Consider the following 139666-nt stretch of genomic DNA (forward strand, 5'->3'; position numbering starts at 1 on the left):
GCATTCGCAGACGGGCCACAACACTACGGTGAAAAAAGGTGAAGCAACGTGGACCTCACGTGCAGTTGTTGTGGTACCTTATTTGAGAGTTTCGTGCGCGAGTGCGCCTTTCACGCCCCAGATTTTGGAGGGTGCACGAAAAAGGGGTATAGGGGGCGCGGAGCAGCCGTCGTCACTCTCGTCAGCTGCGCCTCGTCTCTGGATGTGTTCAGATATGTTCAAACGTGCGTGTCTCGTGCGTTCTCCGCGAATTTCGCGAGCGGCTGAGTTTCTTTCTCATATGGTGTGGCAGTTCTCCAATGCATCCCGGACCTTCTACTTGCAATTACAAGCAAGAGGAACGTGTAATGCTAACGCATTGTCAACGCATTAATCACCCTCAAATGTTTGACTCAAGCCTTTCTCTGAAAAAGGCAACGGCATCAGCGTGTTGCCATTGAACTGTGCTTCTATCTTTCGTAATTAAAAAGTTCATTAGTGAAATAATGAGGGCAATGCTCCAGGAGGTAGCTAGTACTGCGAGAAGATCGCCTACTTCAACTAAAAATATGTCGACAATGATTGAAAAAAAAAAAGGAAGCTCCCTATAAAAGAAAAAAAAAATCTGACTACAGTTACCACGGACGCCCTGTATCTTTCCATGGGTTCTCTTACTCAGAATAGACCTCTACCCGAGAAACGTCATCGTTGGTAAACAGACTGAAACCATGGGCGTTCTCAGGATATTTCGAAGGAGGGGCAAAGCGCTTTTAGGGGGAAGGGGGGGGGGCGAGCATGCAAACCCCCACCCCTTAGCAATTTTTTTTTCTGGAGGCGAACATTGCGCACGATGTCCAGAGGTTCCTATTATGACATCTGAGAATAATCATTACGACATATGACTATAGAGTGCACTATTTTGACAAGCGATCTTGGAGTTCAAGGGGGGGGGGGGCACGGCCCCCTTGCCCTCCTCTCGGTACGCCCATGACTGAAGCCGAAACAAATCGGAAGCGGAGCGCTGGGTTCCATGAATGGGCACTTGTTCGCTGCCTATTTATCACCAATCATTTAGTGACTCTAGCTGCTTCCTACCGCAAGAAAAGTAGGACCGAAGGTCGCGTCCCTTTCAGAGACCATCGTAATCCACTCAAGACCGTGGCTTTCGGGCGCGACATTGTTCGCCCTAGCTTCGAGTGTAGTTTCAACTCTACCAAATTGGTGGCGCTGTCGAACACTACGACGTCATTTGTTTACAAACAGGGAGATGTCTATTATAATGAATCAGCACCTTTGCAGCTACTGCAGCTGTTACCCCAAACAAGACACTTTTATTACAGCTGGCGAGAAATAGCCCTTACAAACCAAAGGTCATTTCACCACACTCATCAGACAGCACTATTTGTTTTAAGTTTTTCTAGAAATCCTTCACAAACACACACGGATGTGGAGTGCACAAACTGGTACTAATAGGAAAGACGAGGAAATAGGAAACCTAAAAAAAACAAACTTACAGTAGCGAGCGTATGCTGTGCGCGTTTCCAAAGTCTGGTTTATTTACGAGCGTTGTACAAAAATAGCACCGGATGTTACAAATATCCCCTCATTCATTCGAAAACAAGACGTCTACGTCTAAATTTCCATTAAGCACTTAGCAACATTTGCATAGGCAATAGAACAAAACAGAATTGGAAGGCAATTCTCGTTTGCTTGATCCATTGTCTGTTGCTTACTCATCAAGTGGAAGTACTGTACTGTGTAAGTAAATAGTGTTGGAGGTTTGTCTGTGCTACGTTTGTTTGAACAAATGCCTACACCGTACCGTAGAATCAGCTGTATGGGTAAGTTATTGAAAATGGGCAGTTGAACTAGATCGTAGTCATGAAATTACGTATAGCTGGCTAACAGTTCGCATGTGAAACAGAAAAAAAGTGACTCTTCTCATAATCATAAATAACTACTTTATGTTGCAGTGTCTTTAATGTTTTTTTTTTCTGATATAAATAAAGGACAAATAGCCAGTTAGTATACTGAACTAAACACAACTTGCTACATATTTTGAACATATGTTCAATACTCTCTAGGAGGCATCCCATTGAATAATTTATAACCCAAAATCAATTTATAGTTGTAATCAATGTATAGTAATGTTAATCCCGGGTTATGAAACACTGGAGGTAAAAGCTTAGTGTTCCTTGAAGTAATTTCTCAACAGTTAACATTTACTGAAAGAGTAACTTGTTAACGTTGGTTCAATTAGGATCTAGCATTCTTTCAAGTAAATGGACAGACGACAATTTACTCATCAGCTTCGGGCAAGATGAAAAACGCTTTTTGCGCAAGAAAAAACAAGTCAGCTGTTATGACGCCAAACTCGCAGGGTCAGTTTACAGAACCAGTGTTCTAGGGCACGGGTAACTCCAAAATGTGTGTTCATTTTCCCAGACTTGGCTTTCTCTCCCTCCTTTTTATGAAACTGAGAGACCATAAAAGCCTGGAAATTTATGAAGGCAGGCAATTTATGAGACAAGTTATGCACCAAAGATATCCCATTGCTGCAATGATTCATCTTTGCATTCAGGAGTACAGGCTTTTACTGTGGGTCATCCATCACTAAAGCAGAAAGTCCTGCAGGTTCCCTTTCATGCAATAGGACATTGGGAATTTATATTGCAACATAGAAATAAAGCCAAGAAGGTAAGAATACCATCTATCCCATTCCATGCTTTACCTCCAGTGACTTCTACCGTAAAACCTTGCAGAGCTAATAGCTGTTAGCTAGAGAAACTGACATGGTAATGAATGTGTTCTGCATGATAAACAGGCCTTTCGCTTCCATGGTGAATGATAGTCTGAGAGAGAGAGAGAGAGAGAAAAGCATCTCTCTGTAGCTTCTGCTACTTCTTGTTGTTAAGTGTGCATTGAATTCTTGCAGGTAAGCTTCTAAGAGTAAGCAGGAAAGCTACTGCAAATTCACCAGCGGCTGCAGCAGCAGCAGAGACCATGCCCATGGCTGTGATTGAATGAGAGTACTGCATGGGCTTGGGCCGGGCAAAGCAGCCCTTATGCGGGCCTGGGATGGCCCAGTGCATTGACAGGCCTGTGCTACACCACTGTTACTTAGCCACGATCAACTTTTGTAACTGGGTACCCTAGAAATTCCTCTGGCCCAGGCCTAAGAATGCAGCCCGTGTAGTGCTCTACTTACAATAGAACGTCACTGTTCACTGCTGTGTGCAAACTTTGTGATGTACTGGTCTGACATGATGCATTACAGAATGCAGCCACATGTAAGCTGACATGCGGTTTGTGAGCGCTCTTTATTGCACTTGCTTATTGGACAAATTAACAAAATATATTAATTTTATTCAAACCTTGCCTATCTTTTCCGAGATCTAATACAGTGTGTTCCGAATCAAGTGCCCCTGTAAACCGCACATTTTTCAGAGCTGGATACATGCGTGCAAGCTTTTATTGTCGCTTATTGGCGCACCAACCCCAATATTTTTTTAAAATGTAATCTCAAATCTTTTATCGCTTTCTGAGTCAAATTTTCATTGATGCAATTCTGCTAGCGACACCCTTAGAGCGGCCTCTCAAAACCTCTTGCTCCGAATTAACACCTCTTACAGGTGAAGCCAGCGGCTAGGAATTTCAGCATTCCAGTATAATTACTGACACAATGAGAAGGTGCTATAAGTGGACATAAGAATATGAATTACGTTATATGATTGGAACTGGTTTCCCACTTTGTAAAAGTACACCTGGCTATCATTTTGTTCCCGTTGGTTCTGTTGCTGCCTGTGTTCTACTGCATTCACAGATACGCTACTTCCGAATCTCGTGACTGACACTGGTGAAGTAGTTGCGCTCTCCCATTAACAACGTTCACTGGTAACAATTTTTCTGCTAAATAGCCTCTGAAGGTCGCGTGGGTGAAATAAGCATAAAAAGGCACTTCACTAAACAAATAACTCTCAAGTAAGAAAAGCATCCAGCTTGTAGCTGAAACAAACGGACCATGTAATTTCCTGGGGTATGTAACTTCCAGTATATTTCGATCACAAATTTTCTCCTACAGAATGAAAGAGTCATACAAGCCATAAACTTATCATTCCATCATGGCCCAATTAACTAAGTCCATGCCAAATCATAAAACCGTTGATAAACTTAGCAGGTGGTAAAAAAAAGTTTCTTTTCAGATACTGATATGATCATGGACTCTTAATGTCAACATAGTTTGCCACTTCCTGAGACAGAACTCGGAGATTCAAGATAGGCCAAAACAATTTTGCAAAAAGAAAAAATAAGTGCTATATAACACACTAAAAAACCTGTCACAAAGAATACTTTTGATACCTCCTGATGTACCAAGTGCAACTTGCAAGAACAAGCACCCTGCTTAACCCCCATCCATAGGTGCCACACTACCGGTAATGCCTTACAAAATAAAACGCATGCACTACATGTGCAAGAAAAAGTTACTTTTAAAAAGTGGTAGAAGCAGGTAGGCAACATGAACCGTGACCCATAACCATTATCAGCTACATATTAAATAAACTGTAGTGCATGTACAGACGATGCCATTTACAGAAGCGAGGCTTTTTCTTGTGTGAGATGCTTAGCCACCAGAGAATCTGCAGCTCGGAAGAAGCATTTACAAATCTGCAACGAAAGCACACAAAATTGTCTCTGTGCACTTGCCAAGCAAATGCCGGTCTCAACAAACTCTCCATTCCACAACCCAAAGTGTTCACTCCATTTGCAATAAATGCACAACACAAACACTGTACATCACCTGCATCTAGTATCCCATGTTGAAGATGTAATTACAATGTACTTGACAATAAAAAATTAAAACAGGTGGTCTGACCCCCCTCACAAAAGTGCAGTCACAGTTTCTACCTTCGAATGAGCTCTACTACAGCTCGTCTCTTAACAACGTGTATCGGTTTCTTGATGGTGCCAGCATCTTGAAGGTTGACTCGGGAGGCTGCGTGGTCTAGGGGAAGAGAAACAAGCGTTTTTAGGATATCCCTGTACAAAGACCACTCCTGTTTGTTCGCTCACCTGTGTTTCTGCATCTCCACCAGCTACACCTACTGTTGGATCAGGTCCGTAGTGGAACTCTCTGTGCAATTTTCCAGAGTACAAGTCTTCGACAAAAGCTTTTAGCTTTCCAGGAACACTGAAGAAGTAAGCCATACAATCAAAAATGACCAATCACTGATTGGTGTTGTACAGCAATGCCAGTTTCACGAGTAAATCACCAAAGCACTTTGTAATTCGAAGCATATCTACACGGGAGAAAACTCATTTGAGATGTCCTGATACTTTAAGCTTTCTGAAGTCTTTCGATCTATAAAACAATTTCAAAGTAAGCTGATAATTTAATATTACTCGCATGTAATAATCAATGCATCAAACAGTACAGCTTGTAATGTGCAGGGTACAAAAGTGGGCAAGTATTGAACTGCTCCAATTTGAAGTGGTATTTGATTAATGCACAAAACAAACAGTTACACATACACAAATCCAGTACAATTGCGAATAAGCCAGAGAAAAGGCCACTGATCCTTCTTCTGGATCCAGGACACAAAAATATTCCTCTTGACATTGTGCAACAGTTCATGATAACTAGCCTGAATAGGCATTCTTCAACTCCTGTAAGGTTGGCTTAGGACAGTCTCTGATCTAGGAGTTGATATGAAGCAATAGCTAAGGCCACTGGTTTTCTGCTGCGGCACATTCAAAATTCCGCGGCACCGACTTGTAAGTTTCGTGATTTTCCGCAGCAAGGAGTCAACGGCTGCTTCAAATGGGAATACCTTATTTTCTTACCTTACCTTACCTTATTTTCTTATACCTTATTTTCTTGGTATAATATGGGAACAAAAGATATTTTATAAACTTAGATTCAAAGCTCTGTTGTGGCTTAGTATTACATAATATCTTGTGTTCTCCTCTGGCAGCGAATGCAGTCTGTCGCCCTACAATCATTTTATACTTGCTGAAAGGTCTTTCAGCTAAACAGAGTTTATAGGAATTGACAAAGACTTGATCGCAATAGATGCTAAATTCGGAGCAAGCACCCTTATTCCGTTCCAAAACCAAATTACCATATTTACTCGCATAATATTCACACTTTTTCTCCCCTCAAAAAGTCGGAAAAGTTGGTAGACCAGAAATATCCCAGGTACGTCCCACAAAGGTCGCACACGTCGCATATGTCCGCCACGTCTATGCGACGTTACCCGTACGTCCACGATGCGACTTCGAAAAGTGTCTTACTTTCTATATCCCTGGAACATCTGGTAGATGTAAAGGAGCAAGCGCGCGTTATTTCTTGGAGACATCTAGGACACGTGACCCTTAGTGGCATGGTGTAAGCAAACGGTGAAAATTTGTGAGTTTACTACTTTATTTACCAAGTATTCACATTATAGATGGTAGCTTGAGTTAAAAACATGATATTTGCCAGGATGGAGTGTCAGGAACGTTTGCAGGGATACGCTGACGTCGTTTGCAGACTCACAAGTTAACTGCAAAAGCGTTGTCACCGTTGCAAACGTGATACGCCACGCTACACTTGATGCATGGACTCCAGCGATTTGTATTTCAGTATATGTTTGCTCTGGTATCTCTTGAAGTCCGCGTCCGCGGTGGAGGGGCCAAAAAGGGAGCCTGCGTCTCATATGGTGAAAGGCGAAAGCACATTTATTAACGCGCGCTCTGCATTGGTTTTCGATTATGGCCAAAAGGTCTCTGGGCACCCCACCCCAAGTGGGGTGTGCTGCCAAAAGTACTAGATGCCTTTTTGTTTAATTAGTGTGTGCAGCATTCATTTGCTATAGCAATCAATCACTATCAATCCCAAATTGATTCAATACAAAAATAGCATATATTTTAAAATATCCCCTGAACATCCAAATATGGATGTCGCATGGATGTACTTTCTACGTAAATGGGCTCTCTGTGAAGCTCCCATGGATATCCTAACATCGCATTTTTTATATCGCCAGGATGTACCTGGGTTGGTATATGGTTTGCTGAGAACGCGCCCTAGGGGTGCGCAATTATGCGATAGAGCAGTTGGGAGCGTGCACATGCTTTTATCTGATGCTCTTTTGTGTGAGCGTGCATTACCTCTCCTGAGATGCTGCACGGCGTCGTAGTAACCGTCCACATTGCGCCAATCGCGTCTTTCGATCCGATCGGATTTCCGCAAAATTCCGTGCAAAAAGCCGTGAAATTTCGAGCAAAATAAGGGATTCCGCGAAATTTCGTACCAAACGAAGGATTTCGCGGAATCGCGGAAAACCTCGGGTCTTAGTAATGGCTAACAGCCACAACTTCTTAAAAGCTATGGTGTGACATATATTACGTATCAGATAATATCAGATAATATCTTGGATTTGCAAATGCACATGTATTACATCCTTGTACAGTTGATTACAGTTGATAACGCGTTGATTGACTGGTGCTACCCATGACGTAACAGGACTACAACTAATTGTGTTACATGGACCATGACAGGTTTGTGGTTAGGTATAACCTAAAGTGACCAGACATCTCAATTTAGGCAGGACATGTCCTGCTCTTATGGTGGTAGTCCTGCTGTCCCACGCACATGCTTGTGGGATGGAGTTTTGTCCCATATTGGCTGCAACAAACCCAAAACGGTAGAAAGACGCAGCTAAACAGTGGAAGTGCTCTTGGCTTTCACATGGCCCTCTCTGAGCTCACGTCTTTCCTCGACCTAGCCGATAGATCTTCCTTAAGTCTTCGCTAATGAGCCATTCACATAGTCAAAAGCTTCTGAAAAGCAAAGCTCGCTTGTGCATGCATGCTTTCTCGGTTTGATGATTATTCATTGCAGTGCTGACAGCAATGATGAAACCAAGACGCAAATTCAAAGAGAGTTGTGGGGAGAGAGAGAGAGTTGTTACTTGACGCCAGCAAATATGCATGCAGGGACATTCATGGTCATGACAGTGAACAGACCCGAGTATGCACTTTGCAATAAGCAATGTGGATTTGGAAGCACTTCAAAAGAACGTACTCTACTGCCCTGTGTATGAACTCTTTGCTGGACCAAATGCCGAGATGAGACTGAACAGCAATCATCTTGATTTTAAAAAAGTGCTAGTCAGAGATGCTGCTCAATTGGTGTACCTTTTTAAGCTATAACAACGGAGGTGACTTACGTGAGCTGTTTGAAGTCCGGGAACAAATACATGTGACGGAAACTATCAATAGCAATCAAGGGAAGGTCCTTGCCAGTCTTGCCGAGATGGTGCAAAGGGTGAGAGAACTTAATGCCATCAGCAATGAGGAAGTTGAGGCTATCTAAAAAGTTATAAATGCAAAATGGAATTAGTAGGTGCAATATATTTCTCAGCAAATAGACAAGAGGTAGCATGGTTCCAGTTGTATTCAACAACAATGCAGAATATAAGGGGTACATACGTTTGTCCCCTTGCAGGCTCTCATGAACAACTTTCGTAAACTGCTCCACACCATCTTTGTCATCAGGGTGATGAAACAGGATAAGGAATGGCAGTCCTTCTTCTGTAAGTTCCTAGCATATCGAACGACCATGATTTTTAGTGCACATTTAGAGCAAAGACAGAGACAAAATATGCGTGGTGCTTTTTGAATGCAGATTTGCAAATATTTAGTCCGCTCGCTGTTTTGAGTTCCGTATAAGCTTAATTGGAAGCAACAGGATACTGTATTTACTCGCGTAAAGGACGCACATTTTTTACCCAAAGACATCGTACCATTGAGGGGGTGCGTTCAATACGTGGGGGAAAATCGAAAAAAAAAACAACAACAAAAAAAACTGCCGTTTTATTCCAAGATATCAGCGACGATCTCCCTGGCATGAAACGCCGAAATTCTCATACATCAAATCGTCTTCCGTTCCATCAAGCGTAGACGAAATACTCCACAATCTCAGTCGCACGTGTCGTTCATTACTTTGGCGCTCCTTCTCCTTGATCGTGTGATACAAGCAGCCGCGCGAGCACGATACGATCCAGCCGTGCTACTAAAGGGGTGCGTTTAATGTGCAGGGAAAAAAAAAAGTGCCAGCATTTCGGCATTAAAGTTGGGGTGCGTTCAAGACGTGAGTGCGTCACAGATTTTCCTTCCCAAGGCAATCGCTCAGAAACGACTTATTGTATTTATCCACGCGTGACAGTTTTTTTCCTCTTTTTGTTACCTGGAAAAGAACCCCCTTGAAATGATGTCGTACTGTATGTACGCTCGCATTACTCAGGGTGCCAAGCGCTCCACTGTATGACGCAGTATTATGGTGGACTTCAACACCTAAGCATCTCTTATGGTTACTTTTGTGTGTGCCAACTTCCTGCACCAACTACAGCCAACAGCCGCGACCAACCGGGACCAACTTGAGCTAGCGGAGGTCGAAGAAGGAAGACCTGCTGAGTTGGTGCTTCTGGCCAATCACTGCCAATGAAAGCACGTTGCAAGCTTTTTCTGTGCTGCAGTTCTTCCTCAGACAACAGATCAGCATTTAGCGAGCCAGCATATTGGTGGAGGCACGTTTGGGGAATATTTCATGGGACCTCGAAGGAGTACAGAGGGCCATCCACAAAATTTTCAGATTAAGGATGTCTGATGAAAGTGTGTGTGTGTCAATTTACCGGTTAGCACGAAAGGTTTTCATGTTAGCAATTTGTTTCCCAGAAAAAAAGCTCACATACACATAGCTCTGCGCGTTCACCTTTAACTCGCCACTCCAGGTGTAATGAGGAAGAGAAGCATGATGCCACGCCACCAATGACGTTACACAGTCCGCACGTTCTGGTTTGCTGGTCAATGTAGGTCAGCGCCGTGTCCCTTTGCTGACGTAAACCAGTTTTGCCAGTTCCCCCAGAGAATTGGGGATAGAAGGAGCGGTTAAATCACGACCAAGCCAGGAGCAATGCTTTTTCAGAGCCTTAAACAGCCGAGCAGCAGACGACAGCTGAGTAGCAGACGACATTTCTCTGAACCGATCAGTGAGCGTGGACTCTGTAGCACCAGTGCAAGGTCACACGTAGATCATAGGCTGGTACTGCTCTCCACCACCGTTGCACACGGTCGCTTTTTTGCGGCGTACTTTAAATTCAATTTCTGCGATAATTATGACTGTGTGGTGAATTACTTCTCATTGTGCATCTTACTGGCCTTCTTAACAGTTTTATAGAAAGCAAAGAGGGCGTTAAAAATGACTTCTGTGCTACTTTAATTCAGCGGTACGTTGATCCTGCACCATGGAGTGTCACACGTGGAGTTCACGGGAGAAGTTAACAAAAGATACAGAGCAACCCATTTCCTTTGCCTTGCTTTTAAGCATCCCAACTCAGGGGGTTGGAGTTTGGGGTCCTGACTAAGGCTGGTATTTAGGTCAATGCCGATCTGCCCCATATGCTGTCATTCCTGTGACAGTGAAGACGGTGGTAGCTGCTGTTTCTACATGCGATTTGCGGTTGTCATGCCCTTACCACGACATTTCAAGCTGACATCTTCATCCAGCAAGCACCAGAGCATGAAAACTACAAGACTAAACTTACAGTTGCATAGCCATAGGGAGCGGTTTCAGGGGATCAATCCCCGAAATCATACCTTTGATAGTGTATTTGGGAGAGGGAAAACAAAGGTGAAGCCTTCTTCCTCACGTAGCTTTGATATAGAGTCTACTGTACATAGAAGATAAACTAAATAGACAACTCTAGACAATTACAGATTGTTAAGCCCGCTGAATTTTTTGTTCAAGCTCTTAGCAAAATTTAAAAAAATAAGTTTCAAACTGCTACGGGAAGCATTTGCGTCTCAGCTCTCATGTCGCAAGTTTCTCAAGCAACTGGTTCTGCTTCTAGACTATGGTAGCAATGGTCTGGATTAACCGGTCCAGGGCTCTGGACTGGTAATCCAGAAGATGAGGGTTCGAGTCCTACAGCTGGCTAACCTTTTCAGTGACTTCCTTCTTTGATCATTAATTTCTTAGGCACTTGAGGCTTTGTATGTATTTGTCCTTTCTATGTGTTCCAGCCTCAGAACATCAATTGTCTTATGATGGCAACTCACCTCTGCATTTTCAAAAGTGATCTCCCGGACCAATGGTATGCATTTGTCAGTGGCCCAGCTCTTCAAGTCATCAAAGCTCACCACATTCCCAGTGTATGCTTCATCCTTCACTCCACACTACAACAAAATGATCAAGTTATCTATTCAGAATTCTTGTTTCCTGGGGGGGTTCCATGTCACTTATTTTCATCCTTTTACTGCAAATATGCCACAGTGCGAGCTATCGACATTCAATTTCTAGTCAATGTCTATTGTTGTGACATAACCACACCCCCAGGTGGTACTGGAAAAATGGTCATGTGATAGAATGGCACAACAAAACAAAGTCAATGGCCCATCTGTCCTAGATAAGGTGTGCGACACCCCACCAAGCCGGTAAAGAAGTGCTGGTCACCAGCTATCACGATGAAGTTCAGCTATTTAACTGAAACACGCCATTTAAAGTTATGTGGTGAGAGTACAATTGTATTTCCTGTTTACTTTGAGCCAGGTAATAGTCTCTATGAAAAACTGGGATGAAACTTCAGGAAATGTCCATCAGTGTATAAGCAGCTGTATATTTAGAATGAAAGCAAATCACCATGTATAATTAGAGTCTGAAGTTTTCGGGAAATATTTTTCTCTAAATTCGTGGTGTAAAAATCGGGTAAATGAACATGTGCTCTACATTCATACGAATTCAGCTGGAAAAACTTCCAGTGTGGTAAATTGGGGGAAAATCGGGCTCAGTTAGCCAAACTAACTGTACTGGATTGGCACAAATGGTGATGTAACTGCATTTGCTGCCAAACAAGTTAGTGTGCGTTCCTGCAGATGTCTCAGTGAGGGCAATTTGTCGGGCAACCTCCAATTCGGGGTGCAAATTCGGGGAAGAATCGGGTTAAACCCTAAAACTTCAGGCTCTATGTATAATGCATATCTATATATATATATATAATGTATGTATCTATATGTGGCATAAAGCTATAGATACGAGCACATCATCAGCATGCCGTAGATATAAAAAAAGAAAAATTTGAGACAACCTCTCCACTGGGGTCAGAGAGAAATGCCAAGAGCAGCTAACAAGAAAATCCTACTGCATCTACAAATGTTTTTTTTTCTTTGGGCCAACTGCTTTCTATAAATAAGAATACTGTACTTCACTATATCCACAGCATACCTTAGCTCTGGCAGGCTTGAATAAGATAACTTCTTTTGGTGCATCTGGAGCTGGTTCCCTAAACAAAAACAAACAATTAGTACATAACTTGCAAAAACTTGTTAATAAGAGTTATTGAATTCATAAGTGTGCTTACCTCTGGATAAAATGGAACTTGCAGTCATCTCGAAGCTCAGATGCAACACGGCGAAACACCTCGTATGCCGTTGTATCTTTTGAGGTAAAATAGCCGACAACTGCCAACTTCTTTTCTTCAATTTGATCAGCTTCGGTACCCTCCTTAAGCTCTACCACTTGATCTTTGAGCAAATCCCGTATATGAGATGTAATAGCTTCAACAGATCGTTGGCCCCGGTACTCTTTCTTTAAAACACTGCCATTGCGCACCAACTTCAATGTTGGATATTTTGTGATGCGGTACCGAGATGCAATAGATGCTGCAAAGAAAGAAGCATGAACACTTAGCGAGGTATCAAACGTGTGCCAGACACTTTCTTTATGATATACTGTTATGAAATCTGTGTGCCCTATACTCATAACCTCACTTCCATTGGTTTTCATGTAAAAAAAGTCTACTTGCAACACTACATGCAGCACGTGAAGCACACATGAAGCATATGTGTAGTAACTGAATTAAATAGCATGCCAATTTCACAACAGTAGGTATAGAGCTGCATGGCTGGATTTTCTCCAGCAACTGCAGTGCCATTCCCTTGCATAGTTCCAACTTTTCCCAAGGTTGCGTGGAGCTCTGTACAACGGAAGCACATAAAGCTAACATGCGGCTGCAAACATGCAGAAACGTACAGAAGTCACTGTATGGCACACCAGTGTATCATCAACATTGACATTTCATAAGTAGGATAACTGAATAACCTAACCGCTAAAAGAAACACAAAATACAGGATTTTACCTGGCAGGTATCAATATGAAATTTAACAAGTAGAACAATGTAAACATGTGGTGCCTATTTCTTCTCTGTAGCATAGTGTTTGGTTTTCATAGGGTATCACCCCTGGCGATGAAACTCCCCATTCATCATCAAATAAATTTGTTTGTTTGCACAGTGCACCACACAGACCAGTTTGTTCAGACATGTGCCTACCCTTTATGTCTAACCAGAAATGCCTTCTAAGATCTTTAACTCCCGCATCATCTTCATTCTTTTTTCTGTAAGTTATCATTTTACAAAATTCTTTTGAACTTTAGCTTCTGAAGTTACCAAAATAGTTATGTACCGTAATTGTCCCTTCCATAATATACGCAGATATCTCCGGACACAATGTTGCCAACAAGCTGTTTCTACTGTGGAACATGCAAAAAAGTTTGAATACCATTTATAGAGATTGATAATCCAGAGGAGTAATACTTAAAAAGTACACCGACATTGGCACTGAAAGGTTATAAAACTTACTCGAATACACCTTACTAAATTACTTACGTACCCTTTAAACAGATTGAAGATGTCTATACCTACTGCCTTTTGAGGCATCAGTCATGTACGTGCATAATATCACATTGTATGTGTTACATTATTCACTATTATCCTAACTACACTAGCACACATGATCTACATTAATTAATTTTCACACAGTTTGTTTAGGATAAAAGTTACTGTGTATAAAAACAAAGGCAGGCAAGGAAAAAAAAATATATATATATATATATATATATATCTAACATGAAACATTTGTGTCACTAAGCCACTCAACACTTGCTAAGATTGAAATTAATAAAAGCTTTAGCTATGAACAGATCGAGTAAAATCAGAAACACGTACTCTCCTGGTCACAGTCGACTTTTCCAAAAAGCACTTTACTTTTGTCCTGCAAGAGAAGACACATCTCAGAGCGACAGAATAGCTTCTGGGCAAGTTGCAGAAACATAAAGGACTCTCTAATGTAGTTGTAAAGTGACTGATTAATCATTATGAAGTAAGTTCAAGATGAAGATCTCTTCTACCCATTCTGCACGGCATGAATCAAAACACAGATAGCATGAAGGTAAAAGGTGCCTGTCTTCATGTTGTCCGTATTTTTCATTTATGCCGCACCAGTATTGGAAGCCCACTACTTGCACAGCGCAATGTATGGCAGTAAGGACAGGTCTGGCAGTGACATAATAATATTGATGAAATGCTGGATGATTGATCCTGAAACACAAAATTGGTCAAGGCATTCAACCCAATTTATCCTTGCTCCAATCCATGCTACCAATTTATGCTGCGTGACGTGAGCAGCATATCCATAGTTTGGGGGGAAGACAAGGGGACAAACAAGCAAACCTACAACACAGGACAAAACTCAAGTCTTTCGAGTCTTGTCCTGTGTTGTATGTTTGTTTGTTATCACCATGTCTTAACCCCAAACTCAGGGATATGTTGCCTACATCAAGCATAAGCCAGCTTGCTTGCATTATCCTTTTACGTTCCAACTTATCCGTCCCTGGGTTCTGGGCTGTCAAGGTATCCACCTCATCCTTTGGTCACTCCTGCCTGCCTGTGTTCCTCATTGCTTGAGCAGCCCATTCAAGAGGGAAAGAAAAGGAGCAAGACCTAGTTAACTAACAAAGATCTCCGGCCTGGCTCCCACAGACAATGGCTATTTAAGCAGCCACACCTGGCCCGCTAACAAGATCTGTTGTAAACTCTGTAAAGGACTCTGTAGACCCAAAACAATAATCCTTACTGTACGTAAGGTGCCTGAGGGCAACAGGACAGGACACCACCCGTGTACAACGCTCATACTAGCCTTCATGCAGCATGTATGTGAACAAATAGTAATAGAGTACATACAGCTGAAAATAGTGACTAATGGACGAATGTTAGACAAAAGGACAAAAGACTATACTAAAATTATGCCTCTGTAAAAAAAAACTTTTTCAAATTTCTCACAGAATAGTTTGGACTACCATCTCTCTGAGTCCTAATAAAGCAAGACTTATGTACCTTGTATGCAAAACAAAGTGCAAGGCTGCTCAAAATATCCCCAAAGTAAGTCAAAGGTAGCGTCATGCAGCCAGTATGCCACATCATCTACAGGGTGGCCCACCAACCATGATAGAAATTCATAGTAAATGACGTAGGCAACGGAGAGACATCCGGTCAAGGGATTATTTTCTGCCAGGAACATTTGCCACATATTGGTACCATTTTTATTTCATTTCAATTGATAGAAATTTAATTTCTTGAATTGAGCTCCCAAATCTCCCAAGTCAACCTAACGTTTTCTTTGCGGAGATGGGTTCCTCGTGGTCATTTTACTCAGTATAGCACCTGATAAGACACGTAACACAATGACAATTGCTGAAATAAATTTGCCGAATATCCGCGGAAATGAGTCCTTGGCTTGAGTCAGCTCTAGTTTCAGCACCAGAAATTGAGTTCCTTCCCGGTCTGTCAAAATGTCGGGTTACTCGTCTTTGATAAAATAGTAATTGATTCCCACATTCACCACATGTGTTTGTTCTGTGGGTTGGGATTATTACCCTCGCCCCCCTCGTATGACGTGTCAATGGAACCTTCTTTCGTTGCACTTTTGCGCTCAGACTAGAGTCGACAAAAGGGAGACTGAGCCAAGGACCCATTTCCATGGATTTTCGTCAAATTTATTTCAGTAACTGTCCTTGCATCACGGGTCTTATCAGGTGCTATACTGAGTAAAATGACCACGACCAACCCATTCCGCAAAGAAAACGTTAGGTTGACTTGGGACGGAGTTCAAATCAAGAAATGAAATAAAAATGGTACCAATATGTGGCAAATGTTCCTGTCAGAAAAAAAATCCCTTGACCAAGTTTCTCCATTGCCTCTGTTATTTACTATGAATTTCTAACGTGGTTGGTGGATCACCCTGTATATCTGTGCTTTACTTCAAAAATATAAACAGACCTCAAAGCTCATCACAGTACATATAAATGATGAAGGTAACATAGACCTCAGGAGAAATAGCAGAGACAGCGTGGCGCAGACTGTTCTTCTGTTTCTCCTAAGGCTCAAGAGAATGGTGGTTTCTTCAATGTAATATAGATGTTCACCAGAATTATATGAAGAGTCAATCAAATTTTTAACAGGAACACTCTGATGTTACCACTATTCATAAATGTATACCACAGTACCTTGAACTCTTCTTCAATTTTCTGCGCTGCTTCATCAAACACCGGACCAAGAATCTGACTGAACCGGCACCAGTCAGCATAAAAATTTATAAAGACTAGTTCATGTTGTGCTAAAAAAGAGATAGACAACCTCATCAATAATTTATAGGGCAAAACATCTAGCATAATTGCATAATCTGTTGTGTTATTAAAATAGAGATTAAAATGATATAACATATATACCGGGTGTTTCAGTTAAATCCCCGGGCTAAATAATTCGCGAACAGGTGCACCAGTCGACGAACTTTCTTTTTTTACAAGTGTCTGTCCGATACCACCTACAAGCTGCGCACCGTGTGAATGAGTGGGAGGCGCTCATTATTTAAATAAAAATTCAAATGAGTTTCGTAAAAAACATAACTTCTAAAGCAGGATGCTATCGGCATTAAAATGGGTACTACCCCTTTTGGGTCCTTCAGTGGACACCTTTTAGAGAAAAATCTGCCACCGAAGCGGGTCCTTTGTTGCAGTAATTAATTGGTTTCGGTTTACATATTTTTGTCGCGGCTGGTTGCAGTGAAGTGCAAAAGGACGCTCTTCCATTCCCTTATCCATCAATGAATTACGTCCTTTTGCGCTTCTCCGCGACCAGCCCCGACATAATATGTAAACTGAAACCAAGTAATTACAGCAACAAATGACCCACTTCGGTGGCAGATTTTTCTCTAATAGATGTCCACTGAAGGTCCCAAAAGGGGTAATACCCATTTTAATGTCGACAGCACCCTGCTTTAGAAGTTATGTTTTTTACGAAACTCATTCGAATTTTTATTTAAATAATGAGCGCCTGCCACTCATTCACACGGTTCGCAGCTTGTAGGTGGTATCGCACAGATACTTGTAAAAAAGAAAGTTTGTCGATTGGTGCACCCGTTCGCGAATTATTTAGCCCGGGGATTTAACTGAAACACCCGGTATAATTATTTCATAACATAATACATAATAATTTTATTGATGCAACAGCAAAACATGTTCTCAGTCCCGTTTTCTGTTCTGGTGCAGAAGGGGACTTAATCACTTGCATTAACATAATGGCATAGCTCAAGACAACTTTTTCATCTGGGAAGAGAGTGTAACAGACAGTATAACAGAGTCCCTCAACCTAAGGCTCTTCCTTTAACATTTCCTCAACACCTTGCTGGATGTTCACCTTTGAGGTAGAAGGTAGTCTTAAGCAGGAATTTCAACACAGACCCCACCATGTGCACAGCCTCGTGTTCACAAATTTCCGAGAATCAAACAGACATGTGATAACTAACCAATATGGGTATCAAAATTAGATGATGTGAGTGCTACAGCTCCACCAGCTGCAACTGGTGTCCAATGCCAAGGTAACTGAAACGGAAAGAAGTAGATGCTAAGTTATCCACATTTGGTTAGGTACTGTACAGACAAAAATCAAGCAGCATATGGACAAAAATACGAAATGTCGCAGGTACCCATACTCGTTATATATGTACAAGTAATTAAAAGATCTATTTGCGTAACCATTGAAGCAGAACCTGGGATGGGAACCATTTTTTCCATGGGCCAACAGTGAGATCTCCAAGCCAACAACAGTCTCTGTTTGTAATATCAGCGGCTGCTGTCCCTAGGCTCCTACATCATTCTACTTTCACCACATCCCTGGATTTTCCACTTTTCTAGTAATCATGTATTTTGCACACATACATAATTTTTTATGTATTTTAAAAGAATCTAATGGAAAAGTATGTGTGTGTGTATATATATATATATTTAGCTTTGAGGGCAATGTGGAGAGGCAAACCACTGAGTATGAGCACAGATGTGTACAGGCTGATTAGACGTCACGTACACCAAAGAGCTGCAAATGTTGGATTGCCACGTCAATATACAGCTGCAGCTGCGCTCATAACAGCAGAGACCACAAGTTTTCCAACAATCGCGATTTCAGAAAAAAGTTACTTTGACGTGGCCAGAATCAGCTGTTGGTTCTTTTACTGTTCGGTGATGAACACCTGTACTTTACCCACTGACATTTGCATGCTTAGGACGAATTTCGAGCTTTTAAGTAATCAAATGCGTTCTAAAGAGGTTGGCCGGCTTTGTTTACACGCTTAATGAGTGTGCATGAAGCAATATTAACATTTGCGACTTTTCTGTGTAAAGCTGGAATGATGTGAATTAACATTGTCGCAGACAAACGTAGCAAAATAAAGCTCAAAATAGGTTTCACACCGGCTGACCCTCGCTCGTTATCGCGCTACTACCATCGTACCGCAAGCAAAAAGTTTGGCTGTGAGAGACCGCGACAATGTAATCGAATGATACTTTGAATCACTTTTTCAAGCTTGTGCTTTCAACAATACACAACGAGGTTGGAACTTGACAAGCTTGAATGTGCAACTAGAACAACAATACGCATAAAGCTTTCTTCACCGAAACTATTCCCCGAAAAACGCAATGCACATGGAGAACCCGTAAGGAGCGGTACCCAGTGTGTCGAGGCACGTAAGTGGAGAGATGAACATCAAGAAACTGTTTTGCTGTGCGAAAGATCTTGTCGCACCGACGTATACAAACATGTTACACTAAGAAATATGTGTTGTAAACCACAGTCAGAGCATGCGAACATTTAGCGGGAGCACAGGGGTTGCGCGGCAGGCGAAACGTATGGCACACCAACACCACAAGGCTGAACATGCGATGTATGACAGGTAATAGAGGGCTGGTGGATCAGTTCACACAAATGAAAATGGGGAGTATTCTGCACAAACTACAACGGCCACGTTCGCCACAAAAGCCAGTGGATCGCACACGCTACACATGCTAACACCTGTTTGGCCGACGGTACTTACCAGAAACAATACAACACTTAAAGTTACGCGCAGTGTGAAGGGAAGTGTAGGAAGCATTTTTCACGACATGTACACAACGGCTAAATTAGAATAATTTACAGTTAAATTTCCTAAAGACAGATTACATTGCCAGGAAACGACGAACGTTGGTACGTGTGAACGGCAAGAATACTCTCGGACGTCATACACTCGTTACCGGAAATGATCAGACTCAAACCTGTGACTCAATTTTGCTATGCAAAAGAAAAACGAGAGTTTGTGACAGAAGTAGTGGGTTGTTTAAAGCAAAAAAATCGTTTGTTTGTGTAGTGTGTATCAAACAATTACTCAAACAATTACTTTCACATTTTAGTGGTTCTCGGTTCTCGCACATGTCACTAGAGAGCAGCATTAACGATGTGAGAGTGAGAGAGAGATGATGATGATCTTGGGTGGAACGATCCCTTTGTATCGGGCGGACTCAGCGACTCAGCAGCACGCAACTGCGAGTCCTGGTCAGGATTAATCTACCGTAGATTTTAGTGGAGGGCGCTGGGATTACTTCTTCCCCACCAATATTCCAGTCTTTTCTTTGTGATGTTCACACACTCGTCGTCGTCGCCGAAGCCCAGTGCTTCTGCCAGAGAGTCTGTTCCACTGATCGTATGAAGGCTGGATGCTGGATCGCGCATGGAAGAGGGGCTCGTGGGGGAGAGGCACGCATTTGGGCCGCCATGTTGGAGGCCCTAAAGCCTAAAGCGCTGTGTGTGCCCATAGGAAACAATGGGAGGCAACAGAGATTGTGAGTATTTATTGCGCTGTAGGCGTTGATCGTTGTTTGCCGTCACACAATTTTGTAAGGTGCCAGTATACTGATGTATCCTAACAGTGTTTAACAGGTGTCCTGCCGCTCGATTCTTAATTACGTTATGTTTTGCATTCCGAAACTAGACCGTCACTGCAGTGCAGCGCTGGGGATTGTACTACAGCACGTTTCCCAGTCAATATTTAAATAAGAAACGATGTGAGATTAACAACAACGATGTAATAATCTCCCGTGCTGCGTTCTGGACAAAAATTGTTCCACAAAGAACGGTCCCAGAAAGGATATACCCGCATGGTAGAAAGAAATCGCCCCGTAGAATCACAGCCATTGTTTTAGACAGGCGTATGCGTTTAGTGTGATTTATATCAAGCAAGAAAGGGTCTTTTAGTGAACGACAGTGGTGTCTTCGACGTAATGCCTCGCAAATATGAACACACCGAAGCATCCCAAACAATTACTTCACGCAATTAGATCACGCTTAGACCAGTTAATCTAGGTATTGATGTACGTAAACTTAAGTTACTTATTAAGTGGTAACACCTCCTTGAGACACAAGACTTATCCCCTTTTCAAGTACAGCACTTCTTTTTTTTTCTTCTTCCTTCATTTGCTCTGATTATTTGCAGGTGAAATTGAATGTCCTTCTCGCGTACTCACATGCTTTTGCTGAATAGAACTGCAGCGTGAACAAAGCTGCGTAGGGACGGGGGCCTGCCATCCACTGCTGACTTTGTCATGCTTGTTATGTGGAGCACCTTGCAAAAAAATGCAGCTGCACATCTGAAACTCCAATCATTATCATCATCATCTAAAAGGGAGTGTGGTAGCACTGCCGTGAAACCAGGCACGATTTCTGAAGATCTTCTCTATGACACTTTCTGCAGTTTGCACACATTTCTTCTGCGTCAGTCTCTCTCATAGGAGTCACTTTGCATTAACAGTGACTCCCATCTTACATCTTAATGTGCGAGGGCTCACTTGCACTACGAATGTACGTGTTCCAAACTGCAACATGACGATTTGGAGGTTGAAACTGGAGCCCTGGTGTACCCTGTCTATGAAATGATACCAACTGAATCGTGTCAAATGTGATGTTTAGTGGAAGATGGCTTTCTTGGTTGTGCATTCTGCGTGACAAAGATGGAACACGATATGCTTTTGTAAAGAAGATAAGTGATGTTATGCTCTATGAATAAAGAGAATATACATTTTTCAAGTTCAACATTTATTCTTGCATATATGCATTTCAAGATACAATGTGCAGGGAGGTGGCAAAACAATACGTTTATTGTTTTGTGACCTCCCTGCAATGACAATATATATCTCAGGAATGACAATGTACAGGTACACTATGTAAATTTGTTGCACCCAATTTTCATACATGCTGAATTTTAAATTTTTGTTTTGCTGCCTATGTGTTCAGTGTATTACAAATTGCTTAATGCAAACAACACTTTGTTAAGTTCAAGAACATAGGTAGAGTAGACAAGCGAGCTGGTGTATACGATTGAACGGAAACATCTCCTTGAGTGTGAGGAGCAACGAAGGGGGGGAAACTACACAGGACGGACACGCTCCCATCTACGATATTCCTATCCTGAAGGAACCGCCACTTCGACACCATAAAATATTCAGTAGGTTTCACTCTGGCAGGCCCTGCCACTGCAAATTTCCTGAATTGAAATCCTTCAAACTGTGTCATAATCATCATCTTCATCTCAGATATCAAAATCGCAATATCTCAAATCGTCATCTTAAATACGTCAATATTTTTGCAAGTAGTTGACATGCTGGAGGACACTCCTCCTGTAGCTAAGGCAACTACAGAGAGTTCCAAGAGGCCGAAGGTAAACCTTCAGCTGCATGAATGTGATCAACAGTAGTGCATTCTCAAGAAATAATTGTCTTCTTATAGCATATATGTGCATGCCTATTAACTGAAACAATGATCACAGTTCCCCAACAAGTTTTAATTCCTAAGGGTGTATACTGTAGAGGTGGGCTAGATCTACAACAGTTAATACAAGGTATTATATACTATGAATACCTTTAAAAATCTCATGTGACACATATGCTTTTACTTTTTGGAGGTGCTGCGGTGATCGAAGTTTGTGAGCACTGCTCAGGTTTTGCACCCATTTCTTGAGTATGTCGAGGCAGCTGTGAAGGAGAGGACGTTGGTTAGGATGCAACTAGTTAAAAATAATTATGTTGTTTAGTAAAAGCATTGCATACATGTTTAAAACATCAGTTTAAAACAGGGTTTACAATCCCGATATCTTTTAAAAATTGCAAAAATTAAAAAGAATTATAGCTTCATCACCAAGACACAATGCTGGGTGAAGGGGCCTAAGGTGTATATAAAACTCTCTGAAGTGATGTGTTCCATTGTGAACATGTAAAGAGAATGTGCAAAGTTGAGAGAGGCTCACCACAGTGCGTGCACTGAGGTGGTTCCTCCCCGTAAAGTAGGAACTCGGGGATGAGGAACATATGATACTTATCTGCAAGCTCGATCGCATCACACTGCACAGACGATCCTCTGAGTAGCCCCCGTGAGGAAACCTGTATTGAGAGACCACTTTTACCTTAAACACTGCTACAAATAACATGAGAAGCTACAAATTATTATTATCGCAACAAGCTGACAACATAGCTCAGACACAAAGGCGGTATCCATAAGTCACACCACACCACCGTTACGCAGGATTCTTTGTCACAAATCAAACCAAGGCACAAAACAATCCTTGCCGGTACGGTTGGTACGATCGTAATTGCAAGAAGTTGCGCAGTACCCCCGCCCGTGCCTCGAAAAGCAACGTGCTTCCAATCCAGTTGTCATAAAATTTTTCTTGTCCTATAACGTTCTTCGCGGCTCAGCGACGGCTTAGACTGCAACTCCTTTAGCCATCTGTCGGTCTCCCATGCTGTGACTTTGTCTCGAATTTCTTGCCTTTCGTAAAGGGATTCATCCTGCAGTGTCTTCTCAGTTATTCCGATTTCTCTTTTCTAGTACGTCGTCTCCATTTTGTGTGAATGTCTTTAAAGATCATCCTCTTGTATACATCTTCTTCACCACCCAGGATTCTGGTAACGTCCGAATTCTGTCCTCGTACGATTTTCGATATCGCCTCTCTTGCCGGGAAACCGGACCACCCCACATCTCCTTGCACTGCGGTTTTGGGGACCGTCCGGTGGGCATTCAACGCTGCTATTCCTGCCTCTTTCTGTTTCCTGTCGAGGAATGTTGTTGTGGGGGACGACAAACACAGCACCGCATTGTCATACGTGAGGGCCGGAACCGCCAATGTCTTCCACAGCTCACGTAGGACTTTAAATCGGCTGAAGGGCCATATTGTTCGAGCTCGAAGGATACCCATATACTTGGTGGCTTTTCTTCGCAAGGTCTTTCCGTGTTCATTCATGTATTCTTTCCCGAGCTAATAACCATTCCCAAGTATTTAGTTTCGTTGGCATATCTCATTGGTTTCTCCACTATCAGCATGTTCGTATTTGTATCTTCTGGCAGGTTACTATTCTTCCATTTCATTGCAACACTTTTTCGGCACTGAAGCTGAGTCCGATGGCTTTTCTGTATGCTGCGCTGAGATCCAGTAGTTCTTGGAGTTCATCCTTATTATTAGCTAGCAAGAGAATGTCGTCTGCATAGATTGTAGCTGAGATGCACTGCTTAACCTGCCGACCCATGTCCAGATATGATATGTCAAAACCTGCTTCAGAGTGTTCCAATTCTGCTTCCAGTCGGCGTATGTACGAGGGTGGTTCCTTAAGTTTCCGGCCCGACCAACTTTTAATAGTCATAGAGACGAAACAAGTGTATCACTTTTCGATATAGTCACCCTTAACTTCGATGCACTTTTGACACCTTTCAACCAGTATTCTTATACCCTTGAAAAAACAGTCCGAAGTTTTGTCCGCAAAATGCTCGAAAACTGCCTCTTGCCCCTCACTATCGTTCTGAAATCTCCGTCCTGTGAGATCCCTCTTCAAGTTTGAGAACAGAAAGTAGTCACTCGGTGCCAAGTCTGGACTGTAGGGGAGGGGGGGGGGGGGGGATTTCTTCTCGGCCGCACTCCTTCAGTGCAGCCTCGGCAACAGAAGCCGTGTGGACAGGGGCATTGTCCTGGAGCAACCGGACACCTCAACTCAACCTGCCGCGCCTCTTTTCCTTGATGGCGTCTGGCAGTCGGTGCAGGAGTGAAGTATAATAAGTCGCATTCACTGTGGTGTTCCTCTCTTTGAAGTCGATGAGGAGGATTCCGTGACAATCCCAAAATATTGTTGTCATGATCATCTTTGTGAATTGTGTGACCTTGGCTTTTCTTGGGGGTGCTTCTCCTGGTTTGCGCCAGTCCATCGACTCCTTTTTCGAAAGGGGATCATAGTACAGTATCATAGTCTCATCCCGTGTGACAATCAATTGACTTCAATATTTCTTCATCGTTCTCTTGACAGAGCTCCAAAAACTCTTTGGCACAGACGACGCGCTGTTGCTTTTGAACTGAGAGAGAAGTCGTGGCACCCATCTCGCACTGACCTTTTTCATGTGAAGGCCCTCGCCGATGATGCGAAAAACGGTTGTTTTGGAAAGCCCCAGCCTTTCTGAGATTTCCTTCACCTTCAGATGCCTGTCGCTCAGCACTTCCTCCTCGACAAGAGACAAATTTTCTTGTGTCACCTCTTCCACTGGACGACCATCGCGTGGATCTTCAATGGACTCTCGCCCCAGTCGAAACTGCTTAGCCCAGCCTTTTACCGTTGTGTACGACGGAGAGGCTTCCCTGTACACGTTGTCCAGTCGTGCTGTAATTTCTTTAGGCGAAAGTCCCTCTTTTGTCAAGAATTTTATTACAGCGCGGTACTCGATTTTTTTCCATTTTAACTGAATAGTGCACCCTGGCTGTTTGAAATGCCGCTCTCCAACGGACAAAAGCATGGAGACGGTTGAGGGTGGTGCTCCGGCCCTCCAACAGATGGCGCCACGCGTCCTCAATCGCCTTTTCAAATTCGCGCGCATTTTCTACCTCGGGCCGGAAACTTACGGAACCACCCTCGTATAACATAAATCATGTCGTGACATAAATAGTAGGGGTGAGAGTGGGTATCCTTGTCGCAATCCTTTGTCGGTAGAAATTTCGTGGGTCCTTACTCCATTCCAGCTTCCTATTATTGTATTAGCAGTATATAACTCATTCAGTAGTTCCAATAGATACGCATCCATCTTCAGTTCGTCCAGTTGCTTCCAGAGTGTAGAATGTATCACGTTGTCATATGCTTTTGTAATGTCTAAAAAACACGCCCAGAGGTCTCGCTGTTCCTTTTCTGCAATTTCTATACACTGAGTGATAACAAAGAGGTTATCCTCAATCCTGCGTCCTCGTCGGAATCCGAATTGTAGATCACCTAGCCAGCCTCTCTCGTCCACCATAGTTTCCAGTCTTGATTTGAGTATCCGCATGATGATCCTGTAAGTCACAGGAGTTACTGAAATAGGGCGGTAAGCTGCCAGGTCTTTCCTGTCCCCTTTTCCTTTATACACCAGGGAAACCAAGCTGACATTCCAGGCATTTAGGAACCATTTTTGTACTGAGGATCTGGTTAAAAAAGGTTCTTAGTTCTTCCAGCCCCTTCCCTTTCAGGCTCTTCACAGCACTTGCGGGAACACCATCCAGTCGCTGTATTTGATGGCGTGTCTTTTATTGCTTTCCGTAGTTCATCCAACGTTATTGGCTCCCATTCCTGAGCAGTTGTCTGGATTTCGTTGCAAGTTCTAGTGTCATTTGCTTCTGTCCTGTTCGCTTCTCGTGCTCATCTGTGTACATTGTTGTGAGATGCTTTGTAACCATGTCCCGCATTTCATCTAGATTCATTGGCCTGTCTTTGACTGGGTGAGGGATTGGTTGTTTTAACTTCACTTGTTTGGCACTATCCCTGATGTATTTCCAGAATTTTCTTGGACCATCTCTCCCACTGGAATGTATTGTCTTGAGAAATCTATCGTTCATAGCCTTCTGCTTCTGTTGAATGATTTCACTTGCACTGTGTTTCAAGGACCTCTATTGGTTCCAAGCGTGTCGTATCGTTTCTACAGGTTCTTTGTGCACCAAGCAATGTCGATGGGTTCGGCTTGCATCTTCCCGCAATCTAATAGCTTCCTTTACTTCTTCATCCCACCATGATCTGTAGTAAGCTTTGGGGGGTTCCTTTGAGTTCCTCTTTAGTTCTATGGTGTTGGTTATGGAGTTATGGTCCTCCGCCCATTGTGTGTAGGACTGCATCTTAAGTGTTCTTCATTCCATGTTTGTATTAATGCTGTTATTTCTGTCTCTGAAAGTTGGGGTCTCCGAGCTGGGTTTTCCTTTGTAGATGTCCTGTCCTCTTTCCCTGCACTGTTACCAAGGTCCGGTGATCACTGCCGAGGCTGATGATACCATCCAATTGGGTCCATGTGTAGGGATTTGTGTCTGGGTTCACCAAATTAGCAATTGTGAAGTTGTGGCGATCTACAATTTCCAGTAACCTTCTTCCATTGTCGTCTGTTGTCTGTCATTGTTGTCTGTTGTCTTTCATTGTTGTTGCGTCCATCGAGTTCTCTTATATGTGCACTGAAATCACCAAAGACCATGATATCGTGTGTTTCTCTTAAGTCTATGATATCATTGTTCAGACATTGGGCCATTATCACGTTTTGTTCCTCCTGGCTACCGGTCCACCAGTATACTGCAGCAATAGCAATCTTTCGTTTGTTTATGGTTGCTTCCACCCACATGTGCTCCTTGCACTCATGTCTAATTCTCTGCCATGTTACTTTTGTTGTTCCTAGGAATCCAATGCCACCTCCTCGTCGTTCCCCCTCTTGTCGATTTAGGCCATCCCATGCATACCCCTCAGTAGCTGGAGGGGTTTCTGCTCCCTTTGGGTGAGTTTCTGCCAATATGAAAGCCGTCATGTTTTCCTCTTGGATCACTTCACTTAGTTCTATCCATTTTCTTTCGAGTCGTCCGCCTTGCATGTTTAAGAATGCAATTTTCAGTCTCACATTTTTCTTTCTTCCCCCTATCTTGTCTTCGTCGTCTCCGTTGTCTGCGCCGTCTTCTGCAGAATCCCATCTGCTTCTGCACTGACGACTCTGTGCTCCGTTCGCCTACCACCCTCTCAGTCTCCACGAGCCGCTCGTTCTTTGAGCTCCTCTCAGAGCCTGCTTGAGGATGAAGCAGATATCCACTTGGCTCTGGAAGTGTTTCCTCCTCCACTGAGTTGATCTGCTGTGTGGTGTGATCAGACGTTGTCTTCCTAAAAAAATGCCTGCCTTACGAGCCATCCAGTTCCCCAGTCTGTGGGCCCCTTCAGGGGTGACGTGGATGCCATGAAATCCTCCCCCAGTACATCCCTTCATGTGCCATCCTGGATCCACATAGCTTACCCTATAGCATGGGTCAGCACACATTTTCCCAATGTCCTTATTCAGTTGACATATGATGGGGACGGTCTCTGGAGAGAGCACTGATCTCGATTGTAAAAGGCTGGATCACGGATAGGGAGCGCGAGCGTGTGACAACCGGCCGCCATCTTACTGTACCCAAAACAGTCGCCGCAGCCATCGTGGCAACTTCTTGCAATTACGGTCGTACCAACCGTACCGGCAAGGAGTCATTCTTTATCAAGAAATAAACAGGCGTCCATTCTGTACATTTATTTGACAATTGTGAAGTTTTTTTTTGCCCCAAACCAGTACTGGTTGCAAGTTGTTTGATCGCTCTTCCGAGGTTCAGTGGAACACACTTGCATTTTACCCTGCGGAAAATACAGCTTGAGTGCATAATATGCTGGAGAGAACATGTTACACTACATTGATAGTGGTGTCATCAATATGTGCGAGCACTCGAGCGCTTTTCTGCACACATTGCTAGCACGGTACACGGTGTTCTCTACGGAAGCAAGTGCATCGTCATTTCTTTGAATCACTTTCGCGCACAAGTTCAGTATTACGACGTAATGAGACCAAGAGAGTCAATCTTTTTCATGTATTGGTATTGTTTTGTGCCTTGGTTTGATATGTGACAAAGAATCCTACGTAACTGGTGTGGTGTGGCTTGGATACTGCCTTTGTGTCTGAGCTATGTTGTCAGCTTGTTGGATAATAATAATTTGTAGCTTGTCGTGTTATTTGTAGCAGTGTTTAAGGCCAAAGTGGTCTCTCAATAGAGGTTTCCTCACGGGGCTACCCAGAGGATCGTCTGTGCAGTGTGATGCGATCGAGCTTACCAGTGATGGGCAAAGTACCTCAAAATTATACTTCAAGTAAAGTACCAAGTACCTGGTGTCATTAGTACTTCAAGTACAGTACAAAGTACCTAATTCCAAATGTACTTCAAGTAAAGTGCAAAGTACTTCAAGTACTGATCAAGTACATCGCCAATTTAATTTGTATCACTTTGCATTTCACTGTTTAGTATCTGTCTTGCTATTTTGGAAAAACTTTAGCGAGCGATTCTTGACAAATGCTCTGAAACCATAAAGTCCTAGGGTAAGTGCCAACCCGTGTATATGAACTTAATCAGATGTTCTAATTTGCAGTTACATGTGGAGAGGTAATCAGTCAGCTGTGCTGTGATTATGCAAAATAGTACGTATTATACCCTGACTGATCCAAGATCACCCGCCTAGTGTGGTGTTCCGGTACTAATCTTCGGGTATAAGAGGCTAGATAATTTCAGGGGAAAAAAGTTCAAGCCAACAGAGGTTATACATTTCTGGGCATTCCTTGCTGCTTTTTGAAATACAACATGTTAAAAAAAATAACATAAAGAAAATTAAAAAGGACGAAACCGCAGGAATGGAGGGGGATTCTGCCTCATTCAGTAATTGGTCACGTGGCACGTTATCGCAAGAGAAGCTGTAGTTGAGACCCACAGACCCACTCAACGGATCCGCCACACAGAAAGCGGAATGCGTGTCGTGTGATAGCAGCTTGTATTGCCGCTGGCGGTGATGAAACAGCCGGTAAAAACCGCAAGCGACTGTAATACCGTGCTGCTAACAGCCGTGTCCGAAAAGTGATCGGCAGGTCACAAGATTTCGCTTGACCCGTCGCGCGCCAAGAGAAAACAAAAATAACACAAAAAGAAGACGTTACATCAGCGATACCGCATTTCCAAGCAAGCGCCAAAATGTTGTGAAGCGGTGACTGCGCGAACCATTCCGCTCGCGGCGCCACCCCTCGATTGTAGACGACGAAGTGCAGGCTCTGATGCGCCGCCTTAAGATCTCGCAGCACAGCACTACAGCGGCTGAATACTCGAGGCCAGTTGACAGCTGAGACCCCTGCACTATCAAAAGCAACTCCTAATTTTAACAAGACATGTGTATTGTCATCACGCAGGAGAGCTACCTATATGGAGGTAGGCTTCTTTTAACAATATATTGCACGACCTGTCTAAATACAAGTGATTACTGATGCTCCGCCCATGCCCTCGGCGGAGCTGAACTTGGTTGAGGACTGGATGGACGAAAATGCTGGTGTCTTTGCCGGAGCCTTATTCGTGCCAGACGGCGCCGCCAGTCATTTCAAGAACCGGTATCGGCGGTATGAATTCCAGAAGAGATCGCACATGACGGAATGGATATTTTCCGACACGGGTCACGGCAAGAGCTCGGCTGACGGAATTGGTGGATTGATAAAGCACATGGACTCCCTGTACAACTTGCGGGCCCAGGCGCCATTACTTATAAGTTCTGCTGCGGCGACGGTAGCCATCTTAAGCCAAAACAAAATCGAGAGAGCCTCGCTTTTGTTATTAGAAGCAAGTTCCCTGGAAACGTTCCGGGTCTCAAAGAAGGAAGAATGGAAAGCAGAGCGAGCGCCCGTCGGAATCTATAGTATTGCCACATGTGCACTCTAAGAAAAAAAAGCTTACACGCATGGACCTCATACAACTCGATGGCGTGTATAGGAGGAGTACACTACAAAGACAAATATATGAGCAAAATCTGAAATTTTTGCAACTTTGGCGATTTTTAATTGAGGATCAAAACATAATTGACCCGTGCTGTTTAGGCACGCTGAAAGCCATTGCATCTGACATATTGCACGCAAAAAAATCTATAGTTTGGGGACTGTTCGCTGGCGAGATATATGTACAACAAATATTTTTTCGAAGGAAATCGGTAATTGTCGCCGGACCTCCCTGCCTGAGCTTTTTGAAATACAACATGTTTAAAAAAAGAACATAAAGAAAATTAAAAAGGACGAAACACGATGTAAGCCTTCATTTTTATACGACTGTGATATGCAACAATGTAATCCATGTGGCCAATTACAAAAACGTAAAATGTAAAAATGAAAGCATGTCTGTCTTTCAGAGTGTTCATCGTGTAATGCAATCACACATTGTGATATAAATTGATTATTAATTGCCAATGAAGGAAACAATACAAAAAAAAGCATAGAACCTTGCATTGGGAGAACTGAAATGACAATTGACCAAGTCATTGTGCTGCCGGTTGCAGTGTCATAATGTGTGCGTGTCTTTGCATTCCATTCGTGTTACATAATCATAGAAGCGTTGATACTTTTTCAACATTTCAAGCCTCTCAACAATAGATTTGCTTCAACAAATATGCTCTTTAAAAGCCCAAAAATCCCTTTTGGTAAAATGTCATACTGGGAATCTTGGTACTGCATCCCACTAGAAGCGCTAAAATGACGGCAAGAAGACGAAACCTCAGAGATAGCCCTATTTTCGTCTTCTTGTTGTCATTTTAGCGCTTTTAGTGGGGTGTATTTTTGGTACTCTTTTGTGATTTTTTGTCTGGAGTCCAAGTTTGGGTACTTGAGTACTTGATGGAAAAGTACTCGGAAAAAAGTACTTTAAGTACAGTACAAAGTACACAATTTAAAATGTACTTAAAGTAAAGTACACGTACACAGAAATGTACTTAAAGTACTACTTGAATACTTGGTACTTCAAGTACTGTCCATCACTGGAGCTTACAGATAAGTATCATGTTCCTCATCCACGGGTTCCTACTTTACCGGGAGGAACCACCTCAGTGCATGCACTGTGGTGAGCCTCTCTCAATTTTGCACATTCTCTTTACATGTTCACATCATGGAACACATCACTTCAAAGAGTTTTGTATACACCTTAGGCCCCTTCACCCAGCATTGTGTCTTTGTATTGAAGCTATAATTCTTTTTAGAACAGCGTTTAAACGTTGAAATTTTTAAAATATATCTGGATTGTAAACCCTGTTTTAAAGTGATGTTTTAAACATTTATGCAATGCTTTTACTAAACAACATATTTATTTTTAACTAGTTGCGTCCTAACCAATGTTCTCTCCTTCACAGCTGCCTCCGACACACTCAAGAAATTGCAAAACCTGAGCAGTGCCCACAAACTTCGATCACCGCAGCACCTCCAAAAAGTAAAAGCTTATGTGTCACATGAAAATGGCAGAGTGGGCCTGTTGGTACATGAATCCCCCTTTCCCCTCGGCAACTCCTATGTAAGGATTGCTGCCACTAAAAAATCTGTTGATAGTGGAGCAAGTGTCGTCTAATGTGTCCGTGTTATGTGTCCGTCTTGTCCGTGTTTCGTGCTCCGGTTTTAATTCGTGTCACATGAGATTTTTAAAGGTATTCATAGTATATAATACCTTGTATTAACTGTTGTAGATCTAACCTACTTCTACAGTATACATTGGGCCCTCAGTTTTCGGGTTTTATTTTTTGTGAAAATCTGGGGGTAAATATCGGGTTGAAAATCAGGACCTGCCAAACAGGGTAAAATCGGGTGATATACTAAGAAGTGATGTATTTTCGGGTGAAAAAAAAAACTTTTATGTGTTGAAATTAATTAATTAGTAATTGGGGTTTACGTCGCGAGACAACTGAGATCATGAGCGACACCACAGCGGTCGGTCTGTGGAGTGTGGAAATTAAGTGAAAGAATATTTATTAAGAGACTGGTTGATAATTAACTGTATAACCACTAAGGCTTGTACTGGCCCCTGTTTATAAAAACAATAAGTTGCATGTTCAGTAAAGCATCATCCAGCGATGAGCGTTGAGAGCATGCTCGCGTTCGCGTTGGTATGCCTCGTATATCGTTGGCTGTTGCTGCATCCTCTTTACTACTCCGCGTACTTTGCTGATACAAGATACTCCCTACAAGATTTGAAAGTTGGCTTCACCTAACACTTCCGTGTATTGCGCGCAAACCCACTTCAAGGAACGCCGAGCGTTGCTGAACTCTGTTTCTTCGCTGTTTAGCGTGATTTTTCCGGGACACGGACCTTTCGGTACAGGAGCTTTCGGTACACGGACCTCTCGGTACACGGACCTCTCGGTGCACGAACCTCTCGGTGCACGAACCTCTCGGTGCACGAACCTCTCGGTGCACGAACCTCTCGGTGCACGAACCTCTCGGTGCACGAACCTCTCGGTGCACGAACCTCTCGGTGCACGGACCTTTCGGTACACGGACCTTTCGGTACAAGGACATTTCGGTACACGGCCATACCGCTGGAATATGGTCTTCGGCTTATTGGTTATAACAACGTGTTTTGTTCTCAATACAGATTTTTTATTAAAAATGTATGAGCTACAGACGTCCTGTTTTCACTTCTAACATCTCTGGGACGGCAGATATTCTTTGCCGGCTATTGTCACCCAAACGGATATCTGGGACTCTTATAGATTTTTAATAAAAAATCTGTATAAAAAAAGACACCCTGTATAAGGAAGGGCATTACAAGGTTTTGCACGTACGGAAACATCAGTTCGTTGTTCCTTTGCGTTGTTCACTGTAAATTAAAATTACCATGACCTTTCTTTCTTTCTTTTTCTTTTTTTAACGGCTTTCAACGAAAATACGTTTGCTGAAAAGTCCGGCAACCTCTTCATTTCCTTTTTTACGAACATAACATTTTTGACGACCTACATTAACAACGGGCATCTGGGATGTCTTCTGTGAAAGAGAGTAGGACAAAATAAGCCAGATAAAAATGCCCACCTGCTATACCGGGGGCACTTTTTTCCGGGAACGTTTTCTCCGGGGTCATTCTTTCCTACGCCCTTCTGGTTGCCACCCGTAAGGCACTGCAGAAAGGCTACTTTGCGATCATTGCAGCATGCCGATACAGGCAATTTTAGGGGAACATCTACACTCCCGTCACCACATTTACTACCATTCTTGAGCCCTTATGTGTCCTGCAGAGGGAAACCCATCAAAAGGTCAAAACACGAAAGGCCAAAAGATTAAAATGGCCAACAGACGAAGGGCCGAAAAATCAAAACACCGACCTATCTGAAGGCCGAAGAGACATTGTTCAATTTTTTCAACGCCTGCAGCGCAATAAATACTCACAATCTCTGTTACCTCCCATTGTTTTCTATGGGCGCGCACACAGCGCTTTAGGGCCTCCCAACATGGCGGCCCGAATGCGTGCCTCTCCCCCACGAGCTCCTCTCCCATGGCTGTGGGTGCTCTGGGCGCGAGGCGGCAGCAAGGCGCAATGCAAGGGCGGCAGCGGCAGCAAATGTGATGTCATGTCATGTTGTCATCAGTTGTCATGTTGTGGCGCCGTGGACGAACTATAACCACTACAGCCTCATAGATCGTGTTACGCGTGTGCAGTTTATCCAGCACAACAGCTATGTATGGTCTCATGAATGCGAAATACAACAAGAATGATGCAAAGAAGTAAGCCAAGGCAGACATGCGTTTTTAAAGACATGGCCATAGCGCGTGAGTGATGACAGTAATGTGCAATATTTAAACCAGAACCCCCTCCCTAGATCCACGTCTATGCCACCTGTGCGTCCGGTGAGGGTTTAGACGAGTGGACGAACAACCAGTAGAGTATACATACACTAGTATGTGCAGGGCATCCTACAGTGTTTTTTCCTTTTTATGCCATAATGAAATAAGGGGCGGATCCAGACCCTCACCTTGGGGTGGACTTGTGGTTGACTGTCGCTTCTGAAATTGATAAACATGGAAGTAATTCAACTTTCAGTATGTGAAGCACAAGAAAAAACTATTTCTTTGCAGTAAGGGTTGCAAAGCAAAGCCTGCGCAAACAGCGGAAGATCTGTCATCTGTGAGATAAAATGCAAGTTCTGCTGCAATTATTCGCTTTATATGTTACTATTACCAAAGACACACGAGGACATAAACTCAAATCTTGCTAGACACACGAAATCCCTCGGCTGGTTTTGGCCACATATTAGCTGGAACCTTCAGGGATTGTCCCGACATCGCCAGAGAAGTGATCTCCATCTCATACTCCGAGTGAGGGCAAAATGGTAAATGCATATACATTGCAAAAGTTCAACCTAAACTATGTATCTATTGTGCACCTGTTTATACACCAGGTACAGTACTCGTTGAGAGAGAGCTCGGAGGAACCTTCCCAAGGCTGACGAAACCAACAAAACGGAAACATATGTTTTGACCTCTTTGTGTCTTCTATCTGGACTGAACAATTCATGGAACAATTAATGGCCTAAAGACTAATTTTTAGTGGTGATGAAAATGTTGAGCCACTTGTGGCTTTCTGCGCTTCATGTTATCCACGATGATTGGCTGAAAGACTTCGTTTTACCGCACGTGTCGTATTGACATTCTTTCAGGCATTGTCGTTATGTAGGAATGAAACTGAAAAGCACTGCGAGTCACACCTCATCCATTTGTTCAGCATGTGTGAACCGTGGTTGTCTGTTTCTTCTTGACCATGTTTGTATAAAGACCCCTAGGTGGCGCAACATTGTAATTTGAATGTAGATTAGCTTCGGTTTCATCGTGATTTGCATCATGTGAAAGAAAAGTGGGTGATGGCATTGCCGGGCTCGAATATGAAAGAAATGCATGCTGGTCTGACTTGCACTGTTTTTCAGTTTTATTTCTGCATCACGACAACATCTCAAAAAGAAGCAAATTCAATACTTTTGCGATACAATCAGGAGGCTTGGTTAGAACTGCGGGCAACTAGTGCCCTTCCTAGCAAACCAAGAAAATGTGCTGCCAAAGAGATATTTGCTGAGTGCTTAGCAGTTGTGATGTCTACTTGTCTTCCATGCTCGTCCTTTGGCGACTTATTTTCTATTTTTGTGAAACTATGTACCAACTACCCTGCACCTCCACCCTTGCAATATTTGCTGCTTACATAAATAACCTGAGCTGGCATTCTATCTTTTCTTTTCTTCCTCATTGAAAGACAGGTATTGCACCTGGACAGCCAGAAGGTGAAGGAAACTTTGAGGGGCTTTTTGCCAGAAAATTGGTACAAGTGTAACCAAACATACTGGGGCCTGTAAACGTGGGGATCTTGGAACTCGTTGATAAGGCTGCTCAACATGCATTACTGCATGCATTTATGCATTAGTGTTCGAACATATTTGAAACACATGCTGGACACCCAGTGATCTTAGATCATTTTAGCCTATTGGTTGTGGTTTTCGTTAGGTTTTTATGAGGTCGACCAATTGTGTCTTTTAGGAATCAACTTTATTTGTGCACTTTTGAGCGACCTCTTCCTCGGGTTCCTCCCTCCGCCCGTCTGGCAACATTGCTCCTCAGAGGTCGATTTTTGTGTCCTCTCCACAACTGCTGGTAGTCTTCCAACTTGGAGGGGACAGTGGAGACTGTAAAGGGCGCACCTGCTGTTTTTGGGAGGCACCTGCTCTTGGACAATGCGAAACTATTAGGCATTGTGGGTCATTCTAGAGTACTATATACAAAAATACCGGATCGTAGCCAAATCATTTTGAAACTATTTTATTATCCACTGGTCCCTTTTTAGGTATCCAGTGGATAGGTGGAAAGTTTTCAGTCTGCTGGGCATGGAGGAGGGACAATGCCCCCGTGCGCCAACGTCAACCCTTGTTGTCCCTTTCTGGCGACGCAACAGTGAAGTTCTCCAGCGGCATTTCTGTTGCTTTCTGCAACTCTTTTGTTTTGTTAAGTGCATTTCTTCACCGAGAGTTGACTGTAGCGGCACACTAGTTTAATAATTGATAATCCGTGGCCTTACGTCACGAGACAACTATGATCGTTACGCTACAGTGGTCGGCCACTGTGGATTAATTTTGCCCACCTGAGGGTTCATTAACGTGAGCCAAAATCTTGGCACACGGCTCACCGTATTTAACGCCCCTTGCGGAAGACAGCGTGTCTAAGCAACTTGTACCTTACCACCAAGTTGCTGGCGTCCTCAGCCGGAACAGAACCCGCAACCCCATACGCTTCATTTTGCACAGCGTTTCAGTGCATGATGTAACATCACTAACGTGGAAGAAAATGTCGCAAGAGATCAAGAAAGGACTAAAAGTACAGTGTGCTGCACGTGATTCGGCAACATGTTTAACAAGATGTAGTTTTTTTTTTCCATTTCATGTGGTGTATTTATCAAAGCCCAAAGTGGTGCCCGTAGTGAAATGTGAAAAAACAACGGCTTTCAAGTTTTTCTGGTTCGATTGTTAAAAACATGCAGGGGTGCTAGACCACCGATGAAAGATGAAAGTCACTGAAAAGGTTAGCCAGCTGTAGGAGTCGAACCCACATTTTCTGGATTGCCGGTCCAGGGTTCTACCAATTGAGCTAAGCTAACACGCCTTCTCACCGACTTCCAGGGTGCGTCCATCTGAGGGGACAAACCAGCCACTCTCTCTCACTCATCCTCTTTTCACTCTTACAGTTTTGCTCACTCACACACACATTCATACGACGGGATCGACGCAGGCGGCAACAGTTGAACCTGAGAGAACTGATGTTCTGAGGCTGGAACAACATAGAAGGGACAAATACATACAAAGCCTCAATTTGCCTAAGAAATTAACGATGAAAGATGAAAGTCACTGAAAAGGTTAGCCAGCTGTAGGAGTCGAACCCACATCTTCTGGATTGCCGGTCTAGGGTTCTACCAATTGAGCTAAGCTAACACGCCTTCTCACCGACTTCCAGGGTGCGTCATCTGAGGGGACAAACCAGCCACTCTCTCTCACTCATCCTCTTTTCACTCTTACAGTTTTGCTCACTCACACACACATTCATACGACGGGATCGACGCAGGCGGCAACAGTTGAACATGAGAGAACTGATGTTCTGAGGCTGGAACAACATAGAAGGGACAAATACATACAAAGCCTCAATTTGCCTAAGAAATTAACGATGAAAGATGAAAGTCACTGAAAAGGTTAGCCAGCTGTAGGAGTCGAACCCACATCTTCTGGATTGCCGGTCTAGGGTTCTACCAATTGAGCTAAGCTAACACGCCTTCTCACCGACTTCCAGGGTGCGTCCATCTGAGGGGACAAACCAGCCACTCTCTCTCACTCATCCTCCTTTCACTCTTACAGTTTTGCTCACTCACACACACATTCATACGACGGGATCGACGCAGGCGGCAACAGTTGAACATGAGAGAACTGATGTTCTGAGGCTGGAACAACATAGAAGGGACAAATACATACAAAGCCTCAATTTGCCTAAGAAATTAACGATGAAACATGAAAGTCACTGAAAAGGTTAGCCAGCTGTATGAGTCGAACCCACATCTTCTGGATTGCCGGTCCAGGGCTCTACCAATTGAGCTAAGCTAACACGCCTTCTCAGCGACTTCCAGGGTGCGTCCATCTGAAGGGACAAACCAGCCACTCTCTCTCACTCATCCTCCTTTCACTCTTACAGTTTTGCTCACTCACACACACATTCATACGACGGGATCGACGCAGGCGGCAACAGTTGAACATGAGAGAACTGATGTTCTGAGGCTGGAACAACATAGAAGGGACAAATACATACAAAGCCTCAATTTGCCTAAGGAATTAACGATGAAACATGAAAGTCACTGAAAAGGTTAGCCAGCTGTATGAGTCGAACCCACATCTTCTGGATTGCCGGTCCAGGGCTCTACCAATTGAGCTAAGCTAACACGCCTTCTCAGCGACTTCCAGGGTGCGTCCATCTGAAGGGACAAACCAGCCACTCTCTCTCACTCATCCTCCTTTCACTCTTACAGTTTTGCTCACTCACACACACATTCATACGACGGGATCGACGCAGGCGGCAACAGTTGAACATGAGAGAACTGATGTACTGAGGCTGGAACAACATAGAAGGGACAAATACATACAAAGCCTCAATTTGCCTAAGAAATTAACGATGAAAGATGAAAGTCACTGAAAAGGTTAGCCAGCTCTATGAGTCGAACCCACATCTTCTGGATTGCCGGTCCAGGGCTCTACCAATTGAGCTAAGCTAACACGCCTTCTCAGCGACTTCCAGGGTGCGTCCCCCATCTGAAGGGACAAACCAGCCACTCTCTCTCACTCATCCTCCTTTCACTCTTACAGTTTTGCTCACTCACACACACATTCATACGACGGGATCAACGCAGGCGTCTTAGCTTAGCTCAATTGGTAGAGCCCTGGACCGGCAATCCAGAAGATGTGGGTTCGACTCCTACAGCTGGCTAACCTTTTCAGTGACTTTCATCTTTCATCGTTAATTTCTTAGGCAAATTGAGGCTTTGTATGTATTTGTCCCTTCTATGTTGTTCCAGCCTCAGAACATCAGTTCTCTCATGTTCAACTGTTGCCGCCTGCGTCGATCCCGTCCTATGAATGTGTGTGTGAGTGAGCAAAAATGTAAGAGTGAAAGGAGGATGAGTGAGAGAGAGTGGCTTGTTTGTCCCTTCAGATGGACGCACCCTGGAAGTCGGTGAGAAGGCGTGTTAGCTTAGCTCAATTTGTAGAACCCTGGACCGGCAATCCAGAAGATGTGGGTTCGACTCATACAGCTGGCTAACCTTTTCAGTGACTTTCATGTTTCATCGTTAATTTCTTAGGCAAATTGAGGCTTTGTATGTATTTGTCCCTTCTATGTTGTTCCAGCCTCAGAACATCAGTTCTCTCATGTTCAACTGTTGCCGCCTGCGTCGATCCCGTCGTATGAATGTGTGTGTGAGTGAGCAAAACTGTAAGAGTGAAAGGAGGATGAGTGAGAGAGAGTGGCTGGTTTGTCCCTTCAGATGGACGCACCCTGGAAGTCGCTGAGAAGGCGTGTTAGCTTAGCTCAATTGGTAGAGCCTTGGACCGGCAATCCAGAAGATGTGGGTTCGACTCATACAGCTGGCTAACCTTTTCAGTGACTTTCATCTTTCATCGTTAATTTCTTAGGCAAATTGAGCCTTTGTATGTATTTGTCCCTTCTATGTTGTTCCAGCCTCAGAACATCAGTTCTCTCATGTTCAACAGTTGCCGCCTGCGTCGATCCCGTCGTATGAATGTGTGTGTGAGTGAGCAAAACTGTAAGAGTGAAAGGAGGATGAGTGAGAGAGAGTGGCTGGTTTGTCCCTTCAGATGGACGCACCCTGGAAGTCGCTGAGAAGGCGTGTTAGCTTAGCTCAATTGGTAGAGCCCTGGACCGGCAATCCAGAAGATGTGGGTTCGACTCATACAGCTGGCTAACCTTTTCAGTGACTTTCATGTTTCATCGTTAATTTCTTAGGCAAATTGAGGCTTTGTATGTATTTGTCCCTTCTATGTTGTTCCAGCCTCAGAACATCAGTTCTCTCATGTTCAACTGTTGCCGCCTGCGTCGATCCCGTCGTATGAATGTGTGTGTGAGTGAGCAAAACTGTAAGAGTGAAAGGAGGATGAGTGAGAGAGAGTGGCTGGTTTGTCCCTTCAGATGGGGGACGCACCCTGGAAGTCGCTGAGAAGGCGTGTTAGCTTAGCTCAATTGGTAGAGCCCTGGACCGGCAATCCAGAAGATGTGGGTTCGACTCATACAGCTGGCTAACCTTTTCAGTGACTTTCATCTTTCATCGTTAATTTCTTAGGCAAATTGAGGCTTTGTATGTATTTGTCCCTTCTATGTTGTTCCAGCCTCAGTACATCAGTCCTCTCATGTTCAACTGTTGCCGCCTGCGTCGATCCCGTCGTATGAATGTGTGTGTGAGTGAGCAAAACTGTAAGAGTGAAAGGAGGATGAGTGAGAGAGAGTGGCTGGTTTGTCCCTTCAGATGGACGCACCCTGGAAGTCGCTGAGAAGGCGTGTTAGCTTAGCTCAATTGGTAGAGCCCTGGACCGGCAATCCAGAAGATGTGGGTTCGACTCATACAGCTGGCTAACCTTTTCAGTGACTTTCATGTTTCATCGTTAATTCCTTAGGCAAATTGAGGCTTTGTATGTATTTGTCCCTTCTATGTTGTTCCAGCCTCAGAACATCAGTTCTCTCATGTTCAACTGTTGCCGCCTGCGTCGATCCCGTCGTATGAATGTGTGTGTGAGTGAGCAAAACTGTAAGAGTGAAAGGAGGATGAGTGAGAGAGAGTGGCTGGTTTGTCCCTTCAGATGGACGCACCCTGGAAGTCGCTGAGAAGGCCTGTTAGCTTAGCTCAATTGGTAGAGCCCTGGACCGGCAATCCAGAAGATGTGGGTTCGACTCATACAGCTGGCTAACCTTTTCAGTGACTTTCATGTTTCATCGTTAATTTCTTAGGCAAATTGAGGCTTTGTATGTATTTGTCCCTTCTATGTTGTTCCAGCCTCAGAACATCAGTCCTCTCATGTGCTAGACTCGTCGTATTTTGAAACACGAAGAAAGTTCAAGAGATGGGAGGGAGGGCAACCATTGGATGCTTTCCGTGACCCACGTGAGCGCTCCTGACTGTCAATCAAACCTCAGGTCAAGGTTACCGAGACGCGCGCACTTTGAAATATTTTCATGACGTCAAAATGACGTTTTCGGTGCCCGAAGGGTGGTGTCTTTGCAGATTTCGACGACGTAAACAATTCGGGAGATATGAGGAAAGACAGCCGTTGGACTGTTTCCCGGCCCACGTGACAGCCCCTGTTGTCAATCAAACCAAAGTTCAAGAAAAGAGAAAATGCAGCTTTTGGCAGAAGTTCCGTGACGTCAAAATGACGTTGCGCAACTTTTTTTCCACCGAAAAAAGTTCAACGAAAGATAGTGGCGAACTTTGACGTTTGTGAGAAAGATTGCGGCCGCTTTTATTGCCATGCCTTTACTACTGCACCTCTGACTCCCCATTTAACATGAAGATACGTTTGAAATGCCAAACGAGGATTTTTGCCTGTGTTACCGACTGTCGAAGAACGCTGTTCGTTCGCTGTGTGACCATCTGCGCAGAGCCTACACTCTCAGAACAGAACTTCACCGCATATCATGCTGTGTGCCAACTACAGCCACGAGTGATATGCTTATCGCTTCCGATTTGAAGAGAGAGGGGGACATAGGCATTTTTATAGCAATTATCATATACCCAAATTGCTATACGCCCCCGTCGCTCTTTGAATCAGAAGCGGTAATCCTATCATTCGTGTCAATGGTTTGCGGATAACGTGCTATGCGGTGAAGTTCTGTTCTGAGGGTGTAGGGTTCACGCAAGATGCGTTTCTCGTCACGGATAATGATATCATTGCGCACAAGATTGTTGTGTTCTACACGTATGACACTGTACCTCCCATGGCTGCAGGTTCCGTGATGCCCTCTTGTTTTCACGTGGTCTCCTTGCTGTACAAAAATGAGATTTTTCATTGAGACGAGGAGGAGGACAACAGCTTTCCTTCTGATAGAGAGAATCATCCTAAATATAAAATGCACACAACAGAGACATGAACACCGCATCTGCAGGGCGTTGCAGAGCGTCGGCGCTCTTCTATGCAGCGGCGCAGCACCTCGAAATCAGCGCTTGCAAGTGCACGGACCCAAGGTTTTTCGGACGTGCGACTTTTCCGTCCCTCTTACCGTGGTTGTGTCGTCGCAGTGCGGGCACTAGTCTGTTTACATTTGCTCAAATTTACACGCGGTCATTTTGAAAAAGAAACGAGTAGATACATAGAAAAAGGAAATACGATAAGCAAATAGTTTCTTCACCGAAGCGTTGTTGTTTTCACTGATCCCGAATACACGTATAGCACACATGCCGATACAGCGGGTGTGTCATGTAATGTGACACAAAACAGAGGTTTAAAATTCTACTTCGTGGTGTCACTGGCGCTTGTCATCGACAAACGTTTGACTTGCGCGCACTTGATCGATTTTCAGTCGCGAGAAATATTCTGAATAGAACTTTGAAATGTGTCAAGTCAGCGTAACTTTTTTTATTTCGTTAGTTTGTTGTTGGCTTTTGTTTTTTCTTGTCCGAAACGGAAAGGGCTTTTCGATTTCTCAACCAATTTGAACACAAAACACATTACCCCACTACAATAAAACTTGCCGGGGTAAATTTTCTTTGCGCAAAATCTCGACCACGTTAATTACTCCGTCACGTAATGTAGCATACTGTGGAAAGAAACGACGAGTCTCGCCTTCAGTTCCTTCTTCCATGCTTCCGCTGATAGCGGCAGCAAGGTTGAGGAGGTTACCAGAAAAGCCGTGTCACAGGGTGCTTCGTCTTTTCGACATTTTTCTTTCTTTTTTTTTTTCTTTTTGCGTTTGCATAACTTGACGGAGGACTGCCCGGCCCGCAATTTCCGTGAATCGTACAACAGTTTTCCGTTTCCTTTTTACCATACCCAGTAGCGCGGGTGTTTTGTGATGCCATGGGATCAGGCCTCGAGTCATGCTGTTTCTGTATGTACTTAGTTTGGAAGAAATACTGATTCGATTCAAAATTGAACATATAATTCCGTATTCGATTCGGAACACAGTTAGGCGCCTCGAGATCCGAAATATTCTAATATTCGCGCAGCCCAAATATATTTGACAATGTATGATTTGACCTTAAGTCCTTCAAGGATGTATTGCTCTGCATTTCACTTTTCACCGGACCGGACGGAAGCGGTGCGCTTTCTCGTTCTTCATTCTATCACGCTCATGCCGGGGGAGTGTCGTTGGGAGGAACCCGAGAGGTCTGCCTGCCTGATTAGGCGGCATGTTTCTCGGGGAGGGAAAGGTGGTGGAGAGGAGGAGAGGAAAGGGTGAAGTGGAAGACCGAGCGGAATCCGCTCGGGGGGAGGATAGCTGCGTCCATGGGCCGACTTCATACGCCTATTACACATCTGAGGGAAACCCAGGAAAAACCCCAGACGGCACAGCCGGCCCGCGGATTCGAACCGCGGACCTCCCAGTCTCCAAGCGCACGCGTTACCGCTGCGCCACCGGAGCTGGTCACGCTCGTGCCAGTGGGCGGGTCGCGCACACACTGATTTTGATCGGCACTGACGTAGACCCAATTTCAGTTGCCGGGAAAGGGAAACGTTTTTCTTGAACTTCGGAAGTTCAAAACTCCTCCCTGCGCGACGTCATCTTTTGAACTTAGTTCTGCTTTGACGAGTCTACACTCTTAAAAAATGAACTTCACCACATAGCACTCTCCTAGCCAACCATCATCCCGAATGACAACGTTCTCGCCCCTGATTTGTTGAAAACGGGAGGAGGAGCCTATTTTGTGCCGTGCATACCATTATGCACGGCACAAAATAGGCTCCTCCTCCCGTTTTCAACAAATCAGGGGAGAGAACGTTGTCATTCGGGATGATGGTTGGCTAGGAGCGTGCTATGTGGTGAAGTTCATTTCTAAGAGTGTAGCACCCCAGGTCGACAGAGTGTACTCCGAGGTGTGGCTATTAAATAACGAGACTGGAGGGGAAAAGTGTATTTATTACAAGAATATTCAAACATGACGAATGCCAATGATTGCACAGAATGATACCGTTATCACTCCTGATGTGTGGAAAGCGCGGTGCGTACGCCTTTTTGTGGCAGTTAACGTACTTGGCGCAAGTGTTGCAAAAAGGCGTACGTCTCACGTTTTCAGCAAGTTAGCGGAGAGAACAGTGTCATTCACACTCTAAAAAGAGAACGCATAGCACGCTCTGCGCCAACCATTGCCATGAATGATAGGGTTGTCGCTTTTGATTCGAGGACAGAGGTGGGGGGGGGGGGGGGCGCACGCGCGCATTTTTGTGTCAATTTGGATATGATAATTGACACAAAAAGCAATGGGCAGATTTTCATCCACTTTCACACACCACAATCATTCGCGTTCCTTTGAAGTATCATTTATGTTCGATTTTCCACAGTTCCGCCAAACAAGAATATTCGTCTTCAAAACATTGGGAAACAGTACACAAAATTTCTAATTTATGAAGATGACAACGAGCTACACCGACATACCAGTATTGTTTAGGGTACCATTACATATTTGTACACTCGATCGCCAAAGGTTGACTTCCAGCTCAGAAGTTAACCGTACGACAGACAAGTACTTCGTAGGAGGGGTAAGAATGCTCGCCTCCACCGTATGGGATATAAAGACAGCCATGCGAACAGTGGATCTTCCCAATGGTGAGGGCGCCTTCGTGGAAAGTCCGACCGATGTAGAGCGGCTCGCCTGACTCCGTCACGCCGCCTTGTACAGCGCCTGGAGGCAATCGACCACCAGACTCCGGTCTCCAGTCGAACTGGCTTTCGTCTAAAGATACCAGTACCTACAAGAACATGGTGAAACGACAGATTATAATTAGGGTTCCGGGTGTTCGGAGTTTATTCCTGGCCGTTACCGGAGGATGTTTTTCGGATTTTATTGTTTTTCCAAAAAACGGAGTTTTTCGGAGTGTATGATTTACAGCTCAGTTAATATGCGAAATTCTGAAAAATACTCGACGACGCTCGCACGGTTGTGCAGCAAAAAATGCAGTTCTCACATTTATAGCTTCAACACTAAAGAGACACAAGCTTAACAATACATTTCGTGCGACGCACACTGGAGGTGTTCCGTAATTCCAAATGCACCATTTCCGTGCGCAGTGCTCACTGTTATGCGGCAGTACTTACATACGACAACCTCTTTATTGTGATCGCGGGTCGATGTGAACTCCTCGAAATCAGGGTACTGCTTGACGTAGTCGCAGGGCAGCTTTCGCTTGCGTCCCATATCTTGTCGTCAGCACTGCAACTAGTTGCCCTTTCAAAAAGACCTCGGTTCGATGCTTATTTTAGTGCTTAGTTCACGTGTACGACAAGGACATCGAGAAACAGACGGGGGGAACACCCGGGCGGTGAACCCTCAAGTGGTCGAGATGACCGCCGAAGAAAACGCTAGGTCACGGAAACCATTATTATGTTGCTGTGGGGCCGGTATCCGAGGTCAGAAGTAACCCAGGACACAAAAGGAGGTCAAGAACAATAACCCGGTTATCAGGGGCAACATCTGCCAAGCGGAGTTTTTCGGATTAATCCGAATTGCTTAAAATTTTACCGCAGTACGTTTTTCGGATTTTTTTTTATGAATCCAATATTATTGTCATAATGTGACAACATTGTCATAATATGAAATTATGAACAGCATAAGTGTCAGAAAAAAAAGGCGTACCCTCCCGTTTTCAACAAATCAGGGCAGATAACGATATCATTCGAGATGATGGTTGGCTAGGGGCGTGCTATGCGGTGAAGTTCATTTTTAAGAGTGTGGTTTGCGTGTCATGTGGTCAAGTTAGGTTTTAAAAGTGTACACTGTTAAAACAGAACTTCACCACATAGCACGCTCCTAGCCAACCATCATTCCGAATAATATCATTCTGTGTCCTGATTTGTTCAAAACAGGGGGGAGGCGCCTATATGGGACAAGATAATCTGTCCCAGATAGGCGCCTCCCCCCATTTTCAACAAATCAATACACAGAATGATATCATTCCGAATGATGGTTGGCTATGAGCGTGCTATGTGGTGAAGTTCTGTTTTAACAGTGTAGGAAGACGTATTGCTGCGGCAAACGTCATCTGTACAACAGGAACATTTGGAGCACCTAAATGCCGAGGAATCGATGAAATCCAATTACCGTTCGAGGCCGTGGATCGAAGCTAGCGTGTGCGTAAGCTGTCTTCGGCGAAGCCTTTCGACCGAGAACATAATTTACGGGACACCTCCCAAGTTAGTATTGCCGTTCAGCATGCACATACATCTTTACTGGAATACTTCTTTACATACTTCTTTACCGGACGTAATAGATGTCGCATATGTTATGCCTAAAAGATTGCAAAGTTCTACCTGCTATTTACGAATGATGGGGGGTACCGCTTCTGATTCGGTGAGCGAGGTGGCGTAGGCCTTTTTGTAGCAATTTGGATATATGATAATTGCTTTTACCGCCCTTTTACACCCTATATCAGACGCTACATTGACCTAGGTGGCAACTATAGAAGTTACCACCTGAGCTCCCTTCACTTTCAAGGTGTTCTTCGTTGCAGGTACATTTCTATTATGCAATTCTCTCGCACAGCTTCTCGAAGTTCCTCGTCAGTTATCAATGTTGCCGAAGGATTCAGTGGAAAAAGAAATCCGAGGCACAGGCCCAGTCAGGAAAGAAATGGCAGTGTTAGCGTAAATTACTGAAGCGTCTCAAGCATTCATCTATAGTCAGGTGTGCGGCATTGTACGAACATGGAACGGTCTCGCCTGTGACGTGACGGAAATACCTAAATGGCCATAATGACTATGGAAGAATTAAAGACTAGTAATGGTTTACCTGATATGAACGATGGGCATGTTCGCGTCCAGCGTGCGGTACGTAGCAGACACCGTGTGAGGGTACAATCTTGCCTGGAACAACGTCGCCGCTGTGGTCAGCCCTACCAATGAAGATGGCTTCACCGGAGTCCTCTCCTCCCGCTACCGCATTGTAGGGCACATTGTCACCGCTGGTGTTCACCCACTGGCACAGGTTTCGGTAGCCGGTCCCTGTGAGTCACGAGATGTATTACCCACACTTGAAAAACGGAGCTTCACCGCGTAGCACGCTGTGCGCCAACGAATGATGGGCTTATCGCTTCTGATCCGAAGAGACAAGGTGGCGTACACTCTTAAAAATGAACTTCTCCGCATAGCACGCTCCTAGCCAACCATCGTCTCGAATGATATCGCTATCTGCCCTGATTTGTTGAAAACGGGAGGCGTACGCCTTTTTGTGACACTTATGCTGTTCATAATTGTCACAAAAAAGGCGTACGCCTCCCGTTTTCAATAAATCAGGGGAAAGAACCATTTCATTCGAGATTGTGGTTGGCTAGGTGCGTGCTATGTGGTGAAGTTCATTTCTAAGAGTGTACGCCTTATTGTGGTAATTACCCTATACCCAAATTGCCACAAAAAGGCATACGACCCCCCCCCTCTCTCTCTCTCTCTCTCTTCGAATCAGGATCTATAACCCCATTATTCGTGGCAACGGTTGACGTACAGCATGCTATGCGGTGAAGTTCAGTTTTTAGAGTGAACAGAACTTCTCCGCAAAAGGCACGCTGAATCCCAATCATTGCACAGAATGATGGCGTTATTGCGGAAAGTGGTTGGCATGCGCCTTTTTGTGACCTTATGCGGTTTTTAATTGTCGCAAAAAGGCGTACGCCCCACGCTTTCCACAAATCAGAAGTGATTACGGGATCATTCTTCATCCTCCATCCGTCTTTCTTTCTTTCTTTTTGCTATAGACGTGACGACGCCCATTTCTGTGTGGCCAACAACGGCGAGCCGATCCTGCTTAACCCCCCCCCCCCCCCCCACACACACAAGCACTCTTTTTTGAAAGCGTCTTGTTAGCGTGTTGGCCATGTCACGTCGAGACTGGGAGGTACCTGGGTTCGAAACCCGGTGCCGGCTGTGCTTCACCGCATAGCACGCTGAAGGTCAATCATTGCACAGGATCATACCTTTAACGCCCTTGATTTGTCAAAGCGCTGGGGGTACGCCTTTTTGTGACAGTTAACATAACTGCATACACTCTAAAAACTGAACTTCACCGCATAGCACGCTCTGCGCCAACCATTGCCACGAACGATAGGGTTATCGCTTCTGATACGAAGAGAGAGGGAGGCGTACGCCTTTTTGTGTCAATTATCATATATCCAAATTGACACAAAAAGGCGTACGCCTCCCTCTCTCTTCGTATCAGAAGCGATAACCCTATCATTCGTGGCAATGCTTGGCGCAGAGCGTGCTATGCGGTGAAGTTCAGTTTTTAGAGTGGAAGTGTCAGAAAAGGGCGTACGCCTTCTGTTTTCAGCAAATCAGGGGAGAGAACCAGGGGTGGTTGGCTAGAAATGCGCTGTGCGGTGAAGCTCCGTTTTAAGGGCGTGGCGTTTTTCTAGGGTTTCCTCAGACGCTATCAGACATACACTCTTAAAAATGAACTTCACCGCAAAGCACGCTCCAACCAACCATCAACTTGAATGATGTCGCTATGTGCCCTGATTTGTTGAAAACGGTAGGCGTACGCCTTTTTTGTGACATTTATGCTGTTCATAATTGTCACAAAAATGGCGTGCGCCTCCCGTTTTCAGCAAATCAGGGCAGATAACGATATCATTCGAGATAATGGTTGGCTATTGAGCGTGCTATGTGGTGAAGTTCATTTCTAAGAGCGTACACTGTTAAAACAGAACTTCACCACATAGCACGCTCCTGGCCAACCATCCCAAGCAAGCAATGGCCGATGGCCGACGGTTGGCAAAAAGTTGGATGACAGCTGGCCAACGACTCCTTTGGCCAGCCAACGTTGGCGTAATGTTGCATACTGGTAGGCAGACTGCATACTTGGCAAGCCGTCGGCCAAGGAACAGATCCGTACCAAGAAACGAGCTCGTTGGCCAAGCACTTTCCAAGCACGGCTAGGTTGGCAGGCCAAGCTCTTGCTAACCTTGGTCCAATCTCGGTATGTCGCCTCGTGGAAAGGGTAACGCAGAATCGTGTAGCAGTGCATAAGCTCGACTTTCGATGGACCAAGTGAATATCTCAAATCAAAAGCAGTAAGAAACAGAGGCGTCATCTTCATGGGGTCCTAATACGACAAGCAGCTCATCATTCCAGCGTTCTTTGAGAATGCATTTAATTAAACTTGGACACCTCACCCTTTATTTTGACTATCAGGTGAACAGGGCTCTCGAATTTGTGAAAGTTCGCGAGGCAACCCCATATACAGTATCAGTTCTTCCTCAGGAAAGAAATGCAATTGCTTTTCTTTGCGAGCTCTTTTGGTCCTAGTGATCAAGGCATTTTGCTCTTTTTTTTACTTTGAAAAGCAGCGCACATTGTCCATTGTGGGCAATTTATGCGCTTTAAAATGCCGTGCTCACTGTCCGTGGTGGGAAATACAAGCAACAAACAAAGAATGGTAAGTCGTTGCCTTACGTCGCGAGACAATTGAGTATGTAAATGAGCAACGTCGAAGGAATGTTTTGGTCTCTATCTTGGCACAATGTAGGCTAACCAGTGCTTGGCAAGTCATTGGCCAAGGAACAGATTCGTATCAAGTAACAAGCTTGTTGGCCGATGCTGTACCAACCAAGGCCAGGTATGCCAGCCTGACCACTGCCAAGCTTGGCCCAACCTTTGTTTGTTACTTGCGTAGTTGGTTGAAGATTGGGAACACACTGGCTTGCCAAATGTTGGCAAATTGTTGGCCAAGGAACAGATCCGTACCAAGAAACGACGGCGTTGGCCAACCACAAGCCAAGCGTGGCCAGGTTGGCTGGCCAAGCCAGTGCCAAGGTTGGCCCAAGGTTTTCCTGTTGCTTGGGATATCATTCTGTGCATTGATTTGGTGAAAATGGGAGGAGGCACCTATCTGGGACAGATTACGTATCTTGTCCCAGATAGGCGCCTCCTCCCTGTTTTGAAGAAATCATGACACAGAATGATATCATTCGGTATGATGGTTGGCTAGGAGCGTGCTATGTGGTGAAGTTCTGTTTTAACAATGTATGTCTCCACAGTTCCCCTAGAAGTCGGCCATGGACGCACATTCCCCACCTCTGTGCGGTCGACAACGGCGAGCTGTTTCAGCAGTACCACCACCACTACCATCTCTTTCAAGAGTGCACCCTGACAACTCCATAATGTGTGCGCTTCAAACCATGTCGAATTAACGTTTCTGTCGCAAAAACTGCCGCACGCTCTAAAAACAACTGCACCTTATAACACGGTCTGCGCCAACCATTGCCACAACTGATAAAGCTGTCTCTTCTGACTCGAAAAGCCTTTTTGTGACAATTATCCAAATCGACACAAAGACCTGCTTCACCGAATCAGTCTTATCCAGAAGCGATAACCCTATCATTGGTAGCAACTGTTGGCGCAAAGCATGCCATCATACTCGTAAATACAAAAAAAAAAAAAAAATTGACTACATTGTATGGCAATAAAATTTATGAAGCAGTTTGCTAGGTAGTTTGCCGGGACATTTCGGTACAGGACATTTCGGTACACGGACCTTTCGGTACACGGACCTTTCGGTACACGGACATTTCGATACACGGCCACACCGCTGGAAGGTGGTCTTCGGCTTCTTAGTCATGAAACGGTGACTGTTTCTTTTCTTTTTCGAGTACCTAAAATTGCGAGTACCTAGACTGTGCATTAATCATGCAATGCGTTGTTTCAGTATGTCATCCAAGGGAAATACTCGAAGCATCCCATGCACGATACATGTATTTATACACTCTTAAACCCGTACCTTTTATTGTAACTTTTAGAAACATGTAACTTCTATATAGACGTAGATTTCGAGATTTCTTATAGGTTACACCACTGTAACGTATATTTAGAGGTTAAAAGCGACCAAGGTCATGTCTTTACAACACGAGTAGAAGTTACATCTCGGAAAAAACAAAAACAGCTTGTTGTAACTTATAAATGTACCCTCTACTCCGACACTGTAACTTCTAAGCGAAATCGCCAACGATAATTTCTTTGTTAGTTTCTTATCGTTTGTTTTCCTTCTGTTTTTCAGCATAATACCGCGTTTCAGCCTCCCATTCGAGACGACAGTTGCGAATCTACGCTGTTATTTTTTATCTGTTTCAGCGTCATCTATACGTCGACTACATGTTATCAATGCTGTATGAACACAGATTATAAGTTCGCAGTCTGGAATACTGATAGTATGTTTCTTTCTAAAGGGTGGAAAACCATTGTCAATGCCGCAACCACCAAGATTTCCGATTTCGCTGCGTAGCCGAGCCTGGTCTAGGTCTATCCACACTGAGAGCGGTTTCCTTGAAACGCTTAACGCTCGTCGTCCGTCCGTTAACAAGTGTAATCTGTTTTAATCAGTGGTTTTCCTCGCGTTTATCATAGTATCGTCAGGAACAACGGAAAAGCTAGATGTCGCTAGCAAACAAGGATATTTTCGGTGTTCTCAGGGGAAAGTGTAGTGAGTGCGAAGATTGCAAAGAATAAATAACCGAAAACGAACGTCACCACCGCAGCCCTAATTCACACACTTCATACACTGGGTAAGTGTACATTTTGTGCTAGGTACGTGCGTTATTTTGATAGCAGGAGCTCTTAGCGCATGTTTGTTGTGATTATGGCAAGCGTTTTGCGGTCCTGCATATGAACGCCACTTACGCTTGCTACTTTTCTGCTCTTAATTGGTCGCCAAGTCAATTGCGGCGTGCATTTTGCGAGCTGCGGATATATGCATCGAGATATATAATTCGCAGCTTCCTACTTGTTGTATTCTTACGATATTCTAAGACTCAATCACGGAGTGAACGCCTTCCCGCATTTATGCTGCTTTGTACCTTGTGCTTTGTACGGATTTGAATGGTTCCGTAAATGTTACTCTCATTGCCCAAACTTTTGTTCCCAGGATCCCACATGCAGGTTCACATACCGTCACCAGCGCAATGCAGTACCTCACAAACTCGTCCCAGAGCGCCTCCGTCGCTGATAACGCAGTAATGTAGTGTCTCCTGCGTTACTGTACACTCATATTCCTCAAGGTTGTGTGCGTTTTATGTAATACTGTATTGCCATTTGCGCTCGCCTCTGCAACACGAATGTGGAATAAATTTTTTTCTTCTGCAATTCTCCATTTCGTTGGGTCTGTTCAGCTTAGCAAACATAGGTCAGTTGTTTTGACTCGCTGGCTTCCTCGCACTTTTATGCATTGCTTCTCACTTAGAAGATAGTTCTTTTTTCCACATACATGGTAAAGCGACCGTGGTTTCTCCTCACATCAGAATCGCACTTGTGCACAATGTGTCACCTCTCGACAGACTTCTGTTTTTGTAATATACATATGTTCAAGATCTCCTTTTCTGCTGGTTCATTTTGGTACCTTGGTGTGTTCTGTAAATGTCTGTCCATATCCCACGCACAGGGTGTTTGTTTTTATTCGCATCACACCAGCGCTCATTTGACAGGTGGGTTATGTTAATTTTCGCAAATTAACCCATCCGTAGTTACAAACATTTCCGACATTTCCTGACGCATGTGTTTGTAACTACGGATCGATTAATTAGCAAAAATTCACATAACCCACCTGCCAAATGAGCGCTACTGTGTTGCGAATAAAAATGAACATCCTGTATAAAAAGCCGCACGTTGGCGTAACCTTTACGGGCAGGTGCTGGATTGAAGGCCGTAACCTCTAATTAGTGGGTTTCCTTGTAACTTTTATAAAAGGTACTGCTCAGAGGGTACCTGGTAGCTTCTGAAATAGAGGGTAAAATATTGCGATTTTTTACCCTTTACTAAAGGGTACCGAGTTAAGAGTGTATGGTCGCCGCCAAAAATTTTAATTTCCAGGCATTGCCTCTGGAGGGCAGCCATGCATAAGGCCGAAAAATCGAATCCCCGAACAAACCGAAAGTCAAAATTCAAGGCTAAGGTTAGGTTAAATTTTCCTTATATGGTTAGTTCCAAAAGAGTGTTTACAATTTACACGCGCTTGGACGGACATTATGTTGAAATGTTATGCGAAAAAATTGAACAATGTCTTTTCGGCCTTCAGACAGGTCGGTGTTTGGATTTTCGGGCCCTTCGTCTGTTGGCCGTTTTAATTTTTTGGCCTTTTGTGTTTTGACCTTTGGATGGGTTTCCCTCTGCAGGACACAAGAATGGTAGTAAATGTGGCGATGGGAGTGTAGATGTTCTCCTAAAATTTCCTGTATCTGCATACTGCAATGATCGCAAAGTAGCCTTTCGCAGTGCCTTACGGGTGTCAACCAGAAGGGCGTAGGAAAGAATGACCCCGGATAGGATCCAGGACAATTGCTCACCGGACAATTGCTCACCGGACAGTTGCTCACCGGACAATTGCTCACCGCCTCTTTCATCGCACTTATACGTAATTTTATTTCGCGGTTTTATGTGATGTGATTTTATTTATCGTTTATCGTTTTTGGTGCTCATATACTTGACTTTTTATTTGTCAGCTGAACTTGGGTGTACCTCGAAATAAAGTGATCGAAATCCCCATTTCAAAACAAACTACTGTAAATAAATGTTATCTGGCTATACAATGCACAGTTGCGCGCGGGAAACTGCCAACAGCGAACTTAGACTAACCTGGACATAGCGGTGCAAACACTGAACTGGGACCAACCTAATAATAAACTAACCACCGTATTGTTCAGTCGTCTCCGGCCTACTAAGTCTAACGGGCGCTAAAATGTGGCTTTCGTTCGCTAAACCGACTTGGACAGATATAGAAAATTCGTTAATTTTAGTGGTTAAATAATGATGTGATTTTAAATCTTCCCCGTCTCGTGTCTTGGAAGATCCTGGTGACGCAGGCATGAGCGTACCGAGACGGGGACAAGGTCACTTTGTAAAATTGCGCACTCTTTATTCATAGGTCATGATTTTTTTCTCAGAGTCATCATAATATGAACCTGTGAACACCCGCACAGTCCGCAGCGTCCGTCTCCAGGGATGGGGGTGACGTGGTTGCACGCTTTGCCCCCCTGGAAACACTTTGCTGCCCCCCCTCCCCCTTGTGAAATACTCCTCTAGGAACGCCCCATGGACGGAGATCCTGACAAAGACGCTCCAGGTGTGCCTTCAAGTGGACGACCTCTCGCCTCACCCTCTTCACTGGTGGATTCCTAGATCTATTTGAAGCAACTTACACAGCTAAAAAAGAAGTTCAGCTGACATAAAAAAGTCAAGCGCCATAAACGCGAAATAAAATCACAATATAAGTGTAGTGAAAGAGGCGGTGAGCAATTGTCCGGCCTCAGCAGTTTTTGGTGAGCAATTGTCCGGTGAGCAACTGTCCGGTGAGCAATTGTCCGCACCCCCCCCCCCCCCGGAGAAAGCGTTCCCGGAAAAAAGTGCCCCCGGTATAGTTGGCGGGCATTTTTATTTGACTTATTTTGTCCTACTCCCTTTCACAGAAGACATCCCAGATGCCCGTTGTGAATGTAGGTCGTCAAAAATGTTATGTTCGTAAAAAAAGAAATGAAGTGGTTGCCGGACTTTTCAGCAAACGTATTTTCGTTGAAAGTCGTTAAAAAAAGAAAAAAAAAGAAAGAAAGGTCATGGTAATTTTAATTTACACTGAACAACGCAGCGGACAACGAACTGATGTTTTCGTACGTGCAAAACCTTGTAATGCTCTTCCTTACACAGGGTGTCTTTTTTTATACATATTTTTATTAGAAATATATAAGAGTCCCAGATATGCTGTTTGGGTGACAATAGCTGGCAAAGAATATCTGCCGTCCCAGAGATGTTAGAAGTGAAAACAGGACGTCTGTAGCTCATACATTTTTAATAAAAAAATCTATTGAAAACAAAACACGTTGTTATAACCAATAAGCCGAAGACCATATTCCAGCGGTATGGCCATGTACCGAAATGTCCTGTACCGAAAGGTCCGTATCCCATACGATCTATATTATTCAAGTTGTCAGCGCAAATGAAAGGAGCGAAACAATAATGCTTCTTACGTTTCCTTTACCAGAGTCATACTATACTTACTTGAGTAGTGGTGCGACATTTCAGCCCGGCAGTGCTTCTCACTTGTCATGTGACAGTGGACCGTTTATAGAGAGAGTTATATAGTAGTGCGATAACCCCTTATCAATGCAGACACGTCATATCCTATTGGTCATGTCTTTGCAAGACATGGATAACACGGTGACGTGGATAACACGGTGACGTGGACCACTCAAGGGCTGGCCAGTATTACAAATACATTGTATTATAATACCGTTACTGTAATACTTTAGAGTATTTGTATTACGTATTATAATACCCATCCGATAAGTGTATTTGTATTACGTATTATAATACAAAAAAATTCGAGTATTACTTGCATTGTATTACTGCAAAACTCGTAATACTTATCACCTGTCCTCCTTGAGTGATGGGTCTTACACGTGTATGCTTTCGGTACCATTCCAGTCCTACGAACACGACCTAGTTCTGCCAACAGAGGATCACACTTCAACGTGCAACAAAGGGACGGTTACAGGAGCTGGCTGACTCAAATTTCTGATAAACTTCTCCACTCTGGGTGAACAACCCGGAGCCCTTAGGGGGTCATATCATAGAATGGAGCCAGGGTCGTGCGTCAGAAAGTAAGGCAGAAAAAAGGGGATTATAGACACATACACACACCTGCGTCCCGCGAGAGAATGCCCTGAGAGCTGTCAGTTAGTCACTTCGCTGACCGCACCGGTGGCTTCAGAAATATGTCTGGGATTCCTTTTCTAATAACTGTCTCCCACGGCACAAAAGTATTACTAGTATTACTTGAGTAATACAGGGAAGTAATAGTATTATGTATTATAATACTTGAAAATAAAATGTATTGTGTATTAGTATTATAATACAATTTTTTAGCAAGTATTATGTATTTGTATTATAATACAAATTTTGAGTATTCCTGCCCAGGTATAGGCAGCTCCCTGCCCAGCCGGAAAATATGCGGAATGAAGTTACACTCTCAGCCAGTGATGGGCAGTACTTGAAGTACCAAGTACTCAAGTAGTACTTTAAGTACATTTCTGTGTACTTGTACTTTACTTCAAGTACATTTTAAATTGTGTACTTTGTACTGTACTTCAAGTACTTTTTTCCGAGTACTTTTCCATCAAGTACTCAAGTACCCAAACTTGGACTGCAGACAAAAAATCACAAAAAGTGTATAAAAAACGAACCCTACTAAAAGCGCTAAAATGACAGCAAGAAGACGAAAACACACAGATAGGGCTATCTCTGAGTTTTCGTCTTCTTGTCGTCATTTTAGTGCTTTTAGTGGGATGGAGTACCAAGATTCCCAGTATGAAATTTTACCAAAACTAATTTTTGTGCTTTTAAAGAGCATATTTGATGAAGCAAATCTATTGTTGCGAGGCTTGAAATGTTGAAAAAGTATCAACGCTTCTATGATTATGTAAAACGAATGGAATGCACACTGTGACCAGCAGTACGATGACTTGGTCCATTGTCATTTCAGTACTCCCAGTGGAGGGTTCTATGCTTTTTTATATTGTTTCCTTCATTAGCAATTAATTATCATTTTATATCACCTTATATGTGTGATTGCATTACATGATGAACACTCTGAAAGACACACATGCTTTCATTTTTACATTTTACGTTTTTTAATTGGACACATGCATTACATTACTGCGTATAAAAATGAAGGCTTACATTGTGCTTCATCCTTTTTTACTTTCTTCATATACTTTTTTGTTATACATGTTGTTATATACAGGGTGTCCCAGAAAACGTGTCATTGAATTATAATAAAAAAACTACGCCACCTAGAATCATGCGGTAAAGAGCATTTATTATTAGGTTTTTGCCACCTCCTAATGTGAATGGCATGTACTCCAAGTTTAATTATGTAAATATTTGCGAACTCAACTCGGAAATTTGCCAAGTAAAGGTCACTTTCTTACCCCACCAATATGAAGAGCGTGCCGAATTCACTCAAATTCATGATAATTCACAGTGATATTCACGAGCTATCCCATCGGAAAAAATAGCCGAATAGCATGCTTTTCGGAGCACCGGACCATAGCGCGCGATGACTTTTTGAGCGCAATCGCTCTTAGTGCGACGAAAGGAGGTTCCGAAGCCAGCCCACAGAGTGATAGAAGAAAAAGTAACAGTTCCTAAAATTGGGAGAGGGAAAGCATTATCCCAGCGAAAGTCCGACGTGATAAGCCGTGCCTGTTTTATCTCTTTTTGCAATGTCGGGGAGGGCTGGGTTTCGAACCTCCTTTCGTCGGACTGACAAAGATTGCGCTGAAAAATTCATCGTGCGCTATTCTGTACGACCTCCGTAGAGCATGATGTTCGGCTATTTTTTCCGATGGGATAGCTCCTGAATATCCCTGTCAATTATCATTAATTTGACTAAATTAGACACGCTCTTCACATTGGTGGGGTAAAAAAGTGACCTTTGCTAGGCAAATTTCCGACTTAAGCTCGCAAAAATTTACATAATTAAACTTACGTTACACGACATTCACATGAGGAGGTGGCAAAAACCCAGTAAGAACAAATGCCATTGACCGCATGACTCTAGGTGGTGTAGTTTTTTTATTATAATTCAATGACACGTTTTCTGGGACACCCTGCACTGTTAAAACAGAACTTCACCACATAGCACGCTCCTAGCCAACCATCATTCCGAATGATATCATTCTGTGCATCGATTTGTTGAAAATGGGAGGAGGCGCCTATCTGGGACAGATTATCTTGTCCCAGATAGGCGCCTCCCCCGTGTTTTGAACAAATCATTAGACAGAATGATATCATTCGGAATGATGGTTGGCTAGGAGCGTGCTATGTGGTGAAGTTCTGTTTTAACAGTGTGTATGTTGTATTTCAAGAAGCATCAAGGAATGCCCCGAAATATATGATCCCTGTTTGCTTGTACTTTTTCCCCTTGAAATTTCCTAGCCTGTTATAGCAGAGGATTAGTACCGAACACCACACTAGGCGGGTGATCTTGGACCAGTAAGGGCATAATACTATTTTGCATGATCACAGCACAGCTGACTGATTACCCCTCTACACGTTACTGCAAATTATGACATCTGGTGAAGTTCATATTCACTGGTTAGCGCTTAACCTAGGACTTTACGGCTTCAGAGCATTTGTCAAGAATATTCGCTAAAGTTTTGAAAAAAAAAAGGCAAGACACAGATACTAAACAGTGAAATGCAAAGTGATACAAATTAAACGTTACATCCCATTTCGCCTATTCCCATTTTGCCTAATCCGGATTATCGGATTAAAGAGGCAGGAGGGATGACTGGCTTTAGGCGAACTGGGACTGCTGCGCAATCTCATTAGGCGAAACGGGACTGTCGATAAGTGGGCGTTACTTGCATGCGCCGCCCCGATAGTGATGTCTGCAAGAAATGAATGCGCTGCCTTACATCGTCCGAAACAAGGACCCTTTACATTTGCAAACGAAGGTGTGTGCGATACCACAAATAATAAAGTGACTAGATTATTATCGAGTAAAACGTTTTCGTTGATTCATGAGTGGATGGATGGATGAATGTTTAACGTAAAAAAGAGATAAGTTTCCATACAGTCTGGACACGGAAATGGACCCGCTGCACTGTAAAAGCTGAAGTTCACCGCATAGCACACTCTGCGCAAACTATTGCCACGTATGATAGGGTTTTCGCTCCTGATTCGAAGACAGAGGGGGCGTATGCCTTTTTGTGTCAATTTGGATATATGATAATTGACACAAAAAAGCGTACGCCTCCCTCTCTCTTCGAATCAGAGGCGATAATCCTATCATTCGTCGCAACGGTTGGCGCAGGAGTGCTATGCAGTGCAGTTTTTAGAGTGTACCACTTTGCGAAATCACTGGCAGGGACACAGGGTTTTCGTGCGGCTCAGGGAATTCGACTTTGAATAAACAAAAATAAGAGGCAGATTATTGAATTTTTGCTCAATTCAAAAAAAAAAAGGGGAAAGAAAGAAAGAAAACTCCACCCGTGAATAGAGCGGAGGGAAAACGAAGGCATGCCGAAGGGTACGCCGTGACCAACCAGATGATCGTGACGTGGTCCCTGTGCACGTGACCTGTGACAGACCTGATTAGTTTCGCACCCAGATACGAAATATAACAGGTAAAGTGACTTTTGGCAGCACGCTTGAATAGAACTAGCAAAGGGATAAAGTTGTTATGTGGAGATGATAACTTTGACTTCCCGACAAAGAATAACAGATTTCTCGCATTTACTTTTCAGGAAGTACTAAAAAATGCATTTAACTCAATGCTATGCTTGAATAAAACCAACGAGGTTGTAAAGTTATATGTGAAGATGCGAAAGTGACTTTTGGCAGCACGCTAGTGGACCGCCTTCTTTTCACGTGACACGGATCAGTAGGCGAAGTGGGACTGTCTGCAGCATACATTAGGCTAAATGGGACCCCCTAAGGGATTGCTAGATAATCCGCTAAAAAGCATTAGGCGAAATGGGAATAGGCGAAATGGGAAGACACGAAATTAAATTGGCAATGCACTTGATGAGTACGTTGAAGTACTTTGCCTAGTACTTTGTGCTTTACGTGAAATACATTTGGAATTGGGTACTTTGTACTGTACCTGAAGTACTAATAATGCCAGGTACTTTGTATTTTACTTTAAATATAATTTTGAGGTACTTTGCCCATCACTGCTCTCAGCAAATGTTTCAAATGTTACGGAGCGATTTTTATTAGGTTGTTCTGCGCCCTTCCTTTTCAACACGGAAGTTGCGAGCGAGCTGGTGTAGATTACAAGTTTGCAGCGTTTCCTTGAAACAGAAAACTGAACATGAAGTAGACAAGACAGACACAATACGTAGAATCGCCGTTGACTTTACCTCACAAGTAGTATATATGCTATTTATTTTGCCCAAATTGTTCACTCCTTAATCAAATTCTAGAATGTAGGAGGAAATGTATAGTATGCACGCGCACCGCAGGAGTGCACGTTACAACCGCGTCATAAGCTTTCTTTCGGGTTCGTTCGCTTCGACTGCTGCGTCTCCGTGTGTGAGCGAATCAGGTAGGGGCATGTATTTCTACAAAAACAACATCTCTCCAAAGGAAGTTGATCCACCAAAGGTAACATATAATTACAACATCCTATCATACATTACAGCAGGGGGCCACGAAGACGTTTGTGAAAACACCTCCGTTTATTAAATTCGGCCGTCGCTTTCGAAAGTTGTCCCAGCCTTTTCGGTTATCAGTACGACCTGCAATTTGGGGTGCGACAGACAAGAGCTTCGTAGGAGGTGTAAGAATGCTCGCCTCCGCCGTATGGGATGTAAAGACGTCCGTGCGAGCACTGGATCTTGCCAATGGTGAGGGCGCCTTCGTGGAAAGTCCGACCAATGTAGAGTGGTTCGCCGTCCTCTGTCTGACCACCTTGGATAGCACCTGGCGGCAGACGTCCGTTGGAGTCAGGTACCCACCCAAACGGGCTGTCGTCCATTGTTACCAGAACCTGTTCCAATATCCCAAGCAGAGCAGAAATGAATGTTAGACAGGCCAAGTTGCACTCGAAAACAACGAAAATGACTCCACACTCTTGAGCGAGAGCTTCACCGCATAACATGCTCCTAGCCAACTTCCCGAATGGCATCGTTCTATACCTCGTTGAAAACTAGGGGCGTACGTCTTCTTGTGACACTTACGGAGTTACGTACTTCCCGCGCTTTCCACGAGTCATGTATTGGTATATCATTCCGTGCAATCATTGGCCTTGAGCGTGTCACAGTGAAATTCTGTTTTCAGAGTGCAAGCTTGGCGATGTATAAAGCGTGAACCGCATGGCCCGAAAAGCGTCCGAATTCTTTCCGAACCGAATTCGGGACCGAACTTTTTTCGGAGAACAGAATTCCGTGCCGAATTCGGCCCGATCTGGCCAGATTTCTCCTCCGAAATGGGAAGTGACGCTAACCGAAAAAGTAGAAGCATCCAATGGCTATTCAGCCGGAAGGAGAACCATAGCAACGATGACGTAGCAATAGGGTTTACTGTTGCCGTGTGTGCGACTTCTGCCCCTATGAATACAGGGATTATCTCATTGAGGGTTGAAAGGCGGTGTTCCCCAAGGCCAGAAGTCTTCGGCCGAAATTCGGGGTGCATTTCGGTAGCATGCGGTGATGCACAGAAAAAAGTTCTGTCCCGATTTTGGTTCGGCCAGTTTTCGGACAGTTTTTCGTGCCATGCGGTTCACCCTTAAGGGATACACCAATGTCATCTGTATTTTGCTTGACCTGGCACGTGTGGTAGGGATGTTCACGTCCCTCGTACGACACGTAGCAGACGTTGTGGGATGGTACGATCTTCCCAGGGAGGACGTCGCCGCCGTGCATAGCCCGGCCGATGTAGATATTTTCACCGCTGTCCACGCCGCCGATGAAAGCAGTGCAAGGAACTTCACCACCGCACCAGTCCTCCCACTCGCACAGGTAGTCGGTCTCTGTATATATTATACGACGGTTGACTATTGGGATCGGGATATTCTGCGTTAAGAGTGCGTATCATCTTTGCGATTTTCACATCGCCAGTGCGATGTTTTCAGTTCGGCAGGCATAAAACTTAGTTCTGACAATCGGCTCATTTGCGATATAATTGCCTTCTCTTGCCGGATCAGCTAACACAAAAGATAGAATATACCATCGTTGTGTGACATACCCAAAACTCGAGCAAATAACCCTCTACGAGTGCATACTGTAAATTTGAAACAGTCAGCTCCCTAATTGGAAATTGTGAAACACTTGAACCAGTGTAACAGTTGTGTCTCGATGTTGGGTTTTCCCCAAGGTTATAAGCAGCTGATAACATGAAAGGGGCCATTGAACGAAACGACAGACACCTGCAGTTCTAAAAGTTGCAAAAGTACGTTTCTTCCAAGTGCACGTCTTATACTTCAACATTCATGTATTACTTGTGGAAAACCTTCAGCTGTGGCCTCTATTGCCCAGTCTTAGGCTTACAGTCATGAACGCTCATTATAAACACACACACACACACACACACACACACACATATATATATATATATATATATATAGTACTTACCTGAGTAGCGCGCCATGGTATACCTTGTAGTCCTTGGAAGTCGTCAGCAGCAACCTAGTGGGAGCTTTACTGCTTCACTCTGGAAGTTTCGTCTGATGTGTTACAACCCCAAGAAATATGTTACTGTGTTGTCGAAGGTGTATGCGTCTATTATGTCACCCTATTTTCACAGTAGTTTAGCTTTTACTCCGATTTTTTTCTTAACTCGAGAACTTCTCTGGTCGAGAGAATTATGTATGCTTCATCGCTGAAAAGTTTACTTTGCGGAAAAAATTGGCGGCCGGGTCTCTCTGGACGCTCCGCTGTCCATGTTCACTCCCATTAACTCGCACTCTAGAAGCAACTTAAGTGGACTATATAGCTTCATGCCAGTATATATGACTCGGAAACCACCCCTGTCAATCATACACGTCCAAAGGTCGTTGTCGCGCAAACTCGGTCTGCATGAGGTCTTCATTGTTGCTATGAATGGAAACTATCTTGTTTAAGGTGATGTTTGCTTATTTCTCCAGTTCAAATATACTTTCTGTAAGCCACACAATTCTGAAGATACCATTATCAAGAAACATGAAGCGCTTAGGTGAGTTATGGTGTCCTTTTCAATAACGTGATTTTCCATTCAGTCTTACGTTGAAGTGCTGAATAAAAACTCAAGCGAAGAAGCCCTAATTCTCGGATTCAAAAGGGAATTCTTCATTTTGAAATGCATCGGATGCGGAACATACAAAGAGAAAGTACTCTGCAGTTTTGCAGTCTCGACTATGTTCCCCACACGGGAATATGCAAAACTATTGCCCACATAGAGAAAGTCTGTCCCTCTTGCAATCTCCATGAACATATGGTCTGCAGAAATATTGCATTTGGGATAGCACCATGGTATTTGCAAACTCCTGTACACTATATATTTTGAAGGGAATTTCACCAAGTGAACAAGATTAGCGCACGACTTTGCTGATATGCTCAATAAAAGGGCTTTCACGAGGCATTCGACTGGATTTCGCGCGTGAACTTATTATTTAATGTAGGTTAAATGTTAAATGATGATTCCATTCCAAGGTGGATCGAAGCTTACCTCTCAGACTATGTCGCCGCATGTACACGTGGATTCTTCCTCCTCCTCGTCCTCGAATATTATGTCAAGATATCATGCGAGAGTTCTGTAGCAGTGACTGAGGTGTCATATGTGTGTCTTAGCGGCGTTTTTCTGTTCTGTATATAGTGAAGGTAACCGCCGTATTCTTGTTCCGCACTCAGGTCTGAGGCTAAGTGCGCTTCGAAGAATCCTCTCTGTTTCTCGAAGTGCACTCTTCAATACAGCGCCTTCCCTTGCCGTTCCCTCACTCAACGACACGCTCAACCATCTGCCAGCAGCCCTTGAGTGAACTTCAAAGAGAGCGAACGACTGTGGCAATGTCGTTGTTGAGTTTGTGGGATAGATTGTTAGGTTAAGACTCTCAATGATAAAACGCGAATAAACTGGAGACAGAGAGCGAGGAACCAGACATGTCTGGTTCCTCGCTCTCTGTCCTTACTTTGTTTGCGCTTTACCGCTTCGAGTGAACCAGTACTAACTAAGCGGAGGCAGCTATTGCACACTCTAAAAACAGAACTCGACCACGACCACCGTCAGAATGATGGCATCGTTTCTCTCTCCTTGATTTGTTGAAAATTGGAAGCGTACGCCTTTTTGGGATTTGGATTTGGTCACAGAAAGCGCACGCTCCACTAGCTCTCTTCTCAAATCAAGAGTGATAAGAGGGTGGGATTCGCGGGATGCTACACAGGCTTAGAGTAAGCGGGCGTCCTGAACGCGATGAAGGAAATTATTCTGCTTCCAAACAAATAAATATCCACAGCACGGTGTAATGCACCGTTGGAATAGCCTGCGGGTCACGAACGTATCCTATTGCCGCTTGTGTGAACGAAGACACTTCTGCCATATCGCGGACTTCATGGAGCTTATTTTTAGAACAACGTATCACGAGGTGTTCAAAAGCCTTGCCGTAGCGGCGATAGTGTAACAATAGCGAGTTCTTTGATTGTGGTCGATTACTCTGCGCTGTGCAATGTTCTTCGTTTCAACGTTCTTGCCACACCACCTGGTGCAACTAGTTGCTCGGTTTTCCTGAAATGTTGCACATAATATGACGATAACATATCGTGTATCCGCTCACACTCGTGACGCTTCTCAAGCACACAATGGACTGTGGCAATGGACTATGGCACAATGGACAAACAAGGGTGTGTACGGCGGCGTAGAGCCCCACGACTTGGCTTATTGCTCACTGGCTTATTATTTGCTGGCTTATTGGCTTCAGGGCTTCTTAATTTCTATTCCATTACTGAACTGCCATGAAATTAATGAATATGCTGGTTATTATCCATTAGTTCAGTTTCTTCACGCGCTGCGTGTTCAGTTTCAACTGCTCAATGTGCGACGTATTCAAACACTGAGTGCAGTTATTCTTATACAAAACAAGAAACTAACATCGTACGATGTGTCGCAGGTCGTCAATCTTTATTGCACTTTCAAGGGGTTTTGAAAAACGACTACGGGAACATTTCAGTTTATGCAGTTAAGCTTCCTGATAATCTTGTGGGCCCTTAGTCGGCCCCGTAGTCGGCCCTTGACTTTCACGAGGGTTAGGGGGCGCCGGGGCGGAGGACCCCCCAAATGTCAAAGTTCGCGAAGCTGTGCTTTTGACCCCTTGATGTTATAAGGGCGAGCAAATGAGGAACCTGACTTCTCTCTACGCAGCGTATCTCTAATTCAACATTTTCTTGTAGGGACTTAACTGTATTTTGTGTTGTGAGAGCATTTTCAAGAGCAGTAGCAGGACCGGACACGCACCGTACCAGTACCCCGGTACTGGAAACAGCTTTGCACACGCCGCTTTGGGTGTCACTTCAACATATAATGATCACATCTATCCGAACTTTCGAAACTAAGTATGCTACATAGGCAATTGTAAAACCGAAACCGGAAAGATCGCGAACCCGCCACCAAACTCGCGAGAGCCAAGGGCCAACGTATTTGTTTGTCTACGCGTGAGCCGCAGCTCAGAAGTTGACGTTGCGGCAGACAAGTACTTGGTAGTCGCTGTATTTATGCTCGTCTCCGCCGTGTGGGATGTAGAGAGAACCGTGCGAGCATTGGATCTTGCCAATGGTGAGGGTGCCATCATGGTAAGTCCGACCAATGTAGAGCGGCTCGCCATCTGCTGTCGCACCGCCTTGAACCGCGCCTGGAGGCAATCGTCCGCCAGATTCCCGCTCCCAACCGAAATGACTTTCGTCCAGTGCTACCAGGACCTGCAAAGAATGAGTGACACAGAGTGCATTGCAGTGTGATGAACGCCGTAGATTGGGTTCTATTCTATTGCATACACCTGGACCAGTAATCAGAATCTGGGCTTGTGTCTCGCCGATGACTGACCTTCCCAACAACTGCCCTATTCCATCAGCGTAAAACGGATCGACAAAAGGGAGAGGGCGCAAACTATCTGGTGTATGGTGATTAATAGAACGAAAAAACCGAGAGATACAGGATACGTAGACAAACACGAAGAAGGACGACACGAAGAACACGAAAACGGAGCTGGAATTGTCCTCCGCTTGTTTTCGCCTTGTCTTTTTTCTCTTTTGTCGCACAGAAATTCAAATTCAGGGAACGATCTTCAGCTATTTAGCCACAGTTGCTTATGTGGTGCTAACACGGACCAAAAAAAAATCTTCAGCTATCTGAAATATTTAGGCACGCTTTTGTACTATGAAGAGACCCGAAAACCATTCCGGCTCTATTTTGCCTGCTATTTCTCCTGAATTGTGTAACACGTCTGTTTTCTTTAAAGCAGGCGCCTGTGGTATATGATGGATTTACAATGGAATGAATGTTATGCGACGTATGTACAGTGCTGGCCAAAAGTTTACGGAACACGGAAGCGCTGTCATTCTCTCCCTCAGCGACACCGGCAGCGAAACAGAAGCGGGCATGGGCACCCGTTCATAGGGGTGAACCATTTAAAGGAGCTACGAGGGCTGTTCAAGTCAAACCGGGACTTCCTGTTTCCTGAGTGTACAAATGGCTCGCGCTACTTCTTTTTCGTCATTTTCACACGCGACAGGCCTCCGCGTTCACCACATGGTGGTCCAAAGTTTGTGCAAAACAGAAGACACGTGCTGGACAAGATGACCGACAACGAGGTGAGCGTGCACATCGAAAAGCGAATTGTCGTGACGTTTCTCGTGAATGAAGGCATAAAGTCATCTGAAATTCACAGAAGACTTCAGGCTCAGTATGGCCACGATACACTTAGCCGCAGCAAAGCGTTTGAGTGGTGCAAACGGTTCCGAGACGGCCGTACATCAGTGCAGGACGATCCCGGCCGGGGCGGCTCGGAGCCCAGTGTCAGAGTTCCTGCGGGTAAGGTCATGGCCACGGTTTTCTGGGACAAGGCTGGCGTTGTTCATGTTGATTTTCTGCCCAGTGGTACCACCATCAATAGTGCATATTACTGCCAGGTTCTCAGGGATGTGCATAAGGCGCTGAAGCAAAAGCGGCCGGGTCTCATCACCAAAGGAGTCCTCCTCCTACAGGACATTGCACGCCCGCATACCGCGCATCTCACGACACGCACCTTACAGGAAGTTGGCTGGGAGTTGCTGCCACATCCCCCTTACAGTCCAGACCTCGCCCCCAGCGATTCCCGTCTCTTCGGGCCACTGAAGGCGTTCCTTTGGGGCCGCCACTTCAGCTGCGACGACGAGGTCAAGAATGCGGTCCGATCATGGCTGCTACGCGCCGGTAAGGATTTCTACGCTGCTGGCATCCAAGTCCTCGTGAAAAAAAAGTGCATTAGTGCAGCTGGAGATTACGTTGAAAAATAAAACTAATTTCTCGCCTGTAAGTTCATTTTAGTTTTGCGAAAAACGAAAAGTCCCGGTTTGACTTGAACACCCCTCGTTCATTCGTCAAGCTGTCCATCACGAACCACCATGCAAAATATTTTCGCTCTGCGGGGTATTATAACTGCACAATCGTAATTCACAAAAACACTCAGAGAAAGCAGTCGCCGGCGGCCGCCACGATCCCCTCGCGCGACGTCGGCAAGTCCCCGTGCCTTCCGTCTTGCATAATGTAAAACCCCGAGCTCGCTTGCTTCCTAGCCATTTTTTCATGTCTTCCGTCTTGGTTTCTTTTCAGCTCACGAGTCACATGATCGGCCCTGCCAGGGGGTTACGTCACGACGTACCCTCCTCCTCCCTCGTTCTCATACACGCTCTTTCCTAGAGTGGAGGATTTTCGAAATGTCACCTGTGCTCGTCGTCTTTTCGCAGGAGCTCATTTTATCCTCTTGTAGAACACGCCGTAGAAAAAAAAAGAAAAAAGAAAAAAAGCAGTACTCTAGGGGACTTTCAGAGACGCCAGGCTGTGTTCTGTAAACTTGTGTCCAGCACTGTACATTGTACGAATACCTGGTACGAGGGCTTCGCATGTTCACGTCCCCCATGTGGCACATAACAGACGTTGTGAGAGGGCACGACCTTGCCGGGAATGATGTCGCCGTCGTGCTCAGCTCGACCAATGTAGATGTCACTGCCGGAGTCGATGCCGCCGACCACAGCATGCGCGGGTACGCGTCCGTCGCTCATGCTGACCCAGTGACATAGTTTTCGGTAACTGGTCCCTATGAAAACAAGACACAATACATCTTCTCCTAGGGGCTCCCCCAACCACAAGGTAGAAATATTTCCCCGCAACCCGAACAGCTAGAACAGTTCTGAGTGAGTGAATGACACACGGACTTTTATTTCTTTCTATTCCAATCCAAGCCAACTTTTGTGGGTGAAGAGCGTACTCACTTGTATACCCCGACATTGTCGCTTTGCAAGTCTTGTCGGCAGCCAGCTAGCTACAGCATCAACCTAGTAAGATGTTGTTTAGTTGTTTCGTACGGAGAACATGTCTACAGGCTAAGAACAACCAGTAACTATACATGTACATCACTTTACACCTCAGGAACCGGTCTGAACCTGGGGTAAGCTAACCTCTGGTGGATCGCGTTGGTTGGTTAGTTGGTGGCGTGTTATTACCGAGCGATCTGCCTGCCGGCCTGGAGCCCGATCTTCAACTGGTCGTTATCCCATTCCGCGCGTTAACTGGTGGTGGTGGTGGTGGTAGCGCCGAAAGAGCTCGTCGTTGTCGGCCTCACAGAGGTGGGCAAAGTCACCACTAACGCTCTGGAAGGAATGAGTGTCCTGGGCCGACTTCTAAGGGAACTGTGCCGACATATGTCTGACAACGTCTGAGGAATACCCGGCGAAAACCCCAGACAGCACAGCCGACGCCGGGATTCGAACCCGTGTGTACCTCCCAGTCTCGACGATACATGGCCGGCATGCTAACCACGCGCGTTAACCGCATCACTTCGGCCCGTGATTCGCCGCAAGCTCTTACGCGAGTCTACGAAAGCGGCTTTGGAGCGCGCGAACTTTAAATATTATGATAACGACCGCTATGTGAAAGTTCAAGATTGGGGCCCTGGTTCGCGATGGGGCCACACCAACTCCGTCATTACTTTTCCTCGTGGACGAGTACTTCAGCAGCACCTCGCGATTACATAAACACTCGAGGTTCGATCCTTGCTATTGGTCCTCGCCTCTCCCACAGTGCCCCAGCGCACTGGAAATTGCTAACTTCAGCGGTAGAGCCGTTTATGTCGTAAGAAACGCAAAGCAATATTCGTTCAAAGACGTTGCGCTTACGATCAAGCCATACGCTATATGACTCTAACCGCAGCTCACAAGACCATCGCCCTCTCGTAGCGTGTACTTACCGTATATATCCTGCAGAGAGTTGTTGACGAAGAAAAATCTTGTCGCCCCATGTTGTCGGATACATCACGCAGCCGCTAACCGCTTAGAGCACGTGAGCTGACTTAGATCACGTACACTCAGCATAAGCACCCAGTCCTGAGCTTTGGACGTCATGTTTTCTGCAAGCTTCGTGAGTCACAGTTGGGGCGAACTCCTCGAAGCGAACCCTCGGAGCAAAGACCATGCATGTGCAATGTGTCCAGCACAAACACGCACACATTGCAATTTGTGGGCTTATGATTACGTCACCCGCTCCTCGCGTCATCTAAACTTGTGGAGGCTCAGCAGATTTTCAAAAATTGACAGCAATATGCACAGCGTTCGTAAACAGGATTGAAATTTCGCGTATAGGATCCTTGAGGCACATTCTTTTCGTGGACGAAATAAAATAAACGCTGTTTTCCGAGTCCGGAATGGCACTTTAAATTATGAGTGTCGACAACGACATAGTAGCGCAGTAATTACAAAACACTTTGCGCACTGTTTCTTGAACTTGCTCCGCCCTCCAAGTTCTCACAACAATAGGCTTGACGTCATTTTGTCGTGTCGTGCGGTCCACCACTCATGGTGCTACATGCCTGAATTGATGTTTTTTTTCTTCTTTTTTCAGTGTCATTACTCATTAGACTACACTCACGAGTAATGACCTACCACGCGTAGTATTTGTACATCATTCCCGGTTGCCTTTACTAACGGAAATGAAAGTACTTTACAACCGCGAAGCCGGAACAATACGGCAGCGAACAGGTTCGGCAGGTTGTGACTATAGAGCCACTAGTTGTGACAGGACGAGCACTACGACACTACAGCACTGCACGGGCCGCATTCTTTAGGCCCAGACATGGCTCGAGCCTGGCCTTCCTTTGATTTACCCGCGCGGGCCCAAGTTTTTTTGGCACAAACCCGGTCCGAGTCCGAGAAATTTATAGGCTACCCAGCCCGGCGCAGCGTACCAGGCTGTAAAATTTGACCGTGGCTGACTAACAGAGTGGTAATACAAGCTCGAGTCCGACCTATAGGCCCGGCAATACACGGGCCCAGGCCCATATTGGTCAAACCCGTGTCCAGCCCATGCCCGTAAAAAGGCTTTAGCCGGCAAGGCCCGGCCCACGGGCCGGGCTCGGGTTTTCGGGTAAGCCCGAGCCGTGCAGCGCTCTAAAATACATCATTGTCTTATTTACGAAATTATTTTGGCACGAGTCTTGATTGGATGGTATAGGGTTGGGTGGAAAAAGAGTAAAATGGAGATGGTGGGTAAACGAATGTTGAGCAGGTCACCGCTGGCGATTTAAAGCCGACCGCTCGGTTTCGAAGGAATGACAGGCGAGAAAGGGAAAAAATAAGTCAGGCGAGGTTGCTAAGCGAGCCCATTAAATTTTGAGATTGAGGAACGCGGAGGACGACACAGCGCGGAGGAGAACAAAGGAGACATCGCAACGTTACCACCAACTCCCTTGCGCCCTCGCTGTTCTATCTGCCGCTAAATTTCACTTTCCCGCTTGGCGTCGAAACTTGCTACTCCTCTGAATGTATTACATTAATTCACTATTTTACAACAGCGCGAAACGCCCGTTGCCTGCAGTCTTGGGAAGTAACTTAGTTATAGATAATCACTTACTGAGCACTTAACCGGGAACTCTAATCAATAATTCTTTCTCAGAGAGTAGCTTTCATGATGAATACTACTGCGACAGGCAGCGAACGAAGGTGCGACTAGTTTCTTAAACAAGAGGTAACTGTAGCTACCTGCTGTCTAGTTACTGCTACTTCAGAATTCCCTGTTTGCTTGACACTCCCGCACCTGTAGCCCTCGAACTCGCTCTCGACTTTCTGCACTCCACGTATCAGAACCATTGCCCGGTATACAGGGACGGCTCAGTCACGGCAGACAGCTAGGGCGCTGCATTTTATATCTCTGATAGTGACTTTCAGCAAGCTTTTGCCCTCTCTTACCCAGTGTCCTCTATGGAAGCAGAACTCCTCAGCATCCTGTCGGCTCTATAGCACTTGCTCGACCTGCCGGCTGCACAGTGTTTTTCGGACTGAAAGCAAGACTTCACTAGATCTGCTGCTCTCTTTTCGCCCCAGCACAATATGCACTCTCCGCCCTCACACAAATCGCGGCCACTGGCCATTCTGTGACGCTTCAGTGGATCCCGGGACACGTTAGGCCTTCTTGGTAACACCCGCGCAGACACAATGGCGAGAGTCGCAACATCAACCAGAGCTCTTCCTGCTATCCTTCTACCCCTAACGACCTCTGCCTGTTCCCTGCACATTCGCCAGTGGTGCTGTGTCCGTACCCGGCATTTCAGAATGGACTCTACCTTATATGATCATTTCTTACGTCTCATTGAGTCACCAAGGCCAGCCACCTCGAAGAGTTGCTAGTCCCTGACCGCCGGCCTCGGTGCTATATGAGTTCGATCCAGGACGAGGACGCCAGCAACTTGGGGTTACGGTACAGGTTGATTAGGCACGTCGCCCTCTCGGCGAAGGCCCTCTGGTGTGTGCACTGAGATAAGCGAAAATCACCCACAGGATTGTTCTTTTCAGCACTGGTTCCTATAGACGCAACACTATGACCGCGTAGACAATGTACATCCTATACGCTCTCCAGAGCACATATTGGAACTTAGGAAATGTATGCTGTGAGCTTCCAATAATGAACTCATACAAATTACGTGATTGAGACGTTATAGTTCAGACCAGTACGAAGAGAAGATGCATGTACCGTATACGCTACCTTTCTTACTATGTGCGGAAGGAAGGAGGAAAGCATAAGAGTGACTTAATTCGGAAGAACATTCCTCTTTATTCGACTGCGCCTCTTTAAATCGGTATTTGATCGCTTTGATGCAACTCAGAAGTTAACAGTGCGGCATACAAGTACTTCGTAAGACGGGTAAGAGTGCTCTTCTCCGCCGTATGGGATGTAAAGACATCCATGCGAACAGTGGATCTTCCCAATGGTGAGGGAGCCTTCGTGGAAAGTCCGACCGATGTAGAGCGGCTCGCCGGACTCTGTCACACCGCCTTGAACCGCACCTGGAGGCAAGCGCCCTCCAGACTGTGGTACCCAGTCGAACTGGCTTTCGTCTAAAGACACTAGGACCTGCGACAAATAGAGGGATAAAACATAGGGACAAAAACTAAACCAAGGTTTTACACTTTTTTTTTACACACAGGTTTACACAACTGAAGCCCAGGATGCGGTGCTCCTTCTTGCGTCGCAACAGAATAATTCACAGAAGTGAATCAATGTGACATGATGACATCCGACTTCCGACGTATTAGTGAGTTTGAGCATACCGTACGCTGCCGCATTGGCGAACGTCGGGGATAGCGTGGTGGTTCTGCGCAATGCGCAAAGTTATGTTTTGTCTATGTGTATGTAAATGTTTATATCTTGCGCGTGCGCAGAACCAACAACCCTATTCCTTACACTATTAAAAATGAACTTCACCGCATAGCACGTTCCTAGCCAACCATCATCACGAATGATATTATTAGCTGCCATGATTTGTTGAAAACGGGAGGCGTACGCCTTTTTTGTGACAATTAAAACAGCATAAGTGTCACAAAAAAGGCGTACGCCTCCTGTTTTCAACAAATCTGGGCAGATAACGATATCATTAGATGATGGTTGGCTAGGAGCATACTATGTGGTGAAGTTCATTTTCACCACCACCACCACCCACTTCATTTTTAAGAGCGTACGGTATATGTACTAAAACTCACTATTGTTTCTGCTATGCTATACAGGGTGTCTCAGTTAAATCCCCGGGCTAAATAATTCACGAACCGGTGCACCAATCGAAGAACTTTCTTTTTTACAAGTTTCTGTCCGATACCGCCTACAAGCTTGCCACCGTGTGAATGAGTGGGAGGCGCTCATTATTTAAATAAAAATTCAGATGAGTTTCGTGAAAAAACATAAGTTCTAAAGCAGGACGCCGTCGGCATTAAAATGGGTACATACCCTTTTGGGACCCTCAGTGCACACCTTTTAGAGAAAAATCTGCCACGAAAGCGAATCATTTGTTGCAGTAATTAATTGGTTTCGGTTTACATATTTTTGTCGCGGCTGCTCGCGACGAAGTGAAAAAGGACGTAATTAATTTGTGTAATTCATTGGTGTAAGTACGTAATTCATTGGTGGACATGGGAGTGAAAGAGCGTCCTTTTGCGCTTGTCCGCGACCGTCCGCGACAAAAATACGTAAACCGAAACCAATTAATTACTGCAACAAATGACCCGCTTCGGTGGCAGATTTTCTCTAAAAGTTGTCCACTGAAGGCCCCGAAAGGGTATGTACCCATTTTAATGCCGACGGCGTCCTGTTTTAGAACTTATGTTTTTTCACGAAACTCATTTGAATTTTTATTTAAATAATGAGCGCCTGCCACTCATTCACACGGTGCGCAGCTTGTAGGTGGTATCGGACAGATACTTGTAAAAAAGAAAGTTCTTCGATTGGCGCAACGGTTCGTGAATTATTTAGCCCGGGAATTTAACTGAGACACCCTGTATACAAAGGCCACTTTCTACCGAACCATCAAACTAGAGAAGTGCATTTTGATATAGGCAAATTTCAAAAGCTGATTCGTGCGTTGTATGTTGTTACTACCAGGGAAGGGTAACGGTAATGGTAACGGTAACGGAAACAGAAACGGTATATTATCGAAATTGGAGATGGTAACGGAAACGGAAACGCATACCACGGTCCTCCATTACCGGAAACAGAAACGGAAACGAATTTATCGTCCGGTATTGAATTCGGGTAATGACTATTCCTGTTGTGCGATGACATTTGAGGGACTTTTCATTTTTTGTTTGTTTTTGTTTTGATGACTCTATTCCCTGTAATGCTCTAAATACTACACGAAAGCCTGGAAGGAAAGTGCAATATTGGATCTCGAGGGTGCGTCCGTCGCTTACCTCGTCCCAGTCCTCATAACTCCATGACATCAACACATGACTATACCCCACCATAGTACGAGGATGACAGCCTACTATTGAGTTACTTATTCTGTACTTTGTTCTTTTTTTTTAATTTCACCGTGGCCATGACAGTATTATTTACTACTGAGAGCGTCTGCTTATGAATGCGACATTGAATGAAGGTTACGCCCATCTTGAGTTGCTGGACTCCGACTCCGAGTGACTGAAGACTGAAGACATGTTCCTACATTTTTCTTTTAAATATTGCAAAATGTGCGCATCCCATGCAACGACGTAAAATTACTTGTGTAGTGTGTACGCGTGACACAGAAGGCACTTGGGCACAACAGGGTGCTGACAGAGCCGGAAGGGCTGTCCTCTCGCAACTCTGTAACAACCGTTCCATTACCGGAAACAGTAACGGAAACGTAACGGAAACGAAATTGAAGGGCCGGTATCAGAAACAGATAACGGAAACGAAAATATAGCAGTAACGAAAATAGAAACGGTACTCAAAATACGTCCGTTATCCTTCCCTGCTACAACTGCATGGTGGGAAATCATAGTAATATAAAATGCCGTTCTGTCTTTAAAATTTACTTCTGTTTCTACCTGGTATGAACGGTTGGCGTGTTCGCGTCCCCCGTACGGCACGTAGCAAACGTTGTGGGAAGGTACAATCTTGCCTGGAACAACGTCGCCGTCATGTTCAGCCCTACCAATGTAGATGGCTTCACCGGAGTCTTCGCCTCCCGCTACGGCATTGTAGGGCACATTGCCACCGCTGGTGCTGACCCAATGACATAGGTTTCGGTAGTTGGTCCCTGTGCGTGAACACGAGCATTGTATTCCTGACCTTGACACTGACTCCGCTTTTATCTCAATTTCCAAAACAGTACTTTCCGGCATAACACGCTCTGAATCACCCGCCATTCCGAATGATGTCGTTCTGTTCCCTGATTTGTTGAAAATGGGATGCTTTTTGTGGCAATTTGGACGTAGGTTAAGTGTCACGAAAAGGTGTACGCCCCGCTGTCACCTCAGATCATTCGCAACGATGATTGCCTACGAGTGTGTTATGCATTCAAGTTCTGTTTTCAGAAAGCAAGGCCCCTCTCTATGGTCAGGGGAAGTTTCCTCGAACCAAATCTTAAACATGCAGACATGGTTTTGCTCCACAGACGTCTCTGAGAGAAAAATGACACTCACTTGAGTAGTATGACATTGCGCAATCCGCAGCTGTGGTAAATCAGCAGTTAGTATAGCAGCAACCTAGTGATAAGAAATGTTGTAGGACCACTGAGTAAAAACATTTGCCTCCAATTTGAATACCTTTCAAGTAATTGTTACGCGACTTCAATTGCATCCGAATTGACGTAACTTTGTGTACGCTGCTGTTCTGACAACACTCTAAAAACAGAACTTCACCGCATAACACGGTTACTGCTCGGGCCGGAATACACACTCTAAAAACAGAGCTTCACCGCATAGCACGATGTGCGCCAACCATTCCTACGAATGATACACTCTTAAAAATGAACTTCACCGCATAGCACGCTCCTAGCCAACCATTATCTCGAATGATATCGTTATCTGCCCTGATTTGTTGAAAACGGGGGGCGTACGCCATTTCTGTGACACTTATGCTGTTCATAATTGTGACAGAAAAGGCGTACGCCCCCTGTTTTCAACAAATCAGGGCACATAACGATATCATTCGAGATAATGGTTGGCTAGGAGCGTGCTATGCGGTGAAGTTCATTTTTAAGAGTGTAGGGTTATCGCTTCTGATTCCAGGAGAGAGAGGGACGTACGCCTTTTTGTGGCAATTATTTGGATATATGGTAATTGCCACAAAAAGGCGTACACCTCCCTCTCTCCTCGAATCAAAAGCGATAACCGTATCATTCGCGGCAATGGTTGGCACAGCGTGCTATGCGGTGAAGTTCTGTTTTTAGAGTGCAGTTGCCGCTTATAATTTGAGGATAAGCTTTTTGTGGCAATTAACACATACCTAAATTACCACAAAAAGGCGTACGCCTCCCATTTTCAACAAATCAGGAAAGAGAACGACGGTTCCTTGAAACAGCGTTCTGCGGCGAAGTCAGCTGTTTTTAGAGTGCAGCAGTGAACAATACCAACACGTGTATGTATAATTAACACATCATGGTTTCATAACGATTTATGTGTTGCGATGCGAATGAGGTCCAACAACAAGAACAACAACAAGAACTTTATTTTGATGATTGTCACGAAATGTTGTCGGGTTCGTCACCAACTCCGAGGGGGATGGCCTAGTTGGGACAGACCATCCTTCCCGCACTTCCAGCAGGACGTGCTCCGTTGGTTTCTGGAGAAATTACTTCGGCAGTCAGCCGCACGATGTCCAATCTTATTGCATATGAAACACTTTACGGGGGGTCTGGAGTTCCCCTTGCCACACCTAGGGTTATCTGCATTGGCCCTGCCTTGGGTCTCAGGTCTCTTTGGTTCTGACGTTACCTGTCTCCCCAGTCTCGTTTGACGTTGTGCTTGCTGGAAGTGGTCGGCCAGCTCCAACATCTCAGCTGTCGTCTTTGACTTTCTCTCCTTAAGATAAAGCGCCAAATCCTGCCTACAGTCTTTCAAAAACTGTTCAGAGAGCATCAAGTCTCGCAGGTCGCCGTACTCCTTCTTAATGCTTGCCAGTTCTATCCATCGGTCAAAATAGTTTCCAAGACGCGAGTAATACTGCGATGCCGTTTCTCCGTCGGCCGGCTTGCTGTTCCGGAGCCTATCTCGAAAACCATCAGCGGTAAAACAGAATCGCTGCAACAAAGCCGTCTTGACCTTTTCGTACACCGCCGAATCTGCTGGCGTTTGCCGTCTAAATACGCTCAGTGCCTTACCGGTGAGACACATGCTTAGCGCAACGGCCCACTGATCCTCGGACCATTTTTGTCCCGCTGCGATTCTTTCAAAGCGGAGAATGTACGCGTCAAGCTTTTTTTTTTTTTGATTGGGTGTTAGCGCCGCGAAGCAACTGTGGCTATGAGCGACGTACAGATGTGGACAGACGGAGAGAGGATAGCAGGAAGGAGTGGGGACCGTGGGGTTAGTATGCGTCCTGGGTCGACTTCAGGGGGAACTGTGCCGACATTCGTCTGGAAAACCCAGGGAAAACCTCAAACAGCACAGCCGGCGGTAGGATTCGAACCCACCACCTCCCAGTCTTCAGCACGACCTTGGTTACCACCAACGAGCGGACGCCTTAGCCCACTCGGCCATGCTGCTGGTACGCGTCAAGCTCGTCCTTCTTTTCATCAGAGGGCGCGAGCAGCTTGTTAGGGCTCAGGTTCCACATTATTCCACTTTGACTGGTTGTATTACTCTCAGATACGACAGCGCTCCCATTTTGACCTTGCTCTTGAAGTCGGAGCTTCATCTCCAAAATCTTGACTTCCATGGCGGCTGCTTCCCTAGCTCGCTCTCTTTCAGTAGCCCCTGCTTCCCGTTCACGCTTTCTTTCTTCATCTACCCACGCCCGGAGCTCTTCTCCTTCCAGACCGAACTCTCTTCCCAAGACTGTGAGTTTTTCTATCTCCATGTTTTCTTGTTACTGGCCTTCTTTTTGGCCCTCAATCACGACACTTAACAATGCTTCTCTTTCTCTCACACACTATACGACCTAGACGGCCTTCTGCTACCTCTACTGTAGCCCTTGCACCTCTTCCGGCGCAGCTCACGAATGACTCGCCGCACGAGTTCCGTATTCTCCCAACTCAACCCTGAGTTATTCGGGTGCCCTGCCGGTACACTATCGTCACAGCTAGAACTCTCCCAGACCAAGTTGCGCGACACTGCTCGACACTGCTCAAACTCTATGCAACACAATGCTCGACAGTTTCCCAAATGGGTTCCAACTCGCACACAATCGCTCAGCAAAAGTCAGCTTCGCTAGCTCTGCCTCCTACAATGACCGAGGTCCTGTCGCGGACGCCAGATTTGTCACGAAATGTGGTCGGGTTCGTCACCAACTCCGAGGGGGATGGCCTAGTAGGGACAGACCAGTCCGCTCTTAGTTAAAGGGACTATGAAACGATTTTTTTCTTGGTTTCGTTCGAAAGAAGACATTTTTCTGAGTCTAGAACCGAAATTTTACTTTCGTCGCGCGAGCGGATTTCTCGGGAGCGAATTTAAAGGGAGCGGCGAAGGGAGGACAGCTGGCGCCGCGCCGTGACGAGCTGCCGAGCGGAGACACAACGGGTAACTTGACGCGACCACGGCCGGCTCAGCAACACGTCATCGTGACGTGTTGCCGAACCGAGGAATCCCGCCAGGAGCATGCGCCGTAGGATCCCGCGTATGCGTTCATCAGGAGTGGAAATCTCCATGACAGCAGCTTTCGCGCGATCGGCAGATTTCGGCAGTGGCGGCAGCCACAGCGCGAGCTTGCGGCATTACTTGCCATTGTGCAACACCGGTGACGTAACGGGGAACCGAAGAGCGGTCCGTACAGTTACACCATCGGCAGGGAAATATGCGCGGGAGAGGAGGAACGCGGAAGAGACATTTCCAGCGCGCGCTCCTCGCAGAGTGGAGCGATTTCGTCCGGAAAAATTTGTGGCATATTAGTTTCTCTGCGGGAAGAACAGTTTCCATCGAAAAAAAGTATGGGGGTTCGGGAAATTTCATAGTCCCTTTAAAGTTTCCCGGGCAGTGACGCCACATCGTGCAGGTAATTTGGACCTCGGCAAGAAGGAAATTGGGAGGCTAGCAAAGAGTCGACATTTGCAACATTTTACTGAAGAATACAACAAAAGCTAACAACGATATCAGTGCAACAGTACTGGTGTGGTACATATCTGTCGGACTCCTGCGAAGTCGGGTGCTGGGTGCGTCCAGTGGAACAGTCGACGATGACGGGTCACGACACTCTTGCGCTGGTGGTTTCTTTGATGTCTGGAAAGTCCACAGCCACACACGGCTCCCTTGCGATGTTCTCACTCAGTCCATCGCATCGCAGAGTTCTCACACACAAAGTCCGGAGTCGGCACCACGGCCTCAGCCGTCCTCACTTCGCGGCCACACCTTGCCGGCTACCCTCTTAATCCCACTACGCTCCCAGAGGTCTTTTCATTTCTTTCTCCCTCTTTGTTTTTGACACTTGTTCCATGTGTGGCGCCTTAGCGTCTACAGGCCTATTATTACGTTCCTCGGGGGAGGAAGACATAGTGCGCGAAGATACGTTTCGCGTTACACACCTCGGGAAGATATACGATACACACAGGCACAACGTGCTTTTCCCTTAAACAATCCCACGGTCGGCCGAAGTCAGCTTGAGTTAATGGTTCTAACGACCGCAAGCCCAAGACTCCGGATCACTTGTACAATGACCTCTATAAACAGAGTCCCCCACACACATACATTTTTCGCCAAACACTTCGGGGGAGCCAGACCACGGTCTGTTGCCCTATTTTTCGAGTGAGATGGCAGACGATCATGACAATGATGATAATTGGGTGTTTCATCGCCAGAGGCGATACATTCTCAGGAAAAAGGGTGCGAAAAAAATGGTAACTTCTATAGTTACCACCTCGGTCAACATAGCGTCTGATAAAGGGTGTAAAACGGTGGTAAAAGCAATTATCATATATCCAAATTGCTACGAAAAGGCGTACGCCCCCCCTCGCTCACCGAATCAAAAGCGCATTCTAAAAACAGAACTTCACCGCATAGCACACTGTACACCAACCGTTGCCACGAATGATAGGGATATCGCTTCTGATTCGAAGGCAGAGTGGGGCGTACGCCTTTTTGTGGCAATTTGGATATATTGGATTGTGGCAACTATGAAAGTTGCCACAAAAAGGCGTACGCCTTCTATCCTTCCAATCAAAAGTGATAACCCTATCATTCGTGGCAATGATTTGCGCACACTGTGCTATGCGGTGAAGTCCTGTTTTTAGAACGCGGGAACCCTATCATTCGTGGGAGAGAGTGAGGTAGCAGGTAGAACTTTGCAACCTTTTAGGCACAACATATGCGACAACTATTACCTCCTAAATGGTGGAACTACTCCACCCTTTTTTTCTAAGAGTGTACTCTATACCCCTTTGCGAGTGAAGTCATCGCAGGAGTGAGGGGCGTTTGCATACTCTTGTTAGAAATCTGCTAACTTGCATGAGTCAGTGTAGTAAGGTTTCTATTGTGCTTGTGGGGCTCAGATATACCGGATATTGCTCTCGTCAGCGCAAGTGTAGCATCCGCAAGTGTAGCTGTAGTGCCGCCTGACACGTCAGCACACGTGTTGTATGAGCCTATGAGGTGCGTAAACACGCCGCGTTTTTAGTTTTTGTATCGCTTATCGCATGAGCTATATATCATTATCACTGCAACTTGCTCCCTGGCAGTGACTTATATTCACACGTTTAGGTACGGCCACTATCGTAATATCCACTCCAAAACGGCGAGACATATCGCATTATCTTATGTAAATCACTTTGTATGGCGTTGTAAAAGCTAACGGGCCTTGTTGTCGGCTGTGCAATATACGTGTCTTTTCTGTGATAGGGCTATAAAAATAGTACGAGCAACTAATCGGTGCTGTTACGACGATCTTCTGGTTTCATTAAATAATGAGATGGTGTGGGCTGGTTGGTCCGACATATTTGGTAAAAACTTAAATAAAAAAAAAAGAAAACAGTGCCGGGGAACAGGCAGGGCTAGTTCAGCAAACTGTCCAGTGTGTACAACTGTGGGAAACACGGAACACGTCCTCATGCACTGTACAAGATATGCATCCCAAAGAGCTACACCGAAGTCTGCTCTAGATCGCTTGGACAGTAGAACCTTCGATATAGTCAAGGTGCTGACTGTATGAGAGCCAAAGAACAGAGATGCAGCGTTATCAGGACTTGTCAAGTTCATAGTGAGCAGTGATATCGAATCTGTATTTTAGGACCCCGTTCTAGACATGTGACGTTCAGTTCCTCGTTCCTGTATAGTTTCTAGCAATTCCTTTTACTTCTAAGGTAGCTACGCATGTTAACATACACTGGGAGGGGTGATGTGCTTCTCTTTTTCTCTTTCTCCTTCCCGTGGGGTTCATCCATTTAAGGGTTCTTGAGTAGCAGAATTCGTCAGGTGACGTTCCGTTTCCGGGAGGAGGAGTCTATTTTGTGCCGTGCAGCACAAAATAGGCTCCTCCTCCCGTTTTCAACAAATCAGGGGCGAGAACGTTGTCATTCGGGATGATGGTTGACAAGGAGCGTGCTATGTGGTGAAGTTCATTTCTAAGAGTGTACACTCTTAAGGATGAACTTCACCACATAGCACGCTGCTAGCTAACCATCATCTCGAATGACATCGTTCTCTCACCTGATTTGTTGAAGACGGGAGGCGTACTCCTTTTTGTGACACTTATGCAGAAATGTTCATCGTCAGACAAAGGCGTACGCCCCGCTGTTTCCACAAATCAAGAGTGATAGAGGTATCACTCTGTACACTCTTAAAAATGAACTTCACCACATAGCACGCTCCTAGCCAACCATCATCCCGGGTGATATCGTTCCCTTCCTTGATTTGTTGAAAACGGGAGGCGTACGCCTTTTTGTGACACTTATGCAGAAATGTTAATTGTCACAAAAAGGCGTACGCCTCCCGTTTTCCACGAACCATGTGAGAGAACGATGTCACTCGGGATGATGGTTGGCTTGGAGCGTGCTATGTGGTGAAGTTCATTTTTAAGAGTGTACAATGGTTGGTCTTCAGCGTGCTATGTTGTGAAGCTTTGTGTTAAGAGTGTACCCAGCGGCACGTGCAGCGTGTAGCCATACAATTGTGGGCGGACTCACCTTACGTGCAAACCCACCAATTATCATTATTATTGTTTGTTTTCACGCACGTACCAGCGGTTTGTTTGTCAGCCGTGAGGGTGGATGACTCGCAAACTGTATAAGCACGGGTATAGCTGCGTGTTAAACGCACAAACAAATCGAGCTAGACAATTGCGGCACAGAGGAATCGACATGACGTTTCATTGCCGAGCTTTAATGGTCAGCAGGTTACTGAAACCTCCTCGCGACACTTCAGTACTTCAATGCTTTTCGTCTTAAACTGTTTCGCGTTTTTCTAAGATTGCCATTCTAGATCCAGTGCAATTTTCGGGACAAAAAAAAAGCGTCTAACTCATGAAGCCGCAAGTGGTAATGACGGTTGAGAGTTTGACAACTTTGTGGTTCATGCCGAAAGACAAAGAGACTACGTTTCTCTTTCTACAGACTAAAAGACTTCATCGTTAAATACTACGTTTCAGACCACGTTTCTGTTTAATGTTCACAGTGCAAATTCGTACTTGAATAGCAGTTCTATTCTCATCAGGAGAACTCAAAGAAAAGTAAAACCCACTCTTACCGTATATCCTGCAGGCGCCCGATTCCTTCGGTTGGCGTTGCCTTAAATACTGTTAGATCACGTACGTCGGCGCAAAGGGACAAAGGTCCGTTGCAAGCCTTTCTGATTCACAGTGGCGGCCTCTCTCAAAAGACAAACACCGGCTGTAAGTTGTTATAACTCTGGAGGCACGGATGCAAGAAGATTGAAGAACACATTTATTCATGGATCATGGTGCGTAACACCAGAGAGCGACCGGCTCTCACCAACATACTTTTACAAGTGAAAAAGGAAGTAGGGAAGAAAAGGATTGGCTCCCGTCTGGGGGCTGCATCCAAGACAAGACAAGAAGTAGAGGGCCCCACTGTTCAACTCTATAACATGCCGCCCTTTTTTTTTTTTTTAGAATGTTCGACAGTTTGGAACCATGCACTCTCCATCACGGCCAGTCTTGACTATTCAACTGGTATCGTAATCTCGTAAATAGGCCGGGCGCACGACGTGTCTTCCTGATCTTGTCACTCGGCTGTCGGAAGGAGGTGGACCCATTAATGAGGAAGGTTCTTCAGGTAGTGTATGACCACGCACAGGTGAAGGAGGCTCTTCAAGAAGTGCACGGTCATTCACAGGTGCAAAGGGAGAGTCCGTCACTCTTGTAAATTCTGGACCAGTCACAGCGGAGGCAGTCGCAGAGTTGTCGTAAACGTCATCTGCACGCCTTGCCTCGCTTGGTTTTACCACTTCCGGTCTCAAGTGCAAGCGATTACGCCTCACTGTAGCTCCGTGCTCAGTCCGGACAACGTAAGATCTCGGCTCAGGTCCTACTTGTATGACGACCGCCTTTTCCCAGCTTCGACGACTTCTTACCCACACATGTTGGCCCTTGCTTAACGGCGGCAGCGGTGACCTTCGGGCAGTCACCAGTGGTGTCTGACTGGCTTGGCGATAGCGTAACCCTTGACAGTAGTTTCTGGTAGGGTATGCTGGCTTTAAAAGTGCTGGATATATGGGAACCAAGGTCCTGATTTTCCTTCCCATCAACATTTCAGAAGGTGCTGACAAGTGATTGGATGGCGTGGCTCGGTAATTCATAATAGCGAGGTCGACATCCTGGCCATCTTCAACTGCTTTCCGCAGAGTGTTTTTTACAGTCTGTACACACCGTTCAACCTGGCCGTTTGATTTGGGATAGCATGGTGATGATGTAGTGTGGACAACATCCCAATCCTTGTTGAATTGTGCGAAAGCCTCAGAATCAAAAGGAGGGCCATTGTCTGTAACGACCTCAAAGGGAATCCCAAACCGTGCATAAATTTTCTTGAGCGCTTTAACAACCGCATGGCTGGTGGTAGTGTTCATGAGCTGGACCTCCACATACTTTGAGAAATAGTCAATCACAAGAAGATACGTTTGGCCACTGAAGTGAAGGAAATCGACGCCGAGCTTTTCCCAGGGAAGACTTGGAAGAGGTACTTTTAACAGGGGTTCTTCACTGTTTGCTCGCTGGAAGCGCTGGCAGGTGTTGCACTCACGGATCATCTGCTCAATGTTTTGTGTCATATTCGGCCAATAAAAGGACTCTCGGGCACGGCTCTTACATGCTGTCATTCCGCGATGCCCCACATGTAGTTTACCCAAGGCGTATTCTCGGCACTTGTCCGGGATGACAAGTCGCATTCCCCTGCACAGAAGACCCTGTTCAAAGTGAAGCTCATCTTGACAATCCCAAAAAGGCTGAAGCTCTCGACTCAAGTGGCGTCGACTAGGAGGCCAGCCATTGCAGCAGTAAGCTATAACAGTCTGCAAATGATCATCTTCTATTGTAGCTTGGCGAATCATGTCAAGAACACCTGACGAAGCCGTTACCAACAGAGCAAGAGTTGCTTGTTTGGAAGTTTGCTCCACGGTTGTGATTGTAACAGACTGAAGTGGTGCCCGTGACAGGGTGTCCGCAATAACCAAGTCCTTCCCAGGTACGTACTCTAAACGTACATCGTACTTCTGTAACCGAAGTGCCAGCCGTTGTAGCCTCTGTGACATTGAGTCATACGACTTGTTTAATAGTCCCAAGAGTGGTTTGTGATCTGTTTGCACCACTACTGATCGACCATACACAAAATAATGAAAATGTTCTGCACCAAACACAACTGCTAGTAGCTCTTTTTCAATCTGAGAAAAACGGCACTGACTCTCAGTGAGGGCAGCTGACGCATAAGCAACCGGGCGGTTGTCTTGGAGGAGAACGGCACCCAACCCCTGCGAGCTGGCATCAACTGACAGCACAACAGGCTTCGAAGAGTCGAAAAATGACAGCACAGGAGAGGAGATAAGGTGTTGTTTGATGTCTTCAAAGCTGGTCTGACATGAGTCGTCCCAAAGCCACACAGTGGATTCCTTTAGTAGTTGACGTAGTTGATGAGTACGACGTGACAGATTTGGGACAAACTTTGAAAGGTATGTAACCATGCCCAAAAATCTCTGCAACTGACTTTTGCTTGTCGGTGTCGGGAACTCGGATATAGCCTTGACTTTGACAGGGTCAGGTCTAATTCCTTCTGGGGTAATCACATAACCGAGGTAAGTGACCATAGGAGACACAAGCTGGAGCTTCCTTCTATTGAACTTCATGTTGTGCTTTCTTGCTATCTCGAATACCCTTGCCAGTTGCTTGTAATGGTCGTCAAGGTTAGCAGAAGCGACGAGGAGGTCGTCAAAGTATGGGTATATGTCTGGTTCACCCTGGAAAAGCTCATCCATTGTTCGTTGAAACTCTTCAGGTGCACAACTGACTCCATAGGGCATGACTAAGAACCGAAAACGGCCATACGGGGTGGCAAAAGTGCACAGCTTGGAGCTCTCGTCATCTAGCTGGAGATGATGAAAGGCATGCGACGCATCCAACAGTGTGAAAACAGACTTTCCATGTAACCGCACAAACAGTTCATCCTGCGTTGGTATCCGGTAAAGCGGCCGTTTGATAGCTTTGTTGAGACTACGAGGGTCCATACAGATTCTTAGAGAGCCGTCTGGCTTAGTAATGATGACAATAGGACTGCACCAGTCTGTTGGTTCAGTCACTTTAGCAATCACCTTTTGATCCAACGTTCGTTGTAGTTCACGTTTGAACTGGTCCTCTAGTGCAATTGGTATCTTCCGAGCAGGTGAAATTGAAGGATCAGCATTCTCGTGCAACATGATGTGGTGCTTCCCCGGGATACGTCCAGTTCCTTCGAACACATCAGAGTAACTGTTCAGTAATTCATAGGGGTCTTGCTGAGTTGTTGCAGATACGCGAGGTCTATTCAGGGAGCTTAGTCTTTGGATTAGTCCAAACCTTTTGCATGCTTCTAACCCCAAGATAGGGCTAGCACACAGCTCTACTACAACAAACGTCACCTCATGCGTGTCATTTCTGGTAGTGCACTTCACAGTTACCTCCCCTACAATGGGGAGTCTCCCACCAGGGTAGGTGACCACGTTCACAGAAGATGGTCTAAGAGAGTATTGTTGCAGGTGGCACAGCTCTTTCTTAGGTAGAACGTTCACCTGTGAGCCAGAGTCCAACTTAAACCGTATGTTATTTCCTTGCACATTAATCAGCTCTGTCCAGCTGTCTTCACAGATGCTGTTCACGGTGAGTACGTCGAGTGACACAATGTCTTTTGAGGTGGTCACACAGTCTTCAAAGTCCTGAAGATCCAGCTGCTGAACTTGCCGTGGAGGTTGGGAGCTGCGAGTGAGCCGTCTTGTGGGAGGCTGTCTACAGACGTTGGCAAAATGATTCCAAATTCCGCATCTTCGACACTGCTTTCCAAACGCCATGCAGCTTCTGGGGGCATGATGCTGACCACATCTAGTGCAAGGTCGCCTGTTCTCAAATTCAGACTGTTGAGCGAAGCCTGGGTTCCGAGGCGTAACGGAGCGCTGTATAACTTCCAACGACTGTGACTCACGTCGAGCGCGTGATGCTTGGAGAGCTCCGCCGACATGCACTGCTGAATGACGGTATCTAGGTTCATGGCTGGGTCTCGAAGTAGTCTTTCACGAAGAGCATTGTCGCTAATGCCGAGAATAAGACGATCTTTGACATTGCGTTGGTAGGCGTCTCCGAAGTTGCAAGCGTCCGCTTGGAGCTTAACACGAACCAAAAACTGGTTAAATGTTTCTGCAGGTGATTGACGTAAATTGTGAAACACAAACGAGGCGTGTGTTACATTTTCGAACTTCTTAAAGTGCTCATTGAAGGTGCTCAAGAAAATTAACTTCAACGTTTGATAGAGTTGGGTAACCTCTTTTCCGCCCACATGAAGAAAGAACGCAATACCAGTTTTGTCTGTCTCCAAGTCGTACTTGCACGCCTTTTCGTAGATTTCATATCTGTGCCTCCAGTCGGGCCATGCCTGACAACGTGTTGACGTCGCTTCAAATGGTGGAATTTGCTGGAGAAATGAAGCCATTTGGAATTACCACGAATGTGGGCGTGGGTTCGAATCCCACTTCTGACACCATGTTATAACTCTGAAGGCACGGATGCAAGAAGATTGAAGAACACATTTATTCATGGATCATGGCGCGTAACACCAGAGAGCGACCGGCTCTCACCAACATGCTTTTACAAGTGAAAAAGGAAGTAGGAAAGAAAAGGATTGGCTCCCGTCTGGGGGCTGCATCCAAGACAAGACAAGAAGTAGAGGGCCCCACTGTTCAACTCTATAACATAAGTCAGTTGCAAAAATTACTAAGCGATCGTGCAACTTCCTCTCAGCTCAGATATCAACTCAAATGACGGGTTGTAAAAGACTAAAGATAGGGATATACGGTAATCACAAACTTCGATAAAGGCTCCTTCCTTATGCACAACTGTCAAAAAAGTAGATAACCGCAGAAGTCAAGGCTTTGTGGCTCAGCGTTCCTAACTTTGCTTCGCCCATATAGCTTATCGTCATGTTCACGTCCCCCATGCGACACATAACAGACGTTGTGAGAGGGCACGACCTTGCCGGGAATGATGTCGCCGTCGTGCTCAGCTCGACCAATGTAGATGTCACTGCCGGAGTCGATGCCGCCGACCACAGCATGCGCGGGTACGCGTCCGTCGCTCATGCTGACCCAATGACATAGTTTTCGGTAACTGGTCCCTATGAAAACAAGACACAATACATCTTCTCCAAGGGGCTCCTCCAACCACAAGGTAGAAACATTTCCCCGCAACCCCAACAACTAGAACAGTTCTGAGTGAGTGAATGACACACGGACTTTTATTTCTTTCTATTCCAATACAAGCCAACTTTTGTGGGTGAAGAGCGTACTCACTTGTATACCCCGACATGGTCGCTTTGCAAGTCTTGTCGGCAGCCAGCTAGCTACAGCATCAACCTAGTAAGATGTTGTTTAGTTGTTTCGTACGGAGAACATGTCTACAGGCTAAGAACAACCAGTAACTATACATGTACATCACTTTAGACCTTAGGAACCGGTTTGAACCTGGGGTAAGCTAACCTCTGGTGGATCGCGTTGGTTGGTTAGTTGGTGGCGTGTTATTACCGAACGATCTGCCTGCCGGCCTGGAGCCCGATCTTCAACCGGTCGTTATCCCATTCCGCGCGTTAACTGGTGGTGGTAGCGCCGAAAGAGCTCGTCGTTGTCGGCCTCACAGAGGTGGGCTAGGTCACCACTAACGCTCTGGAAGGAATGTGCGTCCTGGGCCGACTTCTAAGGGAACTGTGCCGACATATGTCTGACAACGTCTGAGGAATACCCGGCGAAAGCCCCAGACAGCACAGCCGACGCCGGGATTCGAACCCGGGTGTACCTCCCAGTCTCAACGTTACATGGCCGGTATGCTAACCATGCGCGTTAACCGCATCACTTCGGCCCGTGATTCGCCGCAAGCTCTTGCGCGAGCCTACGAAAGCGGCTTTGGAGCGCGCGAACTTTAAATATTACGATAACGACCGCTATGTGAAAGTTCAAGATTGGGGCCCTGGTTCGCGATGGGGCCACACCAACTCTGTCATTACTTTTCCTCGTGGACGAGTACTTAAGCAGCGCCTCGCGATTACATAAACACTCGAGGTTCGATCCATTGCTATTGGTCCTCGCCTCTCCCACAGTGCCCCAGCGCACTGGAAATTGCTAACTTCAGCGGTAGAGACATTCATGTCGTAAGAAACGCAAAGCAATATTTGTTCAAAGACGTTGCGCTTACGATCAAGCCATACGCTATATGACTCTAACCGCAGCTCACAAGACCATCGCCCTCTCGTAGCGTGTACTTACCGTATATATCCTGCAGAGAGTTGTTGACGAAGAAAAATCTTGTCGGCCCATGTTGTTGGATACATCACGCAGCCGCTAACCGCTTAGAGCACGTGAGCTGACTGAGATCATGTATACTCAGCATAAGCACCCAGTCCTGAGCTCTGGACGTCATGTTTTCTGCAAGCTTCGTGAGTCACAGTTGGGGCGAAAGTAGTATAGAAATGTGTCCTATAGCCAAGAGTTTTCTCTAATCCAATTCCAATCCAATTCTAATCCAATTCGAATCCAATTCTAAGCCATAATCCAGTTCTAATCCAACACAATCCAGTTCTAATCCAACACAATCCAGTTCTAAGCCAACGTTAGTTATACGCCAACGTTACATAGCCTTCGTTAGCGCCCGCCAGATGGCGCACTCGGCAGCGACCCTGCTGTGGCTTTATCTCAGATGTTCAAACTTACCTTGTGGTGTGCAACTTTCCGCCCACTTCATGCTTATTGGTCCATTCTAGGCCTACTGATTCAGACGTCTAAGCCAAAGCCTACTGATCACCCTCCCAGATTTTCCTGACGCTCTGATTGGCCGTCCCCAATGTAAGCCTGCCGATTAGCCCTCGCTGGCCCGTTCTAAGCCCACTGACACCGGATGGTGCAACCCTTTACTGGCTCCGCCCACTTCACGCTGATTGGCCCATTCTAAGCCTACCGATGGCTGGCCCTGATTGGTCCATGCTAAGTCTACTGAACGGTGATTGGCTTACCTGAATTTGTCGCTCCTAAGCCAGGCAGCAGCTTCAGACAAGACACACGACAATTGTTCATTTCAACCTTTATTTGGTACAACAGCCTCCTGGTCCAGCTGTGGGTTAGTTCAGAGAGATCATTGGTCCACAATTCTATGTGGTCATCTCTCACGCTCATTGCTCACTCAGCTCCCCCGGTAGATTCCAACTGTTATTGGTTCATCTAACTGCAAGTGGTCTGCTCGTTAGTCCATCTGACTGTAAGTGGCCGCTCACCCAGCTCCTTATTGGTTCTAGTTGGTCACAGCTCCCTCATAGGCTCCAACTCCGATTGGTCCATCTAACAGCAAGTGGTCACTCACCCACTGCTATTGATCCATTGAACTGCAAGCCACTCATTGGTCACTCACACTCATCTCTAGACGAGATAAATTTAACTGTGGGAGATCGTAACTATTACCATAAGATAACTTTAGCGGGGGTCATACACTGGTAGGCTCCAACTGCTATTGGCCCGTGCTAACCGTATGCCTCCACCCTGATGCTCATTGGTTCACAACGCACATGCTCTGACGGCGCCGAAGAAGGTTCCCTACACACTTAATAGAAATTATACTATTGGTCCAGCTGCGTCATAGGGCACGACTTGGTTCTGCTGTGGCTGGCCCTGATTGGTCCATGCTACTTACCTCGTGGCGCAACTCTTTACTGGCTCCACCCACTTCGCGTTGATTGGTCCATTCTAAGCTTACTGACTTCTATGCCGGACCACGCTAAGCCTACTGATTGTCCCTTCACACCGAAGCCTACCGATGTCTGGCCCTGATTGGTCCACGCTAAGCCTACTGAACAGTGATTGGCTAGCCTATCACTCCTAAACCACAATGCAGCATCTTCAGACAAGGCACACGACAATTGTTGCTTTCAACCTTTATTTGGTACAACAGCCTCCTGGTCCAGCTGTGGGTTAGTTCAGCTGCATCAGAGAGATCCCTGTCAACTCTTGCGCTCATTGGTCACTCAGCTCCCTCGATAGACACCAACTGCTATTGGTTCATCTAACTGCAAGTGGTCTGCTCATTGGCCCATCTGACTACAAGCCTCTCATTGGTCACTTATGTCTAGAGCTCCCTAACAGGCTCGCACTGCACTTCCACTCATCGCTAGACCCAACTGCTACTCCCCCTAATCTCTAGATGAGATAGTATAAGTTTAACTGTGGGATATTTACCATAAGATATATTTAGCCTGGGGCTGGTAGGCTCCAACTGCTATCGACCCATGCCTCCATCCGCGACTGCTCACTGGCTCACAATGAAACTTTTTCACATGCTCTGCCCTACACATACAAGAGATGGCGCCGCTTGTCTTTGCAAGGATGGACAGCTGCCATTGCATTGGTGACTCATTTCTATCCAACTGGTTCATACTTCTAGAGAGCTAGCATTAGAAGGCTTACATGCCGCCGCCTGTTCACATAGCCACAGTTGGAAATGGGAATTTTTTTTTTCAGGGTACATATCTCAAAACACGCTTTACACAAGTAAAGTTGGCTTCCCCCGGTTGCATGCGTGCGTTAGGTGAAGCCCACCCCATCTGGCTGCTTACTGGTTCACAATGAAACTTTTTCACATGCTCTGACGGCGCCGAAGAAGGTTCCCTACACATAGAAGAGATGGCGCCGCTTGTGATTACCCTCTTTGCAAAGATGGACAGCTGCATCGCGCCATTGACTCATTTCTATCCAACTGGTTCATACTTATAGAGATCTAGCGTTAGAAGGCTGAACAGCTTACATGCCGCCGCCTCCCGCTGTTCACATAGCCACAGTTGCTAATGGGAAATAAAAAAAAAAACGTGTTTAGGGTACATATCTCAAAACACATTATACACGAGTAAAGTTAGCTTCACCTGGTTGCATGCGTGCGTTAGGTCAAGCCCACCCCTGAGAGCAAGCTTAGGATCGTTTAGGATGTGTGTGTGTGTGCTTTGCAGTTCAACCTAAACATTGTTTCAATCAAGGAGAATGGCAAATGATGCAATGGAGCGCGTTCATTCTTGAGAACGAATTTTGTGACAGAAAAAAAAAAACGTTTCAATGTGTATTAAACAAAGTGCAAAAGACTCATCATGATGCTAATCAGGGAAGCCAGCACGCGTTCGAAATAAGCAGGAAGAAGCACATGATTGACAAAACATAGATAGTTGATGCTGTGCAGAGAAGCTGGTTTGAGAGAAAAACAACTTGAATGATCAATAAACCCTATAGAGCTTGGGTCCGTTTTTATTTTAGACAGCGCGCATTCAAAACACGAAATTAAATAAATCGAGCAGAATGACAATAGCATAGTGGCGCTATGTGGTGAAGCTCAAGACGCACTGACACTCCAACGCTTATTAAACAATGCTATGCACGCACGTACTCAAGCTAAAAAAAAAAAGGAGACTCAACCCAAGCTGAGTATGAAGAAACAGAATTTTACATTGCTCCCCTCAGAATATTCTGTTCAAACAAAGCCAGCGTACACGACACAGCTCGTACGCAGAGCACAACTGGAAGCACCCTTAGAAATATAAGTTCAGGGCACAACGTCGCACTATGAACGAGTTCATCTCGGAAAAAATGCGCTCACCTTCCCAAACGGGCACATAGATTCACGAGCACCATGCAGCAATATCTGAAACATGCGGCGCGTGGACAGCTCACGCGACTTTATCCTGCCCGTGTTTACGCATATTGCAGTTTTAGACTTCAACATAAGATATTAATTAAATCAAGCACAAAGCACAGGGATGCTATGTCGTGACTGACGCTCCAATGCTTACTAAACAAGTTGTTTGCTTATGCTTATACTTGCTTATACAAATGCTTATTGTATGCTATACGTATGCTTATACAAATGCTTATTAAAAAAGCTGAGTATGAAGAAACACAATTTCAGATTGCTCTCTCCCCGAACATCCCGTGCAGTAGCACCTCCGCGTTCCTTCTCTATACTGGAAGCAGCAATATTAAGATCGTCGCAATATGAACAAGTCCATCTCATTAAAAAAAATGGCTTACCTCATCACACCGGTATGACGCATAGATTCTTGTCACGCGACGCGCTACAGCAGGGTAGGGAAACACGGGCGCGTGGACCGCTCACACGATTTCAGCCTGCCCGCGCACACCTCACAACATGCGCCGACACACCAAAATGTCGCGCAACTTCCAGGTTCACCCGCATGTCGCCAACTTACCGTGCCAGCCGCACGGAAAACTAGATAGCCGGATCACAGGCGCATAATATAACCCTCCGGTTGGGACCATCTCTTTTATATCAGTGCTCGCTCGTTTCCGCAAGGTCGCAAGTACGAGAAATTGGGTCACCTTGAAGATGAGCCGGTGTTGGAGCCATCTGTTTTATATCAAAACGCACTTCCACCCGTCATGGCCAAACTGAGTACTCTGCGACGGACCCCAGCGGAAAAAAATGTTGCGTCAAGGTGATGTAAATAGACCTTCTCCGAGAAACTGGGTCACCTCGTAAATCATGTTTTCCGAGGCCGCACGTATTAAAACCAAAAGTAAGCAGTGATCATACCACGCTATGCGAAAAAAAAATCCCTATGAGCCCGCGTCACCACCTGCTCATTGCCGAAACAAGCACCAAAAACAAAGGGTTCGCTTGTGCAGTTTCCAAGAAGTTCCAAATGTCCTTCGCGCGAGCGCGCTCGGGCATGATTGTGTAAACAAAATCGCACCACCCTGCAAGGGCGCATTTGAGATCCGTCTGTCGGTCGACTCTGGGTCAAGCGCACAACGAGGAAGATGAGGAAAGTTCTCATTTTCAGTTCATTCGGCAGTAAAATAAAAGTATTTCCTGTTTTTAGGGGGGGAAATGCTGTGTTGTGTGATGGAGAAGCTATATAGATAGGTGATAAGGAGAAGGAAGAAGGATTATATAGCACGTACTCATCGACTAAGCCAGTATAGTTTGTGGAGAGCGCCACGCTATTTTAAAGCCATTTTATATCATATCCCAAACGTTCTGCGCGATCAAACAGCATTATGGAAAGAAGAAAACCGTTTCACGCATCACGGTGCGTGCGCGTTTCAGCGTGCTCAAACAAGTTCTGGCTATTAGTAAAAGAAGTAGTTTTGGGTTCCCCGGTGGGTTCTGCATGGTGTTTCCAACGCCTCAGGTGATGTTCTACAACAACGTAAACTGCTCTGCGCGATCAAACAAGTCCCGCCCCCACGCGCGTGCCATATCATGACTTGTTTCAGCGTGCTCAAACAAGTTCTGGCTATTAGTAAAAGAAGTAGTTTTGGGTTCCCAGTGGGTTCTGCATGGTGTTTCCAGCGCATCAGGCGATGTTCTACAACAACGTAAACTGTTCTGCGCGACCAAACAAGTCCCGCCCCCACGCGCGTGCCATATCATGACTTGTTTCAGCGTGCTCAAACAAGTTCTGGCCTTTGTGGTGAGACGTGGGACTCGTATGATGGTGCAGATTTGTAAGAAACACTGAAGAGATTCAAGGGCACACACTATGGAAATCGACAGCCGAATTAGAAAAGGTATTGCGATTTTATCGTTGCTGTCTAATCAAAAGCACTATTTTCAGCAGCGCGAACGGTCGTCGATGTTTTGACGGCGTTTTTCGGTTGGATTCCGGAAGATGCGGTACCGCGGGGTCTCTATGAAGCTTTCATCGGGAAACGATTCACCACCATCGACAGGGTAGAGGATGCTGTGGACGAGATCCTACGAGTATACCACGAAATTGAGCTAGAAAAAGGAGATGCGAACCTATTCATGATATCACGCGATCTCGGCGAAGTCCTAAAGAGATACGGCTACAGAGACATCGCGGGCATAGATATTCTTCAAGCTCTCCATCTGCTGCACGTCTTAGTTTACCTCTGGAATGAATGCTGTCGTGTCATGTACGAACCGGATGGCTGTCCCCTAAAGATCGAGTAAAACTGTGTAATCCTCACGTAAAATAAAGCTCTTTCGTCCGCATAAAAGATTTTTGAATGCATGAACAGACGGTTTCGAACGTCCAGCCTACCTCATTCGACGCATTTTTTGAAATTGCCACGCGGGCGTTCGACATCGCGTATCTTTATAACCACACATGGAGTAACCCTAAAACAAAGTATGGGGAATAAGGTACTTTCGAAGCCTGATGTAAGTGGTGCGAAAATACTCTCCCTCTATATCTGTAAATAGGCAACACGCTGTGCAATTCGAGCTCCCACCGCACACCATTCGGTATAGCACATCGACACAGCATGGTGTTTGATAGAAGAAGGGGTAAATCGATATCTTGCCCCAGCTCTCTCTTCACAGAACTGACGAAAATCACATTTTCTGTAGGACGCGTGGTCCTCGATGTTGTAACAACCTTCTTCCAATGAATACCTGAACAGGAAGTGCCGGAAGGAATATATGAAGCTTTCATCAACAAAAGATTCAGCGCAGATGACAGGATAGACAGTGCCGTGGACAAGATCTTACGCATGTACTACGTAATCGAACGAAAGCAAGGAGTCTCATTTCTATTCAAAATATCACGTAATCTCGATGAAGTCCTAAGGAGGTCGAGCTACGAAGACATCGTACCTGTAGATATTCTTCAAGCTCTCCTTCTGCTACGCATGCTGGTCTATCGGTGGAATCAATATTGTTGTTGTACGATTTACCAAGTGAGCGGTCGGTTTATATTTCCAATGATTGAGTGAAACCGCACAGGTAAATAAACGTTTATTTGCATAAAAAATCCATGGATGTTCTCAATGTGCGTAAACAATGAAGATTTCGCGCTGTCACTAGATATCTACTCAATGGGTGGCAATACCCCTGCGTAGTTCGCGTTCGCGAGGTGGATTTGTTTTACATCATAAAACTGTAGTGGTTGCTTCATTCCCGCATTTATTTCGTGCGAACTTTATGTCACAATCAATAAAGATTATGAAAAAATTGTTCGTGGTAAACACGTTATTCACAACACTTTAGCGAGGACGTCTTCTAACGTGGAGACAACACGTTCCTTTCCCTCGACGACGGTAATGTCCAAGCTCGTGTGGTTGTTTTTCCAGTAGTCACGCAACACGGGGACGGAAAACCCGGTATTTATGATTGTCTCGTTGATGGGTTCTCCGTTTCTATATCGTTCCAACAGTTCCAACTTGTATCTCACAAACTGTCTTATTTTATGAGTACTCCGCACGGGAATAGCTCTCAAAATGTCACTAAAATCACTCTCTTCTCCGTGTCCATTTAAAAAGTTGTTTAGGCGTTGTAAATCTGCCAGCCTGCGTTTGCATACGCACTGATCCATCTCACACGACACACTGAGGCTTCGCACTTTCGCGGTTGTCAAGTCGCTGCTCATCACTTTTCTCATGTCGGAGTTTCCTACAAATCGGCACCATTATATGCGTCATTTACCGCGACGTGTCCCAGGCCTCACCACAACGCACAGCACTAAATGCCAGAACTTGTTTGAGCAAGCCGAAACAAGCTATGGTATTACGGCATGCACGCGCCGTGATGTGTGAAGCGGTGTTCTTCTTTTCATAATGCTCTCACTTGTTTGATCGCGCAGAACATTTGGGATATGGTATAAAATTGCTTTAAGAAAGCGTGGTAACCTCTCCACAAACTATATTCGCTTAGACGATGATACTGGCTTAGGTGACATGACTTCTCAGTTTCTACGCACACCGAATGAACTGAAAATGAGAACAACTGTTACCTCCTCAACTTGAAGACAATATAGTGAGACGTACTTTCCTCGTCGTGCGCTTGACCCACAGCCGACCGTCGGAAAGAACTCAAATGCGCGCTTGGAGGGTGGTTCGATTTTGTTTACACAATCACGCCCGAGCGCGCGCCCGTTAGCTGCGAAGGACATTTGGAACTGCTTGGAAACTGCATAAGGGAACCCTTTGTTTTTGGTGCTTGTTTCGGCAATGAGCAGGTGGTCGCATAGCGTTGTGTGATCGCTGGTTTTAATACGCGCGGCCTCGGAAAACATTATTTACGAGGTGACCCAGTTTTTCGGAGAAGGCCTATTTACATCACCTTGACGCAACATTTTTTTTTCGCTAGGGTCCGCCGTAGAGTTTGGCCTTAAAGCGCGTTTTGATATAAAACAGATGGCTCGAACACATCTTCAAGGTGACCCAATTTCTCGGACTTGCAACCTTGCAGAAACGAGCGACCATTGATATAAAACAGATGGCCCCAACCGGATGGGTATATTACGCGCCTGTGTTTCGGCTATCTATAGTGTTCCGTGCGGCTGGCACAGTAACGGGTGCCTGGAAGGTGCGCGCCAAATTTTGGTATGTCATCGCGTGTTGTGAGGTGTGCGCGGGCAGGCTGAAATCGTGTGAGCTGTCCACGTGCCCGAAGTATAGTGCCCTCCTGTGTCGCGTCGCGCGACAATAATCTACGTGCGCCATACGGATGTGATGAGGTGAGCCCATTTTCTTGATGAACTTGTTCATAATGCGACCATCCTAATATTGGTGCTTCCAGTAGAGAAGGAACGCGGAGGCGCGGGATGTTCTGTGAAGGCAATCTGGAATTGTGTTCCTCCATACTCAGCTTGGGTTGAGTACGGGCGTGCATAGCACCAACCAATTTCGGTTTAATAAGCGTTGGAGCCTCACCACATAGCATCACTGTGCTCTATCATTCTGCTTGATTTAGATAATTTCTTATGTTGAACGCACACTGTCTAAAACTCCATGGGCAGGCTAAAGTCGCGTGAGCTATCCACGTGGCCGAAATTCTCGCCCTGCTGCTAGTTTATGAATCCATGTGCCAGTCAGTGACGCTCTTAAGGTGAGCCCATATTTCTTTTTATGAGATGAACTTGTTCATAATGCGACGCCGTGCGATTATCCTAAATTTATGTTTCTAATTGTTCTTCCAGTTGCGCTCTGTTTCGAAGGTACATCTGCGAGTTAGGTTGCGTGCGCTGGCTATGTTTGCACATAATGTTCTGGGAGAGCAATTGTGTTTCTTCATACTCAGCTTGGGTTGAGTGTTCTTTTTAACATTGAGTACGTGCGAAGCTTCACCGCGTAGCATTGTTTAATAAGCGTTAGGGCGTCAGTGAGAGCCTTATGACATAGCATCACTGTGCTCTATCATTCTGCTACGAGGTAAGTAGCATGTACCAATCAGGGCCAGCCACAGCAGAACCAAGTCGTGCCCTATGACGCAGCTGGACCAATAGTATAATTTCTATTAAGTGTGTAGGGAACCTTCTTCGGCGCCGTCAGAGCATGTGCGTTGTGAACTAATGAGCATTAGGGTGGAGGCATGCGGTTAGCACGGGCCAATAGCAGTTGGAGCCTACCAGTGTATGACTCCCGCTAAAGTTATCTTATGGTAATAGTTACGATCTCCCACAGTTAAATTTATCTCGTCTAGAGATGAGTGTGAGTGACCAATGAGTGGCTTGCAGTTCAATGGATCAATAGCAGTGGGTGAGTGACCACTTGCTGTTAGATGGACCAATCGGAGTTGGAGCCTATGAGGGAGCTGTGACCAACTAGAACCAATAAGGAGCTGGGTGAGCGGCCACTTACAGTTAGATGGACGAACGAGCAGACCACTTGCAGTTAGATGAACCAATAACAGTTGGAATCTACCGGGGGAGCTGAGTGAGCAATGAGCGTGAGAGATGACCACATAGAATTGTGGACCAATGATCTCTCTGAACTAACCCACAGCTGGACCAGGAGGCTGTTGTACCAAATAAAGGTTGAAATGAACAATTGTCGTGTGTCTTGTCTGAAGCTGCTGCCTGGCTTAGGAGCGACAAATTCAGGTAAGCCAATCACCGTTCAGTAGACTTAGCATGGACCAATCAGGGCCAGCCATCGGTAGGCTTAGAATGGGCCAATCAGCGTGAAGTGGGCGGAGCCAGTAAAGGGTTGCACCATCCGGTGTCAGTGGGCTTAGAACGGGCCAGCGAGGGCTAGGTGGTGGTGGTGGTGGTGATAGGGCTTGCCGTTGTCGGCCTCACGTATGTGGGCAACGTCACGACTCACGCCCTGGGGGGAATGTGCGTCCTGGGCCGACTTCTAAGGGAATTGTGCCGACATATGTCTGAAAGCGTCTGAGGAAAACCCAGGAAAAACCCCAGACAGCACAGCCGGCACCGGGATTCGAACCCGGGTACCTCCCAGCAAGGGCTAATCGGCAGGCTTACATTGCGGACGGCCAATCAGAGCGTCAGGAAAGTCTGGGAGGGTGATCAGTAGGCTTTGGCTTAGACGTCTGAATCAGTAGGCCTAGAATGGACCAATCAGCATGAAGTGGGCGGAAAGTTGCACACCACAAGGTAAGTTTGAACATCTCAGATAAAGCCGCAGCAGGGTCGCTGCCGAGTGCGCCATCTGGCGGGCGCTAACGGAGGCTATGTTGAGCGGGCTTAGTCAGCCAATCAGTGCGCTTAGAACGGGCCAATCGGTAAGCTTAAATTGAGGACGGCCAATCAGAGGGCTTAGAAAGTCTGGAAAATGTGGAGAGTGATCAGTAGGCTTCGAATGGACCAATCAGCAGAGCCAGTTAATCGGCATAAAGGGGCGGAGCTGTGCTCAGCGATACGCATGCACCAATCAGCGTGAAGTGGGCAGAGCCGAGTAATTAGCATAAGGGGGCGGAGCTACAGTCAACCAATCAATGATCAGTAGGCTTAGCACGGGCCATTCAGCGTGAACTGGGCGGAGCCAAGCCAACTAATTAGCATAAAGGAGCGGAGCTACGGTGAGCCAATCAAAGATCAGTAGGCTTAGCATGTGCCAATCAACGCGAAGTGGGCGGAGCTAATGGCGGCCAATCAGATCAGTAGGCTTAGCATGGGCCAATCAACGTGAAGTGGGCGGAGCTAATGGCGGCCAATCAGATGGCTTTGGATTTGGCTTGTGTTGGCTTAGAACTGGATTGTGTTGGATTAGAACTGGATTATGTCTTAGAATTGGATTGGAATTGGATTAGAGAAAACTCTTGGCTATAGGACACATTTCTATACTACTGGCGAACTCCTCGAAGCGCACCCTCGGAGCAAAGACCATAGATGTGCAATGTGTCCAGCACAGACACGCACACATTGCAATTTGTGGGCTTATGATTACGCCACCCGCTCCTCGCGTCATCTAAACTTGTGCAGGCTCAGCAGATCTTCAAAAATTGCCAGCAATGCACAGCGTTCGTAAACAGGATTGAAATTTCGCGTATAGGATCCTTGAGGCACCTTCTTTTCGTGGACGAAATAAAATAAACGCTGTTTTCTGAGTCCGGAGTGGTACTTTAAATTATGAGTGTCGACAACGACATAGTAGCGCAATAATTACAAAACACTTTGCGCACTGTTTCTTGAACCTGCTCCGCCCTCCAAGTTCTCACAACAATAGGCTTGACGTCATTTTGATGTGTCGTGCGGTCCACCACTCATGTTGCTACATTCTTGAATTGATGTTTTTTTTTTTCTTTTTTCAGTGTCATTGCTCATTAGACTACACTTCCTGAAATGTGAAAACTACGTGAAATGTGCTTTCCCGTGATATAAGCTTGGTACTTCTAGGTACAATGACTGACACACTGCAACAACGCAAATATGAGATGAGTAAGAAAGTAGAGCCAGTTTCTGAAAAGCCACATCATTTATCGCCTCGGTGTTGTTTTCATGGTTGTCTAAACGCCTGCGGTTGCAGAATGTGTATTAATAACGAAGGCGGCATTATTTTACCGCGTCATCCCCGATAAAATGCTCAGTAATGGCCTACCACAGCGTACTATTTGTACATCATTCCCGGTTGCCTTCACTAACGGAAATGAAATTACTTTACAGCCGCGGAGCCGGAACAATGCGACAGCGAACAGGTTCGGTAGGTTGTGACTAGAGCCACTAGTTGTGACAGGACGAGCACTACGACACTACAGCACTGCAGGGGCCGCATTCTTTAGGCCCAGACATGGCCCGAGCCTGGCCTTCCTTTGATTTACCCGCGCGGGCCCAAGTTTTTTGGCACAAACCCGGTCCGAGTCCGAGAAATTTATAGGCTACCCAGCCCGGCGCAGCGTACCAGACTGTAAAATGTGACCGTGGCTGACTAACAAAGGGTAATACAAGCTCGAGTCCGACCTAGGCCCGGCAATACACGGGCCCAGGCCCATATTGGTCAAACCCGTGTCCAGCCCATGTCCGTGAAAAGGCTTTACCCGGCAAGGCCCGGCCCACGGGCCGGGCTCGGGTTTTCGGGTAAGCCCGAGCCGTGCAGTGCTCTAAAATACATCATTGTCTTATTTACGAAATTATTTTGGCACGAGTCTTGATTGGATGGTATAGGGTTGGGTGGAAAAAGAGTAAAATGGAGATGGTGGGTAAACGAATGTGGAGCAGGTCACCGCAGGCGATTTAAAGCCGACCGCTCGGTTTCGAAGGAATGACAGGCGAGAAAGGGAAAAAATACGTCAGGCGAGGTTGCTAAGCGAGCCCATTAAATTTTGAGATTGAGGAACGCGGAGGACGACACAGCGCAGAGGAGAACAAAAGAGACATCGCAACGTCACCACCAACTCCCTTGCGCCCTCGCTGTTCTATCTGCCGCTAACTTTCACTTTCCCGCTTGGCGTCAAAACTTGCTACTCCTCTGAATGTATTACATTAATTCACTATTTTACAACAGCGCGAAACGCCCGTTGCCTGCAGTCTTGGGAAGTAACTTAGTTATAGATAATCACTTACTGAGCAGTTAACCGGGAACTCTAATCAATAATTCTTTCTCAGAGAGTAGCTTTCATGATGAATACTACTGCGACAAGCAGCGAACGAAGGTGCGACTAGTTTCTTAAACAAGAGGTAACTGTAGCTACTTGCTGTCTAGTTACTGCTACTTCAGAATTCCCTGTTTGCTTGACACTCCCGCACCTGTAGCCCTCCAACTCGGTCTCGACTTTGTGCACTCCACGTATCAGAACCATAGCCCGGTATACACGGACGGCTCAGTCACGGCAGACAGCTAGGGCGCTGCATTTGATATCCCTGATAGTGACTTTCAGCAAGCTTTTGCCCTCTCTTACCCAGTGTCCTCTATGGAAGCAGAACTCCTCAGCATCCTGTCGGCTCTATAGCACTTGCTCGGCTTGCCGGCAACACAGTGTGTTTTTCTGACTGATAGCAAGACATCACTAGATCTGCTGCTCTCTTTTCGCCCCAGCGCAATATGCACTCCCCGCCCTCACACAAATCGCGGCCACTGGCCATTCTGTGACGCTTCAGTGGATCCCGGGGCACGTTAGGCCTTCTTGGTAACACCCGCGCAGACACAATGGCGAGACTCGCAACATCTACCAGAATTCTTCATGCTATCCCTCTACCCCTAACGACCTCGATCTGCCTGTTCCCTGCACATTCGCCAGTGGTGCTGTGTCCGTACCCGGCATTTCCGAGTGAACTCTACCTTATATGATCATTTCCTACGTCTCATTGAGCCACCAAGCCCAGCCACCTCGAAGAGCTGCTAGTCCCTGACCGCCGGCCTCGGTGCTATATGAGTTCAATTCAGGACGAGGACGCCAGCAACTTGGGATTACGGTACAGGTTGATTAGGCACGTCGCCCTCTCGGCGAAGGCCCTCTGGTGTGTGCACTGAGATGAGCAAAAATCACCCACAGGATTGTTATTTTCAGCACTGGTTCCTATAGACGCAACACTATGACCGCGTAGACAATGTCCATCCTATACGCTCTCCAGAGCACATATTGGAACTTAGGAAAGGTATATGCTGTGAGCTTCCAATAATGAACTCGTACAAATTACGTGATTCAGACGTTATATAGTTCAGACCAGTACGAAGAGAAGATGCATATACCGTATACGCTACCTTTCTTACTATGTGCGAAAGGAAGGAGGAAAGCATAAGAGTGACTTAATTCGGAAGAACATTTCTATTTATTCGACTGCGCCTCTTTAAATCGGTATTGGATCGCTTTGATGCAACTCAGAAGTTAACAGTGCGGCATACAAGTACTTCGTAAGACGTGTAAGAGTGCTCTACTCCGCCGTATGGGATGTAAAGACATCCATGTGAACAGTGAATCTTCCCAATGGTGAGGGAGCCTTCGTGGAAAGTCCGACCGATGTAGAGCGGCTCGCCGGACTCCGTCACACCGCCTTGAACCGCACCTGGAGGCAAGCCCCCTCTAGACTGTGGTACCCAGTCGAACTGGCTTTCGTCTAAAGACACTAGGACCTGCGACAAATAGAGGGATAAAACATAGGGACAAAAACTAAACCATGGTTTTACACTGTAGCCCAGGATGCGGTGCTCCTTCTTGCATCGCAACAGAATAATTCACAGAAGTGAATCAATGTGACATGATGACATCCGACTTCCGACGTATTAGTGAGTTTGAGCATACCGTACGCTGCCGCATTTGCGAACGTCGGGGATAGCGTGGTGGTTCTGCGCAATGCGCAAAGTCTATGTTTTGTCTATGTGTATGTAAATGTTTATATCTTGCGCGCGCGCAGAACCAACAACGCTATTCCTTACACTCTTAAAAATGAACTTCACCGCATAGCACGTTCCTAGCCAACCATCATCTCGAATGTTATTATTAGCTGCCCTGATTTGTTGAAAACGGGAGGCGTACGCCTTTTTTGTGACAATTAAAACAGCATAAGTGTCACAAAGAAGGCGTACGCCTCCCGTTTTCAACAAATCCGGGCAGACAACGATATCATTAGATGATGGTTGGCTAGGAGCATGCTATGTGGTGAAGTTCATTTTCACCACCACCACCACACTCTTAGAAATGAACTTCACCGCATAGCACGCTCCTAGCCAACCATAATCTCGAATGATATCGTTATCTGTCCTGATTTGCTGAAAACGGGAGGCGTACGCCATTTTTTTTGACAATTATAAACCGCATAGGTGTCACAAAAAAGGCGTACGCCTACCTTTTTGAACAAATCAGGGCACATAGCGATATCATTTGAGTTGATTGTTGGCTAGGAGCGTGCTATGCGGTGAAGTTCATTTTCAAGAGTGCACCCACCTCATTTTTAAGAGTGTACGTACGCAAAAGTGATAGCGTACGATATATGTACTAAAACTCACTGTTGTTTCTGCTATACAGAGTTCGAGGTAACTCGTTACAAGTAACTAAGTTCCTTTATTTGGTAACTTGTAACTTAACTCGGTACTTTTGCGCCGTGGTAACTTTCAGAGGAACCCGTTCCTTTTTCAGGTAACTTTTCCAAAGTAACTTAAGTTAAGTTCCAAGTTACTTTTAACTCGCTTTTCACTCACGTCCATATATTTTCTTGCTTTCTCTCCGGTTCCTTCATGGCATTTTTTTGCCATAAAACGTGATATTCAATCAATGACAGTATTTTATTCAGGAAGTGAGAACCGTTGCCACTGAAATGAAGCTGAACGATTGTGCGCCCACAGGAAGTAAGATGCAAAGCGTTCCAATAGACCTCTACCAGAGAAACGTCATCATGACATTGGTAGACAGACTGAAACCGAAACAAATCGGAAGGAGAGGGCTGGGTTCCACGAACGGGCACTTGTTCGCTGCCTCCCACTGAAAGAAAAGTAGGACCGAGGGTCGCGTCCCTTTAAGGGACCATGTCGTAATCCCCTCAAGACCGTGGCATTCGGGCGCGACCTTGTTCAGCTCTAGCTTCGAGCGTAGTTCAATTCTACCAAATTTTTGGCGCTGTCGAACACTATGACGTCATTTGTTTACAAACAGGAAGAAGTCTATTGTTGAACACAAACGAAAACGATCTAAGCGTGTTGCACTCCTCCGCAGGCAACTCAAGGTCTAACTCAACTGCTCACGCGCGCTGCACCTGCGTAATGCTATTTTGTGTCCGAAGTAACTTGGAAGTAACTCGTTCTTTTTTTTAAGTAACTCAGTAACTGCGAGTTACATTTCAGGCTGAAGAACTTCGTTATTAACTTAGTTACATTTTGCACACGGTAACTTAACTTGTAACGAGTTCTTTTTGACGGGTAACTTCTCAATCTATGCTGCTATATACACAGGCCACTTTCTACCGAACCATCAAACTAGAGAAGTGCATTTTGATATAGGCAAATTTCAAAAGCTGATTCGTGCGTTGTACATTGTTACTACAACTGCATGGTGGGAAATCATAGTAATATAAAATGCCGTTCTGTCTTTAAAATTTATTTCTGTTTCTACCTGGTATGAACGGTTGGCGTGTTCGCGTCCCCCGTGCGGCACGTAGCAAACGTTGTGGGAAGGTACAATCTTGCCTGGAACAACGTCGCCGTCATGTTCAGCCCTACCAATGTAGATGGCTTCACCGGAGTCTTCGCCTCCCGCTACGGCATTGTAGGGCACATTGCCACCGCTGGTGCTGACCCAATGACATAGGTTTCGGTAGTTGGTCCCTGTGCGTGAACACGAGCACTGTATTCCCGACCTTGACACTGACTCCGCTTTTATCTCAATTTCCAAAACAGTACTTTCCGGCATAACACGCTCTGAATCACCCGCCATTCCGAATGATGTCGTTCTGTTCCCTGATTTGTTGAAAATGGGATACTTTTTGTGGCAGTTTGGACGTATGTTAAGTGTCACGAAAAGGTGTACGCCCCGCTGTCCCCTCAGATCATTCGCAACGATGATTGCCTAGGAGTGTGTTATGCATTCAAGTTCTGTTTTCAGAAAGCAAGGCCCCTCTCTATGGTCAGGGGAAGTTTCCTCGAGCCAAATCTTAAACATGCAGACATGGTTTTGCTCCACAGACGTCTCTGAGAGAAAAATGACACTCACTTGAGTAGTATGACATTGCGCAATCCGCAGCTGTGGTAAATCAGCAGTTAGTATAGCAGCAACCTAGTGATAAGAAATGTTGTAGGACCACTGAGTAAAAACATTTGCCTCCAATTTGAATACCTTTCAAGTAATTGTTACGCGACTTCAATTGCATCCGAATTGACGTAACTTTGTGTACGCTGCTGTTCTGACAACACTCTAAAAACAGAACTTCACCGCATAACACGGTTACTGCTCGGGCCGGAATACACACTCTAAAAACAGAGCTTCACCGCATAGCACGATGTGCGCCAACCATTCCCACGAATGATAGGGTTATCGCTTCTGATTCCAGGAGAGAGAGGGACGTACGCCTTTTTGTGGCAATTTGGATATATGGTAATTGCCACAAAAAGGTGTACACCTCCCTCTCTCCTCGAATCAAAAGCGATAACCGTATCATTCGCGGCAATGGTTGGCACAGCGTGCTATGCGGTGAAGTTCTGTTTTTAGAGTGCAGTTGCCGCTTATAATTTGAGGATAAGCTTTTTGTGGCAATTAACACATACCTAAATTACCACAAAAAGGCGTACGCCTCCTATTTTCAACAAATCAGGAAAGAGAACGACGGTTCCTTGAAACAGCGTTCTGCGGCGAAGTCAGCTGTTTTTAGAGTGCAGCAGTGAACAATACCAACACGTGTATGTATAATTAACACATCATGGTTTCATAACGATTTATGTGTTGCGATGCGAATGAGGTCCAACAACAAGAACTTTTTTTTTATTATTGTCACGAAATGTGGTCGGGTTCGTCACCAACTCCGAGGGGGATGGCCTAGTAGGGACAGACCAGTCCGCTCTTAGTTTAAGTTTCCCGGGCAGTGACGCCACATCGTGCAGGTAATTTGGACCTCGGCAAGAAGGAAATTGGGAGACTAGCAAAGAGTCGACATTTGCAACATTTTACTGAAGAATACAACAAAAGCTAACAACGATATCAGTGCCACAGTACTGGTGTGGTACATATCTGTCGGACTCCTGCGAAGTCGGGTGCTGGGTGCGTCCAGTGGAACAGTCGACGATGACGGGTCACGACACTCTTGCGCTGGTGGTTTCTTTGATGTCTGGAAAGTCCACAGCCACACACGGCTCCCTTGCGATATTCTCACTCAGTCCATCGCATCGCAGAGTTCTCACACACAAAGTCCGGAGTCGGCACCACGGCCTCAGCCGTCCTCACTTCGCGGCCACACCTTGCCGGCTACCCTCTTAATCCCACTACGCTCCCAGAGGTCTTTTCATTTCTTTCTCCCTCTTTGTTTTTGACACTTGTTCCATGTGTGGCGCCTTAGCGTCTACATGCCTATTATTACGTTCCTCGGAGGAGGAAGACATAGTGCACGAAGATACTTTCCCGTTACACACCTCGGGAAGATATACGATGCACACAGGCACAACGTGCTTTTCCCTTAAACAATCCCACGGTCGGCCGAAGTCAGCTTGAGTTAATGGTTCTAACGACCGCAAGCCCAAGACTCCGGATCACTTGTACAATGACCTCTATAAACAGAGTCCCCCCCACACATACATTTTTCGCCAAACACTTCGGGGGAGCCAGACCACGGTCTGTTGCCCTATTTTTCGAGTGAGATGGCAGACGATCATGACAATAATGATAATTGGGTGTTTCATCGCCAGAGGCGATACATTCTCAGGAAAAAGGGTGCGAAAAAAGTGGTAACTTCTATAGTTACCACCTCGGTCAACATATACACTCTTAAAAATGAACCTCACCGCATAGCACGCTCCTAGCCAACCATAATCTCGAATGATATCGTTATCTTCCCCGATTTGTTGAAAACTGGAGGCGTACGCCTTTTCTGTGACACTTATGCGGTTCATAATCGTCACAAAAAAGGCGTACGCCTACCGTTTTCAACAAATCAGGGCAGATAACGATATCATTCGAGATGATGGTTGGCTAGGAGCGTGCTACGCGGTGAAGTTCATTTCTAAGAGTGTAGCGTCTGATAAAGGGTGTAAAACGGTGGTAAAAGCACTTATCATATATCCAAATTGCTACGAAAAGGCGTACGCCCCCCTCGCTCACCGAATCAAAAGCGCATTCTAAAAACAGAGGGGGGGGGGGGGGGGTGTCGAGGTAGCTTGCCGTCGTTGGCCGCACTCAAGTGGGCATCGTCACGACGTTCTAAAAACAGAACTTCACCACATAGCACACTGTACACCAACCGTTGCCACGAATGATAGGGATATCGCTTCTGATTCGAAGGGAGAGTGGGGCGTACGCCTTTTTGTGGCAATTTGGATATATGAAAGTTGCCACAAAAAGGCGTACGCCTCCCTCTGTCCTTCCAATCAAAAGTGATAACCCTATCATTCGTGGCACTGGTTTGCGCACACTGTGCTATGCGGTGAAGTCCTGTTTTTAGAATGCGGGAACCCTATCATTCGTGGGAGAGAGTGAGGTAGCAGGTAGAACTTTGCAACCTTTCAGGCACAACATATGCGACAACTATTACCTCCTAAATGGTGGAACTACTCCACCCTTTTTTTCTAAGAGTGTACTCTATACCCCTTTGCGAGTGAAGTCATCGCAGGAGTGAGGGGCGTTTCTTTTTTTTTTTTTTTGCATACTCTTGTTAGAAATCTGCTAACTTGCATGAGTCAGTGTAGTAAGGTTTCTATTGTGCTTGTGGGGCTCAGATATACCGGATATTGCTCTCGTCAGCGCAAGTGTAGCATCCGCAAGTGTAGCTGTACACTCCAAAAACGGTGATACTTTAGTGACACATGAAATTGGTGTGACACTTTTGGGCGAGCCCAAACTTGAATTTGAAAAGTGTCACAAAGCGGACTTAGTCCCTGTACAACTATCGGAAACTTGTTTACGGTTGCCAGCGAGGCGGTTGCGGTGTCAATGGTGATTACTCAAGTCTCGGAGGGCGTCTGACACTTGAGTTGTGACACTTGCGGCAGCTGCGGTCGTTGCCCGTGACGCATGTTTTGATATTTTCGCTGTTGGAACGCTTCGGATGTCTATGTTTTCTCAATCAGTTACCAACAATGGGCAAGTCTTGGTCAGTTCAAGCGAGGAACGCGCACGGGGTTTCTCGCGTCCGGCTCTATCTGCTAAAAATCCTTATTTTAATCGCTATTCTACCGCTTATTTAACTCGTTTTCGAGAATACTCGGTGGACTCAGATGTTGATGTTACTGGAACTCCTCGAGCAATCTGTGTGTGTGATCTATGCGAGCGCCTTTCATGTGTGACATCATACCGTTCGGATCCGTGTGCCCGGCAGGATGGTGTATCATGTGTGGGCAACCTGCAGTGAAGCACGGTCGTATCGGTAAGTACTTTGGGGGTTCTTTTCTTTTCGGAATGACGAACGCAATGAAATCATGTGAACACAAGAAATATGGAGGATAAATTTGAGCCAAGTGTGCCCCGTTGCTTCTGTGTCTCTGCCCCGCTGACGAACAAAGCGCACTTTTCGAAATCAGCTTGCTTTGCCGAAAGCGTTAAGAAGTACCTATCTTTATGCATGTGAAATTGTTGCCAAGCAGACAATGACATCCGCGCGGCTGCACCACGTGCGCGACCCAGGTATTATTTCGCGTAATAAGCGTCCCACACCATTTTCACATTCAAATCTGTGCGCCACTATTCTTTGACGTACGAAATGGCAAGTTACAGCGATGGAGAAAAATTCTTGAAAAAAAAGAAAGTTTCTTGAGTAGCTACCGAGAATGGTGTCGTTGCTGCCTATTTTTCTTCAGACTTCATTGCGCCGTTTCTTCCGATTACGTTCCTCATTTCGTTTGTATTCAGCTATTTTATTTTTAATTTGTCGTGATCTAGACTGGCTACTTATGTTTAGTACCTGCAGAACCCTTATTAGGAAGTTTTGGAATAGCGTGTGAGTCGCCAACGCAAACACAAAATGAATCTCTTTTGCTCATTATTGAGTTAACACTCTTCCCTTCAGGACATCCCTGTATTTCGAGATGCATTTCGAGCAACAACTGCCATCTTGGAAGGCGTTCTACGCATTAATCCGCCAGGAGGGTCTTGAACTCTGTGCTTGCAGATTACCTCGCAGTGTGTCTGTTCTGAAATAAAATGTTTTCCGTTTCATGTGTCCCCTAGCATCTGAGCGTGCCTTCCACATACACCAGGTGTCAGTGTCAGCTGCATGTTTCACCCATGTCTGAAGTATGTAGAGCCACATTCTGAGGGGCCTTTTGGATGACAGTTAAGTAGCTGTCTCACGCTCAATCGGAGTTCCCTTGGCTCTCCTGCTCGTGGGCGCGCACTTACTGCAGTACCAAGATTGTTGAGATTGGGATTGAGACAACACACTCTACTTTTATGCAAATAGGCAATGTCGTGACCACGAGGGCAACGTCACGACTGACGCCCTGGGGAATGTGCGTCCTGGGACGACTTCTATGGGAACTGTGCCGACATGTGTTTGAAAGTGTCTGAGGAAAACCGAGGAAAAACCCCAGATGGCATAGCCGGCACCTTTGTGAGGCCGACAACGGCGAGCCCTTTCACCATCACCACCATCACCACCGTGACCACGAGACCACCTGCACTCTGAACACAGAACTTCACAGCATATCACGCCGACGGCCAACCACTGTACAGATCGATGCATTTAACACTGTTGATTTGTTGAAAATGGGAGAGTAAGCCTTTTCGGGACACATAACATCACCACATAAGTGTCCCAAAAAGGCGCCTCTCGTTTTCAGCTCGTCAGCAGTGTTAAATGCATCATTCTGTACCATGGTTGGCGTTCGGAGTGCTCTGCGTTGAAGCTCTGTTTTTAGAGCGTGTGACCTTGCTCGTGACATTTGCTGTGAGAGCTCTGGTGACACATGCTTCAGAAAGCAAAAAGCAACAAAAGGCGTCTGAAAGTGACACTTGAGCAAAGCGTCACTTTTTTGCAAAAAAGTGACGCTTGCAACGCGTCACGAAAGTGTCACAATTTTTAGAGTGTAGTGCCGCCTGACACGTCAGCAGACTTGTTGTATGAGCCTATGAGGTGCGTAAACACGCCGCGTTTTTAGTTTTTGTATCGCTTATCGCATGAGCTATATATCATTATCACTGCAACTTGCTCCCTGGCAGTGACTTATATTCACACGTTTAGGTACGGCCACCATCATAATATCCACCCCAAAACGGCGAGACATCGCATTATCTTATGTAAATCACTTTGTATGGCGTTGTAAAAGCTAACGGGCCTTGTTGTCGGCTGTATCATGCAATATACGTGTCTTTTCTGTGATAGGGCTATAAAAATAGTACGAGCAACTAATCGGAGCTGTTACGACGATCTTCTGGTTTCATTAAATAATGAGATGGTGTGGGCTGGTTGGTCCGACATATTTGGTAAAAACTTAAAAAAAAAAAAACAGTGCCGGGGAACAGGCAGGGCTAGTTCAGCAAACTGTCCAGTGTGTACATCTGTGGGAAACTCGGAACACGTCCGCATGCACTGCACAGGATATGCATCCCAAAGAGCTACATGGAAGTCTGCTCTAGATCGGTTGGACAATAGAACCTTCGATATAGTCAAGGTGCTGACTGTATGAGAGCCAAAGAACAGAGATGCAGCGTTATCAGGACTTGTCAACTTCATAGTGAGCAGTGATATCGAATCTGTATTTTAGGACCGCGTTCTAGGCATGTGACGTTGAGTTCCTCGTTCCTGTTATAGTTTCTAGCAATTCCTTTCACTTCTAAGGGAGCTATACGCATGTGCACACTGGGAAGGGTGATGTGCTTCTCTTTTCCTTTTTCCTTTCCGTGGGGTTCATCCATGTAAGGGTTCTTGAGTAGCAGAATTCGTCAGGTGGCGAATTCAGTTTCCGTAGATGCAGCGGACATGCGAACGAATGTTGTCCTCGTTCCTATGCTGGCTGCATCGACGGGGGGAATATGTTTACAAAGAAAAAAGACGGATCATCTACCAACCTGCCCATATACTAACGAATTCAGTTTTTTCCTTTTTTTAACGTTCAAACAGAACTCAAACTATTTTTTTTTTTTTTTTTTTACTGTGGAACTCATCTGTAAACTCGTGGCTGTTTTCACGCAGCCACCGTGAACGCGCGTTCACACTATAGCAATAGTAATAAGCGCAATAATAGTAAAATAATTTTTCCCATCAGCGACCACTTCATGAGCGGCACCGTTATCTCTGATTTGGAGAGAAAGTCTGGCCAGGCCAGGAATTTTTATACGTGCAGACTGACGCAAGGTACGTGGGTGGTGGTGGTTTGTGGAACTGCTTGCGGTATAGTTGGCCACGCTCTGGTGGGCAACGTCACGACTATTGCAGGGGGGATCGTGACGCAAGAAAATATACGTCACACAGTCTCAACCTATCAGGAGACATAACGATATCATTCTGAGTGACGGTCTGTGGTTGGCTAGCGGAAAGTGGTGAAGATTATCTACACTCTTAGAAATGAACTTCACCGCATAGCACTCTCCTAGCCAGCCATCATCTCGAATGATATCGTTATCTGCCCTGATTTGTTGAAAACGGGAGGCGTACGCCTTTTTTTGTGACACTTATGGTATTCATAATTGTCACAAAACAACAAATTTAGGGCTAATTTGTTCAACAAATTAGGACAGATAACGATATCGTTCAAGATGATGGTTGGCTAGAGGCGTCCTATGCGGCGAAGTTCATCTTTAAGAGTGTATCTCCACCCTTCATCCTCCATACTTTTTTTCTTTTTTTGATATAGTCGTGACGATACCCACTTCTGTGTGGCCGACAACGGCGAGTCGGTTCAGTCATTACCCCCCAGTTATCATTGGGAATGGTGATGGCTAGGAACGTGTTATGTGGTCAAGTTCTGTTTTAACAGTGCACAATAATTCCCGCAAAAGCGGGTACGCCCCGCTATCTCGAGGAGGAGGAGGAGGAGGAGTGTCGTTGGGAGGAACCCGAGAGGTCTGCCTGATTAGGCGGCATGTTTCTCGGGAAGGGAAAGGTGGTGGAGAGGAGGAGAGGAAAGGGTGAAGTGGAAGACCGAGCGGAATCTGCTCGGGGGGAGGATAGCTGCGTCCATGGGCCGACTTCAGGGGAACTGTGCCGGCATACGCCTATTACACATCTGAGGGAAACCCAGGAAAAACCCCAGACGGCACAGCCGGCCCGCGGATTCGAACCGCGGACCTCCCAGTCTCCAAGCGCACGCGTTACCGCTGCGCCACCGGAGCTGGTCCCCGCTATATCCTCAAAGCCAACATTTGCATTTAGAATGATGTCGCTCTTTCTCCTCATTTGCTGAGGACGAGGGGCCTACGCCATTTTTTTTTACACTTTGCGCATGTGTAAAATGTTACAGAAAGGCGTACACCTCCCGTTTTCAACGTGACCACACAACAAACACAACGTTTTCAACCTCCTGAGTGCTGATTGGTCGTGACCATTTTATGCGGTGAAGTTGTGCTGTTTGAGTTTTGTCCTGGGTGTTCCTAAGACGTCTTCAGACATATGTCGGCACAGTTCCCTTAGAAGTCGGCCCAGGACGCGCATTCCCCCAGGGCGTCAGTGGTAATGTTGCCCACCTGTGTCAGGCTGACAACGGCAAGCCCTTTCATCATCACCACCACCTCTATTTTTTAGAGTGTATACAGCAGACCGTCTCTTTCACTGCCCTCCGTCTTACGTTACTCGTCCAGCCCTCTCAAATGAGTTCAAAATCAGTGACCCTTCGACAGCTGCTTCCTGGACCCACTCGACCAGGTCCTGGTCCTGGACCCACTTTGCTTCCTCGCAGCATAGATATATCGTCGCCACTATCCCTTTTCACTTGTGCTTGCCGTCTACGATGCAACCTTCCCACTTTTCGCGAGGATGGTACCATGGGCGAACAGTTAGTCTTTTTGGAAACGGCCGTGCCGATACACTCTAAGAAAAAAAGTAGTGAAACGGGGAGTAATTGCAGCTTCTATTCCCCTAGTCTGCAATTACTCCCCATTTTAGTCCCCTAACCCAACATTTAGTCCCGACATTTACTCCCCGACTGCAAATTGTCACTAAACTTCGCGAATGGTCTCCTGAATGCAACAGTCTACGTAAATATGTGCCCTTGGTCAATTTGAACGACATAGGGCTGTATAGCTCAGACAGTGTACTCTAACTCTATAACTCTAAATCTATAACTCTAACAGTGTACCCTACGGCACGTGCAGCATGCAGCCACACAATTGTGGGAGGACTCACCTTACGTGCAAACCCACTCCCAATTATCATTATTATTGTTTGTTTTCACGCACGTACCAGCGGTTTGTTTGTCAGTCGTGAGGGTGGATGATTCGCAAACTGTATAAGCACGGGTATAGCTGCGTGTTATACGCACGAACAAATCGAGCTAGTCAATTGCGGCACAGAGGAATCGACATGACGTTTCATTGCCGAGCATTAATGGCCAGCAGGCTACTGACACCTCGTCACGACACTTCAGTACTTCAATACTTTTCGTCTTAAACTGTTTCGCGTTTGTCTAAGATTGCCATTCTAGACTCGGTGCAGTATTCGGGACAAAGAAGAGAAAGCGTCTAACTCATGAAGCCGCAAGTGGTAATGACGGTTGACAACTTTGTGGTTCATACCGAAAGACAAACAGTGCAAAGACTACGTTTCTCTTTCTACAGATTCAAATACTTCATCGTTCTAAATACTACGTTTCAGACCACGTTTCTGTTCCATATTCACAGTGCAAATTCCTACTGGGATAGCAGTTCTATTCTCATGAGGAGAATTTAAAGAAAAGTAAAACCCACTCTTACCGTATATCCTGCAGGCGCAATATGCGCAAGAACTGAAGGTTCTTCGGTTGGCGTTGCCTTAAATACTGTTAGATCAGTTCCGGTGCAGAGTTCCGTTGCAAGCCTTCCTGCTTCCCAGTGTTGGCCGCTCTCGAAGCAAGACAAACACCAGCTGTAAGTCGGTTGCAAAAATTACTCATTGATCGTGCAACTTCCTTTCAGCTCAGATATCACCAAATGCTCATGGGAGCGGATCCACGACAATTGCTCACCGGACAATTGCTCACCACAGAACCGCTGAAGCCGGACAATTGCTCACCGCCTCTTTCACCGCACTTATATGTAATTTTATTTCGCGGTTTTATGTGATGTGATTTTATTTATCGTTTATGGTGCTCTTATACTTGACTTTTTATTTGTTAGCTGAACTTGGGTGTACCTCGAAATAAAGTGATCGAAATCCCCATTTCAAAACAAACTACTGTAAATAAATGTTATGTGGCTATACAATGCACAGTTGCGCGCGGGAAACTGCCAACAGCGAACTTAGACTAACCTGGACATAGCGGTGCAAACACTGAACTTGGACCAACCTAATAATAAACTAACCACCGTACTGTTCAGTCGTCTCCGCCCTACTAAGCCTAACGGGCGCTAAAATGTGGCTTTCGTTCGCTAAACCGACTTGGACAGATATAGAAAATTAGTTAATTTTAGTGGTTAAATAATGATGTGATTTTAAATCTTCCCCGTCTCGTGTCTTGGAAGATCCTGGTGACGCAGGCATGAGCGTAAAGAGACGGGGACAAGGTCACTTTGTAAAATTGCGCACTCTTTATTCATAGGTCATGATTTTTTTTTCTCAGAGTCATCATGATATGAACCTGTGAACACCCGCACAGTCCGCGGCGTCCGTCTCCAGGGAAGGAGGTGACGTGGTTGCACGCTTCGCCCCCCTGGAAACACTTTGCTGCCCCCCCCCCCCCCCCTGGGAAATAATCCTCTAGGAACGCCCCATGGACGGAGATCCTGACAAAGACACTTCAGGTGTGCCTTCAAGTGGACGACCTCTCGCCTCACCCTCTTCACTGGTGGATTCCTAGATCTATTTGAAGCCACTTATTATACAGCTAAAAAAGAAGTTCAGCTAACATAAAAAAGTCAAGCGCCATAAACGCGAAATAAAATCACAATATAAGTGTGGTGAAAGAGGCGGTGAGCAATTGTCCGGCCTCAGCAGTTCTTGGTGAGCAATTGTCCGGTGAGCAGTTGTCCGGTGAGCAATTGTCCGCGCCCCCATGGGAGCAGATCATATCCTCCAAACGCCCATTTCCACCGACGTCCCCCCCAATTCAACCAAAAGCTCATTTCCTCCAAAAAAATATTCGGAGGTTCTGGGCTTTCGGTTGATCTGGGCATGCGGGTGGCAGTGACCCATATCCCCCAAATGATCTTTTCATCCAAGCGCTCAGAACCACCGAAAGCGGGATACTTCAAAGGACACGCGTCCACCGTTTAACAGGGAGAGGAGGAAGGGTGGGCGGAATCCGATGTACATCTCGAGGCAGAGTTCATGGAGGAAGGAAACACAAGGAGCGGCCCCTCCGACAGTTTTCTATCGGGACGAGCGTAGCCGGCCTCGCATTGCATTCTGGGATGCTCCTGTCTACCACGTGACCGTTCACGTGACCCTCCAGACAGCACGGCTCCAGCCTCCAGCAAAGCAGACGACGCGAGCTGTAGTTGTGTTGCAGTTCAAATGGCAGTATTACGGTGAACGCGTGCTTGCACTTTATTTCTGTGTTTTACGAATGTTTACTGTTCTATTAGAAGACCAGTCACAGTGTGCAGAACGCAAAAGGAGTACGCGGGACCGGAAACCTTACGTGTGGCAACGGTTACTTCCAACGTATGTACTTTTCTTGACTAAGTGGTTAAGAATGCCGTTCCATTAATCAGATTTGTACAATTGAAGATATGAAATGAATCTGCGGCAGAGTTTGAGGTCCCAAATGAACAATTCAAGATGACTCGAAGACACACGGGCGACTAAAGCAAGTTACCGTGTACTTACGAACAAAACGCGTTCCCGTGACAGAGCTGATTTCAGTTCAACGAGAGCGACAGCCGGGACAGGAACACATTACCATACGTCGTTCCTACGACGGTGCTCACATTTTCACAATAAATTACTTCCAAGAAGCAAAATCATACGGACAGCAGCGCGAGAAACAAAGCCTTGCAAAACCGAAACTTTAGAGGGGATCACGTGGTGGACAGGAAGCAATGGCGATTTTGACCCGAGCGACCGCTAGAGGGTGGCTACGCTAGTCTGGAGGGAAGAGCCGCTCCTTGTATTTCCTTCCTCCATGGCAGAGTTGGTATGAACTTCTTTGTCTCCGAATGAATGACTTCTCTCGACCAGTCAGCACGTTCTTGCTTGCTTGCGCTTGCTTGTTTGCTAGGAGAGTAGTTCTGACGCGTTCGCCGGCGCACTTCCTTCACCCGCTTCTGACGCATTCTCGGGCTCGCTTCGTCAGCCCAAGTGTTCGTCCTTGTGATGCGCTCGAGGGCAACAGGCGTTCGCTGGCGCTAGGAATCGTATGTTTCACCGGGAATTATCCTGACATGCGTTGCCCGTCAGTTTGGTGTTCCAGGTTGCTGGGAATGTTGATACTTCACGTGCTGTGTCGCTTGTGTTACCGCGCTTTTCAAAGGTAACTGGTAGGTTATGGAGGCTTCTCTGTGCCTCAAGCACCAAGCATTCGTTCGTTAAGTATGATTTGGAAGGATTTATGAGGCTGTTCTCAAATGTTACGCCGACTGTGTTATTCCGAAGAATCCGCGGCTGTGTTTTTGGCGTTCTGTTTTCCACGTTACTTCCTGGGGAAATTCTTCGTTGATATACGCAGTTATCGCCAATATTCTTGAATAAATATAGTGGAAGTCGTTCCTGTACCTGCCTGCGTGAAGGATTTCAGCAGACTTTCCGTGCTCTTTGTGCTCTCGTATCTATTGCTCTCATTAATGGATATTAAAGTTGAGGTATCAGCTTTAGTTTTCTCTTGTTTGTTAAGAGTGTACCGTGTTGAGCGACCGCGGAAGCTGAAATTGCTAGGGCTCCAACCCGCACCTCTATTGTCTCAAATATCATGCATGGGTATCAGTCACGTGGTGGTATGACGTCACGAAGAGGTGAATGAATGGACGACTTTTTTTAACAGTTCACTGAAGTTAGCTGAACTGAATGAACGAGTTCATCAAATTGAACTGAGTTACCCATCACTACCTGGCGGCGCTCACGTTCGGGTGGCAACGGTCACGTGATTCAGCGCGGGCGCCAGTATAGCAATATCCGAGCTCTAGCCCGTGCGTGTTGCCGCGAAATGACCAAGCGAATTCGCCGTAAGAGGTAGAGCTTGAATAAAACTCGGTGATCATGATGTATAGCAGAGCTAAGTACTACCCCATTTTCAATAAAGCTGGAGAGATAAACTTTTATTCTATCCCTGTTGGACGGTTAGACACGGTATGGGCCTGTTGCCCTAAAGTTTCGCCCGGCGACCCCAGCGCTAAGTCCCTCATGTGCTGAGCGCCCTTACTAGACGGTCGTGTCCGGCGTGTTCCCTGCCTTACCATTGTACCGGGAACGTCATCTCTTCCGTGGAAATCATTGCGCCACGATTTTTCAGGGCCACAGTGTAGGCGATACTGTGTACGAACAATCCTCCGGTTCGGCTACACAACCACAATTGGTGCTAGAGAATATAGGATGCCTGGATACTAGCTCCCTCTGAGAGGGAGCTAGTACTGAGGCACCCTAACAGAATACGGTTCGGACCGCAACCAAACGTAACACTTATACCAATGACTAGTAAAGCGAATGAAGCACAACTCACACAAACAGTATACATGAAAGGAAATGCAAGCGTAAAGAACACGACAGTGGCCGCGGTTCAGGCAGCACACACTAAATTTCAAAACACCCTTTTTGGTGTAATTCGGCGGTATCATAACTGACTCCCTTTTTGGTGTATATCATCACCCTTTGGAAAAGTTACACCCCTCAGAAAAGGTGTATTCCTTACACCCAAATTGGTGTATTTCAACGGTATCATAACTGACTCCCTTTTTGGTGTAATCCTACACCCAGTGGAATCTGTACACCCTTCTGGAAAGGGTGTAAATGGAGTGCACCATGTGTCGTATATGAGACACGGCGAAATGAAGTCCGCGAACGCGTCTGAGGAATGTCTGAAGATGCCATAGCTGGGCTCTGGAATCCCAGCAATCTAATTCCAGCAGCCACTGTAAGCCAAACTGATACAGATACATAAATGATACGGATGATACAGATGCATACATATAAATAAATAAAATAAAATATAATATAATAAAAATAAAATTAATAAATACAGATATTAGTACAAATGTTGTTCACTTGAACATACAGTTCTTCGTGGTTTCGTGTTTGTTAGTGCAGTATGTACCCTTGTATTCGTTATGCAAATGCTCTCTTCCTCTGTTCTGTGAATACACAACTTTTTGCTCTGCCAATCCTTTATCGTAATTCTTTTTTGCTGAATATGCACTGCACTTGTTTACCACACTGTATTGGGCTGACATCTGACATAATGTCCACGAAAACATTGGGCAGGACAAGTATTTTTTTACTTTACGGTATTAGTTAATGATGAAGTGATGTCGTAAATATTAGGTACTGACAGCACAAGAATGTAATTCGTTATTCCCCACATATCCATTCATTGCCTTTTCTTAAGAAAATGGCAAACTGGAACACATGTTTCACCCACTGTGGATATCCCCCAAATAAAAGTCTCATTAGTGTATATGTTGTTCATTTACACCATATTTACACCAAAATGTGATAACACGTTGGAAAGAGGGTGTTTCGAAACACTAACACCCCATTAACACCACTTCTGGTGACTGTTTTTTCCATAGAAGGTGTAATAGGGGAGTATTTGCAATGTTACACCCTAATTACACCTCAAACACACCAAAAAAGGTGTTCTGAAATTTACAGTGCAGACGACTAGCGTGCTCCTGCACTCGCTTCTTCGTTTTGGAAGCAACCGCGCAGCGCTAGTGCTGAACCCACTCGCACTGTCTCAATCGGTGGCGCACGCGCTTCCATCACATTGGCACTTCCGTGAACTAATGCCGGAGGTGCAAGGCAAATCGAAGAGACCTAAGAAAAGGACGCGCCCCAACGGCTCTTCGACAGAAGAGACAAGCGTGGGACAAGTAACGTGAGGATAGGAGGTGAGGAGTAGCTTCTTTGGAGCCACGCGAGGGTCACGTTACTTGAATAGCCCAATGAGGCCGCTTTGCACACGCCACTTTGGGGGCCACTCCGGCCAACAAAACCTAGATAGAGAAAGCCTGCGCATTGCCTCCTCTCCCTCCTTCGCTACATGGACATATATATAGTCAAAATTCGTCGGCTACTGCGATTCACCATTCTGCGAATTCAAGAACCCGCAGATGATTGCAGCTCACCTGGAACTTGCAGACCTAAATATTTAGACAAAAGGTGCAAGACGCTTTCCAGAAAATCAGTTTCGGGGAAGATTGAGACCGTCTTGCACTTTATTTCCAAGTTGTCCCATTTAGTACGCAGGAGACGTTCAATCACAACTCGCAGACGACGGTGGTTCTCCTGAGATGATGAGAGGAAATAACGCACGGCGCGACACGTACATCATCATTTCAAGAAGTTCGCCACAATGAGACTTCGTTTAGTAATTAATTATCCTTATAATAACACATAGGGCTTTCATGATGGTAAAAAGCCACCAAAAGGTCAAGAAAAACTTCGAACAGTATGCGCAGAGGTCGACATTTAATCCACTTACTCGTTTCGGACGCGTTGTTAATCGTTAATGCATGACCGTCCAGTGAATAATGCGCGGCCGTGGATCCTTCAGAAACTCGTTGGATGCTTCAGCACTTCAGACACTTCGACATATAATTGACCGTGAGGAAGGTTCCAAAGAGCTGAAAGATCCAAAGGTGCAGAAGGATCCAACGTTCTGAAGCATCCCACGAGCAGAATGATCCACGGTTGGATCCTTATGCTCGTTGGATGCTTCAGCACGTTGGACCCTTTGACATTACCCTTGACCCTTACATTGTGTCCATTTTGTATGACCTCTTGGAAGGTGACAAGAATTTTATCAACCAAAACGTTGTCGTCACACTGTTTGGTGATGGCCTGTAGGGCTGACTTGGAGTCGGTGCATATTAGCCAACTTTTGTGTACGGATCTCTTGATAAAATAGAGTGCCTTCACTATGCCGTGAAGCTCCGCTGTGGTGCAGGATGTGTCGTGTGAGAGCCTGTATCCTCTGGCTGTATTTTCAGCGACGAAGGCACTTGCTGATTTTCCTGCAGCAATTGAGCCATCAGTGTAGACCACTGTCTCCATAGAGAAGTTGTCTTGCAGGTGGGCGAGGGAGCGAGGCATTTGTTGCCGCCTTTGTAGTTATTCCTGGGATCTGTGTGCAGATTTTCGGTTGCAAGAGGAGCCATGGTGGATGTTCTTGTCGCAGAGTGTGCACTCTCTTCTTGGGAAGAGATGTGTTTAATTCGAGAAGGGTCTTTGCTGTTTGGCTTTTGTAACGGGCTTGTATTTTTTAAGGTATAGTTGATGATCCGTGTGCCTGATGAGTAGCCGGATAATGTGCAGTTGTGTCTCTTGATGCCGTAGAGCTTCAACTGGAGTTTCGCGTGCTTCTACCAGGACTATTGGCGTTCTGGCTGTCGTGGTAGCCCGAGACAAATCTTGAGGCTTTTTTTAGGAGTTATGCCATGAAGATGCGGGATGCTGAAGGCTAGTGTTTGTTTTATCACGGCCTGATGAACGCTTCGGATGGCTTTTCCGTTTCTTCGTTTCATGGCAGCCAGCTCCTCATAACATTTGAGTATGTCTTAGTATTCCGATGTAGTTTATTTACTTCTCAGGTCCAAGAGAGGTTCTGATGTAGGACTATTCCCAGAAATATGTGACTACGTGTCTTCTTGATGTGTTCGCGTCTTACTTCTAGACTGAGGTCCTTTAGTTTCTTATGGGTGAAGGCAATGTAAACTATCTTTTCTGGGCAGAGGTCCATTGCACGTTCTTCTAGAAAACAAGCGATGGTTTTCAAAGCATGTTCGAGTGTTGTCTTCATGTAACTGATGTACCGTCCTCAGACCCATATACATAGCTCATCTGCATACATGGTGATTTTAACACGTTTAGCAAGAAGCTTTATCAACTCATACATGACGACGTTGAAGAGGGTGGGGCTGATGACACCTCCTTGTGGTACTCCATGACATATTGTAATCACACTTGTTTTTCCTTCTGTTGTAACCATTTCTATAATTCTGTCAGTGAGGTATTCAGATATCCAGTCGTATGCACGGCCTCCGATGTCAGCGTCTAAGAGTCCCTGACGCACATGCGGATGGCTGATCGTGTCAAAGGCTGGTTTGAGATCTAGGAAAACTGACACTGTTATATAAGACAGGGCCATGTTGTGTTCAACCTCACAGACGAGATCCATAAAGGAGTCCGTATATAGAGCAGCGGCCTTTTCTGAAACCTGTGAGTTCGTCCGGAAAGACATTGTGCTTCTCCAGCCACCAATGTAGCCTGCAAAGTACCATAAGTTCCATCACCTTGCCTATACAGTTGGTGAGGCTGATAGGTTGATAGGATTGAATATCTGTGGGTGTTTTGTTTGATTCGAGGATTGTTACGACCTTGGTCATTTTCCATTTTCTTCTTCTTCTTGGTCATTTCCATGAGGATGTACGTGTCGCACCGTGCGTTATTTCCTTTCCGTCATCTCAGTGTTCACTGTTACTAAACAAAATTTTTCAAAACTTTCCCTCTTTTCTTATGTGCATTTGTGGCGTCGGCGTATTCGAAGACGAAAGTGAGTAGGGAGCATACGTGCATTTATTTACACAAAAATAATAGCGTGAGTACAGATTGCAATAAATATGGGACGGCAAAATTCCCATGTCGGCCACACGGCCCAGATATCTTACAACGCCGCTGAATGCCACTTGGTAGCTCTCCAGCCAGGATCCAAACATCGCCATTTCCGAGGTCAGCTGCGTGTTCCTCCGCAGTACTTCCGGAGACACAGCAGACTTGTAGCACGCAGTGCACCGATAATAACTGACTGAAGGGTCCCTTGGGTGCCTGGACTTGAGTGAAAATTCGAGCACTGCGTTTGCCCACCTCCTGCTACGGTATTGTATAATGTCGTGAGTGCTGTGTGGGAGGGCAGGTTGACTGGAGCACCGTACTTAGACCCCATCATCAGCCGGACACGTCCGCTGTGCTTAGTCACCACAGCCCAACTGTACAAAAGGGCAGTCGAAGTGATGAACTTAGTCAATGAATCAATTGGAAGAAGTGTGCTTTTCTTCCTCGTTATGGGTTCTGGGTCAACATCGCGAGTCAAAAACCGTGACAGCCAAAAATCGCGATAAACAAGAATCGCGATAGGCAACATCAGCGACAAACAAATATTGCGACACCAAAAACCGTGAGTAGGGGACTGGCGACAGGCAAAAAACGCGACAGCCGAAGACAGCGACAGCTAAAAACCGCGACTGCAGCCTATATATACACGTATGTGCTATGCTATGGACACTCTATATAAAATGATTATGCAGTGACTGCATTCCATGCATATTGCTGTTTTTTTTTTTTCGTCCCCTTCATTCTTTCTCTCTCTTCCTTCCTTTTCTGTTTGAAGTTTTCCCTCTGGAATACCGGCAACAGGACCCTATATTCGCCTACAGGCGTTTTGGACGCGTACTCGTCGGTCGACTTGATTTTGAGGCCCGCACAACCCGGCGTGGCACAACCGCGGCGTGCGGATTGAACATCGAAAGTATATGCGAGTTGCGGGTGGGTTTTCCCCTAGTGAAGATCGCAGGTTGCGGGGCGGGCGCTGGTCAACAAATTCCGCGCAAAGCTCTATCGATGACAGCATGCAAGTTTGTTGCTGAACGGCGCGGCTTATTTATTGTATTCTTATTTGTGTGTGTGTGTGTTGGGCCCTCAGAGATTGCCGTTTCCCTGTCTCTCTCATTGTTGTTTTCTTCCTTGCTGAACTCGTATTTTGAGCCCGCACTGACCCACACCGTCTTTCGTCCGCGCCCATCCGCCCTGTCAGGGAAACCTTAGCAACTTTGAACTTATACTTGCAGTTCGAAATTATGAGCGATTGCTCCAAGAAAGTCCTCAGTGTTGCGGTTGTGATAGTCTTCAACAATGGTGTTTATGCGCTGAGCCGTGTCCCTGTATGCCTTCTTGCTCAGCGGAGGGTTACCAGCGGCTAAGCAGGTCTCGATTTTAGTCTCGGTGAGGGTGTGTTCATCTTTCAGGCAGTTTATGAATGTCCATATGTTATGGGGTCGCTACATCCGACGAGGTTGCTGAACCAGAAGTGCCACCCTTCCACAGCGTTGTTCGTGCGAGGTAGATCACGTAAAACGGCGTCGTAGCAATTCCAATGCTCGATCGAACACAGGCCAGAGCGTTTTACGCCCCCTAGTGTGATACGTCCTATCCACGTGTCCTCCACATAGTTGATTACGGCGCTAAGGTGAGGCTCATTATTGTGGAAGAACTGGGAGTCCAGGAGGGCATTAAACGCGGCTAAAACGTCGTGCACATGTACGTACTTTGGTGCACCAAGCTGGCGAACGTGAACTGCGAGATTGGCGTCCTGGGAGTGCCTCGTTTGCAGCCCGCTTCTCTGTATATATCTCCAAAGGCACTGCGTGAAGTGAAAGAAGCATCCTCCCAGCTCAGTACCTGGAAACTTGGTCCTCAACGGACGAAGTGTGACTTGCTCAAAGTCTGTGAGGATACTTGTTGGGTTGGCGCCCGACCCCAGCCGTATGAGACTGCCCCAGACTGTCCAGACTGCCGTATGAGCATGAAAGAACTGATGTTCTGAGGCTGAAACAACATAGAAGGGACAAATACATACAAAGCCTCAATTTGCCCAAGAAATTAACGACTAAAAATGAAAGTCACTGAAAATGTTAGCTAGCTGTAGGACTCGAACCCACATCTTCTGGATTACCGGTCCAGGGCTCTACCAATTCAGCTAAGCTAACATGCCTTCTCAGTCACTTCGAGGGTGTGTCATTTCAAGGGACAAACCAGCCACTCTCTCCCATTAATCATCCTCCTTTCACTCTTACATTTTTGCTCACTCATACACACTCATACGACGGGATCCCGTCTACGTTATTTTAGTATAATCATCTGATTTCTAACTAGTCACAATATTACCATGGTTTTGGCGTATTATAGCTTGAGTTGCTTTTGCGCCAATAAAATTCAATCATCATCATCATATATCGATTGCCTTACTTTCCATCTTTAGCTGCTTGCATGCTGACGAGGGCTGCGCCTCAGACATCTGCGTAACTGTCATGTAATTTGTAGTTCGCCCTTAATTTGATTAAGACATTTCACAGCTCATTTTCTCTTTCACTACAGAGAAAGGACTTCTTGGCCTCACCGTAATACCTTCATCTTGGTCGATATGTTGGTGGACACTTTTATGTTTTGTATTGTGCGGTGACTATGTAATTCTTATTGCAATGCATGCAGTGTATTATTAGGGTTCTTCGTTTTCGGGTTTTATGATTTTTCAAAATCGGGGTTAAAAATCGGGCGCTATTTGCACACGAGCATTCGGGGAGAAATCGGGCGCTACGATCACTATTTGATACGTCATCGGGGAATTTTCAGGTGAAACGAAAGGCATATGAAACAAGCCATTGCTCCAACACGTGGAGGAGAAACAAGAATCTTTATGTATTTCCGCTCGTAACTGGGGCAGTGAATGACTGCCATGTTCAAACACTTGCTCGAGCCCCACAGAAGCACGTTTTTCACTGATGCAGGAGGGGATTATAGAAAGACGACATATAGGTTGTCACAAATAGCTGTCTTTGCTGATATTATGATTCACTTTTCTGACGGTTTACCGAGAATGACAAGTTGAAGGACCGCGAGGATTTCGGGTAGATATCGGGGTTTACCCGAATTCTTGAAAACTTGTTCGGGAGGGAACTATCGTGAAAAATCGGGTGTAACCCGAAAACGAAGAACCCTATGTATTATACTAGGTAATCCGAATAAAGAATATGCCTGTTATTTTAACCGTTGTGTTTCTGTTGCCCTCGGCATAACACCCTTACTGAAGGGTGTTGTCTTGCCTGGGGGTGTAGACATACACCAAAAAGGGAGTCAGGGTACCGCTAGATTACACCAAAAGAGATGTTCAGAGAACACCCTTTCTGAGGGGTGTAGTTTCGCCAGAGGGTGTATACCGGGTGTTTCAGTTAAATCCCCGGGCTAAATAATTCGCGAACCGGTGCACCAATCGAATAACTTTCTTTTTTACAAGTATCTGTCCAATACCGCCTACAAGATGCGCACCGCGTGAATGAGCGGGAGGCGCTCATTATAAATAAAAATTCAAATGAGTTTCGCGAAAAAAGATAACTTCTAAAGCAGGGCGCCGTCGGCATTACAATGGGTACTACCCCTTCTGGGACCTTCAGTAGATACCTTTTAGAGAAAAATCTGCAACCGAAGCGGGTCATTTGTTGCAGTAATTAATTGGTTTCGGTTTACATATTTTTGTCGCGGCTGGTCGCGGTGAAGCGCAAAAGGATGCTCTTTCACTCCCATGTCCACCAATGAATTACATCCTTACACCAATGAATTACACCAATAAATTACGTCCTTTTGCGCTTCGCCGCGACCAGCCGCGACAAAAATACGTAAACCGAAACCAATTAATTACTGCAATAAATGACCCGCTTCGGTGGCAGATTTTTCTCTAAAAGGTGTCCACTGGAGGTCCCAAAAGGAGTAGTACCCATTTTAATGCCGACGGTGCCCTGCTTTAGAAATTAGCTTTTTTTCACGAAACTCATTTGAATTTTTATTTAAATAATGAGCGCCTCCCGCTCGTTCACGCGGTGCGCATCTTCTAGGCGGTATTGGACAGATACTTGTAAAAAAGAAAGTTATTCGATTGGTGCGCCGGTTCGCGAATTATTTAGCCCGGGGATTTAACTGAAACACCCGGTATATGCACCAAAAAGGGAGTCAGTTATAGGGTATCGTCAAATTACACCCAAAAAGGAGTTAGATTTTTTAGAGTGCAGAAGATGTGGGTTCGAGTCCTACAGCTAGCTAATCTTTTCAGTGACTTTCATCTTTCATCACCTGCCGTATGAGCCCCGGACTGTCGGACAGCTCGTTGTAGGCATCCACGTTCCGCTTCTCCATCAGTGCATACACTGTTGGAGTAACTGTGCCGTGGCCCAAAGAGCAGTGGAGCTGTCCTAAAAGTTCCGTCGCAGTACCAATGCGTGCTTTCTCGCATGAAGTGCAGATTGCGGGCTGTGGAGAATATAAGCATTCTGTTACCCAGGGCGTTGTTATCCGACAGAAGGAATTGTGCTCCCGAACGAGTGCCCGAGAAAGGTTCAGGAATCACCAAACCGTCGAGACTTGCAGGGTTCGGTGGGAGAGATGCGTGAGTGGCTCTCTGGCGCCTGTTTTCTTCAATAACGGCAGAGACGGCTTAGCTCGCGCACTTTGTATGGCCTCGGCTACGACTCGTTGCGTTACCGATTAGATTTTGGGGACACGCTTCAAGTTGTTCAGAGTCTGCCTGCAAAGAAAGAAGGGATTGTGATGTGGAACATATTCCGTATGACTGACTCCCACGCTCATATTGCTCCGGTGGGTCGGTGAACGTAATTCGTGCATACGCCATACCTCAAAGGAACTCCGAAGTCAGTAATGTATGCTTTACTGTTTCTCTATTTGCGCGGCGTTAGGCACGTGGTTGTGCGACGTCTCCTGGACAACGGTGGTGCCACATGTCTTTGTTTTGCCGGTGCATTTCTTCTTTTCGTAGAACATACATCTCCAGTGTCGCAGGTCACCGAAACACTTATCCTTTCTGTACATGAAGCCAAATGAGGCAAGTATAGGCTTCCCCTTGTCGCTGACGATAAATTCAGCCATCACTCGTGTAGCAAACTGAATGACCAGGTTGACGCGACCTCCTAGCAGTCCCCAGAGGGGAGACTATTTTTTATGTATTTATGTTCGTATTTTAACGTGTAATTTCGACGTCCGGTGGAAACCAACATATTTGAAGTTTTGTCCATGCTCTGAAACACCGCCAGCTAGCACCGGCGTGCTAAAAAAATACTCTCTTCAATTCGATGCAGGTTTGCTCGCGGGTTCTGCCCATCGCAGTTTTTGTCTATCGCGGTTTCTACCTGTTGACTCGCTATCTTGTCAGTCGCGGTTTTTCACTCGTGATTTTTGGCGGTCAGCCCTTTGCATCCCATTCAGTTCTTTGCTATGCACACGGGAATAAAAAGGAGGACATTGCCCTCCGCCGTGACCCTCACATTCGTACACACCATGTTGTGGCCTCCGTCCCGCATTGGATCATTCTTCTCGTTGGATCCACCGTCTCACATTGGACCTCTCTTCGCGTTGGATACTTTTTCACGCTGTCACGTAACTCTGTTCGATCCTCCTTCTCGTTGGAGCCTCCAGCTCATTGGACCCTTGAGCCACAAACGCTGCGGATTTCCAGGCAACGGGGCTGCCGACAAGGCAGCAACTGCAGCATTGCAGAAGACTAAGCTTAGTGCCATACCCTTCTCAAAGGCCGACAGCAAAATCCACCTGAAGAACACAATTCAACAACTACTCAGTAGAAACCTCTGGAAGACATCTCTACGGCCCGCAGATTACCTCTCTACAATAGATCCAGGTCTGACAACAAATATCCATGTCAGCCTAGAAAGAACTATTCAAACAGCTATTCACAGGACCCGACTGGGACAACTATATACAAAAAAAAAAACACTTCATAGAATGAAGCTAGCAAACTTCCCACTCTGCAGAACTTGCAACGTCCCTGAAGATACGCATCACGTCATAATGTATTGTCCATGCAGTGTTTGAGTAACATAGAAGAAAACTTTAAACGACACTGGAAAAACTTGACAACCATCCATTCAGCTTCTACAAGATTCTTGGAGCTTGGCCAAGCCCTCACCAAGACAAGGCAATGAAAGCCTTCTGTGCATTCTTGGAGAATAGCGGCATATCAAGCCGCTACTGAAGAACAACAAGTTGTAAACAAGACACAATAGTACATGTGATGCTCACTACAGAGTGTCACTATGATAGTCGCTGCCATATTGGCGAAACTCACAAGAAATGGAGCTGCAGGCACCCTTTTGGGCAGCCACCAAGTTTCAACCCCGCTCAGTTAGCTAAGAAGAAGAGCGCGCTACCACCACACCTCTCCAAGTATTCCGAAACTATGCGTTTGGGGGCCCCATAGAGATGTATGTAACCGAAACCGAGGGGGGGGGGGAGGCGAGCGTTGATGTCTCTGGAGTGGCTTCGCTTCTCAGAGCAATAGTCAGCAATAGCATAGCAATAGGTCTCCTCCGTCTCCTCCTCTCTTTCTTTCCTCCGTGTCAAAACACGTTCTGATACCGATGGCGCTCAGCCCGGTCCGAAAACGATGCCATTAAAGTTTCAGTTTCAAAGTCGAGTAAAAATTGCGCAAACTTTCTGATTTAGGTACTCTGCGCGATTATTTCTGATATGTGGGTTCGAGTCCTACAGCTGGCTAACCTTTTCAGTGACTTTCATCTTTCATCGTTAATTTCTTAGGCAACTTGAGGCCTTGTATGTGATTGTCCCTTCTATGTTGTTCCAGCCTCAGAACATCAGTCCTCTCATTTCTGATATATTTACCTAAGAAAAATAACTTGAGCAAATAACGATATACGATCATAAGCGATTGATGTATGCACGTACCACACTAGCAGTGTGCACATGCAATACAGAGCTCTTTCAATTCACCCTGGTGAAGTTACGCATATTTCTAGCGCAGATGACTAAAATTCCAGTAGAGCTGGAGAACTCCAGGAAAGTGGAACTACGGCAACCCAACATGAAACCACTTGCTAGCGGGCTGGACCTTAGTTGGAACCATGCAGTTGAAAACAATTTGCTTTTCGTATGGAACCAATTCACACCTGCATGAAATCCATTTACTGGCAAACTGGAGCACGGTTGGAACAAGTTGGAAGCCATTTGCCAGTCAAGTGGAAACACTTCACTTTGAAATGGTCCACTTAAGGCCATTTTGTTTCCCGAGTGAATTCACTTGGGATTCCAGCCCAAATTTCTACTTGGGAGAAGATTTCAATTCGCTTCCCAGGGAATGTCATAGAAGGGAAGAAGAAGAAAGAATGTCATACTGTGGTGCATACTCGAGAGGAAGAAAACGAAGATGAAAAGGCCAGAAGAAGAAGGTCGGAAGGTGCAATCGGTCCGGCAAGTTAAGCAGCTCAAGTACTTGGGGATGCGGTACGACGACTCGCTGAGCTGGCGTCACCACATAGATCACTTGTGTCTAAAGGCAACGAAGGCAATCGGCGTCCTCCACCGGTGCTCTAGCCCCCGTGTCGGCATGCGCAGAGATGCCCTGCTCTACGTGTACCGTTCTTACGTGCGACCCATTTTGGAGTTTGGAGCGGTCCTTTTTTCTTCCCTGCCTGACTGGCGACTAACCAAACTGTACATTTTGGAGCGGCGGGCCCTCCGACTCTGCTTGGGCCTTCCCCGGTATTCGGCTAATGATGCACTTCTCCTTGAGGCCCGGTTGCCTTCTCTCAAGGCTCGGTTCCGGCTACTTACTGTGAGCGTCTTCCTGTCTCAGCGCCAGAACCCCATTGCGCTGTCAAATAATGCGGCTCTCAAGGATGCTCGGCTGTGGCTAACTCGGCAGTGGCACCGCAGAAATACTCCGCAATTAGTTTTCGCCCAGCAACTCCTTCTGCCATTAAAGGTTTCGCTCTTGGATGTGGGTCCCACTTGGGGCCCGGCTGGACCCTCCTTCTGTGAGTGTCATTAACATCTTCCCCACGAGTGTTCGTCATGCTCCTTTGCGTACTCTGCAGACAGTGCTAACGAACCATCTTCATAAATTTCCGCTACATCTTGTGGTCGCAACTGACCCCTCTGTCTCAGAGGAGCGCTCTGGGGTCGGCCTTTTCTTCCCTCAGCTTGACTTCCAGTTCCCGGTGCGGCTCCCAGATTTCACCCCTCCATTTCATAGCGAGTTCCTCGCCATGATTCTAGCTCTCAAAAGGGTCCCGCCCACATGGGAAAGGGTGCTCTTGCTTTCAGACTCACTCTCAGTCGTTTCCGCTTTGGCGTCATGGAGGTAAGAAACTAAGGAGAGGGCTATAAGATCGGAGGGCCGTGGGACCCCTCTAGCGGTCGCTCCTGGCAATACCACGCCCATCTAGTTGCCCGGTCACGTGATCCCCACATGTTTCGGCGTTATGGCGGTCTACGCGGTGGCCTGGAAGTTTAGCAAACCTCATCTTCAGCAAACGTCTTACCTTCAAGGAGTCAATTCGCACAATACTGGGTTGTTTCAACATTTTCCGCGTGATAAATCACAGCAAAAGTTGAGCAAAACAGAAAAGAAGCCAGGCAATGTCACGATGACGTACGTACGTCTTCTAGCGATTTAGTGATCCATTGCTTCCACACTGAGATTATCTGTCTTGTGTTTCAACGGGTGTGATAACTTCCAACTCCAAAGATGTTATGAAAGCGGAAACAAGTTATTCGGCCTCAGCTCGTCTCTGTATTCAGGTACGATACGCCGCGGACATGGAGGACGCCATGTTTTATGACGTATGGCAGTGACGTTTATGGGTCACGTGTGTGGGCAACTAACCACAACGCCATGCGCGGGTCACAGCACGCTCGCTTGCATTGGGAGAGGCGCTTAGGGCATCTCCTTAGTTTCTTACCTCCATGTTTGGCGTCCCCTTCTCAAAACTTGCTCTCCATTCTGCTTACGCTCGTTCCCTCGCACATACGCGATATCATCATAACGTGGGTTCCTGGTCACCGTGGGCTTGCTGTAAACGAGACCGCTGACTCCCTCGCAAAAATGTCCCTCTCTGGGGCGGTTATTGGCCTGCTGCCTCCCCTTGCACATGTGTGTGTCGCCAGATACAAACATTTTGCACGGCTATCCTCTGGCCCCATTTTGCGCCCTGCGTACGCCCATCTGTGCTACCCGTGGAAGCCGAATTCCCGTCTTTCTCGGCAGTCAGGGGTCTCGCTGACGCGCGCTCGTTGCCTCGCACTCCCCCTCAACTTCTATTCACCGAGCCGGCCGCTCGTCATCCCCCGCGTGTCCCCACTGTGGCCAGGAGGAGACGGTGGAGCACTTCCTCATGCACTGTAGCTTTTACGCTAGGCTTCGAGAGGCCTATATAAGTCTCCCTCTCCGTCTGCTGGGGGTTCCCGTGTCCCTACCAGACCTCCTTTCGTTTGGAGCCTCCAGCACTTCCGGCTGGGATAGGTCGGTAGCGGTTGGGCTTGCATATTTTATTTCTCGCTCGCGCCGCTTCTAGCCCACCTTTGCATCATCCCACCTTTGCATCCACATTCACCCACATGCACGCCGAAGTAGCTCATTAGGTCTGAGAAATTCCGGTGGTTCCCTCGCACGAGGCGAATCAAAAGCAACATAAGTCTGAAAAGGGTGGCCGAAGGTTACAATGGCATCTGGTTGCTTTGGTTTACACCAAGTATAACTTCGTGCCACACTTTCAGTGTAGAGTATCCAAGTCCACGGGCTCTTACTTACCTCGAATGGAAAGCTACGGTCAATCACACAGCCATACATCTACACTGACTACTACACAATGACTCTACTACAATGACTACTACTAATGGATACTACAATACCTCTACATGACAATTATGCAAAAACCACGACACGCACGATGCTTGCCCTTGTGCCATGGAGCTAAAACAAGCGAACTTCAGCACCTCCACCACTCCAACCATTACATTCTCCACCAACCATCACATTCTCCACCCAAATTATCACCGTCAAGTCAAAGTACAGTTGGACATCCTCATAGCCCTGGCCGATCTCCCTTGTGGCTAATGGCCATTCTCCGTGGGAAGAAGAAGAAGAAGGAAGTTCGGTTCGCTGCCAGTATACAGACGGCAGAGACGGCTCTGGCTCTGGAATTATCTCTCTCTCTCTCTCTCCTCTGTTGCTCTGGTGCGGCAATCTCTTTTGTTGTTGGAGCTTGCTTGTTCTCTGCAAGCTCAGGCCTGTCTGGGCTCTTCTGCTTCTCCCTCGGTTGCGGCGCCGCTTACCTCGCCGGTTGGTGAGACGGGCGGCGATGGCGACCGCTGCTCGCAGCGGGCCCGACCCTTACTGGTCGGCGTCTGTGGATATTCGCTCAGTCCCCCTGAGCCTCATCAAGACCAACGGCCTCACGTCCATCCCAGTTGCAATCAAGCTTACCGATGGCTCTGTCATCCGGTCCAAGAACCCGAAATCTCTGCTTCAAGGCCTGAAAGCCATTACTTCTGAGTTCTGTGACATCGCCGAAGTTCGCCAATATGGAAGAGATGGCATCATCTGCAAGTCTGACAACGTCAACGTCATCCGCTCGCTCCTGTCAGCTTCCACCTTCGGCAGGTAGCCGGTGGAGGCCTTCATCCCGCACCATCTCGCCTGTGTCAGAGGGGTGGTGAGGGGCGTCGACGTCTCTCTTCCCGCTACTGAAGTCCTCGAGCTCTTCTCTGATGCTGGTGCCCTCGACGCGTACCGCTGCAGCAGGCTTGACAACGATCGTCGCATCCCAACCCAGTCCGTAGTTGTGTCCTTTGCGGGACTCGCCTGCCCATCTGAAATCAAGTCCTGGCCACTCATCTTCTGCGTAGACACCTACAAGCGAAGATGCTACAGTGCAAGCGATGTTTCCGATTCGGCCATACTACCAAAAACTGCAGATCTGATCACCACTACCGCCACTACGGCGAAGGCCATGACGAGTCCACGTGCCATATGCTAGTGTCTCCCCGAAATGTTGCCTCTGCGGCGGGAAGCACTCTGCCGATAACCAATCATGCCCTTGCCGTGAGCAGGAGTCTTCCTTGTTAGAGGTCATGGACTCTCGCCACTGTTCACGGGCTGATGCGGCTGATGCCTTGAAGAGACGCGGTTCGGATTTCGCAAGCAGAACCCAGCAAGCTGTCCAGTCCCCATTCCCTGGCGATGTGCTTCAGAAGATGATTGATACCGCCGTCGAGGCTGCAGTCTCGAAGGTTAGAGCGGAACTTGACTCACTCTGCGCCATGGTTGCGTCCCTTTCTGAGACTGTCCACGCCATCTCCGGCAACAAACAAGTGGCTTTAGCCTCTGTGCCCTCTGCTGATCCTCCACATCAGCCCTGTGAACCCAGCTCTCCCTCCTGCTCATCGGCCTCCGCCCAGTCTGGCCGCCTGTGTCCCGCCTCATCCCACGAGGACATGGATGCGCCCTCCTGCAACTCCAAGCGTGACGCCTCATCTGCGTTAATGTGGTGCAGCCCCTGCGAAAAGCCCCATGGCAAGCGTTCAAAGAAGGGTGGCCGTCCGAACAGTGGTGACGACGTCCTTGCTGCCGCAGTCGCTGAATCCATACTGGGTGATGAGTAGCTTGCGTGTCTTGCAGTAGAACTGTCTTGCGATTTCTTCAGCTCTATCCGACCTCCACACGCTTGTCTCGAACTGCTCTCCTGACCTGATTCTCCTTCAAGAAACGTGGCTATTCCCCCGACGATCTTTTTCTTTTCCGGGCTTCCAGGTATTTCGCCTGGACCGGACCGTGAGACGGGGAGGCGGTCTGTTAACGCTCATCTCCCTTAGCCTAGTGCATTCTGCCCGCGTTGTGTGGCAAACCCTGTCCCCTCTTTGCGAAGCCCTAGCGGTGCGGGTCACTCTCCCACGCTTAGTCCCCCTGGACGTCTTCAATGTGTACTGTCCGGCTGGCTTCCAGTCACCCTCGGCGTTCAGTGGTGCCCTCTCTAATGTGTCTCAGCGTTACATCGTTGCCGGTGATTTCAACTCCCATCATGTTTCGTTGGATTCCAAGACTGACTCTAGCGGCAGGGAGTTGTGGGACTGGATATGTCGTCATAACCTCAGTGTTGCAAATGATGGATCCCCGACGTTCCTGCGTGGCACCGCAAGGTCGATGCTCGATCTCACGTTGCATTCAGCTGCAGCCCGCCTATCTTCGTGGCGCACGCTGACCTCGGGCTCTAACAGTGATCAGCTTCTCACCTTCTTTGAAGTGGTCATACCGGCTAGACTCGCTGCTACCTCGCGCTTCCTCTGTAATTACTCCCTGCAAGACAAGAACCTGGCCCGCCTCCTGCAGGGCAGCTCTGAGCTCCCGCCCGTCAACCGTGCAATAAGTGCTGCCTCCTCGCTGACCCGCTCGATAGCGTTATCCACCTTCCGCATTGACAAGCGATCGCCGTCAGTCTGTGCGCCATGGTGGAAGGCCGATTGCTCAAGGACCTACCGGCGCCGCAAGGCCGCTTGGAAACAGGTGCTCGCAAATACTTGCTACGTGAAGTGGAAAAACTACCAGTTCCATAAAGCCGTGTTCAGGCGTACCATCTCTGCGGCAAAGCGGGCCTTTTTTACTGAACGGAACGCATTCCTCTCCAGCCTGAAGAACAGGAAAGCCCTACATAGGCACGTTTCCAAGATCAACAGTTCTCTCTCCTCAGGGTTCCCCCCTGACTCTCTCGTCATGTCCGATGACGCTGCGAGGGCCCGCGGCAGCCTCCGTGCGGCAGCCTCCCGTGACGTCGTCGTCCGGCTTCATTGCTGTTTCTGCAGAGGAACTTGCCTCAGTGGTGCGCGGTCTCCCAAGCTCCGCTCCCGGTCCGGACGGTGTCTCAGGCAGGATGGTGAGGTCCCTGTGGGATGCCCATCCAGAGGAGCTCCTGAACATTGCGAACGTCTCCATCGAACACTCGTGGATACCGAATGACTGGAATGTGTCTAAGGTGGTTATAGTCAAGAAGACCCCTTCGAGGGACCTGGCCATGGATAACGTTCGCCCGATTGCCCTGACATCCGTCCTCTGCAAAACTATTGAGCGGATTGTGCACCGCCGTCTCTCTTCCTTCTTGGAAGCCTCTTTCGCGCTTAATGATAGCCAGATCGGCTTTCGCCCCCGCTGCTCAATCTGGATGGCGCACGCCAACCTGGAAAGTCAGATTTGCCTTGCGCGCGAGTGCGGGAAGATGTCTGCCCTGGTTACCTTGGATGTTGCGAAGGCCTACGATAGCGTGGAACACAACGTCCTCCTCCATTGTATGGCAGCTCTCAACATTCTCCCGTACATCGTTTCATGGGTTTGCAGCTTCCTTACTGGACGATCATTCTTTTGCTCGGATGGCCGCTTTGTCTCCGCAGCAGAGGGGCGTCCCTCAGTGGTCCGTCCTTTCGCCACTGCTGTTTAACATTTTGATGAGTTCCCTACCTCTCGAACCGGGCATCCTCACTTTGACATATGCGGACAATATTGCCTTCTTCTCCTGCTCTCTATCGCTGCATACGCTACGTGAGAAACTGCAAGAATATCTCCTCGCGCTGTCGTCCTGGACGCGCTCCGTCCACCTCACGTTGAACGTCCACAAATATGTGGTCCTGCTGTTCCCCCATACCAACTGGACTGGAGGGGCCTTGACCATCGTTCTGAATGTTGCCGGCCAGACCATCCGCCAGACCAACCTGCTGCGCTACTTAGGCGTCTGGTATGATGACATACTTCACTGGGACCATCATGTGGAAGTCATAAGCCAGAAGGCTTCGAAAGCAATTGGCACCATCCTCCGCAGCACCAGCGCCCGCTATGGTATGCGCAGGAGGACCCTGCTCTTCCTGTACAAGTGCTACGTACTGCCAATTCTTGAGTTTGGGTGTGTCGTTTTCTCGCACCTCCCCGACTATCGTCTGAGCAGGTTATTCGCCGTAGAAAGAAGAGCCCTCCGCATGTGCATGAGCCTCCCCAAGTATACGGCCAACCAGGCGCTGTATGCCGAGGCCCGCATTCACCCTTTGAAGACTTGGTTCCGCCTACTCACTGTGAACACCTTCCTTTCGCTTTGCCAGAGCCCTTTAGCCACCAGACAGAACCAGTCTCTCAGGGATCGGACCCAGTGGATCGCCCGGAGATGGCGAGAATCCAACACCCCGCAGCTCGTCTTTGTCGAATTCCTTCTGGCCTCGCTGAATACCTCTCTGACTGCCCTTCCTGTGCCCATCAGTCCGGTCTCGTCCATGGCCCTGCTAGTTGCTGACGCGTTCCAGCCCGGCCTTGCCTAGGCTCCGTCTCCCCGGCTTGAAGCCCTCCTCTCGGCGCACGTCAGCCAGTTCCCGTCTCACGTTGTTGTCGCGACAGATGCCTCTGTCTCGGCTCAGCTGGCGGGTGCCGGCTTCTTCCCTCTTCTTCCCTCAGGCGTCTTCTTCCCTCAGCTCGGCTGTCATTGCCCCATCCGCCTCCCTGACTACACTCCCGTGTTCGAGAGCGAACACCTAGCCATGATACTGGCTCTCAGAATGGTGCCCCTTGCATTTCCCAGGATCCTGCTTTTGTCCGACTCCCTATCGGTCATCACCGCCCTATAGCCAGCCCCTCCAGCGAGTGGCTCGAGCTCCTGCAGGCCATGAGTCCTAGCCACATCACGGAAGTGGTCCTGACATGGATTCCTGGTCACTGTGGCCTATCTCCCTACGAGTTGGCGGACAGCCTTACAAAAATTTCCCTCTCTGGCCCTCTCATTGACGTCCTTCCGCCCCTGCCCTATATCACGCGGGCCAGGTATAGAAGGCTGCTGGATCTGACCGCGCTCCGCTCACTGCCAGCCCGGTACGACCACTTTACCCACGCTTGGCAGGCTGACCGCTGCGTCTCCCGTCATGTTGAAGTTTTGCTGCCTCGACTGCGCTGTCTAGCCCTTCCACTGAACTTTTATCTACACCGCGCGGGTGTCAGCCGCTCTCCTGCGTGCGTCCACTGCGGTCAAGGGGAAACTGTGGAGCACTTTCTCCTGCACTGCCCCATCTACGATCGCTCCCGCCTTAGCTACCTTGCGCAGCTGCTGGCTAGACAAGGAGTTCCATTCTCCCTGGGCGCCATCCTGTCGTTTGGAGCCTCCCACACCGAGAAATGGCGGTTTGAAATAGCGTCGAGAGCCACCGCCTTTCTTACCATCTGCGGCCGCTTCTGAAACATCATGCACCTTCCGCCTCCTTCATTCCCTCTGCTATGGCTTCCTTCTACTATCATGCGACCCTACCATCCTCATTGTCCCGTGTGTGAAGCCGTGGGCCTCGTGAGTCTTTAGAGATTACTCTGCACGAAACCCTGGCCAATCGCCCTGTGTGGCTTGTGGCCACTATACCTAGTGGTGGAAGAAGAAGTGTCTTCGTTTCAGTAGCCCGCCATAGTTTCAGCTCCCGTGGCTATGTATGCTGTTCGCCGGTCGGACCGCCTGAAAATGCTGAAATGGCCAGCAGCCAACGTACCTCGCGTACAGAGTAGTATGGAATGTGAGTCTTTGTCTGTAGAAGTCTTCGAACGTTACCTCTTGGAGTACGTGGAACAAAGTCAGAGAGGAGGTTGCAGGGTTGTCAGGTTGGATGTTGATAGACATGCACGTTTCCTGCAGACCCGCTTCAGCCTTCCTGCGGACTTCCAAGTTTCCTACGGTTGGATTCTTAAATTCATGAACAGACACAGACCGCTCCGCATGGACAGCGACGTCTTGCAAGACTGCATTGCAGCCCATGCTGGCCACACTGGTGGTGGGGTGAAGCGTGTCGCCGAATCTGACTTACCTTGTTCAGGAAGCAAGAAGCCCTTTCTTGACACACAAAATAATAGATCGTGTCATAAGGTGCAAAGACGGACCGATTCACACGTTATGACGTAAGAACATCACTCTGGAGCAGTTAATCTCAATAAGGAGCCTGGTACACGCAATGCGAAAGCACTGCCGAGCATTCTTGGGCGACGTCGGCATCCAGATGGCACTGCACCCGGGCCGGGTTCATCGACTTCACGCATAGCTTTTGATGCATTAACCAAGTCTGTGCACAGCGACATGGCACGGTACAAATCCGACATTGTTCCTCGTGCAGGTAACGGTGGCACCGGACAGAAATCCATGGACTGGAAGAAAAAGAGTCGAACTTCACAAGCGAGCGTGCTTTCGCACAGTATTTCTGAGACTTCTCTTGGAGGCCGAGTATCCGTCGGTCAATACCGGGTCCAGTTGACAGTAAAGCAGAACCCAGCTCAAGCAAAAAGGCCTGCCTTCTTGAGCAGGACTGGTGCTGCAATCTTGACAGCCTTTCTGCACGGCTACATCTCGCATAAAAATGCATTATGGTCACGCGAAGCACTCAACAAGCCGATTAGTTCCAAGACACCTTCGAAGCGCATGTCTCTTCAGCAGTACATCAGAGATCACCACAATAGGCTGACGCATTCCCTAGACAGGAATCATAGCAGCACAAGGCATGCTGCAGCATCTCCTGTTCCGTCAAAACTTGGCCAGTTTCAGACAACATCAACCAGCAAGGTTCCCTTTGGTCTAGAGGCACTGGGAGGTTCTTTCCAAGCACTCCACCAATCCTCTAAGTTGCATCTGTCCTTTGCGGACGTGCGAGATCCTCACGTGCTTGGTACAAACGAAGCGTGTCCACGCCTACTACAGCGCCGAAACATGAGCGATTAGAAGGAATTGTCAATACGTTCTGGGAGAAGCAGCGTCCAGTGGATGAAGGAGTAGATCTCTCATTTGGGGAGCCTCTTGAATGATTCAGTCACGTGTATTTGGTAAAAACCATCGTATGCTGTGCAATAAGTTGCAGAGGTGTTTCGTGTGGAACATTGTATCGAACGGTTGGTACCTGATGTGTGTGCTGGTTTCTGTTATCTCTGTTGCGACGAATAGCTCTCAGGAACATTGGTATGTTTCACTTTGCACTTGCATCAAATATCAGGGAAATAAAGAAACGTTTTCGGCATCGGTTTCGTCGAGCACTAGGCATATCACCAGTTGGGTACTTCAGCGCACCTCGATCGTGTACGACTTGCTCGATGCGTGCATAGTTTGTAGCATAGAACTAATGGCGAATTCACATGGCCATTTCCTGGCAGATTTCTTCCTCAGATTCTTAGCACTTGTGTTCGCTTGGTGAAAACATAGATATCTCGCATGGCGTTTACCTAACGCCAGGAATCTGCCAGCCAGGCAGCGGGTTGCTCAACTGTATCCGGTGCCGCGACCTGGTGTCGTCACATCAGCCGCCTGTGTTTTTGGCTGTGCTACCGTAGCTATGCCTTGGAAATTTCGAAGTGATCAATGGCTGAGCTCCCGGAGAGCTACTCTGAACTTGCAGTAGTTGTTGTGCCTCCTTATTGCAATTCGGATGATGAGGACAGCAAGGATGAGAAGGCATGACGTGCTTCGCTAACGCCTTCTGAGCGGCGTTCTTCCCACGAGAACTCAGACCGAAAATCCAAAGTTTGGTCGTACAGCGATGAAGATGTATGTAATGAACAGAGCATCAGTGGCTTTGTTCATTAATTGTGATCAGTGTATGTATGAATTTTTCCACAGTTCAGGAGGACCTTCCGCCTGAAGAGTGACGTGTGCGATACATTGGTCGCCGGGTTCGCTGCTTCTGACGCCTACCCAAAACGCGGAACACACGGAGGTGCAACAGTGAGACACCGAATTATCATTTCTTGTCGGTGGACCTTCTCGCAAGGCTGCAGATGCAGTGCTGCTTTAATTTTCTGTGAGAAAACGAAATAAAAATGGTATATTAGACTGTGGAGTTAAACCGCTAGATTCCAGACGGCGCTCATGTCCGGGTGGCAACGGTCACGTGCGCCAGACTAGCAGTTTCCGAGCGCTAAGCCGTACGCGTT

The 139666-nt window shown here is 46.3% G+C and overlaps 5 protein-coding genes and 3 long non-coding RNA genes across 16 annotated transcripts; 2 read left to right on the forward strand and 6 right to left on the reverse strand.

The window, feature by feature from the left end:
• Window positions 1-1282: 1282 nt before the first annotated feature.
• On the reverse strand, window positions 1283-19398 carry LOC135377566 (endoplasmic reticulum resident protein 44-like). Of its 2 annotated transcripts, XM_064610085.1 has the most exons (12): window positions 19213-19398; window positions 17653-17728; window positions 16355-16464; window positions 14019-14064; window positions 12375-12675; window positions 12239-12296; window positions 11077-11193; window positions 8449-8560; window positions 8187-8328; window positions 5050-5167; window positions 4885-4981; window positions 1283-4644 (listed from the first exon to the last, which is right to left on the reverse strand). In XM_064610085.1, the coding sequence occupies exons 1-11, from the start codon at window positions 19267-19269 to the stop codon at window positions 4901-4903; spliced, it is 1218 nt and encodes a 405-aa protein (XP_064466155.1). In that variant the 5' UTR covers window positions 19270-19398; the 3' UTR covers window positions 1283-4644; window positions 4885-4900. The 2 variants fall into 2 exon arrangements, with proteins under 2 accessions (XP_064466155.1, XP_064466154.1); XM_064610084.1 differs by having other exon boundaries at window positions 1283-4981.
• A 547-nt stretch (window positions 19399-19945) lies between these two features.
• Window positions 19946-31584, forward strand: LOC135377568 (uncharacterized). The gene is made up of 2 exons (XR_010418130.1): window positions 19946-19993; window positions 31391-31584. It is a non-coding gene; the product is annotated as an uncharacterized LOC135377568 (long non-coding RNA).
• Window positions 21777-42894, reverse strand: LOC135377567 (uncharacterized). 2 transcript variants are annotated; one of them, XR_010418129.1, is made up of 4 exons: window positions 41533-42894; window positions 34096-34144; window positions 33995-34025; window positions 21777-22177 (listed from the first exon to the last, which is right to left on the reverse strand). It is a non-coding gene; the product is annotated as an uncharacterized LOC135377567 (long non-coding RNA). The 2 variants fall into 2 exon arrangements; XR_010418128.1 differs by lacking the exon at window positions 41533-42894 and having other exon boundaries at window positions 34096-34645.
• A 1243-nt stretch (window positions 42895-44137) lies between these two features.
• LOC135377569 (natterin-4-like) lies at window positions 44138-54866 on the reverse strand. The gene is made up of 3 exons (XM_064610087.1): window positions 54780-54866; window positions 46543-46754; window positions 44138-44506 (listed from the first exon to the last, which is right to left on the reverse strand). Exons 1-3 carry the CDS (start codon window positions 54826-54828, stop codon window positions 44255-44257), a joined length of 513 nt encoding a protein of 170 aa, XP_064466157.1. The 5' UTR covers window positions 54829-54866; the 3' UTR covers window positions 44138-44254.
• Window positions 54867-59945: 5079 nt separating this feature from the next.
• Window positions 59946-63040, reverse strand: LOC135377570 (uncharacterized). 2 transcript variants are annotated; one of them, XM_064610088.1, is made up of 4 exons: window positions 62934-63040; window positions 61862-61953; window positions 61055-61260; window positions 59946-60279 (listed from the first exon to the last, which is right to left on the reverse strand). In XM_064610088.1, the coding sequence occupies exons 2-4, from the start codon at window positions 61875-61877 to the stop codon at window positions 60019-60021; spliced, it is 483 nt and encodes a 160-aa protein (XP_064466158.1). In that variant the 5' UTR covers window positions 61878-61953; window positions 62934-63040; the 3' UTR covers window positions 59946-60018. The 2 variants fall into 2 exon arrangements, with proteins under 2 accessions (XP_064466158.1, XP_064466159.1); XM_064610089.1 differs by having other exon boundaries at window positions 61862-61940; window positions 62934-63034.
• A 1322-nt stretch (window positions 63041-64362) lies between these two features.
• On the reverse strand, window positions 64363-68803 carry LOC135377571 (natterin-3-like). 5 transcript variants are annotated; one of them, XM_064610091.1, is made up of 4 exons: window positions 68698-68803; window positions 67724-67786; window positions 67337-67548; window positions 64363-65173 (listed from the first exon to the last, which is right to left on the reverse strand). In XM_064610091.1, exons 2-4 carry the CDS (start codon window positions 67737-67739, stop codon window positions 64922-64924), a joined length of 480 nt encoding a protein of 159 aa, XP_064466161.1. In that variant the 5' UTR covers window positions 67740-67786; window positions 68698-68803; the 3' UTR covers window positions 64363-64921. The 5 variants fall into 5 exon arrangements, with proteins under 5 accessions (XP_064466161.1, XP_064466163.1, XP_064466162.1 ...); XM_064610093.1 differs by lacking the exon at window positions 68698-68803 and adding an exon at window positions 67955-68691; XM_064610092.1 differs by lacking the exon at window positions 68698-68803 and adding an exon at window positions 67910-68691.
• A 33199-nt stretch (window positions 68804-102002) lies between these two features.
• LOC135377575 (natterin-4-like) lies at window positions 102003-113800 on the reverse strand. 2 transcript variants are annotated; one of them, XM_064610095.1, is made up of 4 exons: window positions 113733-113800; window positions 104901-104963; window positions 104304-104515; window positions 102003-102331 (listed from the first exon to the last, which is right to left on the reverse strand). In XM_064610095.1, the coding sequence occupies exons 2-4, from the start codon at window positions 104914-104916 to the stop codon at window positions 102080-102082; spliced, it is 480 nt and encodes a 159-aa protein (XP_064466165.1). In that variant the 5' UTR covers window positions 104917-104963; window positions 113733-113800; the 3' UTR covers window positions 102003-102079. The 2 variants fall into 2 exon arrangements, with proteins under 2 accessions (XP_064466165.1, XP_064466166.1); XM_064610096.1 differs by lacking the exon at window positions 113733-113800 and adding an exon at window positions 105024-105652.
• Window positions 107859-109041, forward strand: LOC135377576 (uncharacterized). Its single transcript, XR_010418131.1, has 2 exons — window positions 107859-108255; window positions 108895-109041. It is a non-coding gene; the product is annotated as an uncharacterized LOC135377576 (long non-coding RNA).
• Window positions 113801-139666: the final 25866 nt, after the last annotated feature.

The sequence above is a fragment of the Ornithodoros turicata genome, chromosome 1 (assembly GCF_037126465.1).
Source record: "Ornithodoros turicata isolate Travis chromosome 1, ASM3712646v1, whole genome shotgun sequence".
Classification (NCBI taxonomy): domain Eukaryota; kingdom Metazoa; phylum Arthropoda; class Arachnida; order Ixodida; family Argasidae; genus Ornithodoros; species Ornithodoros turicata.

Coding starts and splice junctions, on each gene's coding strand:
- LOC135377575 (XM_064610095.1), bottom strand. Junction 102,332..104,303: donor ACGCCAACCGTTCATACCAG/GTAGAAACAGAA, acceptor TATTTGTCGCAG/GTCCTAGTGTCTTTAGACGA.
- LOC135377566 (XM_064610085.1), bottom strand. CDS start 19,269: ATGCTTCCTACACTTCCCTTCACACTGCGCGTAACTTTAAGTGTTGTA. Junction 17,729..19,212: donor TAAGTGTTGTATTGTTTCTG/GTAAGTACCGTC, acceptor TTTCCGTTTCAG/TTACCTTGGCATTGGACACC. Junction 11,194..12,238: donor TCAAGCCTGCCAGAGCTAAG/GTATGCTGTGGA, acceptor ATTTTGTTGTAG/TGTGGAGTGAAGGATGAAGC.
- LOC135377569 (XM_064610087.1), bottom strand. CDS start 54,828: ATGACAAGTGAGAAGCACTGCCGGGCTGAAATGTCGCACCACTACTCA. Junction 46,755..54,779: donor AATGTCGCACCACTACTCAA/GTAAGTATAGTA, acceptor CGTGACTCACAG/GGACCGGCTACCGAAACCTG. Junction 44,507..46,542: donor ATGCCCATCGTTCATATCAG/GTAAACCATTAC, acceptor ATGTTCTTGTAG/GTACTGGTATCTTTAGACGA.
- LOC135377571 (XM_064610091.1), bottom strand. Junction 65,174..67,336: donor ATGCGAAGCCCTCGTACCAG/GTATTCGTACAA, acceptor CATTCTTTGCAG/GTCCTGGTAGCACTGGACGA.
- LOC135377570 (XM_064610088.1), bottom strand. Junction 60,280..61,054: donor ATCCCTACCACACGTGCCAG/GTCAAGCAAAAT, acceptor ATATTGGAACAG/GTTCTGGTAACAATGGACGA.